Here is a 144,179-nt window from a genome sequence, read left to right as displayed (position 1 = left end):
CGGACATTTGCAAAAGAGTTAAAGGAAGAAGTGGACAAGGCTCAAGAGAAAGCCAAAGAAATCAAATGACAAAAGAACAATGTTCAGTCTTCCTTATGGCATGGCTCTGGATTTGGTCATTGAGGCATGCCGAAGCCTGGACTCTGAAGTCATTTGAATCAAAAGATTTTGAAATCCAGATACAGTATTTCCCATTGTGCCTATTAAGGATGTTCATGTCACCAAGGAATGCCTTGTCACGAGTCATATCAAATCAAAAACCTATCAATACTCTTGAATATACGAATACCTTATTAGGAGGCACAAGGGGATTGATATGGTTATTTCTGCTGATTTGACTGTTGATGACATCACAAAAGGCAAGAAGGATTTTTCAAAGGGTGAAAAGTGAAAAACTGAATGATTCAAATTATTTTTGTACATGTTGATCAAGCAATTCCTCAGTTTGTAGTTTGTGATGCAAAGACTGAAAAACGTCAGCAGAAGCCATCCAAAGGGATGGTGTTTCAGGAGAATGGCATTTGGACGTCAAGGAGCCTTACATCTTCCCTTACAGAGAGGTGAGAGCAAAGGACAGTCAACTAGTCTCTGTCCGCGAAAACACAGCAAGCGGATTGCTGTTGTGGGATGCCACCTCATATGTGTCATCACGACAAGAAACCTACCTACCTTACCACCTACAGTAAAATTTGCTATGTGGGAAGATCCTTCAATACTCGGTTATCAGTATACCACAATCCTTGGTCTGTCCCTGACTCAGATAGTTTACAGAGAAAAACAAAAGGCATAGTCAAATGAATGAGAGTGTTTTGTGATGTTGTGACATGAATGATTCTAGCCTGCATTGTATACATGTAAGGTACATGATGCCAAATAGGGTTAGTAGTATTCATGGCTTTTATGTGTGGTGTGTTTTCCAGCTAATGTATGAAATGTATAATGTATAAAATACATCTACAGAGAGAGTGTGCAATTATACACTGATTTACTGTCGTTTTTTATGTACTGTACTGAATAACAGCAAAAAACATCTGTATATTGTAATACATGTAACACATTCTGCAACTGTAATCTTTATTCGTATTTTAACTCGTCTTCCTGTAGACTACAAAGTGTAGTAAATTTTAGAGAGGAGAAAATGATAAGGCAAGAGGCATTTTGATATGCTGCAAGTTCATCATGCCATTGCCATGAATTAACTCCAGCTCAGTTTGTAGTGCTGCTGTACGCAATGGATGCTGGGTAGTAAGCATTTCGATGGGTTCAAACCCCAGGCTGGTTGCTTGTTTTGCACATGGTCTGTTTTGGCACAAATCACACATACCACTGTACTTGCAGAGAGTAACAGCAAAAAGGCTGCCTATCTAAAAATGCACCTTGATCGAGCAACAAATCATTACCACTCGGAGGTTATACTCCATCCTTCCGTCAGCATTCTTTGTGGCCAACTTCCAAATATACTATCAATATGTAAGTGGTTATTGTCACAGATCTATGCAAATACAAGCAGGTTTCTTTGGTGTCTTGAATTGACATAGGAAATTGTGTGCATATGCCAAGTCATAAGCATACACTTCAGAGCCAATGTGACAAAATACATGTACAAGTATATCCAGTGGCTAGCTTCTTATGGCACTTTGGCTGTGGATAATCTAAATTAAAAAGGAATGAAGTTGCACAAATTTTGTCACATAATTGTCGGTGCTTGTTCCCCCAGGTTACAAATATTGACATAGCATTAAGTGCATGTTGCAACTGCAACAGTCCCAAGACAGTTTACAGGTACATTGTATTCTTATACTGTACATGTACTGTAATTTTGACAATACCGGTACATGTTTTTGTTTGTTGTTGATGTTTTTGTGGTTTTTTGTTTTGTTTTACTTCTGCCTAGTTTCTTTAATGTTTATTTCAGTAACTTGTGGTTTCACATGGCAATTAAACATTTATTCCTCAAGTTCAATTTTAGGGGAATTTTTTAAAATCTAAAATGACAGTAAAATAGTGCTCCAGCTTTAACACCACCTTGGGGTTTGACATACATCAAAACTGTATTTCTCAAACCTGATGTTAGCAAAACCCAGGTTAGTGGGAGCGGTTAGAACTATTGTTGCATTTTGGCATTTTACACATTCTTTTTGAATGTTTTATGTCTAAATGTGTACATGTATTATCATATACAGGTGTACTGTATCAAGACTGTATAAACATTGAGAATATTAGGTTGAGTGTATAAATAAATGGATAAAGGATTTTATTGCCAAGAATACTTGTATGTGTTTGTGTGTGTTTGTACATATGCAGTCATGCAGAAACCTTTGCATGAAGCCAGAACTCTACCAGTATTTGAAATAAAAACATGTGAGAAAGTGTATGTATACATGTACAGTACATGTAGTAGGTGCAAGAAGGCTGCACGTCCATCGTGTCTATAATGGGGTCAAGTTTGAGCTGCCAAGTCATTAATTAGTTCACGACAAAAAAATTGTTCAATATGCATAATATATATAATATATATATATATATATATATATATATATATATATATATATATATATATACATGTATTGTATATAATATACATAGTCCATGTGTTGGTGCAATAAAGTAAAAAATAGAACAGAACTCCAGTTCATGCTGTCAATACAGATTATTTGACAAAAAAAAAAAAAAAAAAAAATTTCTGGTGAATCACCTGAAAATTTGCGTGTCAAAATAAACTTGGTATTGACAGCATGAACTTGAGTTAGGACCCAGCTTTAGAGAGGCACAGTATGCATGCGATTAAACGTGATTAATACAGTAGTACTTGTACACATGTATAATTGCAGTCAACCTTGCCCAAGTCCAATCTATTTGGACTGAAGAAATAGCTTCGACTTAGAAAATTTTGACTTTTGAGGGATTAAAATCAACAGAATATTCAAAATGATATGAGGACTTTAAAGAAATTTGACTTGCATGATTATTTGACTTATGCAAGGTCGACTTCAAAAGCAAGGTTGACTGTACTTGAAAATGTGGAGATACAACTTGTCCCCTGAATGTATTTAATTATGGGCATGTTATGTCTCCCTGATGATGGATTTGTGTGTGTGTGTGTGTGTGTGTATGTGTGTGTGTGTGAGTGTGTGTATGTGTGTGTGTGTGGGAAAAAATCAACCGTGCAAAAATATCAACATTTACAGCAATACATCAGACCCTAGTAAAGCTAATGTACTATGGAGCCATTTCACCAAATTGTTACATGCAACGATCATTTCTCCCTAATCTATACAGGCCGTTTCAGCCATCACACACGCACAGACATCATGAACATCTCACTCCATGTGTTTGACTTCCTTCGTTCTTTCACAATTCCTGCACACACACATTTCCTACGTACAAGTACAATGTTGTCAGAACAGAGCTTTACTGCCGTCGCTCTTGGTTTTGCTCAAGGGTGTGCAGGCGACTCCTGTCACAACGAAGTCCATGGGACTGGCAGTTTTTTTTTTTTTTTTGCATTACATGTACTGTATATCCAAATGTCATAAAAACTGAACAATGTATGTAAAGATACAACTGTACATCAATAACCATTTTGAGACCTGAATTGTCACTTCATTGTAAAAAAAGATTTTTGTTTTAACAAGAGTGCACTGATTTTCATTACTACTCAACACACATCTCAACTCTCTGTTCATATTACACTTTTTTCCCTTTTTCCATTATCTGTCTTTCTTTTCTTCACACATCACGTATGTATATGCACACATCCACTTCCATTGCACAGTGTTGGGCCATCCAAGACTGCAGCTGATCTATTTTCATTCATTAACAAATTTTGCTTTGGGGTATGCAGAGACCCCAACCCCAAGCACCTTCTGATCTGGAGATTCTCCCGCCCGAAACCCCTAGCAAACGGGAGACTCCAAGTTGATGTGTGCGAAGCGCGAAGTTCCTAGGGTTCTAGATGTTCTCTGGTGCTATCTACAGAGACTCCAACTCTCCCGTTTTCGACGGGAGATCTCCCGCCGAAAACCCATTTTTGCAAAATCTCCCGTTCTCCCGTTTGAGATCTAATTTCTCCCGCCCTGGCTCTTTGTCTCCCGTTGGAAGGGATTTCTTACTTATTTCTATCGTATGTTGAAAAAATAAGCCTTAGATAGCACAAGAGAGCATCTAGAACCCTAGGAACTTCGCGCTTCGCACACATCAAGTTGGAGTCTCCCGTTTGCTAGGGGTTTCAGGCGGGAGAATCTCCAGATCAGAAGGTGCTTTGGGTTGGAGTCTCTGTATCTAAGGCTTATTTTTTCAACATACGATAGCAATAAGTAAGAAATCCTTTCCACCGGGAGACACAGAGCCAGGGCGGGAGAAATAAAATCTCCAGCGGGAGAACGGGAGATTTTGCAAAAATGGGTTTTCGGCGGGAGATCTCCCGTCGAAAACGGGAGAGTTGGAGTCTCTGGGTATGTTTTCTTTTATCACTACTGCACACACCCCTACACATGAAAACACCCTAATTTATGTTTCACCCTTCTCCCTTTACTTCCAATTTTACTTTCCCTCTTTCACCTATCATACAACCATGTCCTTGGCACCATTATCACTGTTTTGTTACAGAAAAGAGCCAAAATGAGAATCGGCATCACAATCGTGGTTACTAGTAATGTGTCATTTATTACTTTTTACAGTCTGAAGAAGAGGACTTGATCAGTCAACTGATCCGTGTGTTGTGAGTTTGATGTGGCTAAACTGGCACCATGCGGCTCAAGTGTTTTTGTTGCAAGTTGATGATGGCTGCCTCATGCAATGGAACCGGCGTTGCTGGCAATACGGGGCCACATGTCTGCACACTCCTTGGCCACTGGACCTGTGATGGCAGAACCTGCCAAATACAAAACAGAAAGGGGGGGGGGGGGGGGGTCAGTACACTGAAAACATAGTGTGCAGAAGACCACTTTCATCAATGGATATTCCAATCTGCCAAATACTATACGTGAATAGTCATGAGAGCAATGGTTCAAGATTTTGTATGAAGTATTTTGTATGAAGTGAAAGATGAGTCACTCTCTTCAACGAAGCAAACCCCAGTTAATAGAGCATCTCATCTTTCACAGAATGCAAAATCTAGTTCCATTGCATGGATACAGCCCATATACAGTTCTGATATTGCTGCATTAACTTCACTGATATGCATATACTGTACTTGCAACTCTCATAATTAAGTCCTCGGGACCCTCAGTTTCATTTCTTTTTATCAACATTTCATTATAGCTGAACAATTCTATTGGTTACATCAAAATTTCGTTATAACCAAACTGAACAATACACTCTGTACATGATGAAAAATATATAGCAGATAATGTTGGGACCTGTACACATTGTAAGTGGAATACCATTATAACTTGGTTTGTTATAATGAAGTGCACTGTATAGAGAGTGATAATGGGACATTAATTTTTACTTGTAACATGAGATTCATCATAATCATATGTCATAACAGGAGTGCACACAATTTGGTTTCATTCCCCTCTCAGAAACCTGCTGTACAAAAAATGTTTATTGTATCACACAAAGTATTTAATAAAATGAAGTTCAAATCATAAACCTCTAAGTTTAATATTTGGGTCCATTTAAAAGCTCCTGAAACCTTTAAACTTATCTTGCAATCAATACCAAGCACTGACAAAGGGTTCATCATGAAAGTTGGGAGTCCTTTCTATGGTTACATTCCTTCAATTTGCCCATGTTTGACATGTTTAGTCTATGCACCAAACAACACTGAATCTTGTCGACATATTAGAGGTCTATCCAAATTCCGGTGATTAAGCTTTGATGTGTATAAATATCAAATAAAGGCTGATGTAACAATCAAATGCTAGGGTCTGTGTGTCCATAATTGACAACCACAGGACAACATCACAAGCCATAACAATGGATTGACAGCTCAGTCTCCCTTTACTGCAGGAGACTTCCTTGAATTAAACTAATATCTCAATTTTTCAATTAGACATTTTCTACACAATAGGGAATAAGGATGCATATATTATTGTTAAGCTTTGATCTTAAAATATTTTTTTTCTTCACAACTCATTTGAATAACTGACCTTTCATTTCTCCTTTGTTGTTCACTATGACCCCTGCATTGTCTTCGAAGTAGAGCACTATGCCTTCTCTTCTTCTGATGGGTTTCCGTTGTCGAATGATGACAGCAGGCATGACTGAAACACAAGATTACCATGTCTGCATCACATTTTGTTCATGAAGCATTTTGTGGATGCACAAAACTTTGTACATAGGTCAAATCATTCAGCCCTTGCCAGGGGCCACGAAACACTTTTCAGGGTGGGCCAGCAACAGTTGAATTGGGGGAGGGTGTCTAGGGTCAATGTATAATGCCCGCAGTTCCATCGCTCCTGTTTTATTTTATCTCCTGTAAACCTTGAAAGACAAAGCGGTGGGTAGCAAGGGGGGTCCTCCAGAGAAAGGAGTCCTCCGCAAAACCCTCAACTCGTGTCGTGCCTCCTTCTCCATTGGAGAAATACAGGATAGCGACAACTATGAGAACACGGTATGCACAACTATGAGCAAAGTTTGCTAATATTTTTAGAGTATCTGGTTGCTAAACTATCGACACAAACTACAAAAATATCATCAACAGCACAATTAAAACAGATACACTTGTATGTGCTACTGTAAAAGTGGAAATTCTCAGTGTTGAAATTTTCTTGCATTTCACGCAACCAGAAACTTGCGCGAAAATAAAAGCATGCCAATATCTTTGCCTGCTATATGTTGCAGTAGCGCATGTCTTACCTCCGCAGAATTAAAAACATGCAAAGCCAATCTTATTCGGTCGAGCATGAAAAATTACACGAGTGAAAATATCCACTTTTACAGTATATACCAGTCTTCATTACATCCCTGTTCCCTAGTTTCTCCTTTAGCACTTACATGTGTGTCAGAAAGGCTACATTGACATTTGGCGCCTACAATGAACATCTGGTTTGATACTATAAAATGAACTGAAAGGTATGACCTTTGACCATGATCAAATCACCTTTTGCCTTATGACCCAATTACCCAAAGTAATAGTTCATCCCTGTATGAACAGACAAAACAATCTCTGTCAAAATATCTGAATTTTTCCCAACTTACACAATTTCAGTAACTTGTGACATTGACACAAATAGTCGGATAGCATAAAACTTCAAAACATAAAACTTGCTAAATTGAAATAAAAATGTAGACAACTGTAACAATGTTACATGGCAAGAATGAATGCCATCACTATACCAAATATCTTACTTCATTCACTGGGACTCACCCTTTTTCCTGAGCTCTGGCTTGCCTTTCTTGACAGTAGCAACAACCATGTCCCCGAGACCAGCAGCAGGCAACCTGTTCAGCCTACCCTTGATGCCGCTGACAGCAATGATGTACAGGTTCTTGGCACCTACACAACCATAATCAAAGAAATACATACACACATCATATTAGCTAGGTTTGAAGGACACCATGCTGGTACAGCACATGACACATAGCTCTAGCATGATTTACAGCAATAGCATGAAAATATTGCAGATTACAGCACTTGGAAAGATGGTATTTTAAGTATAACATATTGTAAGTAAAATATATAAAAGATGTGAGATATTTGATATCTAGGGTGTTATGATGGTATAAACCTTTTATTTTCTCAATCTTTGTTTCTCTTGAGAGGTACTGAGGGGTAGGAGGAAGGACGTGGAAAAAAATTATCAATCACAAATATATGACACTAGCACACCTGGTTACCTTTTACAATATAAGCATGAATGGAGATTCATAATCACATCATTAGCGCACCTTAATTTACCATCAAGGGGGCAATATTAGGTCACTGCATAAGATGTCAAATAGCTAAGCATAAGACCCATTCAAAACATTGGGATATCTTTTATTTTTGCTAAACCAAATATTGGACTGATAAAACACCATGTTCTGAAACTGTATCAAGCACTGCAATATTCTTTAGAATGTAGACAGCTAGATAGGATAACATATTTCACTCTCACATTTGAAATAATCTGAGATAACTTAGTGATATAACAGCAAATTATTATCACACATGTACCTCCTCCAAAGAAAGAGGTTATGTTTTCATTCGTGTTTGTTTGTTCATCTGTGTGAAAAATAACTCAAAAAGTTGTGAACAGTTTTGGATGAAACTTTAAAGGGACCATATAGTTTTGGTTGAGACCTAATTTCAGGTTTCTAACATTTTTTGGTGAGATAATGAGAAACCTCTTATGAAACATGACAAAGCATGTAATTTTATGAAGAATTCAACGTTTATTTGATGAAAATTGGTTTTGAAATGGCTGAGATATCCAAAAAAGAGCAATTCTAATAAAGTGTGGGACCCACACTTATATTACGATCGCTTTGTTTTACTTTGTTTTTGGATGTTTCAGTCATTCCAAACCCAATTTTCATCAAATAAACTTTGAATTCATTGCAACTGATTGACAAATTGCCCTACATCGACGTAAATAAGCACTGAATTGATCAGTGTTTTAGTAGTAGCCATGATAAAAAATCATGGGCGTACATACTCGAGCAGGATTCGAACCCACGACCTCCTGATCACCGGACAGGCGTCATCTCCACTAGACCACCGAGCTTTCGCCCGACAGCAAGTGTTGGTTCTAATCCTTATAGCATGCAGCGGGTACTGCTTTGTTATTCAAATTTATGAAGTTCTTCCGTCGAGATGTTTTCATTGCAACTGATTGACAAATTGCCCTACATCGACGTAAATAAGCACTGAATGGATCAGTGTTTTAGTAGTAGCCATGATAAAAAATCATGGGCGTACATACTCGAGCAGGATTCGAACCCACGACCTCCTGATCACCGGACAGGCGTCATCTCCACTAGACCACCGAGCTTTCGCCCGACAGCAAGTGTTGGTTCTAATCCTTATAGCATGCAGCGGGTACTGCTTTGTTATTCAAATTTATGAAGTTCTTCCGTCGAGATGTTTTCATTGCAACTGATTGACAAATTGCCCTACATCGACGTAAATAAGCACTGAATTGATCAGTGTTTTAGTAGTAGCCATGATAAAAAATCATGGGCGTACATACTCGAGCAGGATTCGAACCCACGACCTCCTGATCACCGGACAGGCGTCATCTCCACTAGACCACCGAGCTTTCGCCCGACAGCAAGTGTTGGTTCTAATCCTTATAGCATGCAGCGGGTACTGCTTTGTTATTCAAATTTATGAAGTTCTTCCGTCGAGATGTTTTCATTGCAACTGATTGACAAATTGCCCTACATCGACGTAAATAAGCACTGAATTGATCAGTGTTTTAGTAGTAGCCATGATAAAAAATCATGGGCGTACATACTCGAGCAGGATTCGAACCCACGACCTCCTGATCACCGGACAGGCGTCATCTCCACTAGACCACCGAGCTTTCGCCCGACAGCAAGTGTTGGTTCTAATCCTTATAGCATGCAGCGGGTACTGCTTTGTTATTCAAATTTATGAAGTTCTTCCGTCGAGATGTTTTCATTGCAACTGATTGACAAATTGCCCTACATCGACGTAAATAAGCACTGAATTGATCAGTGTTTTAGTAGTAGCCATGATAAAAAATCATGGGCGTACATACTCGAGCAGGATTCGAACCCACGACCTCCTGATCACCGGACAGGCGTCATCTCCACTAGACCACCGAGCTTTCGCCCGACAGCAAGTGTTGGTTCTAATCCTTATAGCATGCAGCGGGTACTGCTTTGTTATTCAAATTTATGAAGTTCTTCCGTCGAGATGTTTTCATTGCAACTGATTGACAAATTGCCCTACATCGACGTAAATAATTCAGTGCTTATTTACGTCGATGTAGGGCAATTTGTCAATCAGTTGCAATGAAAACATCTCGACGGAAGAACTTCATAAATTTGAATAACAAAGCAGTACCCGCTGCATGCTATAAGGATTAGAACCAACACTTGCTGTCGGGCGAAAGCTCGGTGGTCTAGTGGAGATGACGCCTGTCCGGTGATCAGGAGGTCGTGGGTTCGAATCCTGCTCGAGTATGTACGCCCATGATTTTTTATCATGGCTACTACTAAAACACTGATCAATTCAGTGCTTATTTACGTCGATGTAGGGCAATTTGTCAATCAGTTGCAATGAAAACATCTCGACGGAAGAACTTCATAAATTTGAATAACAAAGCAGTACCCGCTGCATGCTATAAGGATTAGAACCAACACTTGCTGTCGGGCGAAAGCTCGGTGGTCTAGTGGAGATGACGCCTGTCCGGTGATCAGGAGGTCGTGGGTTCGAATCCTGCTCGAGTATGTACGCCCATGATTTTTTATCATGGCTACTACTAAAACACTGATCAATTCAGTGCTTATTTACGTCGATGTAGGGCAATTTGTCAATCAGTTGCAATGAAAACATCTCGACGGAAGAACTTCATAAATTTGAATAACAAAGCAGTACCCGCTGCATGCTATAAGGATTAGAACCAACACTTGCTGTCGGGCGAAAGCTCGGTGGTCTAGTGGAGATGACGCCTGTCCGGTGATCAGGAGGTCGTGGGTTCGAATCCTGCTCGAGTATGTACGCCCATGATTTTTTATCATGGCTACTACTAAAACACTGATCAATTCAGTGCTTATTTACGTCGATGTAGGGCAATTTGTCAATCAGTTGCAATGAAAACATCTCGACGGAAGAACTTCATAAATTTGAATAACTTTGAATTCCTCTTAAAATGGTATGTTCTGTACTATATCATAAGCCAATGTTTTCTTGGTATCTCGCAAAAAGTTAAAAGCCCAATTCTCATCTTCACCAATACTGTACCATCCCTTTAATGGGAAAGGTTGACAATGACACGAAAAACAGATGATTAAATTTTTGTAGTGGTCCGGGCATCTTTGTGGACTTTTGAAGGATTTTTAATCTTTTGGCAGGTAGGACCAATGAACGTGGGAGTTCAAGCTGCAAGTATTTGAGGTTTGCATGCGCACACTAAAGTGCGTGCTCTGCTCGGGCAGGTGCTGCTCAGCTGGAAGCTGATGACGTTCAACAAAAGGATTCTATATTGGGAAATTGGAATATTTTCACTTTCAGTATTCATATGAGTGGAAATCACTGATCTATGGAAGAACAAGACCAAGAGCAGAATATATATTTTAGAATCTGAGTAAGAGCAGATTCTATGTCACCGATACCTGTATTGTCGGCACAGTTGACGACCGCCCCCACTGGCAGACCCAGTGAGATGCGGAACTTGGATCCAGACGAACCTCCACGTCCTGCAAGATGAACCAAAGACATTGTGAAAGAAACATGGACACACTGATTATGCTGACAATTGTCTAAGTCAAACAGAACATGAGAATATACCCCCCACCCCCCCCCCACCCCCGCAATGCTATGCATGGTCTCAGTAGCAGTATAGTAGCCCTACTACATATCGACCACCCTTATTGAAACCGACCGCGTATAATTCGCACACTGAACACTTAGTACGCACTTTTCTGCGCGCAAAGCACATAAAAATGGATTGGCTTTGAATGTAGATTAGGATGGTGTGGGAAAACGCGATAATTCACTGTTCATTAATGGTTTTAATCAAGGACAAAATTTCGAATGAATATTTTCACCGAATCGTAATGACAGCACAATGTAATGTCTATGGAAGTTTCTAAAAGGTTTCTAAAAAGCTTCGTACAACACGGTGTTCAATACAACTCGGTTTACATGCATTGTCAATGCAAAATCAGCGGTCGATCCTAAAAACGCGATTTACCGCGGGGAGCTGAAACGAGGCCATGCAAGTTCGTCGGCGATATTTTTGCACTGAAACTTCGAATCGAAAAGGGAACAACGGCATTTGATAGAGCTGGATTTTCTCAATCACATAGGTCAAGTTTTTTACGTGAATTTCAGTGTTAAATATTCTTATCAAGCAAATAAACATTAGGCGGTCGATTAGTAGTAGGTCCAACCCTATTGTGCAACTCAGTTGTAATTTTTAATTTTATCATTTGATTCTTATACGAAATCCATCATTGTAGAAAATGAGCAAGTTAAGCCCTAGAGAATGTAAGAAAAATAGTGTGAGTTGGTGATGCTGGTGTGTGATGATGTTGCCACACAGATAGGCCTACACAGCAAAAAGCATAGACCGTCTAACGTTAGCTATTAAAGTTAGACATCTAGAGTAACTACGGCAGTAAGCGGCCTTGCAGCCATTCGCGGCAGGTACAACATACACGGTAATATACCGCTAAACACAGCACTGCACTGAGTATGCACACTACACATATACTAACACACTAGCAATCAACAAAAACCAGCCATTAAAATGGGCACGATCTCTGACGAAAGTGAAATTTTCTCACCTAGGGCCTAAATGACAACATATCGCATCCAAAATGAAATTTTCGGTACTTCTTAACATAACAGTTAAGAAACAATGGTCCAAGAAACTGGATTTTTTGTCGCTTTCTCGATGTTCATGGATTTTGAAAACATATCCTCACGTAAAATAGAACTTTCGCGAGCCGACGTGGGCCGCCATTTTTTTCGGAAAGTGGATGTTACCATCGAAAAAAATGAGAAAAACACGAGAAAGACATCAACAACACCGCCAGATTTGCGATCTTGTTTGCGGCCAATGCATGTGCGCCCGCTATTTTCACGTGCTTTCGCAATGGGAATTGGCGCTTACGCAATGTTCGCGAGACATGTGAAGGCGTTCAGCTACAGATCGCGGAGCTCGCGCGTATTGCATAGGGATTGTACATCATGCCGCAAGCAGAAATACTACGTCGCATATCGCCCTTATCGGCGAAAATTGTGCCGGGTTTTGCCCTGGTAAATCATGAAAACTGCGTTGGTCAATGGTAAATTTCTTTTATGAAAACAGTTGCGTTAATTAATAATCTTGTCTACGATATATGAAATGGTTGAAAATAATTTGCCTGATTTGTTTACAAGTTGGAAAAACCCTTAACAATGCTTAAACTGCCGCAAACGGGATATTTTACTCTAGACAACCTGCGGCTGGATGGCAAGGACATTTTAACTTGTGACGCAATAAGGTTTTTAACTTTTATATAGCAGCCTGGAACTACTCTGCCGATGCACATTCTATCTACCAGTACCATATAGACGTACTTTAGGGGAAGTAGAAACCCTGACTGTTGAGTGTTAGACCTACATATAGCCCGCAGCCCGACCAGACACCGTGTGCAGACAGCGCCAGGGCGGTGTGTTAACCAGTTAACGTGTGCCACAGTCTACAGACAGCAGTTGGACAGTGTCAGTGGCAAAGTAAACAGGCTCTCGACCGAGTGCTTCAAGGACGGGGGTAAAACCTAGCTGTCCACAGTGACATTATGTAACCACTTAATATGGGTTCTGTGTAGTCTCTTATCGGTGGCATTCGTGTGTGGACAACCATATGCCGGTACGAGAAACACTTGCATTTGCTGGTTGTATTGAAAGCACGTCTCTCATTCATTGGTACCCTACGTACCGAGGCATAGTATTTTCCCCACGTACAGCTATGCATGGAGTACTGTGCACGCCTAATAAGAACATTATCAGACATCGATGTGCATAGATGTGAAATAAGACATCCCTGAGAATATATTCTAGGACTGTAATCATAAACAGCCCCTTACACAATGTAAAAAGAATAAAGAGGTATCAATTCATTATGTGTAACAACTTAATTAGTTATTGATTCTACTGATTTTCAGTGATTTTATTGAGGCTTCAAAGAGTTCTCGTACCTCGCTTCGACATTTTGGAAGAAAGAGACAGACGAAAGGGGGCGCTATTTCTAGTAATGGTAAACATCAGACACACGAAGATCCGGACGAGGATTCTCGAATCTATCCGGCGTGCCGGATACATTACGATACATACGCCGAGGCGTATGTATCGTATGTTTTCATTTTGTGAGCATTGAAAATTTGTCATTATTGGAAGCTAGATTACCACTCATACATCGGAAATGATAAAAAAAAAGAATGAACAATTCATGGTTTCATTATCAAATGTAAACATACTGAGCTTTGATTGAAAGTGTGTGCCCTGGGTTCGGTTGCACGAATGCAAACAACTGTGGCGGATGTACAGGAAAGGGGGGTTAAGGGTTTTTCGCCCCCCCCCTTGGGCTCTGTTTTTGTTCTTTGTTTTGTTTTGGGTTTCAAGGGATTCAACCTCCCCCCCCCCCCGCTTGTTTGTTTGTTTCTTTGTTTTTTACTTGTCAGCCCATTTTGGGAGAGAAGTGGCAGCAAAAAATAATGAAAAAAGTTTTAAAAAATATGAAGACCTTTTCTTTCTTCCTTCCTTTTTTCACACTTTTTTTAACGACCAATCGTCATTTAATATTTGGTCAATCCCCCTTAGCAAATAGTAGATACCGCCCCTAAGAAAAACAATAGTTTTCATGGAGTTCGATTCTACGGGCCTGATTTTCAACTGTTTCAGTGTTTTAACATTTTGCTATTCTCCCTCTTTACGGATGTCGTGTACTTTTTGAAACACAAACTTAAAGGTTTTTTTTTTTTTTCTTGAATTTATCGTTGTCAGAGCGGTGTAGTATATGACTGAGATTGTGAGTCTGTTGCTGTGTAGGCCTACAGTGCAATGTTGTGCTGACAAAGACTGCATGCACTTCTCGCAATCCGACATGGCCAAACCTTATCCCATATCCACACTGCATATCCATGGTAGACGGTCCCGTGCTCGGATCACGCTTTTGAGTTTTAAGTGCCGTTTTCTTACTTTTTCTTTTATTAATAAAAATAATAAATGATAACGATTTTAATGATAGTGTTATGATGATAAACAAGCAAGCTTCTTTTATGTGATATTTTCTCTGAAAAAAAAAAGAATCATGCCCCGCAAACATGATATTCCCTTCGTTTGGAGATAGATTAAAATTTATCACGAAGTATTTTTGTACAATCATTTCAAATATAGGTTTTCTCGGCCAATTTCGCACTTTTTTCAGTCCATTTGATAAAAGGTTCATTCAATTTAGCGAAAATCCTCGTCACTGCACATTCTGTCATTCAAAATTGCAACTTGTTCGTTCAATTTACATTTCGATCAATGAAATTCGCACATGTACCTTTCGAATTCGTAAAACGGGCATTCAAATTGGCACGTGCTCTTCAGTCATTCAAATTCGCCAGCACTGGCGGCAAATGGTATTTCAGCCATTCAATTTCGCGTATGGGCAGTCAAATTCCAAACATGTTTATTCAAATTGGCGTAATGTTATTATTGTTTTGAAAAGGTGAGATTGAGAACCGTGATATTATACGTATTTAAATGTGAATTTTTGTTTCATCCACACACTGTTTTAGTATATAGTAAAGGTATCTTTGATCCTTAATAACTCAAGTTAATTGTTCTGTAACGCCCCTCTTCTTTCATACATGTTATACATGCACCAGCATGGGCGTAAATCCCGGGGGGGATGGGGGGGGGGGGGATATATCCCCCCTGAAATGGAGGAGGGGGGATGGCCTGTACAATCATCCCCCCCCCCCCCCTGAATTTTGAGGAAAAAAAAATGGAGGAAGCAGAAATGTGATTGTATCAATTTTGGCATATTGCATGACGTTTGTACGCCGGCCTTCAGACAGGTAACAGAGCTGAACAGTATTCTATCTTGTAGGAAAATGTATAATTTTCTCAAGCGCTCGCTCGCTTCGCTCGCTCGCGAAGAAAGTAAGATCGACATGCACTGTAAGGTGTGGCTCAGACGTTGACAACGTCAAATAGTATAGGCCTACATGTAAACATGCTATGACGCGAGTAACTGGGGACCATCTGCAAAATATGTACGAAAAGAAACAAACAAAAAAAAAATAACAAAAACTATATAGCCATAATTGAACCCCCTCCATTTCCTGAATCATTCCTGAGAAACGACAGTGACTGATGACTCAGTCAGGATACATCTATGGGCATACCCAGGGAAGATCATTGGCGTCGAGTCTATTTGCCCCACCCCTACGGAAGTGTTTAAGCAGACAAATCATTTATCCCCCAGGCAATTCCCGAGATGAGGACAAATCTCGAACTTTCTAAATGGAAAATTGTCCAAATATCGCCAGAACTATGCACCAGATCGTTGCATTGCAATCATAAACATGCAAAAGTTGCGCTATACAGGATCCCTTTCGATAAACTTTGTACACTTTTGACATTGACGTATATTTCCCTAATTTATCAAAGGGTGTGTAGCAGATCTTTCACTTAACAAAAGCACCCTCATTATGCAGAGGCGTCGATGGGGGGGGGGATGGTTCCCCCATAAAAGTGGGACAAACAAAAGCGAAAAATATAGCTACAAACGGTAGTTTTTTAGTGTAAAATGTAAAAATTTTAAAGCTCGCTCGCTCCGCTCGCTCGCATTATTTTAACCGCTATGCCGTTCTCCTAATGTTGCTGCCACTGACTGACAGCAGTTGCGCCCGGTGCGCCCCCTTAATGTTATTTCCAAAGCGGAAAAAAAAAAAACAGCCACAAACGACAGTTGTGGGGACTGTAAAATGTCAAAATTTTAAAGTTCACTCGCTTCGCTCGCTCGCATTTAATCATTATGCCATTCTCCTGATGTTGCTGCCAGTAATTGCCAGCAGTTTTCGCCCGGTGTGCCCCCCCCCCCCTTAATTTCCAAAGCGAAAAAAAAATACAGCGACAGACGGCAGTCTTTGGACTGTAAAATGTCAAAATTTTGAAGCTCGCTCGCTTCGCTCGCTCGCATTTGATCATTATTCCATTCTATTGATTTTGCTGCCAGTAATTGCCAGCAGTTTTCGCCCGGTGCGCCCCCTTAATTTCCAAAGCAAAAAAAAAAAAAAAAAAAAAAAAAAAATATATATATATATATATATATATATACAGCCGTAAAGGACAGTTTTGGGCTCTGTAAGATATCAAATTTTCAAGCTCACTTGCTTCGCTCGCTCGCATTAAATCATTATTCCATTCTCCTGATGTTGCTGCCAGTAATTGCCGGCAGTTGCGCCTGGTGTGCCCCCCTTAATTTCCAAAGCGAAAAAGAAAAAATACAGCGACAAACGGCAGTCTTTGGACTGTAAAATGTCAAAATTTTGAAGCTCGCTCGCCTCGCTCGCTCGCATTTGATCATTATTCTATTCTATTGATTTTGCTGCCAATAATTGCCAGCAGTTTTCGCCCGGTGCGCCCCCCCCCCCCCTTAATTTCCAAAGCGAAAAATATAGCTACAAACGGCAGTTTTTGGACTGTAAAATGTCAAAATTTTGAAGCTCGCTCGCTTCGCTCGCTCGCATTCATTATTATGCCATTCTCCTGATGCTGCTGCCAGTAATTGCCAGTAGTTTTCGCCCTGTGCGCCCCCTTAATTTCCAAAGCGAACAAAAAAGCCACAAACGACAGTTTTGGGGACTGTAAAATGTCAAAAAATTTTAAGCCCACTCGCTTCGCTCGCTCGCATTTAATCATTATGCCATTCTCCTGATGTTGCTGCCAGTAATTGCCAGCAATTTTCGCCCGGTGCGCCCCCCTTAATTTCCAAAGCGAAAAATTACAGCCACAAAGGACAGTTTTGGGGACTGTAAAATATCAAAATTTTCAAGCTCACTCGCTCCGCTCGCTCGTATTTAATCGTTATGCCATTCTCCTGATGTTGCTGCCAGTAATTGCCGGCAGTTGCGCCCGGTGTGCCCCCCTTAATTTCCAAAGCGAAAAAAAATACAGCCACAAACGGCAGTCTTTGGACTGTAAAATGTCAAAATTTTGAAGCTCGCTCGCTCCGCTCGCTCGCATTTAACCGCTATGCCATTCTCCTGATGTTGCTGCCAGTGATAGACGGCAGTTGCGCCCGGTGCGGTCCCCCTTTATTTCCAAAGCGAAAAAGTATTGCTACAAACGGCAGTTTTTAGACTGTAAAATGTCAAAATTTTCAAGCTCGCTCGCATTTAATCGCTATGCCATTCTCCTGATGTTGCTGCCAGTGATTGACAGCAGTTGCGCCCGGTGTGCCCCTCCCTTAATTTCCAAAGCGAAGAATATAGCTACAAATGGCAGTTTTTGGACTGTAAAATGTCAAAATTTCCCCCCCTACCATACCCCCCCCCCCCCCTCGCTTGCTTCGCTCCCTCACATAACCGCTCCTCCTTAGATCAAATCCTGACTACGCCGGTGATAGGCCCCACTATTTAGTAGGCCTTCATAGTGATGTCGCACATGCGGAGCAAGAGCTGAAATACCACGATTTAGTCATTCAATAATATATTGTGAATATTTCATTTTCTTATTGTTTTTTTAAAGAAAAGAAAACACATTTTTTACCAAAAGTGTGCACCAGATCGCTGAATTTCAGGGCTGAAAATGCAAAATCTTCCTCGTGTGGGAGAAGGCTACCACCCCCCATACACAACCTCCCCCCGTTCGGTCGTTCCGCTCCCTCTCACATATATTTAAAAAAAAAAATGTTTTCATACTTTTAAGGTCTGATTTTCCGCCGAAAGTCATCTGATAAGCAAAAAAAAAAAAAAAAAAAAAAGGCAACAAGAACTTCGTCTTCATATTTTTGCTGCCACTTTCCTCCCACATTATATTTCATGCAAAAGAGTGGGACATCCGATCCCTGTATAAAGTGTGTGTGTGTGTGGGGGGGGGGGGGGGGGACACCAAGCTTCTCTCCCCCCCCCCCCCTCCCCAAGGCTGCGCCGGTCCGGTGGGCTTGTAATCGTGGTGATGGTGACCATCTCCCCCCCCCCCCCCCCACTCCTCAGGACGGATTTACGCCGTTGTGCACCAGTACCATAGATTCACTTCACTTTCTTATGTCCAGTCATGGCAGCACAAGTTAGATACAGGCGTATCTCTCAAGAAGACAGGGAAATAATCATAGAAGCATTTGAGGGTAATAACCTTGACAAATTGATCTCTAGAGCTGATCCAAGAACTTTATTTCTAATGATGATTGACGCAATATAGCACCCACCAAATGAAAATAATGAACCATGCAGATGAAGGAAATAATCACGATGTAAACTGAAACCTCCTTCTCCCAATCAATGTCAAAACAAACTTAAGATTAATGTGTCTGTGGATGAAATAATGCTATCGAACATTATAAACACATACTATTCTGAAAGTACTATTGCAAAGATGATATCAGAATAAAGAATGAATACGAAAATATGAAATGTCAAGATGCTTGCAAACAATACCTATAGAATATGATGAATGAAAATGAAGAAAGGAATCAAAGCATAAACGTGTCTGCTAACCACTGCAGTAAATACGAAATTGGATGCCCAAGAATGAATTCGAATGAACGAGTGCAGCGTATACGTGATCACGTGACTATATCATGCTAAATTGAATGAACGATTTGCGAAATGGTGCTTGTCTTACGTATTTGAACTGAAAAAGTGCTGATTCGAATGATAAAGGTAATTTGAATGCTCCAAAATGAATTTGAATGAAAAGATTATAAAATTGAAATACCGAACATGCCATCTAGGCTATTGTGCTATTATTGAATGCAGCAATTAGGAATTGGACTGAAAAAAGTGCGAAATTGGCCGGGAAAACCTACAAAATAGCATCTGCCGAAATTGTTCCAGAAGATCTCTCCCCCGTCACATTCTCCCCTTCCCTCTCTCTCTCTCCCCCCCCCCCCTCTCTCTCTCTCTATTAATCTTGCACAATGTTTCTTGAAGAATTAAAATGACTTGTTTTCATGAAAATAAGCTCAGTTTGCCAATCTGAATTGCTACGGAAAACAGAGCAAAACAAAACAAAGAAAACATCACATGATAATCATAATATACTTAGAGCAGTGCTAAAGTTTTGCACGGGGGGGGGGGGGTTTCCTGCACTGTAAAAACATCGGTGTTAGATTTAACACCATGGGTGTTAAATCTAACACCGATCAAGTGTCAATAGAGGACCACACTGACAGGTGTTGAAAGTATTTTGTGATGGTGTTGAAAAGTGTTCACCTGGCACTTCGTGGTGTTAATTTGACACTGTAGCTGGTGATATTCTGACACTGCGTTGGTGTTAATTCAACATTGACACCACATGGTGTTGAGTTGATATTGCTGGTGTTAATTTCAATGGTATAACACCCGCCCAGCTTCAATAAAGGACCACACCAACTGGTGTTACTGTGGTGTAAATGTTTTCACACCTTTTTTTTTTTTGCCAAAATCAAGTACTTTATCGGAAAGTTCTTGATCGTTTTGTTGAAATTCAAAATCAACAAGAAAAACAGTAACCAAGTAACAAGTCAAAAAACATTTTCATACATTGAAGTGACACCATGCAGGAGGTGTTGATTTAACACCAAAAATGAGCACCGAAAATTTAACACCAGCTCGGTGTTTCATATTTAACACCGGACTTTTTGCAGTGTGGCTGTATGGGGGTTCATGGAAGGCTCTATGGTGTGATGTACTGTGACATTGAATTATTGTTTTCATTAAAATTGTCGCTTTATCTTTTTGCGTTTATTTACTGCTCGATTACTATGCGCAGTGATGTATTTGTGTGTATGTGTGTGTGTTTGTGTGTGCGTGCGTGTGTGTGTGCGTGTGCATGTGTGTGTGTGTGTGTTAATGTGTCATTGTGTTACTGTGTATGCTATATTCACACTCTAAATTCGTTGGATTAAAAAGTAATCTAATAGACCATGAGGAGGGACAAATCCAAATAAGATTATTAATTTCAAATCTAATGGATTTAATTTCTAAATCAATTAGACTAAAAATTGTAATCTTATGTGGATTTGTCCCTCCTCATGGTCTTATTAGATTACTTTTTAATCCAACGAATTTAGAGTGTAGTTTACATGGCAACTGCAAAGAATCACTAAAAGAACTTACTCAAACAATAAAAAAGGCACGTATTTTTGTGACACGAATGAAAATGTACGTAATTTAGTGTTACAGCATCGTTTTAATCGGGCATTATAAAGTTCGTTGTTGCCAAGCAACTTTAGCAGTATTACCAATGAAAACGTAACAAGGGTTTAAAAAAAATGCAGCTGACAGTCAAAGTATCTATGACAAGACGAGTCATTTAGACTATAGTCCTATAACAATGACTATACCACTTTTTCGTAGAATCTGCTATTGTTGTCAGCCTCCGATGCGTATCTTGGTGGGTAGTTTCAGATGAGAAGCATATTGAAACACAATACAAAGACATGCAGTCATGTGTAGAGAGTATAGATTACGGCAAGTTTATTTATACGTGGTTTTATTATGCGAAGCTATGGTGTTTATACAATATTCTTATAAAAAGTACTTATATTATTAGATCGAATCAAAATCTTTACATTATACGCTTGGCGTCAGTACATATTCATAAAGGGACTCTAATTTCCCCCCCCCCCCCCAATATCAGGCTTTGCATCAAATTTTTGTCAGAATGTTCTTGACAGTATAAAAAAAAAATCAAAGAGTAATAGGCTACATTCCCAGAAAAAGTAATCAAGCTATCATTCTCAAATATTGCATAAGCTCTACGTCCATCATATACACAAAGTGTTTGAAAATACAAAAAAAAAAAAACAAACCTGAATTCTTCAAAAGCAAAAATGTATAAACTAGTGAAAGAACTGGAGTATTGACTGATTCGTGAGTCTGTCATGTCTGTGCTTTATGTAATAGTATGTCACGATCAATAATCACAATAACGAAATATTGAACATTCATGATCTATATAGGCCTATATCACAATATTCCGTGCTGTGTAAATACAGTATATCAAATAAGTGTAATGTCATAGGCATCCATTGCCATGGGAACTGGTTCTAAACAACCTCACCTGCATGGCACATCTGTGAACATTATTGTCGCTAACCATGCATGTATTTGGTTCCAAGCCAAGCTATACGACATAAAAAAATACTGTGACATCACTTCGGTACTCTCTTAACCATCTTTAAGTAATTTTCTCAGTCTGATCGAACGATGATGCATAAGCACTCATTGCAGTGCTGGTAGCATGCAGCTGTATAAGACAGTATAGACTATCACAATTTTGCCTTATAAATTGATGAAGGAGATCCTCATTAATTACTGGCCGAGACTGGAGAGCCACACATGTGACAAGGTATCTTTTGCCTATAGTCAAATAACATGCAAATTTGCTTATGTCCTGTCATTAGAAAGTATAATGACCGGTCATTAGCACTTTCACGTTGCGATGGTGACAGGGAAAGATTTCACTGTGTATCTACGTCAGGAGAACATAATATAGTATGATAGAAACTTTGAGATGAGAGTGATTCATCAAAGATCTGCTCCATCATTCTGTAAGGCAAATAATAGACATAATTTCATTGGGGCATAAGCATGATTACCCACTCTCTGTATATACCTTTGAAACAGTCCAAACACCCTCAGCTAAATATCGCGTGTTGGACTGTTCAAAAACTTGGTACCAAGGGTATGCCCTCACTGAATGAGATGTGTATTGTTTCTAGGCACCTACACCATTTTTACCGCAATGTGAACAAAAACTGTAAAGAACAGACAGCTTACATTTTTATACATTTTCTTACATCAATTTCTTCATTTTTTTTGGAGCAATTGGTCTTTGTTTTTCAAAGACTGAGAAATTATGTCTGTTGAAAAATGGTGTGTCTGTGTGTGCGTGTGTGTGTGTGTATGTGTGTGTGTGTGTGTGCAAGGAGCATAAACTCCTTTGGTGTGTGTGTGTGTGTGTGTGTGTGTGTGTGTGTGTGTGTGTGTGTAATCTTCTCCTACACGCATTATGATATGATTAGTTAACCCTGTTTCGGATATTATGATTCATTTTCAAATTTAAAGCGTTCATAATAGAATTCTATGAATATTTAAATACAGACGTTCACGAAACTGATAGGGTTTCATACCCAATGTAGTCTCTTCGGTCACACACTTCCCTGCTGAAAGCCCTAATATAATTATCTAGTTATAGCATTTCTATATAGCACCAGAGAAAGGTGACAATCAACCCAGTTCTTACACTTTACGCACAGTTTTCATTTAAGTATAGCGATTGAGAATGATGTAGTTATAGTGATATAGTTGACTTTGTCGTGGCTCGGTGACTTTTATAAATACGTTAATAAGTTAAAAGTTTATACTATGTTGATCTTGCAAATTAAAGCATAAACCCATTTCGGATATTGCATACATTACACTTTCAGCAGACATACATACAAAGTGACATAAACAAATTATAATATTCCTTTTTTTTATATTGACTACGCGACACTGAAAACTTTTCATAGAAATGGAAGCTCTTCTTCAAAAGAATCTGCAAGTTTCTAAGAAAGTTCGTCTGAAGGGATAAGACACTGACAATAATATCAAATAGCGCGCATCGATGTTCAAGCTAAGTCTCCGTTAACTCCTAAAAACTCTGTCGAAATAATTTATCAAACAGCTTATCTAGCTACCCATATCAAGTGAGTACATCAAGGCAAGCGACAACTTTACTTCAAGTTCACACGACCAATACATCTCGGGTCCCCATTTTGATGCGGCGCGGCTCATCCGGTATCGGTCGACACTTTGGATTCTCCTGCATGATCACAAGTGTTTTGATTATAATTCACTTTTTCGCTCAGTCTGTCACAGAAATGCTTCCTCATTTCACCTTGTACTTGCAGTCGAATGATTGTGTCTTTGAGCTTCATTTCAGTCTTCCGCTCTTACAAGATTACACATCCCCTTTGCTCCTGCGTCTCAACCTGTTGTGTCGCATCCTGGATTTTCGCGCTGCGTAGCCTCCGTTTCATCCCCCTGGCGTATTTCTTAGGAATGAAAGGAGCCTTGCTCATGTGCCTGCGAGCATCAGCTGCCGTCGTCGGTCGCGATTCGCTTGTCCAACCATCCGCGCGACTGACTGCGGTTTTTGGACGGAGTTCGACGGCGGGGGCATCCGGGTGGAGGATGTGGTGAGCAGCTTCGTGAGGTTGCATGAACCAAATGAGATCTGGGTCACTTACGCCCTCTCCGGCAGAATCATGTAAAGCGTCGGCTGAAAACTACATAGTGATAGTGACAAAATCGTGTTTAAAACATCTGGCATCAGTGCGGGTTGATCGTTGAGAAAAATAATATTATTGCATTAAAGTTAAAACTAACAACAATTCATCTTCCAATGTATTTTATGTTACTCAATATCTAGACTCAGTGGAACTTTTAAGATACAAATAATATTGTCCTATCTATATCACCATTCTCAGAATCAGATGTTGCTTAAATCATTACATTCAATGTATTTGAATCATTCTTAATTTGTTTGAGTTCAAAGAGACGCAAATGACGTTTCATATAAGTGCGTTCAAACTGTATTTTGTCGTATAAGCAGATACCAAACTTACAAATGTGCTCAGGACGTTCAAGATACAGTATCCATCATTATAATTATGTTAGCTTACCATTCAATGTACCCTTCAGTGGCGGATCCAGAGGGGGCGCAACCGGCGCACGCCCCCCCCCCCCATTTATTTTTCGTTAAAAACAAAAGGAATAAAAAGAAAAAAAAAAAGAAATGAAACCCGGAAGTGGCACCAGAAATATTAGTTGCGCCCCCCCCCCAGAATTCCTGGATCCGCCCCTGCCCTTGATTTCTTAAAATTCCCAAATCTAAGCATGTCATGAAATATAGGGCAAGACATGATCTATGATCTAAGGAAAAATAAGGTGACCATTATTTTGCATTCTTGGACACAACGGTGAGCTTAGATCATACAATTATGAAGAAGGAAATATGATGATAATCATAGTGAATACTGATTAATGGTTTTTACCTCCTTCTTTTCCCCGACTTTCTCGAAGATTCGCTCAGCATCCGCCAGGGCAGTCTGCAATGGCAACAGAAAAAAAAAAGTGACTCGAGGCTCCTGAACTGATTATGTTGGTCATTTAACTTTTTACACTCTAAGTAACACTCGTCTGATTTTGCACAATTACCAATTTGATTGAAATCTTTCATTTCACCATCGGTGTCTGTATGAAATCAAAGGCGTACGTAAGTCACTGGGAATCTCTTGGTCTATAATGTGGTATATCAGTTTAACCAGCTGGGGTGTTATTAACGTAGCATATAGTTAACAATATTTTCTTCAAGCTGCCCTAATTTGAATACGTAGATTTTGTGTTGAATATTTATTTCTAAAATGTAGAAACATTAAATCAAATTAAATATAAGCAACATGTAGGCTACCTGAAAGACGTCATTCTTCGAGGTTTCGGAACTCCGTGTGAAGGGACACGGAGGGGCGTTGAAGGAGCCCTGGCTGAAGATAGCGCTGTGCAAACTGTCGCTCTGTTCCGAGTTGATGCCGAGGTCCTCCGAACCCACGAATCTCCAGTTGGCCGTTTTCGGATCGCACGAGTACTGATTGGGAAGCACCGCAGACAAGATTACAGTGGCAACATCTCTACGATTTGGTGTTCTCCAACGTAAAACACCTATTGGTATATTATGTATAATCACGTGACAAAGCTGACCGACCACATGATGACGGCCTGTCGAAAGACCAGCCTATTTCACATCTTGGTTAGATCATAGTAGAAAGTGGTCTCGACTCTACCTGCGTTCGATTCCTAGCCAATTCGCACATCCAAGAATGTGGTGTTTTATCCACATTGTTTTTTGTGTTCCTCAGGAAGAAAAGAGCACTTGACAATGTTTAAGACTCCTTGGGAAGAGTATAGTGATAACATCGACGAAAATACACCCTCCCCCCTCCCCAATAGTAGTAGCAATATTAATGCGTTGATTACGATCACATCGTCATCATTGGCCTTATCATTATTGTCATCATTAGGGTTGTTGTTACCTGGGACAGCATCTTCCAGCCGTGTCGTCCTATCGCATCGACAGCTTCGAGGACGTAATCGACGACGGCATCCGAGAAAAAGAATGGCAGATTCAGTCGGATAAATCCAGGTCTGTTGTCATAGAAAGAGAGAAAGAGTGAGGAGGGGCAGACAGAAATTCAAGTTCGCTTATCTATACTCAGAGGCTAATCTTTTCTTCACTCGCTTCTCATACAGTCTGACGTGGTAACTTATCTTGGCAGATTGCGCTCAATAGTTTGATTTATATTATTTTTTTGATCGAAGGAAAAAATATAATACTCACATTTCCTTCACATAAGCATTATGAAATGCTCTGTGATCTGCTCTATGAACTGCTTATAAGAATGATGAGTGAAGTGCCCGTAAAAGCTGACGGATATATTTCTTTTTGTTATTTTTATTTTACCACATACCGTGCTTTGGTGTATTTCCGTGAAGTTGCGAAGATAAAATACGCAAGATGTCCTCAACGAGGTAAACTAGTTATACCGTCTTGTACATAACAGAGAGGAATAGTACTGTCTGCACTGTTAACAACTTTGCATGTCAGTGACGTAAAATTGATTTCTGAAATCGATCAACAATATATTAGTTTCAATTCAGCGCCAGAGACAATTAACTGATGTACAAGTACTTAAATGACTCCAACTGTTACGTGATACTCACTTCATGATTTCCAGCGGCTCGGCTGTCGTTTTCAGCGATTGGAGCATCTTTCTTGATTTCTTAATTTCAGGAGTTTCAAACTCACTGTACGAGAAAGACCACAATAAGTGAACTTTATTCAGGGATGAGGTCTCCTGAAAAGCATATAAACCGTTTACAAATGAGTTCATACAGAGTGTTAGCGATGACATATAAATTCTTTCCAAAAGGCAGAAATGATCAAGCGGATTAAGTGCTGAGGTGTGAATTTTCTTCAAGTTGTCTCCCTCTACACATAGAATTTGTAAAATCGCAACTGCTGATCTACAATTTTAACAAATTGAGGATAAATTAAAGAAACCTCACACCTCAACCTTCACCCCTCTAATTGATGATATCTTGCTTTCAGAGTAATTGCTGGTCTGCACTTTGTCTCCTTGAAAATTAATAACCTTGTCGGCTTCTAAGCTCTTCATGGGATTTAAACCTCTAAAATGAATATACTTCTCTAAAATGAATACTCTTGGATAAAATGTTGGTACGAAATGTCCCTTAATGGATAAAGAAAACTACTATGTGTCTCAGAGATTTCTATTCAATATCGTCACCATATCATCAAAGACAAATCTCTGTTTTATCTTGACAACAAGCTATAGAAGAAGCTGTTCCCTACAATGTTTAGAGCCTCCAACCTGTCTTCTTTGAGAAAATAGATGAACTTTGCAGCCAGATCCTCGTCAATGCCAAGGAGATCCTGAAAGAAAGAAATGAGATGATAATTTCATCAAGTCTTCCCCCAACGCTGTGACATCTCAATCTTTATATCATGGAGCGCACATTAGGGAGATTTTTATTCCTCTAGTGACACAGCACACAAATAATAACAAGGAGGATAACAAAGTTACCTCAAGAGTCTATTTTAGTAATTTAGACATTTTATTGTGGTAACTTGATGAAGTTAGCGTAATGATCAACCGAGAGAGGTATTCATCAAATTATCATAACCTACATCAGATCAGATCGTAAGGTACTTCGTGCTTGTGACGCACACTAATTCACACACATTAAAATCATCATATTGAATGTGCAGTTTGGAATATGGTACGGGTGAAAGAGTCTCCCGTTGAGGAGATGTTCAGAGTTGAAATCTCTGATATCGTAGCTGCCCATCATTTTCCACAACCTTACTCACCTGAGCGTACGGCCCCGCGCATGCGCATCCTCCCCTAGCCTGGATGCCGTAGAGGTCGTTGAGGAGGACGGCTATGAAGTTGTGATGCAGCATCTTGCCGGTCTTCAGGTGGATGATGAGGAAGGAGAAGATGGGCAGCCGCTCGGCTCGCGTACTCCCCAAGAAGATGAAGCTTGGATTTAGCTTCCATTTCAGGAACGCCTTCCTGTTTATAGGATAACGTAAATCAATCGATTAAACTGACAAAACTGATAAGACGCTTAATTGTTGCCGCCGCTCGTGATAACCGGTGATGTTTGTTATTCCGAAGGCTCGTTCATCCGAAAATGAAATAAGGTTATTTCGAAGGCACAAAACTTCCGTTTACCTAGATGTTTGTTAATCCGAACATTCATTTGCCACGCTATTCCGAAGGTTAACCAGAAAATGAGATAAGGTTCTTTATTCTAAAGGTTCGTTATTCTGACAAAAATGGTGTGTACTATAACGAACCTTCGAAATTATAAATTTACTTCGTTTTCGGATTAACTAACCGTCGGAATGACAACCTTCTGAATAAAGAATCTTTTCTTTTTCAGATTATCGAACCTTCCGAATAACAAGCCTATCACCATTTTCGGATTAACGAAGCTTCGCAATAACTAACCTTATTTCATTTTCGAAATTACGAACCTTTAGAATTACGAACCTTCGGAATAACGGACTGTAACCGTGATGATAATTTTAAACTTATATTGCTGTCTGCTGTTCGTGAGCGAAATTTTGCTTTCGCTCTCAAGGAAGTCAGTTTCAATTCTCAATGGCATATTATCACGTGACCACTTGAAGTTTATAGGAAAGGGAAAGAAAATAAGCGAAATTACACTTAACAAGACATGTGTACTTACTTTGTCAGCTCATGTTCTCGTTCCTCTATCAGGTCTGTGCCGATAGCCTGCATGATTTCAAAATGTTTCAAAACAGAAGATTCATTATCAATATCAAATATTGCAGGAATGTGGAAGGATTCTGTACTATGGTGTTACATATTTTTGGGCATATTATGACAAACATTATACCAATATGCAGGGCTTTGCTTTACTCAAAACAATAACAGTAGGAAAGATGTCAATAAACTCGTAAAACTGTCCTGTACATACCTTGGCTCGGATTTGTAACAAAGAGGGGCATGGCTTTTATCTGTGAATTTCATGTATAGGGTGAAACTGGTTCCATCGAGCCACAGATCAACACAACTACAACAACAACAACAACAACAACAACAACAACAACAACAACAACAACAACAACAACAGCAAACTTTGTTCGGGTATTTCATCTCACGTGTTTCAGCTTGAAGGTGAGGCCTGCGCGGATGGATTCGACAATAGCTGGCGTCCCACCCTCCTCCCTGTCTTCAATGTTGGGCAAGTAGTGATGGGTTTCCCTGGTCACCTGCAAGAAGAGGACACATCATTTTGGGACATAATGATGTCATTCTCCCTGTGTTGGACGTGACGGTATCATACAATATCGCATTTATAGCAGTCTTAAGAAAAACATTACCGGTCAAATTGTCGTATCATACTATATCGCATTTATAGCAGTCTTAAGAAAAACATTACCGGTCAAATTGTCGTAGCATACAAGATCGCATTTATACCAGTGTTGAGAAAAAACATTATCGGTCAAATTACCATCACCTCAAATATCGTCACCTCAATACGAATCAGCATCAGATAATGAAGATCACAAAACTAGTGAGTCAATTTAGCCTAATCTCATCTTCATCCGTTATTTTTCATCTCTCTTCTTTTATTTCATCTTTGACACCGCCATCGTATAACACATATTTTGTTGTTGATGAGCTTTATTGCAATTGCTTGGATTCATGCACATTTGATTTTGAAATAAAGAAGAAGGATTCCAGAGTTAACATTAGTCTTCACGATACGAATGCTCTATAAGGGATCTCAGCTGTCCTAGAGGTGAGACATGCCAAGTTCAGTGCATGGGAAAGATAATAATCGTTCCATTACATCTCAGATACGAGGATGTAAAACCGGGTTTGCAACATTGTTGCCGAATAGAGTCGTCGACTTACATACAGCACCGTTCCTCCCCCGACAGAGTGTGGTACAGGATTAACAAACAGCTTTTTCTTTGCCAGCAGCACACCTGCGGTGGAACAGTAACACCTAATGTAGTCGTTTTCATGTCGTTGTAGAAAATGTCAGCTAGCAATATCCAAAATACCCATTATAGTTCCAGAAACCATCTAGAAATGATCATATAATTATGTAACTACGCTTTCCAAAAGGAGACTCTTGCTCGGGTTCATACAAGAAAAGTTCTGGAAAAAAAAAATAGGCGGCATTGACAAACAAATAAACAAACAAAAAACTTGTTAAAATGTTTACATTGATATCTTTCAATATGAAGAAATGCCGCTACATGTTCTAGAAAAAAAATCATTTCCGCAGCTAATGATTGAGTTTAAACGTATGAGAATTTTTTTCGATAAAGTCTCCAGTATGGTTTTATTGCCAAAACAAGATCAGTCTTTTTGAATAAAAACATGCATAAAGAATGTAATCCAAGACACTGAAAAAAAAAACCAAACAAACAAAGACACAGTAAATATCTGGCATGTATACACTCTTATGTAGTAACCACATAACCTACAATACCCTAAGTGTGACTTCATGATAATGAATGTGGCTCAGATCCTCATATCTTCACTGGAGTCACTTTTCTCTGCATTTAGAACATTCTCCATATTATCACTGTTCCTTAGTATGGAATGAATCACTTGGTCAGTCAATCTGTGATCCACATTCCTATAGATTCCAACTTTTGACTGCAAAGCCGTCAGGATGTCGAAAGGTGAATATCGAATGAAATTATTTTCTTGCATGCAAATTCTTTGCTTACCCGGTGTGCCAACTCCGCCGACGAACTTATGAGGTGAGAGATAGACGGCGTCCTTACTGCAGTCCCCTTCAATACTGCACGGAGGAAACGAACATTCAGTATAACATCAATTGCAAGGTTCAGTGGATCATTATTGAACCAAAAACACGCTAAACTTTATGAGATTCGCTGTACAATAAGTTATTAAGTAAAGTTATATTTTTCATTTACATAAATGAGTTTATTTGGGCGGTTGCAATAGCTCTTTACACTTCACAGAAAGAGATTTTTTTTTAATCTTTAATTTTAAATTCATAAGAATTGTGAAGGGACCCATTGTGTCTATTGTGGGCAGCAGATGTTCTTCCTTTAAGATTTTAATCTTTTATTTTCATCTTACTTTTTTGCATGACATCAGGAGGCCTGTGGATATTCCCTCTTGTAATACAGACGGAGCATACAATACAATATGGCATGAAATTTTGATTTTCAGTAATTGATATCTACAGACATGATAAAGGTTACCTCTGTAGTACACAACATAAAATTAAATAGAATACTCAAGCTCAAAATTTAAATGTCCCTGTTACTTTGGTGTAATTTATTCTAATTTCCTTTCTGTAGTAATTTTTGTGCTTTCCAAGAACTTACCCAGTGTTTTCCGGATTCATGTCTATCCTCAAGTAGGGACCTTGACAAGAGAAAGAGAGCGAGAAAAGACAACACACAAACTTAATTTTGCAGTCATCTTATAATGATCTACAACATCTTTACAGATTGTAATGTCACGATCATGCCGGGATTTGTCATGCAGATTGGCAGACAAAATAAAGCTACATGAGAGCATGTCACAGTTGCTCACCATTCCGAATTTTATCTAATTGTAAAAAGTGGAGCATTTTAAGACAAACTAACAGGAATAGCGGCAAATCAATTCTAGCACCTGCAAGAGGCTTTACGAAAACTAAAATCAAGAAGTGCGGGACAATAATGTAAATCTTGGTACAAAGTTTCTTTTTTAATACGAATATCTATAATAATGAGCATAATTTAGAGATTCAAGGCATCATGTATCTTTTTGCATGTCTTGTGTTTTTTTTTTAATATATGATGTACGAATGACGCTATACGGCTCAACGAACTTTTGAACTTTTTGTGTATTGATGAAATCTGACATAATGCATAGCTAGTATTCAGCGTTCTCATGGGTGCATTCCGATGGTTTGAATTCACATCTTAGGTGAATTTTCAGATTCAACATTCTAAGAGAAGGTTAGTGTCAGAGGAAATAGATTCACTCCTTTGTGAATTTTAGGGGTAAGGCATTTTCGTTGTAATGATCTACGATTAAGTCTGAAATTCTGTATGTATTACGTGCTCTTCATATCTCAATTTCAACCGATTCGCCGATCAAAATTGTGACAAGGAAATGCTTGCACACGCTCTGTCATCCGTCTGTATATCGGTGTATAAGAATAAAACAGTCACACACACACACACACAAACACACACACACACACACACACACATATATATATATATATATATATATATATATATATATATATACATATATATAGGCGACTCTCGTTATAACGAGGACCTTGGGACCAGCATTTTTGTTGATTTGTTTGTCAGGGATTTTTTTTTTCTCGTTATACTGGAATTTCTTTAGTTCATACAAATATGGAGGCAATAATTCTGGGACCTGAATTCTTACTCCGATATAACACTAATTTCGTTATATACGAGCGCATCATCTGCAATAGTTTCTTCAGTTTCTTCAGGAGACATAATTCTACAAAAAAAAAAGAAAGACAAGAAAAAACAGAAAACAAAAAAGCGTGTCCAAACCTGCAGTGGCGTAGTCCCAGAAGGAGAGGGCGCCATATTTGTGTAACAGCGCCGCCACGGCGTGAGTGTCGGAGATGATCCCAGTGACGTTCGATGCAGCCGAGAAGCAACCGATGAGCAGGCAACCCTTTTTCTGATGTAACTGGAAAGATGCATGGGCGTAAATCCCGGGGGGGATGGGGGGGATATATCCCCCCCTGAAATGGAGGAGGGGGGGATGACCTGTACAATCATCCCCCCCCCCTGAATTTTGAGGGAAAAAATGGAGGAAGCAGAAATGTGATTGTAACAATTTTGACATAATTATTGCATGACGCTTGTACGCCGGCCTTCAGACAGGTAACATAGCTGAACAGTATTCTATCTTGTAGGAAAATGTATACATAATTTTCTCAAGCGCTCGCTCGCTTCGCTCGCTCGCGAAGAAAGTAACATCGACATACAGTCACTGTAAGGTATGGCTCAGACGTTGACAACGTCAAATAGTATAGGCCTACATGTAAACATGCTATGACGCGAGTAACTGGGGACCATCTGCAAAATATGTACGAAAACAAACAAACAAACAAACAATAACAAAAACTATATCGTCATAATTGAACCCCCTCCATTTCCTGAATCATTTCTTTAGAAACGACAGTGACTGATTACTCAGTCAGGATACATCTATGGGCATTCCCAGGGAAGATCAGGGGCGTCAAATCTATCTGGGGGGGGGGGGGGGCAAAGGGGCATTTGCCCCGCCCCTTTGGAAGTGTTTAGGCAGACAAATCATTTATCCCCCAGCAATTCCCGAGATGAGGACAAATCTCGAACTTTCTTAATGGAAAATTGTCCAAATATCCCCAGAACTATGCACCAGATCGTTATATTGCAATCATAAGCATGCAAAAGCTCCGCTATACAGGATCCCTTTCGATAAACTTTGTACACTTTTGACATTGACGTATATATCCCTAATTCATCAAAGAGTGCGCAGCAGATCTTTCACTTAACAAAAGCACCCTCATATGCAGAGGCGTCGATCGGGGGGGGGGGGGATGGTTCTCCCATAAAAGTGGGACAAACAAAAGCGAAAAATATAGCTACAAACGGCAGTTTTTGGAGTGTAAAATATCAAAATTTTAAAGCTCGCTCGCTCCGTTCGCTCGCATTCAACCATAATGCCATTCTCCTGATGTTGCTGCCAGTGACTGACAGCAGTTTTCAGCCGGTGCGCCCCCCTCAATTTCCAAAGCGAAAAATATATCTACGAACGGCAGTTTTGGGACTGTAAAATGTGAAAATTTTGAAGCTCGCTCGCATCAATCATTATGCCATTCTCCTGATGTTGCTGCCAGTGATTGACAGCAGTTGAGCCCGGTGCGCCCCCCTTAATTTCCAAAGCGAAAAATATAGCTACGAACGGTAGTTTTTGGACTGTAAAATGTGAAAAATTTGAAGCTCGCTCGCTTCGCTCGCTCGCATTTAATCATTATGCCATTCTCCTGATGTTGCTGCCAGTAATTGCCAGCTGTTTTCGCCCGGTGCGCTCCCCTTTATTTCCAAAGTGAAATAATACAGCCACAAACGGCAGTCTTTGGACTGTAAAATGTCAAAATTTTCAAGCTCGCTCGCTCCGCTCGCTCGCATTTAACCTCTATGCCATTCTCCTGATGTTGCTGCCAGTGATTGCCAGCAGTTGCGCCCGGTGCGGCTCCCCTTAATTTTCAAAGCGAAAAAGTATAGCTACAAACGGCAGTTTTTAGACTCTAAAATGTGAAAATTTTGAAGCTCGCTCGCTCCGCTCGCTCGCATTTAATTGCTATGCCATTCTCCTGATGTTGCTGCCAGTGATTGACAGCAGTTGCGCCCGGTGCGGTCCCCCTTAATTCCAAAGTGAAAAATGTAACTACGAACGGTAGTTTTGGGACTGTAAAACGTGAAAATTTTGAAGCTCGCTCGCTTCGCTCGCTCGCATTTAATCATCATGCCATTCTCCTGATGTTGTTGCCAGTAATTGCCAGCAGTTTTCGCCCTGTGCGCCCCCTTTATTTCCCAAGCGATAAAATACAGCCACAAAGGATCAGTTTGGGGGACTGTAAAATATCAAAATTTTCAAGCTCACTCGCTTCGCTCGCTCGCATTTATTCGTTATGCTATTCTCCTGATGTTGCTGCCAGTAATTGCCGGCAGTTTTGCCCGGCGTGTCCCCCTTAATTTCCAAAGCGAAAAAATACAGCCACAAACGGCAGTCTTTGGACTGTAAAATGTCAAAACTTTCAAGCTCGCTCGCTCCGCTCGCTCGCATTTGACCGCTATGCCATTCTCCTGATGTTGCTGCCAGTGATTGACAGCAGTTGCGCCCGGCGCGGCCCCCCTTAATTTCCAAAGCGAAAAAGTATAGCGACAAACGGCAGTTTTTAGACTGTAGAATGTCAGAATTTTCAAGCTCGCTCGCATTTAATCGCTATCAAATAGCGGCCATTCTCCTGATGTTGCTGCCAGTGATTGACAGCAGTTGCACCCGGTGTGCCCCCCTTAATTTCCAAAGCGAAAATATAGCTACAAACGGCAGTTTTTGGACTGTAAAATGTCAAAATTTTCAATGCAAAATGATTTATACCCCCCCCCCCCCATTTGCTTCGCTCCCTCACATAACCGCTCCTCCTATAGGTCAAATCCTGTCTACGCCGGTGATAGGCCCCACTATTTAGTAGGCCTTCACAGTGATGTCGCACAGGCGGAGCAAGAGCTGAAATACCACGATTTAGTCTTTCAATAATATATTGTGAATATTTCATTTTCTTATTTTTCTTTTAAGAAAAGAAAAGAAAATTTTCACCAAAAGTGTGCACCAGATCGCTGAATTTCAGGTCTGAAAATGCAAAATCTTCCTCGTGTGGGAGAGGGATACCCCCCCCCCTACACACCCTCCCCCCATTCGGTCGCTCCGCTCCCTCTCACAGATATTTAAAAAACAAAAAAATGTCTTCATACTTTTAAGGTCTGATTTTCCGCCGAAAGTCATCTGACAAGCAAAAAAAAAAAAAAGCAACAAGAACAAAAAGTCTTCATATTTTTGCTGCCACTTTCCTCCCACTTTATATTTCATGCAAAAGAGTGGGACATCCGGTCCCTGTAAAGTGTGTGTGTGTGTGTGTGTGTGGGGGGGGGGGGCACCAAGCTTCTTCCCCCCCCCCCCCCCCCCCCCCCGGTCCGGTTATGGGCTTGTAATCGTGGTGATGGTGACCATCCCCCCCACTCCTCAGTACGGATTTACGCCGTTGGAAAGATGATACCAAAGAGTATACCTATAACGTTTACTCTGCTGTTATCTTTTTATCTAGTGTCATTAAGCAAAGGGTGTAAAAAAACACTTTTACTGATAACAATTCTCTTTGATGGTGCTTATCACATTAATGCAACCGCAAATGAGAGTGTACTGGTGAATCTAAATTGTAAAGGTGTGAAAATTAAGGTCAATAACTGATAACAGCTGGTAGTAATGCATTGATGTAAACTAATGTTCTCCGAGGATATAAGCACCGGACAGTAAGGCATGCAGAAAACACAAATAATTTCTTCACTAGGAGTGTCCTCTGCAAGAGATTTCTGAAATTCGATAATGGCGGAAGAATAAACGATGGAGGAACTCAAACAACATAGGTGAGTCAGCTTGTCTTTTTCTCCAAACTTTTGGGAGTGTAAACAAGGAACACACTGTCGCTTTCTGTTCAGTATACCTACTCTACGATAATCCTCTTTTTTTATTTCTTTCTTTTTCACACTAGACGGAGATTTTCAAAGCGTTAGTTTTTTCCTTTTGTTTGTTTGGTTGCTTTTGTTGTTGTTGTTGTTTTTGGTGGATCTAGGTGTCGTTCTAAACCATAGCCAGCTTAATCAAGAAGAGTGTGTGTTGATGACCTTGCTCTCAATGAGCCCAATGTTAAAGCCTGCTTTGAGCTCTATAGATGGGGATGAAGTATCCAGACCCTTTAATAATTCACAATAGAACACATCGATGCGCTTTTACTTTTGTAGGGTCTCTGTGGGCCCGACCAGCCCATTGTAGCCTGCATGGATGAAGTCAAGCGTCCATGCGCTTAAAGTAAAAACAGCTTTCGACTATTTTATGGCTGGCCTAATACTCTTCTCTGCGTTGCCTACTTTCACCAGAGGAACGAGTCATTGTTTTAGGTTTGCTGTTGTTGTGCATTCCCAGATTGTTCATATATTTTCATATAGGGCTTATCTTCAAGTGTGTTCAGTTGTTATTTTGACCTTAAACATCTAGCGCGTTAATAAAATGTGACGCATTAACTCACCACCAACTGTTGTTCCAGGATTCTGGTGTTTACCAATCCTTGCTCGTCGTCTCGAATCCTGACAATCTGTGATGAAATATTAGTTTTTAAAAAAGGTAAGTGTATGTAGACACAAACTGATGAAATAATTAGCAAAATAAGAAGTAAAGCAAGTTGCAAATATATATATATATATATACACGGCTTTTTCTAATGTGAAGGAGAAACAGCTCTGTACGAGGACGCGTCAATAGCAAAGCCTCTCATATCCTTGAAATCGATTTAAAAAACCGCCTTCATAAAACTCACTCATCTATAGACGTTGCGAGAGAAAGCAGTAAGCTGTTACCAAGCAACAGACATGACAAAAGGCATGTCCCTTCCCTCCCCTCCCTATCAGATTAAAATACACCCCTCCCCTGAAATATCATCAACTTAAAAGCAAACTAATTAACCAAGACGAAATCATATAAACATGCTTACTTTTGCCCCAGACTCCTTCCAAGGTAGAATGTTAGAATGGTGCTCATAGGGTCCAACGAACACCACCTGTAATGATAGAAGCATAATTATATAGACATGACAGTATCATGTCTGAGTGATTTAGGCAAAATACTGTAGTTGACCCGAGTATCGTTATTTTTTTGTAAATCCTGCATAAGAGAATACGATACGTTGAGATCTTATAGTGGAATCAATTGCTAAACGAACCTCACTTCTGTCCGTCTGTCTGTCTGTCTGTCTGTCCGTTTGTTTCGCCGATTCTCTCTCTCTCTCTCTCTCTCTCTATCTTGTTATCTCTGTCTATCTGTCTGTCTGCATGTCTGTATCTATCTGTCTTTTTTCTCTCTCTCTCTTTTTTATTCTGTCGTCATGTTCTGAATTTTGAATTCAAAGGTGATTTAAATCCTCTCAACAGTGATTGCATCACGCATCACACAATACCCTATTTGTTCATTCATATAATGATATATACGTCTTCTTATTGAAAATGGGGACATAAGAATTTTCCCCCACACAATTGAAAAAGAGCATTGATCGTTTCTTTACAGAACTTCCCAAACCTGTCAATTCTTTGTTAATACTTGACCCCTTTTTCAACGGATAGAAATGTTTATGCCGAAGCTGACGGTGAGGTGTTTTCATTTCATGAGTTTTGTTCAGAAGCAGGTGCACTTTTTTTTCTCTGCTCAGTCTTTCTATAAAACGCGCGTCACTTTTCCATAACTGAAAAATCATATTAAAAAAAAAGTCAACAACACAAAGAGGGAATTGTTTGAAACGAGGATTGATTATGCCGACGTCAAATCACGCCTTGGGCAAATATTTTTCTAGGCCGTCAATAACTTGAACAAGAACTCTAATTCATCTAGGTATGTATGAACGTCGAATGCTTTCCTTTTGTACTTGTACGACATATCTTGTTGTAGTGTTCGAGACGAATATCACCGTACATCTCTTCTTGTGATCTAAAATGGAACTTTGAAGAACCTGTCAAAATCAATGTAACCCAAATTTTCACTCCGTTGCCAATGGGGCAATTGCGTCCTCGTGAGAGAGCACTCACGCAAGATATTAGAATTTTTCCTCGGAGTGGAATGTGCAATAATAAGTCCATCATCAGAATGGAAGGAATATCGAGCGATCCTCCTTACCGTTTTCTTAGCTCGGGCGCCCTTGAGCATGAGCGCGGAGACGAGCTTGTTGACGGCACCCGTCGTCCCGCTACCGGTGAAGATGAGGGCGTCCTCTTCGGTGGCGTTCACGCACTTCTTGATGATGTCTCTTTAAGATTATTTTTTTTTTTGAATTAATTTGCAAACATTTTCACGAGTCAATAAACAAACAAACATATTCGTAAAGTGCAGTGAGATTGTTTGGTTGGTTTTAAGAGAGAGTTAGGGAAAGTTTGAGGGCTTTGCGTGTGCACGTGTGTTTCCTCTTCTCAAAAGTTATCCGGGACAAAAGGCCTATACGAATGTACGCCATGCGTTTATTTCATAATGCAATACTACCGCTATTCATTCACGAACTGTCTACAATCTATCAATACCAATTTTGCATTCTATGTGTTGTTATGACTTTGTGATGATCAATATCTGTCATGTTCTTGAGGCAAAAGATAAAAAAAAAACACTGAAAACTTGAATTTGACTATTCTACCTTTTTTAAAGAAAGCTCGGTAATCCAACTTTTTTTAATCGAATGCGATATTCATTCACCCAAGTTGTGTGCGACTGGAGATCAACAAAACAGAAGACAGAATAACCATTGGCAATCAGTATAGATGTGAAACAGTTGGAGGAAAAAGAGAGGGACCACTCCCAACATTGTCTATGATACCTTGCCTCGTGCCGAAATTTGGTGGTCTGTCGTGCCATGAGTCCCGTTGTCGTGTGCGTGTTGGCATACAAGGGTTGAACGTGATCTTTGATGTAATCCTCAATGAAAGACAGGGGTCTGAAAAAAAAAAACGGAATTAAGACACTGCCACTTCTACCTAAATTTTGGCACAAAAATTTCGTATGTTTATGTCATAATTTTGAGCTGCGCGTCTGTGAGGCAACGCAATCCTTATCATAATAAGTGGTTAAAAAATGATGTTGATCCCAAAAGCCGTCGTGAGATTCTGAATTTAAAATTGGCGCCTTTTGTGTGGAGGCTAGTTCAAGGTGTTGAAATGAATTGCTTGTTGACAAAGCATAAGACGATTGGTAGAATTTTTACCACATCATAGGTTACTCCAATAATATCTGTTTGGGTTTATTTCCATATTTTTGTTATTTATCTTTAAGCACAGTCAGCATGAATGTTGGATCGCAGGTTGTTAAGGTACTGACGGAATCGTTGAAAAACTTCCATGATGTTTTGCATTCGGAAACGTTCATACAGTAATGTTAGGCCAAAGAATATGTATACTGATGGGCCCTATAAGAAAATGCCCCATTGTTCCTGGATAATACTTAATGGTATACGTTCATTACAGACGTGCATGATAATCCGCATGATTTCAAGTAGCCATGGTATAGGTTGTTTGATTTGTTTCTCTCTCTCTCTCACACTTCTGTCAGGGATGACATATCTGACTGTTTCCTTTCTTGTTGAATAAAATAATGAGCTCTCGTATTAGTTTATGTTAGTCAGTCGTGATAATAAAGTCTCTTTAATTCAATACAAACAGAAGACAAATTTTGCGTTCGCGATACCTCCAACTTATCAACGATTGCATCCTTCATCTTTTACCCGAATAAAATCCACTCTACATGACAATGCTACACAGGAATCATCCAGAACATTCGCCCATTGTCATTTCTTTGGCGAACAAAACTGCATTGTCGAATATGTCAAATTCTTCTTCATTCCCTCCCCCCCCCCCCCCCCCCACTCTATTGATATATACACCACTATTTATATAGGGGACATTGTTCTTACCTCCCCGACGCCGTGTAGTCACAGTAGACCACTGGTGCAAAAGACAAACAAAATGAAAAGAGAGAAGGAACAACAACATCAACAAAATGGCTATTTTTCTGTTTGATTCCAAAAGCATGATTCTCCCAGAATGATTATGGGTCGTCAGTCAGGCGAGAAATATTATTTGCGCTTGACCCTAAACTGATCGTGTGTGTTTGCGTTACATCGCGATGGTATATATACTCTCAAGCTTTCATACTGAGAAACTAAGGGGGAAAAAGGTTTCTGATCCATCAAGGTGGGCTGAAATGTCAGTGGCAGAAGAAAAGCGCCGAGAAGATATGGTCACCAAGCATTGACTTACATTATTGTGTATTCAATGTACACACACAAGCAAAACCCCCACATGCAAACAACTACTAATAACATCTGAACCTTACTGTACGTCAAAATCTGTTCGAATATCACGCAGCATGTTGGCATTAGTCAGGAGTCAAGACTGTATAGGGATTATAGAATTGTGTTCTTTCTTACATCTATCTCATTTTGTTGTGGCCTTTTAGTCAAATTTTTAAAGACCTGTCTCGTGACATAAAACCCGGAATTTTGTGTACTCTCCATTTCCCTGTCCACTCACGCGATTTTTCCATCGGTAACGAGAAAAAAAGAACGATTGTTGATATACCCTGGTTATTTACCATGATAACCGAGATACCTGTTCTGTGTACATGGAGACATCGTGCTCCTATATACACATGGCAATTTTAACTGAAGTGAGTTCTTGTGATGAGAAGTTATACACGATACAGATTATAAAATGGAGTCCCCGATTCTGACGAACATTGTCACACCAGCTTCTACAGACATCATATAATTACATCAAAATGATCATCACTAACATATTCAATTCTCATGTCTGTCTATTAGCATTTCAGTCAAAGAACTTGTAATGGGTAGATAAAAGAAACACGGATTTCCCTGGTTGAGGTTGGAAAGGAAGAAAATGTTTTACATATTGGCTGCAAACCGGTAAAGCAATATTGTAGGATATGATACGCTTATACTTTAACCATACATTGTATGAAACATATACATACATACATATAATTACATACATGTAGACGCACACACACATACACACGCACATACACACACATACACATACACACACATACACATACACACACACATACACATGCACACACACTTTATGTATATATTTTTTTCTTTCTTTTCTCAAAGACATTTTCTTTGCTCAAAATTGTCACTAATTCGTTTCTTGTCAGTTTTCCCTTTGTTTTTAGTATTACTTTGCATTTATAATGTACACATGTTTACATGAATGTAGGCCAAGGATATTCATTGTCATGTGATTGTATCAATGTAATCGAAAGCATAAGTCTCACACAGCACAGAAAAGGGACAAGACAGAATTAAAAACACCGAGTCCTTTATGTAAAATTGTGTGAAATAATGATACAAAAACAAAAGACTAGCAGAAGAAAACAACCTTAAAGGGATGGTATAGTATTGGTTAAGGAGAGAATTCAGCTTTTAACTTTTTGCGAGATACTTAGAAACCACTTCATGAAAAGTTTGCAAAGCATACAATATTCTAAGAGGAATTCAAACTTTATTTGATGAAAATCGGTTTTGAAGTGGCTGAGATATCCAACAAAAAAGTAAAACAAAGCGATTGTAATAAAAAGTGGGTCCCACCTTTTATCAGGATCGCTTTGTTTTGGATATCTCAGCCATTTCAAAATTAATTTTCATCAAATGAACTTTGAAATCCTCTTAGAAAAACATGCTCACTCATATCTCATAAGAGATTTCTCATTATCTTTAAAAAACAAATAATGATAAAAAAACGATAATAACCTCAAGCCCCATCTCAACCGAACCTGTACAATCCCTTTAAAACAAAACAACGTCATTAAACATCATTAAAATCACTCAAGAACTGTAAAGTTCGTTGTTCAGTGTTCATTTTCTTCTTTTTTTTTCTCTTATCTTGTTTTTTGGATATTCGAACGGATGCTGTCAAAGCGGTATACAGGATAGAAATCTGATTTTGGAGTAGAGTTTTGTCGGTATAGTAAGCTGATTAACGCTGGACCACCACCCTTTTCTTTGACTGGTACTGTATACTGGAATATTCACACTATTTGGTGATGAGGTTTCTTACAAACTCATCTTAAAGATTTCCGAGCCATGAAATATCCTTTTGACCCTTGTCTGGCACTTGTTTTGGCAACACGAGTTAAGCTGCATTGAAGTTAGTTGGTTACGCTAATAAAATTAAACTATTAAAGAATGTGACACAGAAGCAGCGTCTTTGAATTCCCTTTGCTCTTTGTTGAGCCTTTGTCACCCTTGAGTTGATCTTATGTCTACCTGCAAACCGTTTTCGATTACATCTCATTGTTACGACATCCTCCTAATCAGGTATCGTTTTAAGTAATCCTTTATTATTCATGGTATTCCAAGTTCTACCAGACAAGGTATCTCCTCACCCCTCCCTCACCCCTCCTTCCTCACCCTCCCTTCTTCCTGTCTCTTTTTGTTTCAATGAAAAGGCAACTGACACTAATCTGTTTATCTTTGGGAGTCGAGCGGAACGTTCCATTCTCCAGAATCGAACGGAATGGAACTACTATAGTACCTTCCTTAAGCCACACACTCCAGTCACGGCTATTAACGATGCTCAGTATAGAATAATAGTCATTCTATGTAAAAGCCTATCGATATCCCACGAAAAAAAAAAAAAAACAAAACAGAAAAACGCGCGCGCACACACACACACACAGAGACACACACACAAGAACTTTACCCTAGGAGGACATAAACCACGGTTAGCACTGGTCAGGCTGGTGTTCAATTTTGCACAAAAATTGTCCTGGAATACGGTAAAAAGACAATTCAAATGATATCGCGCAAATGCCCTTGTTGTGTAAATTTTACATATACTGACGACTGTATATTGATCGAATCGTGACATCATGACTGTGTACGTCACTGTTTACATGCATAAGCCTATGTCTTTTCGATTCCCTCCCCTACGTCACCCTCGCTCGTCACAACCCTTGTGTAACGGGACAGGATGGAAGTCATGAAATATCCGTGTTGAATCACTCCTCGTGATTATTTACTCGATTTAAATTAGATGGCGTGTTTAGTTTATTGACTGACCAAGAATTTTCTTTTTCACTGAAATGAAAAATCAAAACAATAAAAGGTCAAATAATGCATCGATTTAACAAAAAGTTATTATACAAATATGTTAAAATGACAATCATGTAATTACCTAGGTGTTAAAATAAAATAGCGATGTAATCATCCGATTTCCATATCTTATATAATAGCAGTTGTGTCATAATATAGTAATCTTTCAATCAGACTGCTTCCAAGATCAGCATGATTCAATGACTCGTGTATTTCCTCTGCCTATATGTATCTACTAGTATCTGCATTATCCATGCCTGCAGTTGAGTTTGTTGAAGTGTGTTTGTTTCTGCCCAGGTGTGTTCTGCAAGTAAGTGCTTAATTATTTTGAGACAGAGTGATGATACTCGGAATAGACAACTGACAGGTACTATCACGGACAGGTATTGGTAGTGGCTTTTCATGGATTTAGGTGGGCACTCATGCGTTACGTGCAGGATTAGGACGAAATATCTCAAGGGAGGAAAACAAAAAGAAACTGAACAAATGGTGGCTTTAACAGTTCAAGATGCGTTTCCAGATTTAGAGAAGTTTGACCATTGTCTGACAGGTCAAAGTAAGTTAGACGAGTACTTTGAACTCTTCTGGCAAATAGAGGTCATCGATTGTTTTTTTTTTTCGTAAGTACGTTACATCTGTGTTGATACGCAAGCGTCATTCAGTCTACTAGTACCTGATCCGTTTAACAAAAAATGAACGAACGCGCGCGCACACACACACACACACACACACACACACATTTTTTCGTTTATATACATATTTATGTATATACATTTTACATTCATATATAATTATATACATATATTCAGATACTTATATATTTATACATGTAATACATTAGATTCTCTTATATATTCATATATTTATATAATTATTATGTAATACAGAGCTCGACACAATTTTTTTTTTCTCAAGGAATTCATTATAAACAAAAGGAAGTATAACAATCTAGGCCCTATTTCGAATCTTAGTTGCCCAGTCAGGCCACCAAAAGATGGTCTGTTTGAAATTTTGGTGGCCCGACGTCGATCTTTATAGGCCCCGGACCATCGGACCATCGGGCCACCAGGCCTCCGCTAACGTCGAGCCGTGAATATATAACAGAAACTACACACCAAATGATAGCATGATTCATAGGAGAATTGAATATCTAACCTAGTCTTTCTCCAAATGGTCCAGGAGACCACGTGTCTTTCCCGATCACATGTTCTTCTACGTAGCTGAGCAGAGCACGTCCCTCGGCTTGGTCGTGTTCACGACCGTTTTCGCTTCCAGAGCTGTGGCCCGAGTCGGGTGAACTCTCTCCGTCACGGCGAACTTTTCCAACGTGTTCCTCTATGATCGCGTCATCGAGATCGCGCAGGAGTTCGTCGGCAGCACCGAGGGTGATGTCCACGCCACTGATTGTCCGATTGGACGACGTCATATTGGAATGAGATGTGTGTTCTTGTCGTGACTCTACGAAGATTTTTTTCTTCATAACAAATGTCACAGTGTCCCGAGTAGAAATTGTTAGATTTTTAATGGTATTCAATTTTGCAAAAGTTTGGAAATAATATGCTTGTCAAACATTTTGAGCCCATAGTAGATCTTCCATCCGACTTTCGTATAGGTTTCTGAAATGACAACAGAAAAAAAAAATCACTTTTATTAGTTGCAAAGCTTTCAAGATCACGTGCAGCTGACATGATTTAGGGCTAAAGTGTTTTACTCATAACTGAGGTGACGAACTCATGGCAAATAGAGGTGAACAAAAAAGAAATATATGAAAGGGAAACAGCAAAGGAAACAAAACTAATGCTTGTGCAAAGAAAAATATATTACAGTGACATACTTTACCCTCTGAAGCAGGCAGGTAAAATGACTTGCTCGTTTTTCATGCACAATTCGTCGTCAAATTATCTGTATGCAGCGATAATACATATTGAACTTGTTGCACGTGAGATCCACTCATGTATGAATGTACGTTATCATCTCTTTTAACAAGAGCTACAATGAAATGTCACGCTTGAAGACCTTTTGAACGTAAGGACATAACACAGATCCCAAATTTTCGATACTGAGCAATAGCAATAGGGTCGAACTTTTTGTCTATGTCATGGTATATAGGCGGTTGGATAATAATACACGCATGTCTGTCTGCCAATGAAAGCGACAAGTTAAGCTCTCGCAGATCAAAAAAAAAAATCTTTCTCAATTATGAGGGAGAAAGAATAAAGGCAAGCGGATTGAACATTCAACTGTATCATTTCTTTTCTTTGGTCAGTATCGCAGGTGTGCAGAGTTGTATGTTTGACTGGGTCGAGGTATGTCGAGTGCCGACCGACAAGAGTGCTCAGTCGTTTCCTTTGCCCCCTTTGTACCCTTCACAAGTTCGCTCGACCCTGCACCAACATTTTAATCTCTTGCTATATCGGACAAGCATATAGTGTTAAGACGTGATGGAGCAGACTATGCCACGCAGACTGTGCCCTTCTCTCTCTTTCTCCCTTTTTATGTCCATCTATTCTTTCATTACTTCATCAAGTAATTATGTATACCAATGAGAAGTCACTGCTGCAGTAAAAAAAAAAAAAAAAAAAAACATCCTTTTTATAATCAGTCCATGGCAATTGCCTTTCTGCAAGAGAACCAATTCTCTTTTGCTAATGTTCCCACCAAATATCGTTCTCTCTGTCTACAATAATGTTTGAGTGCTTAACTTGTGTAAAGGCTCATTTATTCAACGAAATAGATGTGTTTGTAGTCTTTACAGACTAGCTCTTTTTTGGTAATTTCTAATCGTCATGCTCTACTTGCAATACAATTACGCATATTGATATTCATATATTTATATTTTTTATATATTTTTTTTTTTTTTGGGGGGGGGGAAGGAGGGTATCATAATTATACTCCAAGTGTCTTGTACATGATTGTATACCGTTTCGAATCCTCACATCATTATCATTCATCAAATAAAGCTGCAATTCTACCGCCCCCCCCCCCCCTCGCCACTCCATATTTTCATTTTTGGGTATGGTATATATAGCTCCGAAAAATAAATGTGTTCTGTCCAGTGTCTCCACGTTGCTTGAGGTAACTAATCAGAACCCAGACATATTTTGATCATACTGCGGTAAGCTGAGCGTTGTGTAACCTGGCCATTGATGAAATATTATAATCAGCGTAATCTAATGAAGAAGACATGTATGCGGAGAACTGTATCAAATAACTCGTATCAGGAAATTATTGATAACTGATGGTCAATAAACAGGTGAATAGTGTGTCTCGGTTGAAAAGATAAACTCTTTGCCATCTTCAGCAGTTCAGCAGTAATTGCAACGAAAACGAAAACCTTTCATCGAGTTTGTTGATGAACCCATCCAGTGCTAGAATTCAGATTTGTTTGCTTGTTTGTGTGTTTGTTTTATGTTTTCTCTTTCATTTCCATCTGAGAAGATGGCTGGATAGCCCATATTCAGCTATACACTTAAGCCGGTCTTCCATGCGGTCCAGTTGAATGGGAGGCTGGACTCTTTATAGGATGAATGAATGAAGCGGCATTATAATTACGTGTCTGATTTTTATAACTCTCACACACGGAACATCCATGTTATGTCCTGTTCTACCTGTGTGTTTTTGGTGCATCATTGTATTTTATCTATTACTAATCATTTTTAGCTTTTCATAAGGAACCAAAGAGAAAATTATATTCCATTGAGCCATTTGTTGTCTCTTATAGATCGTTTCGGCGGCAGAATTTACAACAACAACAAAAAATTGCGATATTTACTGTTATATTCCTAAATCGGTAACATATATTGTAGCAAACAAGGAGTTCACCTTTGAATTTCGAAATAATTGTAAATTTCTTTCTGACTTTGTGCAGAATGAAAGATTTTAACCACTTTGCTTATAGCCTTTATCCAATAATATTCAGCTAAATTCTGACGTGTCAGGTTAATGGCGATAAGGTTATGTTTTCTACTGCAAGATTTCTACGGGCTCAATGAGTGAAGTATCAGGATAAAAGTTGGAGGCATATTTAGAGCGCGACATTAGCATTGTTGGATGCCAAAGAGTCTGTTTGCCTCTTGTTGTGGTATAAAGAGTGCGTTACTGATCTCATTTATCTATAATCGTTGTTATCTTCTGCAAGTAAACAATTTTCCCAAACTGAAATTGTACGACCGCAAAACGAAAAGCCTGTCCGACTGCAGTATCGGCAAAGATGGCTGCTTTTCCTGACGTTTCCCTTGATTGCACAAGCTCATTTTCACAAATCTTTCTCTTTCCTTCTTCATCTTCCTTTTCTAAATATTTGTGTTATTGTAAATTCCTTCAATATTCTGTAAAGCAATCCAATTTCTTCAAGTAATTAACATCTTACATAATTTCGGCTGACAGAATCGTCATAATCACGTTTGTTACAGTTGCTTGTGCATGAGTAGAATTCGCATATGGCCTATTATGTGAACAGCGGAATGTAGTTTTATCGCAGTAAGTATTGCAACTAATGCGAATTGTTTCATCGTTAATTTGGTGCCAGCCAGCACTCTCAAAGTATAGTTGTAGGTGTTAATAAACCATGGATTTTAAGAGCCTTGGAGCCTTACTTGGCTGGAATTGACCCTCATATTTGGCAGGATGAAAATGAAGAAATCCCCCCCCAAAAAAACAAAACAACAACCAAAAAAACAAAACCCACAAACAAACAACAAAGGGAAATCTTTATCTAGACAGACTGGTCAGCAAGCACTGTCCTTTATCCATCCATGTATTGAGGTGGATTCTCCAAAATAGAGGCCATCGGAAAAAAAAAATCAATACTGTTTGACCACTCCTAAATTGACTTAGCCATCTACAGAACCAGTAACCATAACGGTGCTCATTTCTTTCTTTCCTTCCTTCTTTCTTTCTTTCTTTCTTTCTTCTTCTTCTTCTTGTAACTATGCCCTTTTGTTCACTGTTAGTCTCTCTTCAACTGTCCTTACAACATGTCATGGTAAAACCTTGTCACAAGTTTTGGAAAAGATTTGCAGACAATTGCAAAATGGTCCCTTTCCCACTATGTCAAGCTCCTGTCACCAGTGTAGTGTCGATGTCGATGTACACTGTGATTTTCTTCAGTTAAGTGTTCAACCATGGCATAGCGTATGAAATCACGTCACAGTGATGTAAACAAAACAAAACCCCCGCAAGTACCATAAACTTGAGTCAATATCAATTCTGTTGAAAAGAATGGTCCATAAAGGTTGAATCCTATCTCTATACTACACTCGTACTATGCAATATATGCAAGTCATATATGCCTTGCCTGATAGCTACCTAATCCTTCGTGCTTGTAGACACGCAGAGGCGTAGAATATGCCTTAATATTTGTATAGGGGGTTGTTTATATTGTTCTTTTTATGTCGATGTGTTTCTTCTCCTTTGTCTCAGCAGTCAGTTCATAATGTTCTGTTATTCATTTTGATTACTTATCAGACATGCATTAGAAAATTGATACAAATATCGTCACTTTTTCTGATGAACAAAATCATTCGAGTATGAGCGAACGCAAACGAAGATATATCTTGAGATAAGACAATATCTGCTAACTCACTCACATCCGCATGCACAATTTTACAGGAATTCGGACGCGTTGTGATATCATAAGCAGATGATATTGATTTTAGTTATTAAACTGATTCATAAAGGAACTTGGGATAATGGCTGATAACGTGAAAGACTTTGTTTGAAGACAGAGTCCAATGCACTACGCTCGTGCGTCATTGTGTTCGCCATGAAAAACCCACAGGCAAATTGTAGGCACACTATGTTTCTTATCAGTTCAGTTTAGTTCATCATTTCGGTTTGATTTCATGTCGGTAATCATTTTATCCATGATGGATAGAAATGGATGAAATAGAAATGATTAGGGGGAAGCCGGGACAAAGAGGAACACGGGGCAAAGTGATACACCCCCATTAAACCTATGTAAATTCAGTCTTGAATCTAAAGTTTATGCACCAAGGACCCTCTGGGGAGGCTACATCTTTTGATATCAGAGCCGTGCAAATAAGTAATTGTATGTGTGTTTTTAGGAACCATGTTGATTTTAAGATTGTGTAAGTAGGTCTTTAAGGAAACAGGACATTCAAAACTATACAAGAATGCACAAGGCTATACAATCTAGCAGGAAGTATATGGGGTTTTTTTACGTAGAAGACAACCTTTATAGGAGAAGTGTTTCACTTTGCCCCGTTTCGTAAACCACTGTGCTCCAATGGTCTGGGGCAAAATGAAATTTTCATATTTTTTCAAGTTCACAGTAATTTATAAACCTGTTCATTTGAAAACAAAATTTACTGCCATTTGTTAGCGGTAGTCCTAAGGTAACATTATAAATTAAAAAAAAATCTTGCTTTACTCTGCTATGAATTCCCGTTTTGGCTGGACAAAAATTTTGGTCCACTTCGGGTTCCCCTGCATGGCTGCATGAATGTATTTGACCAAAAATCTACTTTAATGAATGCGCAACATGGAAGTCGCGATAATTTCTCAAAATGTTTGAACATTGAAATGAAAGGAGTCAACAATTGATTCCAATTTATAAGAGAAAATGAAGGCGTCTGCCATTTTAAGCAGATGCTTCATTGTTGATGGTAGCCTGAAAGAGAAAAAAATAATCATATTAATGGCAAGGAGTCACAGACGTGTCAGAAACTCTCAATGGAGTTAGGCCTATGATTCATCCGATGTACAAGCCGGCAACCTTCTTAGGTTACTGTCATGCCCCGTATGCAAGCGTCTAATAATAATGCCAACTTGTGTAAAAGAAAAAAAAAAAAGCGCAAAGAGCATAACAGCCTAAATTATTTTCCTTCTCTTGAGGAAGGGGATGGTTTACCCATGAGTTTCCATTATTTTTGTTCAATTGAATTCAATTCTATTTACTGCAGTATTTCAAATTCAATTCAATTCAATTCATTTCAATTGCCCAATAAAAAGCATTACAGGAAATTCAATGCGGGATTTTTACATATGAAATAATGACGAAACATAACAAATCCAAAATATATCCAAAATATATCCAAAAAAATAGCACGAAATAGTACATGATAGATAGAAAAATAACTGAACATGCATGCAAAATCAAACTGGAAAGAACAATCGTATAAAAACGTGGCATAAAACCGAGTCAATTGGCATGATGTTAAAAACTCCAGAAATCTACTCTGTTGCTACGTTCCCAGTCCTAACAATGCGGACAGTACACATGTCATCAAGGCTGAAATTTCTCCAATTATTTTACCTGCCTGATTCAACAACCTTTCAATTTTCATTCAACAAAATAGAGATACAAAATACAAAGCATGCATTACACAATCACATTGTCTGATGAATTTGAAATTAAAAAAAATCATAACGCAAAGTGCATGGATTGTAAAGTATAAAACAAGATGAAATATGTATATACAATTATGCACAATAACCAAGTTCACCAATACATACTTTGAAAGGTTGACAGAAAAGTGAGTATAGAAAAAAGTGGTCCACTTAAAAGCAAGGCTTGTAATTTCTGGAAAAAAAAAGTATGAGACTAGTGCAGTTATCGTTGAGCGAGGCTTGAAACATTTTGTGTCAAAATCATGCCTTTCAGAAAGAATCACTTTTTCTGTATATATATCCCAGTCATCTCCTTGATAAAAAAATACATGTGACACAGAATATCCGATCTAGTAAACGTGATCCAAAAATAACACTTTTAAATGCTGTTGGTTGCTGATTGCCTGTTCCTCTATAGAGAGAACTTATAAGTTTTCTCTATTAATCATTCTTGTGAGAGGAGATTCGTAAAGATGCCAATTTTAATTGTCATCTGCTGATTTACAAAGTAGGGCTAACTTACGCGGTAAGGTCCCAGCTAGAGTTTCCTTCTAGCCAACAAATTGCTAGAGACGTATCTTGGGAGTGACTTTTCGCAGTGAGGGCTCCCGACCATTTTTCCAATTCCAACTCCAGGGCTACTACTGCTGTTTTTGTAGTGCGCAAAACCTCACGACGCCGCACTCCAATGTCAAGGCGAGGTGCCGCAAGTTGGACTTTCCTGGCGTCAGCGCTGGTTCCTGGAGCCAGTACAGTCAACCGGCAGGCCTCCGAAAAGACGCTTATTTTATTTTCAGCGCGGTCGCGGTGACCTTCACATGACGTCTCGAACCGAAGAAAACATCCCCTTTTCAAACTGCGATATTTCCATGACTAATCAATGCTTTTCAACGATTTCTTTTGCATCTTTATGTTTAAGGACGAAATGTACTAGACATGTAAAAATAAAAATTTTCCTCACTCAGAAAAATATAGTAAATGGAGGATAAAAGTGAGATCAAAATCACAAGATCAAAAATTGAGAAAGGACTGTATATTTCAATATCATTTGCTTCTGAGCCCACTAAAATCATACATCATTCGAAGCGAAATTTATCTAGGTTTTCAGAAATACCACTATTTTTTAACCATTGCTTGTAGAAGGGTCAGGATCCAGCAAAATAGCATCCATGTACACATCCAAAAATGCTCAAAACTTGGCGAAGTCGCAGACGACCTTAGTTAGCCAATCACAACCCCGCGCTGTGACATCATCGGCATGGCGATTCTGCTGAATGAACGAGGGCAACTCGAAGCACTCCAAAAACGCTAGAATCGCTTCAAATTCTGTTCATTGTTGCTTTTTTGTGTAACAATTATCAGAATGATATTTTCTGTCTTTTTTTTTTCTTATATCACTGTCGTAAATGAGAGAAAATGACTCACGTCCACAAAAACTTACATCAGTCCCACATATTGAAAATTGTGCTGTTCAGTTGCACTACCAGAGGGCCATACCTACTGTATAGCTCGGCCTTGGTCGTGTGATCGTGTACATCACGACTTGTTGACAAGATACAAGTGTTGCCATGTAATTGTTGTTTTGATATATCTAGTTAAAATGGGTTTCTGATTCTACACAAAAATTAACAGTGGCCAAGATAAAACTTACAGGTTATAAACCCTGTCAGACTTTTATACTTTTTGTGAATGAATCGTTTGTTATGAGTTATATGGTACCGGTATGCAGAGTCGGTGGGGGAATGGTTAGCATCTTCAGGGAATTTACCGACACATCTGCACAAGAAACAAACAACATATCAAATTCGGTAGAAGCATGCATATCACACACACACACACACACACACACACACACAAGGGTAACTAATTGTCCTGTAATCGAGTTAATGACGACTACCGTAGTTGAGAAAATACTGAACAAGCATAGCTGTGCTATTCAATGTGTTGATTAAACAAGTTTTCTTCAAATTACACATGTATATAGGAACTGTATTCTGGTTATAATTATTTGTTTGTCTTGAATTTTGACAAGCTTCTTTTTTTGATAGTTGTGATTCTTTGTTATATTGCTTGTTGAATTGTTGTTATTTATTAATAGGCTTCTAAATTTCAACCGCTGATTAGAAAAAAAAAATCTATGTAGATCATTTCATTGAGATTATACTTAAATAAAAATGTGTGACTGTAAATATACACAGCTTTAAATGGGCAAAATATAATCACATCCTTGTCACACATTATACAATGTACATTTGTGAATAATAACATTTGATGGTACATGTACAGTTTATGAAGGGATAAGCCTATACCAGGTAGTGCTGGCGGTGGAGGTGGTCGAAGTCTTCAGGGAATTTATCAACATACAAACTGATATTCTCATTCTGCATTGGAGACATGCAACACACTTTTTTCCCCAAAAGAAACATGCTCATACAAAACACAAGAAGCAAGTCCTTCCAATCATCACAAAATAACATAGAGACAGCACACATGAATCCCAACATAACTTATGTTTAATAATATATGTGAAAACAAAATCACATACATTGTGCCAATAACTGCTTCTCTTTCAGAAAAAAAAAATCAAATGCAAATACAATGCACCAAAATACTGTATGCACTTATCATTTTGCTTAATCATGCAACACTTAGAAAACTAACATTTTTTCAAAATCGGTAAACTTTTGTAATGAAATCTTGATAATGTTAATTGCATTTTTAGGAAGCTCAATGTGCATTGTACATGTACATATTATATCTAACTTTACTGAAACGGACTTCTGGCTTATATTTTGTACATTATACAGGCATACCTGTGGGTGCCTATAGAATCTTCTCAAACATAGCAAATGATTAAAAGCAAGAATGTTTATTTTTACAATGGCTTAAACAGGAAAAGTGTAACAAACACATACTTTCTTTCACTGTCTCACATTCCGTTACTGTGTCAGCATCCGTCTCCAGATGAAATATACAGTTGTACTCATACGGGATGTAAACCCCTTGAAGGGGTTGGGTGGCTGAGTTGGAAATCGGGAGGCTTTAGAAGAGGGGCCATCCTTCTTCACCGGCCACTCTTACGTTTTTTCCATTTTTGTTTGTTTGTTAGTTTGCGATTTTGTTTTAAGTTTCTTCTTTCACGCTTCCTAAAGGTTGCCTTTTCATGAACAGCCTTTGTATTTGCTGTAATGAACAAAGTAAAATTTTACACAAGTTGATGCAAGAGCAGTTGAACAATTTGGTTGCAACGTATTATCATATGTACCGGTAAACCCGGGTATCTATCGTGCAAACAATCACAGCCCAACCTGGCAAGAATTCCACTCAAAAGGATTTTTGTTGTTGGGTACTTTTCATGTGCTAAGTTATATAACTTCTGAGAAGAATGTCTATCAATATTCCGCACACTTGACGAAAGGCTGTTTGTACCTACATACGCGTAAAAGTGCTGCATCACCTCCACTAGTGTCAATGTCACACAGTTCAATCTTTTCCACTAAATAAGAGATTTTTTGCTCCAGGGTAACAAATACTTGTGCATCATTTCGATCCAGTTCCAGATTCTGTACCATTGAAACACCATAGATGTGAACCTTCAGCCATCTATAAAAGAAATGCAGAAAAGGAAAGAAAATAAACATCATGACTGCACTGTTAAACATCAAAGAAACTCAAGAAAAATATTTTCAAAAAAAAATGTTTCAATGAATCTATAAATGCTATACAAGCAAAGATAAAGAACAAATTTTATATTTCAGGAAAAGATTTTAATGAATTTCATAGTTTTAAATTCCAGTGCAAATGATTGGACCCCTCCCAAAAAAAAAAGAAAAAAAAAAGAAAAAGAAAAGCAAAAACAGAAAAGACAGAAAGAGAGAGATAAATTCTCACAGGATTTTGCTCAATACCCGCCAACACACACACACAACAAATGTCAGAATTATTACCCTTTTGTTTAGTGAGTATCATTCAGGAAAATGATGGGGGGGGGGGGGGGGTTGACACCCCCTTTCCCTACTGTTATGCTAATGGTACCAGCCATCTTCAAGAGCTATGGACATTAATGTTGACATGCAAAAACAAACAAAACCCTACAAAAGTATAATTATTTTATTTCATTTTTTAAGGACATCTCCTTACAGTACTATAGACTTTCTTTTACATACAGTGTGCGTACAAATTGTACATAGGACATTAAAAGATGAACAACACTACTTGTGAAGATCAGGGTGAAAACCCCAGGTGGAGTAGTACACTATACAGCGTTAAAAATATTATATCTTCATATGACAACCCAGACTACTGCAAGAATCTTCAGAACTGGAGTCTGAAGGAGGGACTTAAATCTGCAGAAGAAAGAAAGGAGGAAAAAAAGAAAGATCAGAACATGAATTTACTTACTCGGTCATTTTGCTTGAAGGAGCTATCCCACAGTGGAGTTTCTGCATTTCTGGGAACCGACTCAGTAAGTGGAATGTGCTACATGATGAAGTTCGAAGCCAGGAACTTTCCTTGAATGTCCAGTATTTTGACTGCAAGGAATTCAGAAAGAAGATGTTAAACAATCAAAATACAATGTATGATAGATTCCAGTTACCATGGTTACTGATCTATTCTCTAATAGTTATATAAATGTACAATGATAGCCTAAAGCTTCGAATTGACGGGTAGACACCCTAAAATTTTTTAACGCGGACGTACTTGTAGTTAGCCTAATTGAAAACCAAGGTCTACATGTACACATTAGCCTGAACAGATGCAATGCGACAACAGTGTACAGCTGTTTGTACATCACAACCTGTGTACAGCCAGGAAAATAAAACAAAAATTAATTTGATGAAAAATAAACTCTGAAAACAGTCAATCAATGTGCTACATTTGTACATGTAGGCCCAGCCGTGTGCCTTTACTACAGTTGTACATTCAGTTCTTCTTCTTCTTCTTCTTCTTCTATACATGTGGTATATATCACTTTGTAAAAGTTAACGTAAAACAATTTTTGTTTGTTGCGATTGGGATGAAACTATCATTTGGTGAGGTACCAAAAAAAGTTAGACCGACAGTATCTGTCTCTTCACGACAGACTTCTTATCTTACATTGGGACATGTATGGTCAGCTGTACGTGTCCCAATGACAGTGATGAATGTCAGTAATTTATTAAGAATCCCACAGTGAAGAGACGGATACCGATGGTCTAACTCTAAGAAAATGTTACGCCAAGGACCGTACAATTTTTATGATTGAACCACATGTAATTCACGATTAATAACTCTTGGTACAAGTACTACTACTTTATTTTGCTTGATCATGATTCATGGATAATTATAGCACTGTAAGAAATATCACATGTGGGTGGGTAGATCTTGTACAACTGTAGATCAAACTTCAAAGAAAGGCATGCGCGATGCGCAGATTAATAGTATGAAATAAACAGACAGACCAAAAACTTTTTTAAAAGTTACCATTTGCATTCTTTATCTTACCGGACTTCCACAAATTTAAACATTTAACTAGGCCCCCTAGCCCTACATAAACTTGATGGGTTTTTTAATAAGACTCAAGAGTATCGGCTACAACCTACTGAATTTACAACTTTTTTTTTTGACTGTATTCAACAAGCCTTAGATCTGTAGAGTTTCTAGTCTATAGATATTTCATGCAAGTCAGAAACAAACATGCACGAATTACGAGTGCAACCTACAAATTGTAGGTTACTGTTACCAGTTACACTTACAGCTAATCTACAAGTGTGTAGAACTTCCGTTCTACGGTGTTTAGACTTTTAATAGACAACTGACAGTGTGTTATCTAAAATTTTACACTGACTAGTTACAGCTGTATTAGATTTAATAATCCCCCATGGTTCTTTATGTACGGGACTACAGTCGCACAGAAGGCACTGCGTCGCACAACTAAAAAATAACGATAAAGTGACGTAATACGGACACGTACCGTAGAGAAACAGTGGAAGCCGGTTTCGGAGTCCGCGTCGTTTCACAAAATTTCCGTCACTTTGAAGACAAATAGCGAAAATGTTTTATTTTTGAGCCCAAACGAGACTGCTATCAAAATGTTCGCTAGAGTTTTGGCTTTCTAACGATGCAATTGGTGTTGCCGTCCAATTTGTAGAAGGGTCAGGATCCAGCAAAGTCTGACACCTTACAAAATGCAGAAAAAAAAAGAAAGCCGGTTTTCTTCCTCACATAAATTGTTTTGGTTTTGATAATATTTTTGTTAAAAAGATGTGCATATTCTGTAAGGTATTATTTCAATATTTGTCTAAAAATAATGCGAGCAGTGTACTTCTAAAAGACATCAGCAATTGATCTCGCAAAGCCTGTTGCCTTCTCTCATAATCTCGTGCACCGAAATCTGCACGCGAGACTTCGCGAGACGAAAAATAAAATGTTCACGTTTTGCACAGTGCGAGCGAACGCTGCCGGTAGACTGAGTACTAGTACTCGTGAGCGCGACGTCACGGCGGGCATTGGACCAATCACCAATACGGACTTTGTTACTGTGGCAAACGCCCCATCTTGGGGCAAAGAGATCGATTCTCCGCCAAGAACAAGACGAGTAATGCCCCATGCACAATCAAAATAGATACAATTAATCATGTCATAGATTAGAATATAAGATAAGCAAGACAAGTCGGTAAGTCATCCATGATTCTTGATATTAACATACCAGGTGGTTTTATTTCTTTCATAATATTGCAGACATAATAAATTGGGATGGAATTCTGTTCAGCCCCGCCGCCCCAAAGTTGGGGAATCGTGTAACGCAGCCTTATATAATTAGGTCACCATCGTCAGTCCCGTTAATCTGCGAATACTTCAAATAAAACGGGGATTATACTCCGGTTCATTTTGAAGTGCTAGGATTTTCGCCATCAATTGGAATTTGCATGTTTGCTTTGCTCTCATCAATGTCTCGGTATCATATATTCAGACACCCAGCCACGGTCGGCCAGCGTAGCACGTAAACATTCACATTACGATGCACACACATGCACACCCCGTTTGATTCGTTTATGTTGTCAAATTCTACACGCATTACGGTATAAATTTTTGCCTTATTTTAGCTATTTCAGTATTGATTTTCCTCTTATATACGTACACATTCTGTTCACCTAAAATAGAATATTACCTTTTTTCGCCTTTGATTCTGATCTTCTTCTTTAATGTATCTATGCAACTCGCTATAGTCTGCCTTAAAATGAAAGACAACCTCAGCTTGTCGCATCCTCCCTTTTCAAAGACACATATCGTGTTTACCGTGTTTACTACGCCATAAGTTACTACTAGAATCAATCGTTTCATAAATTTATATACGTCAACCTGCACCATTTACTAAAAAGTATATGCAGCAATATGATATCTTTTAAACAGTTTGCACTGTATTTTCTATCAATAATGTGATCTTTAACCAGAGGATTAATACAGTTACTGGTAATAACTTGATGCAATTTTAGCCACTCTTAAATCCATTTTCCTGATCCGTAAGCTGTTTCCTCCCCCTTTTTTTAAGGGAGATCCTGTTGACTAGCAGGTCGAAAACTCCACGCTGAAAAAAAAGGCCGGAAAAAGAGTATATCACTTTCTGAGAACAACTTGTGGAAACTTTGACTTTCTTCTTCAAAAGAGTGAATGAGAATATGCTAAAATGTCTTTATTACCCAATATTCGGCAACCCTCACATTATAGTATCCATTCGATGCACTCTATATTCACTTATATAGTACGTCACATTTATGTCATTGGTGATTCCTTATTATGATTGGCGGGTTAAAAGATTGAGTGAGTCATTTGCTTCTTACCTGGTAATACAGGAACAGTACCGGCTTCATATCGAACATTTATTTGCCAACCAAAAGACTGAAAGCTCACTTTTAATGATGACAGTATTATGGTCGTATTAATCCAGTGTATAGCATCTACAATGTTAACACTACTCTTCCAGAGGGCCTTGCTAATGTCCAGACTGTCAGATAATCATTTTTACACCTGCTGGGTTAAGAGAGACACGGAAGATAAGAAAAGTTCGTCCAGGGGCGTGTGAGAACATGGCTGGATTCGAACTTAGGACCTCTTTTTGAAAGTCCAGAGTCTAATCCACTATACCGCAGTGCTCACACACATTGTGTGAATGTCTGACAGTGATTGAGACCACACTGACTATACAGTGTCTTTGAATTAATGTTGTATGCAACACCACATATTTACATGTTTATAAAGGTTTAAAGATATATTGTACAATTACTATAAAACATCATCTACATATATATTGCAATCTAAATATGGACATGCTCATCGGCTAGAGAATAAGAGTATTACACGTTACGAGTCAGTTGCCGCTGTCCCTTAAAAAACATCCTGTAACCAAAACTTTAGAAGTAGTTCTTGTTATGCATTGCGCGTTTTGACAAATATAACTTCAGTCAGTCCAGTTCAGTTCAGTTCAGCTTAGCTAGGCTTTGAACAGCAGTAAGCCGGTAGGTGTTTGATAATATGTCTGGTGTGTGTGACAAGTTGGCTTATATGTATTCCTGTGCATACAGGCATACTGTTCCCAAATATCTCCTGACGATTCATCTCACATTTATTGCGCAGGGAGCGAGTGGAAGGAATCAATGTATAGATTCATAAATACATGTTGCTCCCCGTTGTCGTAATATGAACCTTCTCGAATTTCATTAGCTTGCACGTGCACATAACCAATATTGTACTTTTACCCCAATCGCCATCAGTATAATTGCGTTCTATACAATTTAACGTGACCGTATGGGACATTTTTCCCTTCATAATTGTAACATTGCCGAGTACATCTTCATTACGGACAATTTATACCCGTTGTTAACTGCCTGATCATATTCTCCATCAGATCTTACCCACGCATATCTTTGTTGCCAAGTTTCACTATCGTTCTGCCTTTTTTTTTTTCTTTCTCTAAAGAGAGGAGTGTGGAAAGGGTGAGGGGTAGAGTATTCTTATAGGGACAAGAACTGGAGTTGAAGTAGGGATATGGCTAAAAAGGTAGCTAAAAGCATGATACCGGAAACACGAATTCTCTCGGACCTTGTCGAAGTACTTAAAACTTGCTGAAGGGGTCTTAGAAATAAAAAGACATCAACAGTTATCAAGAAGTACTCGAGAGATTATGGAACTATCTATAGCACTTTTGAAAGTTGCTAACAGCTGTTTGATTTGCAAGACGGCGAGCCACTGGGATGAAAAATGGGGCCGAAAAATTAAGTATGAAACCCGAAAATAATATATATCTTACACCGATATTAATGTATCAAAGCTTCTTTCCCCAAATTCCTAATATTCTGCAAAAAAAAAAAAAAAGATTTAATGTGGTCTCAAAGTAAACCGTGAGGTTTTGTTTACTCCTGAAATTTTAGAGGGGTTGATACATGAGGTCCGCTTAAATTCCACTAGGCTATAGAGTTGGCTTCTATACGGAAAGTGTATCCAGGTGATAAGAATGGTAGATGTTTCACCAAATTCGGACATGGAGTTTAGAAAGTTATCGAATTTCAGAGTTTTCCACGTTTTGTATGAAACAATGATATTACTAGCAGAAATGCCTGACATCAACGCCTGAAAAAAAAAATCTTGCTTTGACCTACAAACAATGCCTCACTTAATTTCTTCTTTTGTTTTCAACGTGAAATAAGAAGAAAGCTGTTATCCATTGCGTTTATATTTTTATATAGTTGCAATAACCTACACACACCTGTGTTGACTTTTAGGGGAACAGACTGATGCTGCAAACATTGGCAAGCATCAATCACAGACGCACCTTTCTGATATTCATAAGCGAAGACCAACGACGGGGAGGTAAACAAATCAACTTCTGAGAGACTGCACGTATTATGTGAAGCCGGAAGAGGCGCAGCCCTCCACAAAGACTAAAAAAAAATGACATCTCATAACTTCCTGCCTCCAAATGCAATGTATACGCAATGCTGCCAGACTTGTTTGAGAAGAATAGTATGACAATACATATTATATCTTGCATTATATTAGCTAATGTAAATACCCCATCGCATCAAAGTAGGTTGATCAAATCCGCAGCCAATCATAACAGCGCTGACTTAACGTGCATGCCTGAACTTTGCGCATGATGACGTGAGAATGGAGACCTCAAAGAAATCTTTAATCTTTAATCATTTCTATCTTTCTTTTTTTTTTGTTTCCTCTTTGAAATATTATGGAATGGGATGACACACTCCAATAACAACTCAGACAGATATCAAACCTGGGGGTATCACCCTGGGGGTAATGGAAAAGAAAAGAAAACCCGGAGGGCGAGGCGAGTCAAAGGAACAATGTACAGTCATGTTTAACATGAAGATGTGACATGCTGTGTTTTGAGGTTATTAATACGAATCAATTTAACTCGTGTTGATCTCGTATCCATGGCGACTGCATGAGTCTGAGCTCTTGAATGTCATCACATGGCGCATTGATTCTTGAGTAACAGACTATTCATTTCAGCCTAATTCAGACACTCATTTCCTCACAATCCTATTTATCGAGATCACGTCAAACATGAGCACGGGAACAGTAAGATAGCTGTGAAATACAGGGTCCAAAGTGAAAAGCAACATATTTCTCCGTTTATTTATTAGAAGACAAAGGTCCGTCGCATTACAGTCAAATAAACAAAAATTGTAATAAAAGAATTAAGCATCCATGAAAAGTAGCCCATCCCCCTGAAATTCATTTACTTAATCTTTTTTTCCTCACTCAGCTTCAAAGCATCTCTGTGTGTAGGCGTTATACGGTAGCCAAATAGCTTGACATACAAGTATAACAAATATAGAAGTTTCTACGAATTATGAGAAATAAATTTCGAAGGGCTGTCTTCATCACGTCCATTTTTCACTTTGCCAAAGGTATTTTCCTCTCCTATACGGACGCTTAAATCATTATCATTGTAAGAAGAAGAGGGAGAAAATCACACAAGAACCAAGGAAAAGTGTAAAAATGACGGGCCCTCTGCATGTATTTTCTGAAACTGCACTGCGAACAAATGCCCTTTCAGTATCTTACCGTTTTTCCAAACCTTTTGCAAATGCCTGTGTTTCTACAAAATACTCATGCAGGTAACTGAACCCTCTTGATAAGAATTCACTAAAAAATCACCACTAAAATCTAAAGACCAAATTTTTGTCCTTCGGAAGTATATTTGTGCATGTCACGGTATGATTTGTAACATAATATGGTTGCGATATTCTTTAGCTTGAGTGGTATTAATAGGCAGGCTGAAAATGATTAGTAAAATACAAAAGGAATCGCACAAATACAAAAACACACTCACGCGCGCGCGCACACACACACACAGACACACACACGTACACACACATACACACACACACACATTTTTTAATATATTCTTTGAATTTCATTCAATATCAGGTTCTTTTTCACAATAGGAACAATAAGCAGCTGTTCTTCTCACTTGTGCTGCTGAATCACATAATCGCCATCACCCCCCCCCCACACACACACACACATAATCGCCCACGCACACAAACAGACGCCCTTCCTCAGTAGATTTGACTAGGCTTAACCATATCTTAACTGGGGGAGGGGGGTCAAATTGGCCCCCCCCCCCCCCCCGACATTTCGCGCCATGATTCCGCAACGCGCAGAGATTTTGCAGCGCAATTTCATGACTTTTTTCACTGAAGTAAAAAAAAAAAACAATAAAAACAAAGGAAATTAACATTGATTGTGGGTTTTTCTTTCGCACAAAAATTTAGCAATCCTTCAGTCTTTTTAATGGAGTTACAGGTGAAAATATGATTTCATGCATAAATTTGCATAACTAATTTACTAAAAATAGAAAATCATTATTTTTCTATTGTATGACCATGTAATCTTGTAGTTGACATCCGCTTCTATGTTCAGGCAAAATTTACGGCGATCGCGCCATCGATCGGCGGCCGAGATCTCAAAGGGGGGGGGGGGGGGGGGGGGGGGTCAAATTGACCCCCCAGTAAAAACTTGGTCTCAAATAGCCCAGTTAGAATAGGGTTAAAGGACTTTTGTTTGTGTGGGTAATCATGTTTTTAATAAGTATGAGATAGCCATTCAAAAGCCACGTTGAGTTGCGTCCAGAACAGCTTTGTGTGGGATTCCTTTCATTTTGTGTGACACTGACTAAAATCTAAGTTTTAGCAGTACTTCGACAACGAAGAATATCAAGACAAAGTTACTACAAGCACTTCATGATCACTTTGGATATTTTTATTTTATAGCAAGCGTATTCACAAGCATTTTGCTCACATAATAATGAATAACTGTCACCTTATTATACATTAAATATATGATGAATATATACAAACAGCAGGGTAACAGCACATAGGTACAAATACATACAAATTAGGCAATAGTAAATGAGGAAAGAATCTAATCATAGCTATTCATAGCTGTGGAAACCGGTTCTATACAAACGCACCCGGCCCGATGCTAACCGTGATTCCAAAACCAAAACAAGCTTTAACAAAAGACTGCGACATGGCATCATACCTTTGGTACTTTTGATGTTCTTTACGTAACTTCCGTATTATACTTCTGTATACTTTTCTTTCCGAAAATACCGTAACACACGCTCTCTCCCCCCCCCCCTCTCTCTCTCTCCCTCCCTCTCTCTCTCTCTCTCTCTCCTTCTCCCCAATATGAAAGCATCGACAATTACAACGAATATGAGAATAAGAAAGGCTGGTTCTTTTAAGAACTTCATTTCGTTTACAATTCCACCGAGCATCAGTTTCTCTTTGCCAGACTGACTCAATTTTCCATTTTTTTAAAACATAATGTAAGATATGTTGGCAATGAGTGGAGAGAAGTCAAGATAATCTTTAATATAAAAAGACTTTGATTAACTTGATCAATTATGAATCCAAAGAATCTCTGACAAAGGACTTCTTCGCCCATTCAAACATGTTCCATATCATGCACATGAACATTTACCTTCCAATATCTAAATGCATTACACTGTACTGACAAAATACAGTACATTACGAATGTTTGGTACTTGATAACACATTTGAATATCTAGTTGATGTAAACGTATCATAAATGATGTGATAGAAATGATTAATAGTACAAACACAACCAAGTACACGCTATTATACTCAAGTGAACCTGTGTATTTTGCAAACATAGCTCGCAGGAAAAGAAAAAAAAATCCTGTTTTGGGTTATTTCACAATAACAAACAAAATCTGCTAATACTACATGCGTTGGATAAGATAACAAACAAATTGCATTTCACGTTTAAATTATCTCGACAGTTCAAAATAATATTTTCTCTATTTGCCCATCACCAGCGCAAGATGAAATACACGACATTTGGTATCTAAGGGTCAGAAGTCTTAAAGTGATACATAGCTGCTTCAGAAGTAACGTGTTTTCGTTACGGCAAGATATGCACCTTGCGATATACAACAAACATATATGTAATCATATAGATGTAAATTGGCGTAGTTAGGTATTTATATGAATATTACAGATTTCGCAAGAACACGGTGATGAAAATTTAGGCACATTATGATTCATTTCAGTAATTCCTTGAATACGGGACGTATAGCAATAATTCTTATTTACAGTCAACCATGAAGTAAGTACTAACATGCTAGCATTCCACCAGCCAGCTAACTCCATGCCTTCCATCAATTAGATCCTGAAATTCCACTTCTCACAAATATAAAATAAATGTATATGAATGTAGTATTAACTCTCAGCCTTTATCTCATTCAACATCGAAATCTACAATATCAAACGCTTAACTAGCTGATGTGTGAATCCTGCGTCACGATGTGAATATTTGATATTTTCTTTATCTGATGAACGAATTCGCTTCTTCAGCATTTCATATTCGTTTTCTTCTTCTTCTTTTTTTTTTCTGATGAACACTAGCATAATGCATTCATTGGCTTTTCAGTGGCTTTTCACATCGACTACCAGTCGAAGATAATAAGTATTCAATAAAAACTTAAGTACCTCTTTCAGCTGAAATAAAATGATACAAAATACATTAAAAAAAAAGAGAGAAGTCTCCATACACAACAGTGGAGGGCGCAAGATTCTTGGAATGTTAAGCAGAAGTCAGATTTACAAAGATACAAGTTATATCGATATGAATTTTGTCGATATGGGTGAGAACGATCGCAGACACAGCTACAAAAAAAAAAAAAAAAAGCAATCCCTGTCGCCGTGAGTTTAAAACCACAATGAACACTGCTTTGGACCACCTCTCAGCTAGTACCCTGAAACCAAAGCGATGCAATGAGATTTGCGAGTACAAATTCACTTGAAACTCAGCAGCTTGTCTTTGACAGATGATTGTACTAAATACTTGCGCTATATATTCCTCCGGTCAATTTACCTGAATAGTGAACTCCATGGATCGTCTTTCATACACAATGTCATAGTACATCTCTGCATTAGTACAGAACAGAATTGATATCACTCTGGCAGACACACACACACACACACACACAAACATAATCAACAAGAAGGCGTGGTCACGTTACATAATAGAGCACAACCCGTTAGACCTCTGCCCATTCCCTGACTTGCGGCCTCTGTTCTTCAGCGAGAACCGCCGTGACATACTTCGTTTGGTGTAACGTTTGGGCTTAAAGGGCGCCCTCCTCAGGTTGGCTCTGGGATCGGCGCTGGCGGAGCCATTTCCCGCCGCCCCGGATGCCCCATCGGTGTCGTTGGTGCCCATGATGAGATCGGACGGGTCTGCCTCTGGGTACCGTATATGGTAGGCTGCTTCGAAGGGCCTCATGAACCAAATCAAGTTTTCGTCTCCAATACATTCGCCGACGGGATCCCCCAAGATTTCCTTGGGAAACTGGGGAACATGCGAGATAATGGTGGATTTGTAATAATAAACAACGAATGAAATGAAGTTCATTATCTTTTTTTTTTGGCATAAATTATCCTCTCTGTGAGTACATGTAATTGCTTAACGCCCTCAACATTGTACTTTGTATGTGTGTATGGATCAAAACTGACATGTCGCCTTGAAAATTTTAATATACATCGTACCATACGGAGTCCTTGTGCATACATAAAAATGAACAAGGTTAAGTGAGGCGGATATTTCCCAAGGGACATACGTTGTACTTGATACATAATGTAATTCTTTTAAAGAGTAATCAAAGAGGGTAGCAGTAAAAATAACCATTCCTCAGGCGCCCAATTGGTGCCCCAATGAAATCACGTATATACCCGCCACCTGTACTGAAAACATTTTTGTAACAGGAGGGTAAAGAGTAGCTCATCGAGTATAAGCTCAATGTGTCACGATCGCTTGCACTTCCCTGTGCAAATTAAAGGAGACCTCCTGATGATTTTCAGATTTTTATATTCGAACAACTGTAAATTAGATATACTGAGGACAGAGTTTCAGAATTTGTGATAGTTGGGATGAAGAATAAGAATGTTTTCAAAATTTATAACAAATTGCAATGAAAATGGATGATGACATGGCAGAGTCACCATAAGAATGCATGGGTTGGGGCTCAAGGAAGCAGAACAAAAGAAGGCATGCATAGATTAAACACAGGTGAACTCACAAGCAAGCGGTATTGTAATGGAATTACACTGCTACATTTCTGAAATATGTGAACCTCTATGTCATCATCCTTGTTCAATGTAATTTGTTTAAGGTTTTTCAAAATATTGTTTCTCACCTCAAGAACCACTATAAATTTCACCAGTCTATACATAGAGTGTCGATTTATGTACTTCATGATGTGAAATTATGAAAATCGTCTGGAATGTTCCTTTAATCATGATTAATTTGCTCATATTATCTGTCGCTGTGCAATTCGGGCCCGTAATCGGTAGTTCTGGCAAGACACTAAGCTGTCATGAGAGTTGCATTTGTTACAGAAATGCACATGAAATAAATGAATACAATGTTTGATATATGAAATATATGAATATATAAATGTTTTATATATGAAATATATGAATATGTATGTTTATGAAATTTATGAATATATTATGAAAAGAGTCTGTTACCTGGAACTGTTGTCCAGCCTCCTTCATTAGTCGCTCACCTTCCGATAGATATTGCTGCATGCGAAAAGGGAAGAATGAAAATAAAAGTCATCAGGTTAGGAAACCATTCAGTCCGCCCTCTACGTCGATGAGATATATTCTGTAGTTACATCGGCTGAAGAACAACACACAGTGCAGCAGCCGAGATGGCAGGAAAAGAGCTTCTGTGTGCAAGTTATCTTCGGGGAGGGTTCGTAAGTGACCCTCAAGACTTTGTGAAGGTCGTTGAGGGTATTTACCTTTAAACATGTAAAAATTTCTCATATCGGTAGTGAAGGCAGGTTTGGGCTGTGTTCTGTAAAATCTGGACAGCGTGGCATTTCATATAATTGCTTGCTCTTTATGCTTACAATGTTGGTCAGTTCTTTATTACAAGGTCTGGGTTTTTACCATCATTAATCGTAATTGTTTGAAGTATATTAATGGTCATTTTCTGCACGGTTTTGCTAAATGCAGTCACGTGGCTTGAACAAGACTAGTTTTGCCGTGTTGAAACACATAGCAAATGCAAGAACTAGCGATTGTTTACTTCTTCATAATTATAATTGTTATGTTTTGCCCCGTGGGGAACTGCTGTTGGGCTACAATTAAAAAAAAATCGAGAGAGAGAGGGGGGGGGGGGGGGGTTGTTGATAGACTGAAGGTATAGGGAAGAAGATGCATGAAGAGATGAAGTAAATGGAGATAACGCAAACCACAGATTCTTCCTCGCTCACCCTCCAATTCTCTCCGTCCGGTCTTTCCGATGCCGCCCTGTTCATGGCACCGATGTAGGGGCTGGGCGGGGCGTTAAACTTGCCCTGGATGAAGGTGGCTTTGAGGAGACTGTCCTCCGCCGAGGCTTTCTCCGGGACAGTGTCATCTTTGACCGTCCCAACGTACTGCCATTCCGATGTGTGTGGGTCCACCTTGTACTGAGAGATGATTCAATAAACGATATCACTTGTTCATGCTCTGTTTGTCTCATTATGACGTCATACTCATTTCGTTTTTAAGTGGTATCTGGTATTTGGTATTTGTCGTTGCACCCAAACATTTTCAAAATTGGATTTTACTAACCGTTAATGATCTATTTAAAAAAAAAAAGGACAAATGCAACATGGTAAAATGTAAAACGTGTCACGAAAATGTCAATTAGTTATGTTACGAGTTATTGGCATTCAGTTGTATACATGCACAAGACGATACGTGCAGTGTTAAAAGGGACTTGGTGGGGGAAGATGTGCACAGCTTTGGGTGGTCCTTGAAGTTAAACAGTACACTGTATGCGTTTTTCCTTTATCTATTATAACAGATTAACTTATAACACTAATCGCCTAGAAACTGCCATTCGGTATGTCACCAACGTCAACGGCTTCGGGCAAAAGGAAAAATATGTCCGTCTTCCATTATGGCATAGACGGATGATACTGCACACAAAGTACAATTATAATACCCATAAAAGTCGCAGACACTACTTTGAAGAAAAATACCAAGTGATATTTTTGAATACACATATATAAAAAAAAAAATCGTGGTTATCTGTCACAAGTTTTACCAAAGACAATACGATGAAGTAAGCCTTACTTGTGAAAGCATTTTCCAGCCATTCCGGCCAACTGCGTCAACGGCTTCGAGAACGTAGTCAATGACAGCATCGGAAAAGAAGAATGGTAGGTTCAATCTCACAAACCCAGGTCTGCATGAACACAAGGTGGACAGGATGACTTGAAAAATAGCCTCTACAACATCGAGATTTCTTAGAATTCGAGCGACGAGTACCAGCATATATATATATATATATATATATCACTCTCTCTCTCTCCCTCCCTCCCTCTCTCTCTCTCTCTCTCTCCCTCTCTCTCTCTCTCTCTCTCTCTCTCTCTCTCTCTATATATATATATATATATATATATATATAGATAGATTGATTGATTGACTGATTGATTTATTCATTTATTCATTCATAAAGAAATCTACTCACATATAAACATTCATTCTATATGACACATATAAAATACGCGATTTGACAGATCGCTACGAACAGTCTAAATAATGTGTATTAGATTCAAGCTAATATGGGATACAAAACCTGTGGTTTTTGCTGACATGTATTCATCTATCTTCTTTGATGGCTTTATTTATAGCTTTTATTTATAGTATCATCATAGCTTTTGACTTGACATTTAACGCGGACATGATGGCGCAGGAGCACAGGCCCAAACTGTAGCTCTCCAACCTACACACTAATTTCTGTAAGAGATCAATGAATCCTGAGAGCTCTCGAAATGGCAAACATGGCGGCCATTTTGTTGTGACGGACGCCCGAGACGGGTCTCTGTCAAGATTTTATGTAATGCATGTATACTGCAAACAATGTCATGGGGCCTTTGCCAAGATCTAATAGGATATCAAACACGCGCAACAATAACATTGTGATATCGGTAATGTAAACCGTAAATAAAGTATGATAGCGACGTGCCATCTTCACATGATATCTATACGGTACACACATAACAATTTTTTGTCATGATTTATCCGCCCTATCTTTTCATCTCAATGCGCACTTAATAAGTGCGCATTGAGGTGAAAAGATGTATATAGGGCGGACAAATACAAATTATTTTACTTACTTCATGATTTCCAGTGGACCCTTGGTTTTCTTTATCTTCTTGTACTCGGCATGACTTGTACCATTCTTTTTCTTCTTCAGCTCGTCACTGACGGGGATGAAAAAAAAAATCAATGCAAGTAGTTTTTTGAATAAAGCGCCACAGAATTTCATTCATGAAAATTCATTGATCCAACCGTCAATCTATGCACGTATATGCTAACCAATTAACCGTAAACGTATAGCTCTAGTTACTTCTATATAGCCGCTGTATCGGTTTATCTCTCTCCTTCTCATAGGTCACAGACGGTGGAGAATTCCATAAGATTGATTTTTCTTTAATGAAATGTACCGCTTCCTCGACTACCTGCCGACTTTTGTTCCAGGTAATATAACTTCAGCTACCTTTTTTTCCCCTTGTTTTTTTCCTTTTTTTTTTTTTTTTTTTTTTTTTTTTACATCAGGTGCTCTTTCATTATGCCGGAAAAATGACATTTATGTGAAGAATTTTTCCACTACTGTGACCTCATGAACTGATGTAGTCTTTGTTTTATCACGCAAATACGGTACATAATAGATTTAACCAAAACTTCCAAGATTTGTGCGTTTTGAACTGATGTGTTCTACTTATTATCTTTGCATTCCATGAAGCCACACATTATCATATCTGGGGTGATTCCCCTTCAAGAAAGCACAAAGGCTGGGACACGTTACTCATGCCTTCTTTCCTTACCTCTCATCCTTGAGGAAGAAGACGAATCTCTCTGCAAGATCCTCGTCGATCCCAAGAAGGTCCTGCCAGCAGTAGAGGATGGAATTCATTCAATTAAAACCTTTCATCGCCACAGGAAGAACAATCATGTGCAATAGCATCGACGTTATGAGTCAGCCGCCCCGAAAGGTTTAATGACTTTGCTCTCTCTCTCTCTCTCTCTCTCTCTCCTTCACACATCCATACACACACATTTACCCTTCTTCTCCACGTCAATATTCTTTTTAATAACACCGTCACAAAACTGTCATTAATATTTGCATAACTGCAAGGACTAAAGTTAGGTATAACAGTATTAACGAAACTACACTTGTATTCCATTTACCAATATTACCATTATTTTCTTTTTTCGCCATCACATCGCAGAAACAATAATATCAAGAGATACAGGATATAAAGTTGAACATTTGCTTTACTATATATTAAATTCATCGCAGTCATTGCATGTTTTTAAAGTTATATATATCCCATTAGTCTTATGTCATCATCAAATCTGCCTGAACGAAAGTCGTCAATATCATCAGATGTAAACATTATTTTTTTTAATACGATTCCACTTTAACTCTTGCTGCTGCTGCTGCTGCTGCTGCTGTTGTTGTTGTTGTTGTTGTTGTTGTTGTTGTTGTTGTCGTCGTCGTCGTCGTCGTCGTTGTTGTTTTTGTTTTGGGTTTGCCTTTGTGATCTTATTGTTGGTTTTCGTTTGTTTGTTTGTTTTTATAAACTCTTCAAATGAAATAGCTCCATCCAGATACAAAAGAGCCCTCACCTGAGCGTACGGCCCCGCGCATGCGCATCCTCCCCTAGCCTGGATGCCGTAGAGGTCGTTGAGGAGGACTGCGACGAAGTTGTGATGCAGCATCTTGCCGGTCTTCGGATGGACCACCATGAATGAGAAGATGGGGAGGCGGTTGGCCCGCGAACTGCCCAGAAAGATGAGGTTCAGGTTCTTCTTCCACTTGACGAACGCGAGCCTAATTTGTTCATTTTGTTAGATGGAGGAAGAGATGAAAGGAAATCGTCACAAATTGGGAGACGTGTGCTATTTCGCGGAGGTTTCGTTGGAGGGGGGTGGGGGGGGGGGGGGAGTACAGTTGTACCTCACAAGCAATCTGACTCTTGATCAAACTTTTGGCTAACAGTTTATGAGTCTCATAAGTCAAATACAACACACTCAGAATCCAGTTTATAAAACCCAGTTAAGCTAGAATGACTACAACTCATCTACCATACTTACAAACTTAATATAATGCATTATAGTAAACTCATAAGTAAACTTTGACCATTAGGCGTCAGTTCACTTTTTTCCATTCCGTTTCAAAAAATTTGTTGACAGTGACAAATTGACTCTCCAAACGAAGCGATAGAAATGAAAATAAAAGTTCTCAGAGCGAAAGTGTGATATTTTACAGAGGGCACATGTTTCACTATGAATATATAATCACCGGCATTGTATACATGCATGTACGTGCATTAACAAGAGTGTATATATGTGCACAACATGCTCAGTACTGTTCGCACTTGTCTGTGTTTTGTTTTGTTTTTTTCTCTCATAGTTTGCATTTTGCTTTGCAAGAGACTTACTTCGTGAGTTCCTCTTCTCTTGCTTCGATGTAGTCCGTTGATATAGACTGCAACGAAACACATAAAAAGAAACATTTCACTTCGATGAATTCAGCGTAACAAACATTACACGCAATACAGTGGACGTGAAAATCAAGTTATGAGTAAGAGTATATCACGGGCATTATTTTTCATTCGTTCATCTGGCGTATAAATCAAATTGCCATCATGACTCAACGCAATCGAAGACAAATCGTGGCAGGCATTTTAAACGCCATTCTCAAAATTTCTCTCTTGGAGCATGTAAGATCGGGATAAAGTCGGAAACTGAAGAGACTGGGCGGCCATTGCCCTGAAGAGGGCGTTTTAGATGAGCAAGCCTTGGGAAAGACGAACACCTAACGCATGATCACCATCAAAGTATAGACATCTCTATTCATACATCAATGTAGTACTCTATTTCTCTACCTCTTTGAGTCGGAAGGTGAGACCGGCTCGGATAGACTCGACGATAGCGGGCGTCCCACCCTCCTCTCGCTCTTCGATGTTCCCCACATAGTGGTGTGTCTCCCTCGTTACCTGGTAAAAATGAAGGTAGATCGAGCGACGTGTTAGGCAAGGAGAACAAAGAGATACAGCGAAGAAACCATGAACACAGGTACGTGCCCCTGCCCCCTTCCCACCGCACCGATATGACCAACATCTATTTATATCAATTTTTTGGTGGGTTTCTCTATCCTTCAATCGGAAAAAAAAAAAATATGCTCTATTGTCGGATGCCTTGAAGTCATATAATTGCATATCTCGTACGATAACGCACACAAATCACAGGAATAACTGCTAAAAGATAGAACTTTTTTCCCACGGTCTGCGACTTTTTATTTTCAACAATTTCCACTTTCGAACATTGCTATTACAAACCATGACTGTACAAAACAACAATCCCATGAACATAATACACCACAGAATAACAAGAATTATCTTGAGTTCAGTATATAACTTGCACGTTTACGCTTCTGCAATGCTCCTTGCCCTTCCACACACAACTACTTGAAATCAGAGTACAATAACATTTCTTGGAACCAGAAAGCACAGGAAATGTGCTTGTTCTCCGCTTAGTTATTATATTACGCTACAGGAAATCAACAATGATTAATTAGGTCATTCAACATCCCTCATCATTAGTACACGTAGATGTTTGCCTAGAATATACTTACGTACAAGACGGTTCCACCTCCTACGGAGTGGGGGACAGCGTTGACAAACAGCTTCTTCTTGGCAATCAAAATACCTGCGTTGAAAGCCAAGTACATCGGTCTCATTAATTTATACTACGTCACATGGTCTAAAAACAAGCAAGGCGCAAAACTACTTCTTCCTTTTTGTTCTCGTCGGTAATAAACATGAAGTCTGCATTATATCTATTTTATGATTATGATCCTAATACATGCATCGCAGATATCAAGCATTGCTTTGCGAGGAAGGAATCATAAGAACGATATAGAATAAAGTTGTTTTGAACATACTAAATGATTAACACATTGCATGAAACATGAGCAAGAAAAAAAAAAAGACGAAAACTCGGTTAGCATATGCAACAACATGACCTCAAACGTCTCTACAGCAGTCTATCAAGATGATAACTATGGCCGCAACTTACCGGGTGTTCCCACGCCACCAACAAACTTGTGAGGAGACAGATATACGGCGTCCTTGCTGTAATCTATACTGGGACTGAGGGAGAATAATTATGATAATGCATTTTTTTTTTTTAATTTGGCACGCTATCTATTGATAAACATCTATCAACCCTTTCTGCGTTGTGACATAGATAGAATAGCTTTCGACATCTGATCGGGAGCATCCCTGATACAGGCACACAATGTTTTGTGCCAGACTGATGTAGTGTTGTTGGGTAAAAGGTGGAAACTCATAATTGGCCCAACTTTGCCGAATAATGAATCTCCAAATAACCTCAAACCTTTTTAGCATGTGGAATCCTGGTATCTTGAGGGCATGGAAAGGCGATTCTTGAGCGAAAATTCTTGCAGGAGATTACATTATTCTGGCATAGCATTCGAGAGAAGACCGACAGTTGAAAGGCGTGTAACTTCTTGATACGCTTCAATCCATGAATTTTTAACTGTCATTCTGTTAATTTCATTTACCAAAATTCATTTTGAGAACATCCTTCATACAGGAGCAATATCGCCTACAATAAATTTGTGTTGACGGAGCAAAGTTTGTGGTTTTTCTAATAATTATATCAATAATGAGAGAATTGCTCTGCGTTGAAGGCAAATACTCACTCATCTGAAGCCGGATTCATGTCGATTCTAAGATACGGACCTGAAGAGGATCAAAAATTGAAACTTCAACACTTTACTTTGATACAAAATCAAACGAATCTAGGCAATGAATGTTGCTTCATAACATTAAAATGTTTTTGCCTATAGTTTCTTCTTTTCTGTTCTACTTTCTTTACCACTTCCTTCCCCTTTAGTCACCCTCCTCCCTTCTCCGTCGAATTTCATTCTTTCTTACTTTCTTCCTTGTCACTTCTTTATTCTCTCATGTTTTTCTTCCTATTCCACTCTTTTCATGGTACTTCACGGAAAATAGATTCTGTTAACTATACAATCCTACTCAGTATCCTTGGAATCATAATATGCATTGAACGTGCTCTAATTACTTCAAAGTTCGCGTTTTCATTTCTCTCCTATCTCCATTTGTTCGTTTGTTTCTTGTTTGCGTGCATGAGCTTTATGGTTAACACAATAGCAAACAAAATTCTAATAAAGGATATCAAAAAAGTGGGTGTATGTGTGTGTGCGTGTTTCTATGTCTGTTATCGTCGATAACGAAGAGAGACTATTTCAGTATTTATATTGCAAATTGATGGTTTTTTTTCTTTTTTAATCGTATTTGTATTGCCTATTTTCATGTTATACCCAGAATGAGTTATTCCATGTATGATTTGAACGAAATCAATGAAGACCAAGGGGAAAAAAACAGAGAAAAAAAAAATATGTGTCTGCGTCTCTCTGTGTGTGAGTATATAATATTCTTACCCGCAGTAGCGTAGTCCCAGAAAGAGAGGGCGCCATATTTGTGCAACAGCGCCGCCACGGCGTGAGTGTCGGAGATGATCCCAGTGACATTCGACGCTGCCGAGAAGCAACCGATCATGAATTTGCCCTTCTTCTGGTATTTCTGAGGAAGTGATCAAAAACGAACAAACAAACAAACAAACAAACTGTGAGTTGTCACTGCATGGGTTTCGGGGTGAATTCAGGATTTCCGACGAATGCTGATTATCAGCCGGCGGATATCCTGTTATCTTCTCTAGCTCCCCGCTGTAAAAGTCGACATAGGACTGCTTTGGGGTTTTACTTTACTCAGAAGTTCCAGCACCACTCATGAATACTACATGTATGATGTAGGCCTACGTACTCTTGTGAATATCATGATGTATACATACACGTGAGTACAAAATGTTATTCCATGAACCCATACCGCTCTCACGCAATTACGGTACATGTATTACACATATACACATTTTATGTTTTTGTTTTTCATTTCGTCGCATAATATACATTCACCTAAAACATATAAATGTGCAAGCAGGCACAAACACCCACACACACATATAAATAGCTTCACGAACCACACACTCTCACTCATTAAAAAAAAAAAAAAAAAAAAAAAAAAAACCTCGACACTCGTGGACGATAAACGAAAACCCTCTTCCGCCTGGTAAGCACATAACTAAGGAAAAGACCAAAAAAAAAGAAAAAAAGGAAAAGGAAGGAATTTCAACACTCTACACATTTTTATGCGACCACAGAGTAACCGTCGCGACGGCTCAAGGTGCCTCACCTCCAAAATCTCCTCCATGGCAACCATGTCAATCAGACCTCTGCTGTTGTCACGGATACGAACCACCTGCAAATAACAAAAAGCAAGATACAAATGAAAACAACATCAACTGCAGATGATATTGTACCTCCCCTTCACAGTTTTATACATACAGTGCACTCCCGTTAAAACGAACATGGTTATAACCAAATTCCGGTTAAAACGAAGTAAAAATTCAGGCCACACCATTATCCGCACTATATTTTGTTATTGCTTATTTATTCGGTCACAACGAAATTTCGATATAACAAAAGGAAACTGCCGGTCGCGAGGACTTCGTTATAACGGGAGTCCACTGTAATAATGATAATAATGATGACTGGTCTGTGTCTATTCAGCGAAATACAATGCAATTTGAATACTCAGTATGTATAGTTGGTTTCGGCAGCTTATGATAAACGTTAGTTCTAAAACCATTATACAGCACAGGCAGATCCTTCATTATTATTCGTCATTGGAGATTTTTATTTACCTTTGCTCCCGTTTCCTTCCATGGGAGAAGATTGGAATGATGCTCATACGGGCCAACGAGTACCACCTGTGAGATAAAGAGACGAAGAGAGAGAGACAGGAAGAGAGTAAGAGAAAAAGTTATCACACTATCTACCTGTAGTAAAAGAATTGTAGTGTTACCATGTGAGGTAGTGCAGACTATACCAGTATTAAACCCATATTCGTTGATTACTTGTACATCAATGAGAGTCAAGAGTTAAAGAATGTTGGTTGGTTGGTCGGTCGGTCGGTCGGTTGGTTGGTTGGTTGGTTGATTGGTTGGTTGGTTGGTCGGTCGGTCGGTCGGTTGGTTGGTTGGTCGGTCGGTCGGTTGGATGGTTGGTTGGTTGGTTGGTTGGTTGGTTGGTTGGTTTGTTGTTGTTGCTGTTGATGATGATGTTGTTGTTGTGTTTGTTTGTTTGTTTGTGTTTTAACAAGCGACGTACCGTTTTCTTAGCTCGGGCGCCCTTGAGCATGAGAGCGGAGACGAGCTTGTTGACGGCACCCGTCGTCCCGCTACCGGTAAAGATGAGGGCGTCCTCTTCGGTGGCGTTCACGCACTTCTTGATGATGTCTCTAACGGAATGTATCGTAAGACAAGGAATACACATACACACACAGACAGACATGTTAGCTTTTACGCTTACAGATGTTTGAAAATAAGACAGGTTTGATATTACATTACGGTAGTTATACCCTTGAAAGATTACTGTGGTTGCGGCAGTATACGGTCAATGACCGTTAAATTCTATCACGTACTTTACATGACACTCGGAAAGCTCGTGGAGATCTTAGTCGACGTGCGGAAGTTCCGGCAGAAATCTTCGCCTTCGTGGTGGCTTCCGAATACAAAAATTACAATAAAGATTACACCACGTGACGTATGTAGGAAAAAGAAAAAAAAAGTTCCAAAACAGTCTGGTTTATCTCCTCGTAATCTCCAAGATCAAGGATGCGGTGATGCCTTGATTTGGAACAAAGGGGATTTTAGTTCAATTCATTGCGCATCCAAGGAGTTATCCCTCACTGCCTACATGCGAAATGATAATGGAGGGTTACTCTGTTTTCATCAACTTGCATGGAATCAATTTTTTATTCTTCGTTTTGACCTGGCGCCTTCAAAATGGGTCACTTATTTGACAAAGTTCTTGGACCTTGGATCCTTTGATATGAATAGGATATGTTGTTCTAATCCCTCAGCTTACCGAGCCTCCTTCCGGAATTTGGTTGTCTGCCGAGCCATGAGTCCTGTGGTGGTGTGGGTGTTGGCGTACAGTGGTTGCACGTGCTCCGTGATGTAATCTTCGATGAATTTGACAGCCCTAAAAGAGAGAGAAAAAAATGAGGTTTGATATGTAAAGAAAAGATAGTTATGCCAGCTGATCCTTTTAAAGTTCAAATTCAACTTTTCACAGATATTGACCGATTCGGCTTTAGTAGTAAAGATTCGACGTTGCCGATCACACTTTTTTCAGAATAGAACTAAGATATCGCGTTGGCATCGTGTATGGTGTCATCTCTGTGATCAACAATACGAATATCATAAATAATTATATTGTCAAGCTCGCGAGACTTGGTTAAAAAGAGCAGTGCGTTTTGAAGATAAGAACAGGAACGAGCAATATGGTGTCTTGAAAACAAATCGCTGTAGGTTTGATCTATCGTCTCACTGCACCCTGTGTATCCCCTCTTGGTGAAATTTAATGGACAGTATCTAGCGTCGATTATTGGCACGGAGAAATAATTTCTCCAGAGTGTTTGAGCATTACCTCTAAGAATGACTATAGTTCTGACCAACAGAAGGACGGTGCAAGGAACAACCCAAATGAATGTAAGATGACACGTGTAGAATTCACACAATCAAGTCAAAACGAAGTGTTTGACTATCTCCCACACGCATGTCTTCCTAGTACATCATGAGTATTTTTTAACAATAACATTTATTCACTTCAAAATAAATCAAACATACAAAATGCATCAAATCTCTTTGGTATTACTCTACAAACATAAGGGAAAATTCTTTTAAAGATAACTGAAATAATTGTATATTTTCATGTTTCAATATGACAAATTACACGAATAAAATGGTAATAGTACAGCAGTGACCGAAGAAATTTATATCTAAATAAAACCCATTCCCCTATAATAACCTCACTATACCCTTCTAAACCATTTGTTACAATATACTACTTTACTAAACACTACCCCCCCACCCCCCCCCCCCCCAAAAAAAAAAAAAAATTACAAGTACAGTATGTCATGTAAGCGGACACACACGCACAGGAAAACACACACACACACACACATACACACACACAAACGTACATAAGTTCACAATGATGTGACGCCAATGATGGAAGCGCCCGTTATGATGAGCCATCGTCAGTAAATGAGGCGATAAGACTGATGCGATGAGTATCGCGCCAGACATTGTCAATGACGCGGTAATCGCGTCTTTCAAGTCTTCACTTTCACTTTAAATTCATGTCCTCATGGTCCAGCTTTGGAGAAGAACGTCACGGCTCGACATTATAGCGATTGCCCGGTTGCCCGGAGCCACTATGGTTAATATCGGGCCACCAAACTTCCAGGGTCAGAAATGTTACGGCAACAAATATGTTTGGAGAGTATCAAGGTAGACTTTTCTATTCCGTTGATTGCATAGTACCATATTACACAGTGTGGAGTGCAACAATTAATCCACAAAGTCGAAGCTCTTTAAGCAAATGATATCATGTCTGCACTGTGATTTTATGATGAATAATTTGCTTTACGATGTGTCAAAACAAAACGCTTGCTTCACAATGATATGTCAAACAGAATTATTTGCTTCAGTCAAAATGTGACAAAAAACGTTTGCTTTACAGTGTGTTTAAAAATAGTCTGTGCATTTTGTCTCCGTGCATTTTTGTTGTTGTTGTTGTTGTTTTTATTACTTCACTCTCGCTTGTGACTCCTTCCCGGATGTGGGAGAAAGAAGAAACTCTGTAATTTTTACTTTACAGCGGTATCCCACAGCAACGACACGCGAGGGTCACGACGTGCTCAACTGGGGAGGAAGGGGCAATGCTTTGAACCACCTTGCTCCAAAAACAGCTAAGAGAAGCTCAGGCTAAATAGAAATGACTTTAATCAAGTTTGAAGCGGCCTTTACGAGAACAGTTCGTGCCAAATGTCTTGTAGCACGGATATAGGAAGTGTAATCCCCGTAGCTTGGGGACTCTGAGGCCAGACTGTTGGTAACGGAAACGACAGGCCTGATCCCATAACATCCAGTGCGGCCTTGTTCCGGCCTTTTCAGTTTGTTCTTCTGGGTGGAACTTTAGAAGAAATTCCGAGTTCGCAGCTATTACAATTCCTTTATTTCCCCTGATCATTTGCGCTTCCTAATCCTCTTACGGTTTTGTCAGCACGAGATATCAAATACATCTCTTAGACGTCAGACAAATACCGACCCGAATCAGTCGTTGTCCGGTTTGTACGAAAATACTCCTGGCCAGTTTGCGTCCAAATTTGGCCACCTGTACTGTTTATACAGTCACATCCAAAAGATTTTGCCAGTCACTGCGAGTTGGAGTTATCGATAATCTTGATGAGTCATTGAGCATTGCCAAGACGATGCTACCAAACGTCTTTGAACACAAATATTTTGAGAGCTAGTGGGTGACTCCACGAATAACGGAGGTGTTTCATGTGATTACTCAGATAAAATCATTATCTAGACTATGTCAAATTGATTAATCATCACTGTCATTGTGATGTGACGAGACGCTTCATACAATTATTCACATTTTTCAGTATCACTTTTTTAAAAACGAAAATAGGGTCTAACATGATTCAGCTATACGAGCGTTGTATACAACTAATGAGAGCCGAGCCTGCACCATACAATGATATGCACGCAACAATATACAATACAGGTCTGCCTTTACAAATACAGTCTCAAACGAAATCACTGAGGTTACTCCCCTCATTGGTTATTTGACACGATTACGCATCTGCACAGAATTCGCAATTTTTCTCCTCATGAGATGTCGCGGCTCAATAGATAAGATAACTATACCTCTGTGATGAGGCTCTGGGTTCTAGTCTGTGGATGCGTCTCGAGTGACCCTTATGCAAAGCGCTTTATTACAGGCCTATCAATGCCTATACCCCTTGTAAATGGATTTGAAGCCATCGGGTTATGTAGCTGCTCACTTATGGGTGCTGCATGAGACCAGATAAATCTAAATATTAATCACCGCGGTATCTTTTCCCCTCGAGTGTTCTGGATTTTGTTGTTGTTGTTGTTGTCCCGATCAACCCTCTCGTTTGCACGTCAAATTAAACTCGATGATAACACAAGCCTAGACTTGACATGCTACTTGTCACGCAGTAATATAATATGAGATATTTCAATAACACTTTGTAAAAACATTCGATGAACAACAGATACTTGTTTCTCGAGGTTCGAAATGCTCATGAAATAATTTCAACCTGTCACAGCTTTCAAAAAATATGACAAAATAAATCGAACAGAAATACAATTAAGAAATGAAAGGACTAGATGTCCAGTAAACTGCGTTCCGCGTAAGTCACGCAATCAGAGAAAAAGAAAGAAAAGAAAACTTACTCAGCATTGCTCAATAAAATGTTCTGAAATTACCCATAGTTTAAAATAAGGTTACTGGGAAACCCCACTTTGGGTCAGTTCTGGGCAAAAGCGGAAGGTACGTTTGTGATAAGCTATACTCAAGGCAGGGTGATCAATGGCTATGGTGTGATGTAACTTATCAAGATAAGCATGTCATTAATGTTCCTTTAGACGCTGAAGGTCGGGCTGACCTAGAGTAGGGATCATAATAACAGGGAGGGGTCATCGTACTAGCATGGTAACAAATGGTCAGTCACCGTTATTATTTGTATTATCAATGTGAATGGATCTCAGCGAAGATAAGCGATGGATTTTTCTTCGTGCAGAATATTCTGCAGGCAGATGATAAACATACTTTGGAAGTTTTCTGTACTCTTGCCCTTTCTTACCCACCTTCACTGCGGAGGGGTACGTGCGCCCCCTTTAATTTTGTAAACGCGCGCCCTCTTTACGGAATTTCTGGATCCGCCCCTGTACATATGATAATAATATTATGTTATCATACTAACTATTACTGATACTAAACCTTGTGAAGGTAACAATCTTTGAAGACATACGTACCTTCCCGATGCTGTATAGTCGCAGTAGACAACTGCAGAAAAGGAGGAAAAGAGAAGATTTCGAATCATTATATCAAAAGATTATGACGCGGTCACAAGGGAAAGTTTCTTTAAAAACATCATGTCACATACAAAATAATAATTATCAACTGCATGCGCGATTTCTGACATGAAAGTCTGTCAATTCATATCGAATCACAGCCTTAACGAAGTAAGTTCAACCACGGAAGAAATCTTTAAAAGTGTAGAAAACATTATCAAACCACTGAAGCGCAATGATAATGCAGTGGATATAGTTATGTCCAACATCATGTTGACATAAAGACTCATATATTTCACCAGGCATTCAATTGCTAACTCTCTTGGAGGAGTCTGCGCCTTTGAATGTTTCTACAACAGATATATGGCGATGGATACAAATGCTATGGATCATCATCATCATCATCATTGTAAAGAAAAGTCTTTTATTCTCTCTTTGTGTGATTGTATTGTGCTGGAATTTTTCTTTCTTTATTTCTCGATCCAGACGCTTAATGACTACACATTTTCACATTCAAACGCAGGTCTGCTCTAAATGTGTAAGATTACCATGTCATCCGGTCTATTATAGAGCCACTTACATGTTGATGTTTTTATGTTGAAGTAACGCCGATAGAATTAGTGAAGTCATTTATATTGACTTCATGTCGCGAAATTGTTGTCTAACGAATTATTAGAGCGTGAGAGCACTTTTTCAATGTTTATTTTCTATCACTTTTCCCATTAGCACTCTATGCGCACCCACCTACGCAAACGGAGCTATTGCTGGATTGTTTATGTCATTATGTTGCATATTGTGGATGACGTGCGGAAAATTGAAAAAAAAACCACCTAAAAGCATACCCATAAAACCAATATCAACACAAAGATGATGAGAGCTACCATATTTTACTTGTTCAGTGTGTCCAGCACGGTCTGTTTGACAAATGGCGCTGCTATTGTTGTTATTGTTGTTCGAGTACGTGGACGGTAATAAGTATAAATCACTCTGCTGAATGAATTATATATGAACCAATAATGGATTGTTTTGAACATGATTGTATAGTGCTAAAAAGTTGTTGGTAATTGTTTCGCAGGCAGAATGTGTACATGAAAATTCCAATTTTAAGAACATGTGATGGAAAACAGTAGTGTGTGGATATTCTATGATGAGCTTATTTGCTAGTGAGGAACAGAAAAGAAAAGAAAAGAAAAGAAAAGAAAATGAAAGAAAAGAAAAGAAAAGAAAAGGAAAGGAAAGGAAAGGAAAGGAAAGAAAAAGAATAGAAAAGGAAAGTCTCGCTTCATGAGAGATGATAACATCCCGTTCTATACACCATAACGCCTACGGTGGAGGTGGAGGTGGGTTGGAATGTCTTGTGTAGAGCACCAAACGTAAGTGCAGATTAATTGACACGCCTTTTGAAGAGATGAAGAGAAACAATGCTTCGTTTCACACGAGATGATAGCAGAAAGACAACTGATAATCATCCGCTCATGTGGAATCAAGCAGAAGCTTTTCAAAGCATTTTCAAGAGGCATCCTGGTGAGTTCCAGCCTGTTGAATATGTCAATATAATGTGAAAAACAAAATGAAGGCCACCTGCAATAGGCCACCTGCAATACAGCCTCACATTTTCCGACATCACACCAACTTTGATCAACACATTCCATGTTTACTTTTGATGGGAGGGAACGATAGGAAACAGCAACATTGCCAGACTGATGCATTTCTGCCAAGACAACAGACCGAAACTGATTCCCTGTAAAATACATAAACATGCATTTGTATTTTTCCATTTTCCCCCCACATACAATCATTACACACAAGCAGTGTCATGCAGTGCTCAATGTGGGAAAATGCTGAAAATTATCCTGTTATAAAATGTCAATCTCTTGCAGTATATTGGGATGGAAGAAAGTTTGGAAATCAATTGGATGTAGAATTTTTGTTTCGTTGACTTATCTGTTTTCAATTTATCTGTTTTGTTATAATTATTATGTTTTCGAAACTGAGGGAGGTGGATTCGAAAGTATAATAGGCCTATAGATCACTACTAAATACAACTAAATCTGACATTGATTGCTGAAGTAAACTATTAAGTCAAGACAGTATCATTTTGTTGCTATTTTCCAAATAGTGTAAGATCTCCGTAAGAAATAATCATTTATACTTGGTACCATATCCCTGGTGACTCCATAAGGGTATGTTTTACAGGTATACTTAACGTCATTTAAGGAGGTACGCAGGCCTATACATATTGGATATGCCGTAATACGTCATCCATGACGACTTTCAGGGTCCATTAAAGGGAAGATAAACCCCAAGAACAATGTGGATTGAGTGAAAGCAGCAACATTAGTAGAACACATCAGTGAAAGTTTGAAGAAAATCGGACAATCGATGCAAAAGTTATGAATTTTTAAAGTTTTGGTGTTGGAACCGATGGATGAGGAGACTACTAGAGGTTATGACGTATGAGTGGACTACAATATCAAGAAAATATAAAGAAAATACTACAAAAATCCATTTTTCATGAAAATTACAAATTCCATCAACTTGATATTGACATATGTTAAGGGTAGCAGTTATTCCCCCTGCTTTCTGAAAGCGGTTGGTCCACTGCTCTTTCATAATTCTAGAAAAGTGAAATTTTGTTGAATATCCTTTATATTTTCTTTGTATTGTTGTCCACTCATACGTCATATCCTCTAGTAGTCTCCTCATCCAGCGGTTCCAACACCAAAACTTTAAAAATTCATAACTTTTGCATCGATTGTCCGATTTTTCTCAAACTTTCACTGATGTGTTCTACTAATGTTGCTGATTTCACTCAATCCACATTGCTCTTTGGGTTTACCTTCCCTTTAATGAGGCGCTTGGACACGGCTTGGGGAGTATTGCCTGTAGAGCAAACACCATTAGTATTAGGACATGAAGGTCCTACAGGTGGGCATATACCGCTTACACTATGGTACTCAGCTCACTGTGGGCAGACTGAGCACGACCCGACAATTCAGAATCTATGCCTGAGAAAGGATTGTAGCCCACCCCGAGCTTCATCTCGTCCTGTCCTCGATGTGCAATGCACCCATCATAGCGACCAGCTTGTCTTCATCTAAACTGCTTAGATATTGCCATGGGAAGACTTTGATGATCGCATACAGTGGCTGTGCACCTATAAGAACGCTGTGTGTTCTTGACCTCAGGATGGAAACATGTTGGAAACAAGCAATATTGGACCAATTGGGAGTTCCACATATTCAGTGGATGGATGTGACATACCTAAAGAGGTCATTAAAAATACCCCCAATACTGTCTGATTTGACCCAAACTTGACTTTGAAAGAGACCTTAACAGGTGATCTTCGCCTTGAATTGTGAAAATGATATCAGGACCACATTCTCTACCACCAAAAACTCCTCCTCAGAAGAAACACTTTTCTCATACGCCCTTTCGATTTTGTATTTGCAATTGACATTTAACCTGGATGGCGGCCATGCTGGCCGCCCCAGGAGGCACCAGTATTGACGACCAGCAAAAATCGAAAAAGTACGATATAAGTGCCTTGTGGGCCAAATCTGGTGCTTTTGGACGAATTTGAACCAAACACCCTACATTATGCCCTTATATAAGCCCCGACTAATACCAAGATTATACATAATAGTATTCTGCAACGAGAAAGAATTACAAATCTATGTATACACCACGGCATTTCACATCCGTATGCATCGAGGATAACCGGAAGAAAGCCTTGTGTTCTCGGAAGTGATTAACCTCTGTCTGCATAATTAAAACACTGTTCTATAACCGGGAGTCATTTCAAAACCGCAACATACCGTCAGACACTAGCGCCATGGTCAGATACGATCATTTAAAATTTTAGCGTTCTGAAATCAGACTGTTACAATGTTACGCAATTATAAGTTTTGGAGGTATTACAGTGTAATTTGTGGCCTTGAGGTGATAGGCATATTGCAATACCATAAGATAACAAAGAAAACGTGGAAACATCAGTGTTGGAATTGGAAAAGGTATACGCCGCACAGCGGATATAATCAAGGATGTATGTTTAAGTCTACCTGCCTGACATAATCAACTTGTAAACGATATAACGGACTCATGTTAGCTAATTTCTGTATACCAGAAGAGGTCGGCGGCCAAGAGGTGGCAAACAAACACTCCTATATCTTGACGCTATACACTCATGCATCATGTATCTTGATATATTAGACAATCGATATCCATGAATCTGTTTAATGGTGAATCAAACTTTGATGATATCCTCTAAGAACTGATGGAACATTGCAGCAATTTCTAAGATATCAAGATGCGTTTCTGCTGCCAAAATGGATTATTCCAATCTGAGGATATGGCAAAGTAAACGGATCTATTTGCAAGGCTTCCAAACGATACGAATAGTATAGTCAACTGAATTTCTTAGTTGGTATGGGCAGTGGTCAAGTACAATCAACCGGGCACCATTCTACGCACACTACCAGCTATCCGACCGAAATGGCCCATGAAGTATAGGCAGGGCAAAGCGACTCTTATCTAAGGTCTAATCTTAAGTCTTTAAAAATATCTCTGAGGCAGTGTCAGATGAGCATAAAATTACGACACGCTTGGCAGCCTCTTTTGACTCAAGTTCGTCGTTTTTTAACAGGATTGTGCGTTAACTACATGCCGTCGAAGCTTACAAGTATTGTAAGCTACTTTGTGAATTAAAACCGCAGTGACGCTACTGGTTGAAAGGGATACGCCTGAAAGAAAGCTGGTTATTACAACCTGGCTTCGAATCCCCATCAACCCAAGGGGGTATCAATATGATTGTTGGCGCTTCCGATATTTATCAAGAGGCTGAAGAGTTTGCTCACTACTACATCGATATCGTCCATCCACAGTGCTATACAACAACAATGTCTTGTAGCTCTTATGCAAGGAGGGTCTGCTTTCATCTGGAAGGCTATACACTTCCGCTATTTTGTGATCAGACATGGTACCGATAGAAGACCATTCAGGACTGTCACTATGACTGGGACTGCAAATCACCGAGATGTACTCAGTTAATTATCGAAGTCTTGAAGTTCTTTCCTACTGTTTTTTTTTTTTATTAACAACATTGCAAGTAAGCGTTTACTTTGCACAACCAAAAACAATGCGCGAGACCCTCGCAACTTTGAGTCCATGAATAAGAAAATAAAATAAAATCGGTGTAGGCCTTATTCATAATCGGCAAAACAATCTTTTAAAAGTCCACACCATGATGTATTACGATACCTGTTATAAGTGGGTTCCTGTGCATAAACACGCCATAGAAAATATATTAGGAGCTCACCTATTCAGCTTCTGTGGTATGGCTTGTTTACAGGTTCACGCGGGTATACCCCCCCCCCCCCCTCATTTTTGTGGTATTATGGATAACCACCATCCATGTGAATAGATTGCAGATACATGTACCGGTAATAAACTCTATTCGTCTTCAATGGACACGAAAAAGTGACTTGCTCTACTCTGTTGTATCAAAGCAGGGAGGTGGAAAGAGAGCCACCTACCTGGTGTAAGCAGGGAGGTACTGTATAAGCGACTGTATCCCAATGACATTAGGCACGGTATTTGCGCTTGGTATGCAGCGACTGTTCTTTTCTTTTACATTCTTTTTACTTGTTTTTAGTTGTTGGTGATATGACCATGTTTAGCAGGAGAAGTCTCGAACCTTGATTTCACTGAATATTGTAGAGCCCATCCTATCAAAACAAAAAGGGGTGGAATAAACAGAAAGTCTTTCCCTCTGTAAACACCTCCGACTTACGTCGTGCCATTTACGGACATCATTGACAAACAGCTACATCAGAATTGACAGCAGCCGAACACTTCGGGTTAAAGGTCATAGGATTGACGATCTTTGATGACCGACCTTTGCGAAGCGATCCACCTCTGCTGCCAGTCTTCATGTCTTACCAAGTATTCTTACCGCTCTTATCATCAAAAACAAAACAAAACCCAACGACCAACCAACAAAAACACAACAAACAAACAAACAAACAAACAAACATCATGGAGAGGCATACTCGCATGTGTTCTCTGTCGGAATACCATATCAAACAAACCCACTAATGAATACACAGATTCTGGCTTGGATGTCGTAAATACCTGTGAAATCTTGTAACGATACACGTCTCAACAGGGAGGTGCCTCACCTCCCTGGTCTCAACGATTTCGCTGAACAATGATAAGGCGAGTTACGCGATGCCATGCCTTTCGTACGGTGATACTGATAGCAATATCCGTCTATAAAACGTGGGATCCGTGTTTACAATGGGAGACCGGGAAAAAACCTGACGTCACAGTGTCTACACGCGTGGGCCCTTTGTCGGCCCTTGTGAAAGAATTTCGGGAGCAATACCTATTGATTTTCCGACTTCTGGGTATAAGTTTTTACGGACTGAGGGCAAACTTCAACACTAGGAACGATTTACTTGATGACGTGATATAGCTTCATGTTCTCAAATTTGAATGCTTGCGAGCTCGAGCTGTCACCAACACGCATTGTACTTTAAATACTCAAAAGTAGCTATACACAGCCCTGTTGCTGACAACGCGACAGGGCTGTGTATACATGATTGTATTCAACTTAAAAGTAGAATGGAAGAAATCGCGGTGATAATCATAACGCCAGATCCTTCGGAACGATTAGCTAATTATTGATTTTGTTGTCGGCCAAGATATATCACACTGAAGAGAAGATCATCGATTCTGGATAGTTGTAGCAGCAGTACCAAAAAAAAAATAAATAAATAAATAACAGTTGACATTTGATCTAGTTTTGGTAGGCACACTATATATGTGACGAAATATAAACAATGGTAATGTACTGACTTTTTTATCATTTCCATTTGATCTCCTATTACCATATTGTTCTTGTTGTTATAATCACTATTATAATCATTGTTATCAATTATGATAATAATGATTATAACAACAAGAACAATCTGGTAACAGGAGATGAAATGGAAATGATAAAAAAAAAGTAGCGGCTCGGAATATACACGAAACATGTAGGGCCTACATGTTGACGGATGAATAGTAAGCATCTCCAGAATGAGTGGAGTCTCCCATTGACCGTTAAAGATCGGTCTGTATCTGGTCGTCGGGGATATGTTCCGCGGAGACTGCGTCTGGCTTCACGGATCCCCTCCTATACACATTTCTCCGGAGGAGAATGATAACATCAAAAAATAAAAAATAAAAACAAAAAATAAATAAACAAATAAATAAATAAAAGACTCCTCCGGACAAACGAATCTTTTTGTCTAAGTCTCCCAGTGACTTCTTGTAGAATACATGAAAATAAAAGGCGCCACGATACACACCCTTAATAATTCAGCGTTATTATTTGTTATTCCCTCTAGCTGTGAGGTTGTGCTATGACTTATGAAAGATTATTTACCCTGCCTCTTGCCATAGTGACTAGCGAAGACCGTATCTTTGCCAACAACATTGTCCTCCACGTGCTTGGCTATGGCGGCTTGCTCATCGAACTCGCTCTCGCTGGCCGTGACGCCCTCGTGGCTTTGCTCGCTAATTGCATCCGAAATCTGCGACGACAGCTGCCTTTTCGCACTTTTCGCGCTCGTCGAATTCATGCGAACTGAGCGTCTTATGGACCCAATCACATAACGCTCAGCAGCGTCGAAGTTCTCGGCCGACGGAATAACTTCGTCGGTTTCCGCGAACGTAATGCGCACGTCCTCCTCTCTGTCCATCGTGTCAGTTACGGGAGGCATCGATGCAGCAGACGACCTCTCTCTCCCTGATTAGCCTCGGATGGAGCAGCAACCACTCCGTGATGACGTCGAGAAGCCAGCCAAACTCACTCGCTCGCTTGTCGTCAAGTCAGATCTAGATGTATATCAAAGCCAAACGAATCGCAATTGCGATAATTACAGTCCTACGATGCATCCACATGAAGAGGAATTGAATGTCAGTAAAGAAGCATTTAAAAACTATTCCAAAGTTGATTTTGTTAACGCTGAACTGCAACTGGACTTGGTCTCGGTGGTCACGAACCGACACTCGTTGTGATCCCTTGAGCACTGAACCTATGAAAAGTTTTGCTCATTTTATATACAGAACAGACTGGTGCGGTGCAGTTCACCAGTGCGTAATACGTAGTCTTCTGTTTCAGCCTTTATTTTGTGTTAAAGCGCACGCCGTTTTGAACAATTGTTTTTGTTTTACTCTACTCATTCGCATTTGCCCTTCATTTGTCACTGAACATGGTTTGGATATTATTCACACCGTTAAGTGCGAAACCATTGACTCATGATGCACGATGCAAGCCTATTGCGATTGAAGGTAGACTTCCATGAATTAATGTATCGATTGCAAAACAGAACAGCCAATTCACGAGAGGAAAATGTTATCAATATCCCGACGCGATTGGTTCACACTTGTTAACATTCTTCTCGCCATTCATTACGATGAATGAAATCGATACATTAGTACAACAGTGAAATCATTTTTTGGTACAATGAGAGAATCGGCATCGTCTTTTGCTACATATCTATTGGTCGCAAAATGAACGAAAGGCAAAACAAAACAAACACCTATCTGCACGTAAAGTCGGCAAGGCCGAACACACAAAATGACAAGTGACGCGGGCAAGGTTGAAGAGAGACGGTGAGAGAGAAGGAGAGACAGGAAAAGAGGAGGAGTGGGAGAGGTTGAGAGTCTCCACCTTCGATTCTAACAGCTACTAATCAAAGATATCGATCATTTGTCGACGACTGCCTTGACATACGATTCACACGCGCTAAGGTGTTTATTATCATTGTTTTGATTTGCAACGATTCTCTCCGCTGATCTCCCCCTTGTGCGGCCCCGCGGTTTACCAACGCACCGGATTGGTATGCCGTGCTTGCTCTATTTTCTGAAGCGCGGGATTCCCTGCATGTACGTAATGTTGACACATGTTTCTTGAGTGTTGACTTGAATTTTGTGGTTTTAGAGCATTTCCTACGAGTTTTCTTGGGATTTCTCCTGAGAGTAAGTAGAAAGGTACTTTAATTGCATGCTCAAAGCCAGAAAAGAACTTTCCTTGCTCAACGCAACGAAGTATGCTGTAATGTTTGGGATTGGATTGTATATAGTTTTGGTCGAGACCTACTTTCAGGTTTCTAACATTTTTGGGTGAGATAATGAGAAACCTCTTATGAAATATGAAAGAGCATGTAATTCTATGAGGAATTCAACGTTTATTTGATGAAAATTGGTTTTGAAATGGCTGAGATATCCACAAAAATAGCAATTCTAATAAAGTGTGGGACCCACACTTTATTACGATCGCTTTGTTTTTGGATGTTTCAGCCATTCCAAACCCGATTTTCATCAAATAAACTTAGAATTCCTCTTAAAATGGTATGCTCTGTACTATATCATAAGTGTTTTCTTGGTATCTCGCAAAAAGTTAAAAGCCCAATACTCATCTCCACCAATACTGTACCATCCCTTTAAAGAAGGGTTGCCTATTTATAGGACATAATCTTGCAGCTAAGGGAACCACACAACTTCACATTGTGAAAGTTGTCTGCTACGAAATACAAAATCTATATTAGAGACATATTCATGGAAATCGAGAGAAAGATGAGAAAGTTCATGGAAAGCGAGGTGCCAAAATGATTTCTTTCGACATTAATGTGTCAGAATCACGTGATATGATCAGGACTGGTGACAGGCTATAATGGCGTCATCACATCACTTGACCTATACTGGTGTCTACATTAACTTAATGAAAATATAGACATCACGTTTTTCAATTAGTTACCAATCGCAGGAAACGTGTAGGCCTAATCATCACACCAACAATATCATACTGGCTAAATCATAACAATTCTCGATTTTATCGATGAAAATGATATATCATAATTTCTTGAATTAATTTCAAACAAGGAATATGTGCAAAAGCTTATTATGAAGCCTATGGGGTGTGTGGGGGCGGGGGTGAGTAATTATTTTTGAGGACTTGTGACTGACCTATTATACAACGTATAGGCCTTATAAGCCATACAGCGCGAGCATCACGGACAGCAACGTTTCGTAAAAACACGGAGAAATCTAATACATTTAGTAGTCGACCGCTCTATACCTTACCTCATTTTATTTTCATATACAAACTTATATTCGCTGTTCTGCTCGTTTGATTTTTAGTGAAGTTGGTAAGGTCAACTTGGTCATGAAATGGAAGCGCAAATACTGTAAGTTCATTGAACTGTATCTGGTAAAAGCAAAGAGCAAGAGAGCAAATCCTCTTATTTTATCTTGACGTCATGGTGTGCAGAATTCATTGGTATATGCATTGGTCAAACACCATTGCTATTATACGTAATTTGGTGTACACTCAGGCAGGTGTATTATGTGTGAAAGGACCCCCCCCCCCCTGTCTCTCACTATCTCTCCGTTTGTCTCTCCGGTTCAACATTAAAAATATACACATCATCGCATGGGGTTCTTCTTGACCACCCCCCCCCCCAAAAAAAAAAAAATAAAAAAAAAAATGCCGCTTTAAAATTTACATAAACTTTCCATTAAAAAAGTGAGATTACCATCAATATCACGCAACTTTGATTAATTGATGATTTCATTGCTAAATAATCCTTTCAGCCTCTAAGTCCTTGTTAATCTTCTGTCGCTTTGTTTTAGTCTCAAACGAATGAATCGTAATCACCAAAAAGGTTTTGCTCGGACTCAACTCATTCTATCGAAGATGTTTGGTGTAGCAACTCTTTTCAAGTGGAGAGTATAGGATTTCATAAGATCAATGACAATCATTAACGGAAAAAAAACAAGTAAGTATATACTGTATACAAATCAGTTAAGTCTTGTGACGATACACCATCGCTATATCTAATTTGCATATTGTGGCAGGTATGTGAAAGTTAAAAAATCTTACATTTTTATTATTTTTTTTTATTTCAATGAAACTTTCACTGCAATGTATTTTCCCTCTTCTCGATGGGGGCATACATCTACTCAAGAATCACGTTTGTTTTCCTCTAATGCAATACGCGATGGAAATGCACGAATTACATGTACCATTATTTTGAAGCGATAAACAGTGTACAAAAATGAGAAAGAAAATGAACGGAAGCAGGATTGTTCGCAAGAGTAATAACTATAAAGCAATATTCTGCTTTAAATATATAGACGTTTAATCATACTTCTCGCTAGACCGCTCCTCTGACTCACCGTGCAGACTAAACACTCTACGCACCTCTTTACATGCGGGGAAAGTCCAGCATTCATCAACTACCACCACCAGCGGCAAAATCCCACTCACGAAACGTGGGCGTAAGTTTCACGTTGACGTGGATGACCTGTAGACGTTAACTCAGACCCTGAGATCTGAGCGAGGGTCGGTGGCTGATATCAGCGTGTGCACATGACATTCAACAGTCAAACCAAAACAAGGCAACAAAAGATGAAACAAAATAAACACAACTTAAGTAAAGCAAAAGAAGACATTAATAAAGCACATTTTACGTCCACTGAGAGAACAATAAAACAAACCTAAGCAACTACTACAAGTACAAAGGGAACTGTCACACCCTCGACGGAATTAAAAGTTTTCGCATCTTCCATATTGATATCAGCTTTGTTCGTGATTTCGCTGAATTAATTTCAACATTTTTCGAAAAAAAAAATAGAATCAGGGAGATGTAGGGGTCCCTGAAGAAACAATTACATTTAATGAAAATTACATTTAAAACTTTAATTGCGACGAAAGATGCATGGGCTTTTGTTAATTGATCTCATTGATTGGGTTTTGTTACAAACCGGTATTTAGGGCCTACATCATTGATTTTATCAGTTTGCTGCAAATGCTCGTAGTACTTGTATTCATATGAATTTAACAATTTTCCCTGTTGTCTGCGTTCTCAATATATGAATGCAGGCGTCATACCTCACGAGGGGTCACAACCCGTCCTTCCTTCGTCTGATGTTTTTTGATCTGACACCTGTTGATTGAAGGCGTTGTTTGAAACTCTATTGTCGCTTGTTTTTTGCTTTGCCACTCCTCAACTGTAACATATCCGCAGTTTACTTCATAAAATTTTCTCTGTCTATTTGACTTTCCATGGAGGCGTTTTCCTGGCAACATACTCATTGATGTCATTATCCTCTGTGAATGCTGAGGGAATTTCAATCTACGACAGTGTGAAGGTACTGTATGCAGTACTAAAGATATTTTCTTCGAGTGCAATCCCAACAAACGTTCAAGTTAACTTTGATGAATTGAGTATAGAATGAAGCAAAGAGAAGGGTAAAAGTTTGAAATCATCCAAATTGGACATTATGATGAGAAGGTCATGCAATGAAATAATCAAGTTCCATAATATTTTGTTATCACGGGTCAGTGATATTCATACCACATCAAGAAAACTGGAAGAATTGAGGTCAACACCTCCCCATGGGGAAAAATATATATTTTATGTGGAAGGTTTTTAAAAAAAAAAAAAAAAAAAACGTTTTCTGTGAAGTGGAAAGAGCACTTGACCTAGCTCCGACAGAAAAGTGTGGAGAATGTCGGTAGTCTACTTTTCAAAACAAAAGGAGACAATTTATTGTCACATCGCTACGACAAGACTAATGACAGATCACATGTGGACTGGTTATTTTTTTTTTTCCAATTTTCCTCACACTATCACCGAGCGTTTTGCAAACCTTCCTGCATTCGTATAAACAGCAGTTGTACTACACTAGTGCACTTAGAGATTATTTTGCGAATAATAGTCTCTCCCCCTCTCAAATAATCCGGCATCAAGGTATCTACACCTTTAAGATCAGTCTTATCTGAAAAGTCTCAGCGCTACTCGCTCATTGCACTACTCTTGATTTTTTTTTTCTTCTCATTTTACTCAAATCATTTCGTCTGTTTTGTCATGCAAGGGTAAAGATCACGAACTATACACTGTCGCTGCATACGAGAAATGTCGGTGTTTTCCCCCAACTTTTCCCTTATCACACTGATGCGATTTTCATCATTTCTGGGCAGGCTTCGACAATATTATTGATTAAAAAAAAAAACCCAAACTAGAAATGTCGCTTTGGCGACTGGTATGCCTCCGCCATAATGCATGATTTTCCCAATAGGTCTAGATAGTACATGTGGACAATGTGTGATTACATTTTCACAAAATTGGCAAAATATTGAAATGACAAGTTTGTCACAAATGTGTTGAATGTTCACCTTCCTTGACCTAGGTTTAATTGGATGAATTGGAGAGCATGTATCTAGGGATTTAAGGACTTTAACTCGACTTTGACCCATTCATACATTTAGGCATCAAGTAATTTTCAAGGTATACAGGTGTGGAGAAAAAGTGCAATTTCTGAATTGAATAGTAAATTGTTACCATTTTCATCTGGCCCTTGACCCTAAAATTCATAAGATAATCACTTTCAGGTAGAACATGCATAGGTAATAAGTTTCAAGATAACTTGAGCCACTTCCGAGATATGGAGGAAAAAGTTAGTTCAGCACTTTCACTTGATCTTTGACCTTTTGACCTTTGAGGCAAACAAAGAAGAAAAAAAAAACTTTCCAGAGAATTTCTATTAGGTTACACATATGTATGCATACACCAAGTGTAAAAAAAAATAACCCTGCTAGCATTGCATGATTGGAGGGAAATAGTAAAATTTTGAAGTGTGTTCCATGAAGATACCTTGAACAATTTCCCAAGGTATGGAGAAAAAAAAAGAAGTTCTAATATTCTTACTTGACCTTTTGACCTTTGACCTTTGACCTCATGACCCAAACATTCACCAGAGAATCTTAATTGGGTAATACATGTATACACTAAGTTTCAAGAAAATATCTTCAGGCATTCAATAGATATGGTGGAAATAGGAAATTTTATGTATTTGACCTTGACCTTTTTGACCTTTGACCTTGAGCATGTGCACCCAAAAGTTGATAGGCACAACTTCACCCCCTAATACACATACATGCCAAGTTTCATTAGGATACCTCAACAGGTTTTGATAGTTACCTTGTCTACAAAATTCATTACGGACGGACGGAAGGACGGACGGACGGACGGACGGAAGGACGGACGGACGGACAACCCGAAAACATAATGCCTCCGGCACCACTTCGTGGCGGAGGCATAAAAACAAAACAAAAACAAAACAAAACAAAAACAAACAAACGAAGAAGTGGAATGGCTGACTAACTCTTTATATGCTACACATTAATTATCTTTATGAGAGAAACAATGGCTCTCTCTCACGAGTCTCATGATTCCTCCTTCTCTTAATTTGGATTTTATCACACGGCGGCATTTGACACAATTAATAAGACCCTAGTCTATAATGATTATAACACCCCTCCTCAATCAATCACTGTCACTTCTTTTGTTTTCCTTTGGATGTTCCCACATTCATCATTTCGCAAAAAAAAAAAAACCCAAGCAAGAGAGTTGGCTTATACTTAAACTTTCAATGATGTGTTCTACTAATATTGCTACATTCTCTCAATCCTTATGCTAATGAAGGTGAACTTGTCCTTTAATAAGAGGACCTTGTGATCCAACTCTCGACAGGGGAACACATTCACAGACACAAACACACACACGCACGCATTTTTTAGAATAATACCAGAAACATTCATTTATTTTGGTACGTACTGTACAACGTAGCAGAATAATTCCCTTAACAAAAGTATAACAATAATGAGACATGCATTTCAGTTTTTCAATATAACGAATGAAATGACAATAGTACAGCAAATTACCAACACTAAAAAAAAAAAAAAAAAAAATAGAAGTGCATTACATCTGATAGAATAAAACCCATGCCAAAACAATTCTTCTTTCTCACCCTTCCCAATAATATGATAAAGGTTATACCATTAAGCTATAATTGAAGGGGTCGGTGCAATATAGTGCTAACCCACACAATAGTCATTTTGAGATAATCGCTGTTGAATCTTTGGAAAGTCCATACATTGTACATTGATAAAACATGAATGGATGCATTTTTTTACCATCTTATTGGTTGAATTCAGATATGATATTTTCACGGAGGTTTAGATAGAGTGAAGGATATATAAGGATTATGAAAATGCATGTAACTCAATTTTGACAAAAGCGTGGGTTAGCACCATATTGCACCGACCCCTTCAATTGATAAGACTATAATAAATATATATCTTATCAAAATACATGTAAAATATATTTTTATAAGTCCAATGTATATTATGTGTACGAGAATGCATCACATGAGGGCTAACATGCTAAGGGCAACAGCAAAATAATTACTTTTGTGAGCCCTATTATAGTCCATGTATTGCTTCCCTGTTCATACTTTGTGTTACGTCTACTGTGTCATTTCCTTGTGAATGGTATGGGTGCGTTCGAGCGCTCTCCTAAAGCGAATTATGTATCGTACCCGCGCCAGAGGAGCGCTCGAACGCTTCTAAAGTGTACCGTACCGTACTGTACCGAGCCAAAAGTGGACCACTTCCCGATGTGCGCCAAAAGCGTACCAAAAGCGTACCAAAAGTTCGCTGTAAAGCATGCGCGTAACATGCCCATACGTCACAATGCAAAGACATCATTCTCTTTGTTCGGGACAGCTGTAAGTACAAAATGTACTAGTACCTGAACTGTAGTTCAAGCGCCAGGTGGATGACATTCTTGCTACAAAAATGCGTGACCTTTTCTAAAAATAACTCGTGAGGTACGCTTTCTTGACAGAGCGCTCGAACGCTTCAAATCTGGCACAGTTCGGTACGGTACGCGTTGGTTCAGTTCGCTTTGGTTCGCTTTAGAGCGCTCGAACGCACCCAAAGTTAAATGACGCATACTGTTATTGTCATTTTTCATTTGGCTGCATAAACAGAAATAATGATAGAAAACTACCCCAAAACATCAAACCCCTCCACATTCACATCCAGCCCATTATCAGACAGACATCATTTTGTCCTTTATCCCGTCCCAGGTCCCAATCCAGAAAACAAACACACAAAACAAAACAAAACAAAAGATACACACACACACAAACAAATACATTCATTCATTGTGTACTTGATGGTATAGTGTTTGTTTGTTTGTTTGTTTTTTTTTTTCGTATGAAATGGGAGAAGAAAAGAAATTGATCAACGATAAGGAATACCGCAGAGTGTTACGAGCGTCAATGCCAGCCGTGGGCAGGTATTTCATGAGTGGGGGAAAACAGGTTTGTGAACTTGCACACTCCTCTCGGTACACCGCCAAGGTTTCGGCCAAGGGCGATGAAAGCGACCGAGAAACAATCAGAATGTTTTGCTGCTCGATACGGGAAGATAAAACGGTTCGTTGCGACCTTGATTTTCGTTGATATAAGCGATCCCAACCGATGAGTGGTCGTATGGCAAAAGTATACTATAGACCTTTGGTAGAACATGACTAACTGGCACGTACAATGAAGCAGGGGGTAATCAAACTTTACGTACCAGTGTTTTCATACGGTATTTCATTTGACTTTATAATTATACTTGATGATATCATCACCGCTATGAATTCGAAGGGTATACATACTGCATGATATTTTTGTTGCATTTATTTAAGTGTTTTGCGATAGTCGTCTCGTCATTTATATGGTTACATTCCTGTCCCGTACTCGACTAGGATGAGGTAATAATTCCCCTAGACAAAAGAAGGTATAGAGGACCAACGAAATAAAGTTTGGTCCCCCGTGTATTTCGTATTTCTGGTGACAGAAATCTGACTTCTACGCGAATGAGAAAATAAATACAAAAATTGGAATGTCCATACAGCTGCAAGAGTATAATGTCACTTTAGTATGCGTGTCCTTGCAGGCCCTATAGATCAGAAAATCCTAAAAGAGTACACACTATTGTAAATCTTTTCTTGTTTATTTTTATCTGTATAATCACGTTTTTGATCTCTGTAATTTTGTTTGATGTTGTTTAATAAAAATTGAAAGATATATAAAAAAAAAGATATTGAATCTGTAGTGGCAACCTACCAACATGTATATTATGGATACCACTACAGCCTCACACTCTAAAAACGCAAATGTTGAATCAACATTTAAAATAACATTTTAAATGTTGAATCTAGCAGGAAAACCAACACTTTCAAAATGTTGTCACTCCTCGGCCCTTTTCTAAATGCTAATTCAACATTTGTGTTTTTAGAGTGCAGGCTGTTAGACCTAAAACCTGAATTTATAACAATTGTGTGTGAGTTTTAAGACAAAATTGAGTGTGCATATCTATTCTACATTTGAGCTGAAGTCTGATGTGGGAGAAATAAAATATTTAATATAGGTATATGATAGCAGTTCATAGGCAACTAACTAAAAAGTAAGTAACAGGTGACACATTGCAGAAGGGGAAAAGTTCACTTTATAACCAAGGGCAGATCAGGATGATGATCAGGAAAACAACCAACATTGACCAAGAACGCGCGTGGGAAATTGCGTCCGACTGGCCCCGTTAAACTGGATTGTTTACTTTCCACTTTTTGAATGTATGTAGGCCGGCGTGTATGTGTGTATATATATGAGTGCATAGTATATATATATATACATATATATATATCTTATGGGTCAGCATGATGTCATATTTCGTGGACCGCAAAACAGGAAATGAACTTTGTGTGATCTCATCATGGAATTTACTGATAACAAACAAATAAAAAAAAAAAACAGTTTTTGAATAACGCATATTCCCCGCCTCCTCCTCTTCATTATGCCGTTTACACGACGAAACATTTTGCTCATTGTTTTCCGATATATCACTTCCTATGTAGATGACTAAAAACTCGCCATCTAACTTTTCATATATATATCAAAGACCTGATTCTCTATACCGATTTTGTTTTTCAGCTGTGTACGCAAAACGGAAATAAATATAATTTCGTACTTTGAAATAACAATTAGTCATAACTGCAGATAAAAGAAATCGTTCTATGATTTTGATCAGCTTCAAGAAACAGTGAAGGATAATGCATGCACGCTTGTTCATTGCAGTATAGATACTTACGTGTTATAATGCTAAGATTGGTTTCATGGTGTGAAGCACAGTCAGGGGGACTATAATGCCCAAAGGGGGTAATACTTGCGCCGAGAAAGCTCGTCGATTACTGTCAGAGGTGGAACTTCAACCTTCTTACCTTTTTGATCTCTAACAATGACAAATAGTAAATAAAAGTACAATTTAGTGACAGCGACAATGTATAAATCACAGACTTTAGGACATTTTTTCCCAAATAATCTCTCTTCTTTAAGTCTATATATTTCACTCCAGTTCTTTTTTTTTTTCATCTCTGTTTACTATTGTCTCCCCTCTCTCCTTCTCTTTCTCTTTTATTCTCATGAAAAAAAAAATACTTACACATTCAAAGGATTTACGCGAGGGCGCAATCATGATAAAACCATGATATTTACAATGTGTTTTTTATCAAATATAATTATTCATGAAAAAAAAGTTTGTATCAAAGAAAGTGCATTGTGCACAGAATTCGAAGCATCAAATGACTGATCTCGATTAAAAAACAAGTCAAAAACAAGCAAAAACAAAAACTATATGCCAGTTCACTGACAACCCTGATTTTGAGTGTAAGAGTTTACGATGACCTCTTTTCATACATTCGTTTGCAAGCCACTTAGCCCTGCCAGAGACTTGTACAAGCTATTATACACTACACGTATACTCGTACGTGTTTTGTTTTGTTTTGTTTGTTTGTTTGTTTGTTTGTTCTTTTGCTGTAAGATTTGGCGCTTAAAACACAAAATATTAAACACAGCAGCGTTTTTTTTTTAAATATCGTGTTACATGACAAAAAGTATTATGTATCATGATAAACACATTTATATGACAATATAGCAATGACCTCATAGAAGCAACCGATCGAATGCCTCGTCGTCATAATTATAAGATCTGCATGCGGTCAGCTGATGGTCTGATAAAATTTGGGAGCCAAGAGGTCAAGCCGGTCATGCCCTCAATTGCCATATCAGCAAAGGGAAGTGTGTATTGTTGACAATAAAATTCATCAATACTGAGGAAGGATGTTCACAAGTACAGGGTCACACACAAAGGGGTTAGAAAGTTCAAATACATAGTAAAAACTCACAACTGACATTGAAATGGGGACTTTTACCCTTCCCTCCAAACATGTAATCTGGGTAACCATACGACCTTTAGCATGTTTAGAGAAGGCATGTATAGTATAATTTTGCCATTACAGGCCAACCATAAAACTAGGTCTGTTTGTTTGTTTTTATTTCCGAAACAATAAAATCATATACAAGATAAATAGTGTTGAACATGACATAACTAAAACATGAATCAAGATTGAAGTATCAAAATACAATGAAAACAAGTTGACATGTGACAATGATGATAACATGTAACGGTGGATAGCCCATTTCAGATCTATCAACATGATAGATCTGTTCTTCCACGGGGTCCAAGATTTATAAACATATAATAACTAACATGTCTTTAATTCATACCAAACATAATATCTAAAATCATATCACAAAACAATCCCTCAAACACCCCCTCCCTCCCCCCCCCCCCCCCGACTCATCTTAGATCTCTGGTGACATAGGGTAATATACATGTAAATACATACAACATATATTCATCAATTCATTTTCAATAATTTTACTATTTTACGGTTCAAAATCTACATATACAATTTTTGATTTCTCTATTGAAATCAGTAAGGCTGTTGGACTGTCTAATAGACAAAGGTAGATCATTGTACAATGTACTACCACGATATAAAAATGTACGTGTGCAATTTTGAGAATTAGGTTTCGGTAAAATCAATTTCTCACATTGTCTTAAAGAGTAACCGATTTCTTTGTAAATAAATTTATCACGTAAATAAGTAGGTGCCATTTCATGAAGAATTTTGTACATCATCAAATAAACATGCCTTATATGCATAACATTTTATATTCCATCAATAGTCACTAACTTTATGAATTATCTATGTTTACCTATGCAAAATTTGACCCAAGTAATGATTCTGCCACACGCAATATTTACACAAAGTAATATAAAGACTGCGGGATGTCTCTCCAAATGGATACAAAATACAAGCGCCCTTCTTTACCCTTCAATACATATTTTACCTATTAAGAAGCACCCGATATCTCGGAAAAATCAGATACATGTATGTGTAGAAGCCTTTCTCTACCTGGTAAGATGGGAACTTTCATAAAGACACATTGACTTACTCAATTCCACCGCTGTTTTTAATGCTTTGTCACCTGGGGAAAATTGACGAAAATAAGAAATAACTTTAAGTCATTACCTTTATCTTCACCAGGCCCAGTGGTACCTAATGGTTTTAGTCAAGATAGAAAACGAGCAAATTTCACTCAAAATGCGAAATGCTATAGCATCCTAAAATCCTAAAAGGGTCACAAATATTTTTTGAAGGTGTAACAAAATGACGAAGATCTAAATATCAACAAGATGAAGGCAACTGCCAAAATGTGTCTCGTCCATTCGCGTAGAAGAAATTAATGCTTTTCTAAATCCCGGAAGTTCATTGACCCCACCTATGACCTTTGACCTTGTTGTGACCTTCAACTCCCCAAGGACATTTACCAGCCAAGTTTGGTCACAAACGGACATATGGATCAAAAGTTATGAGCCATAATGGAAACACGCCATAAAAACTGAACATTGGGCCCTAAAAGTTCGTTGACCCCTGTCTGTGACCTCTGACCTTGTGATGACCTTCAACTCCCCAAGGGACATCGGCAATCCAAGTTTGGTCACAAACGGACATAGGGATCAAAAGTTATGAGCCATAATCAAAACACGCCGTGAACATTGTGGACCCTAAAAGTTCATTGACACCTTTCTGTGACCTCTGACCTTGTGGTGACCTTCAACTTTCCAAGGGACATCTACCATCCAAGTTTGGTCACAAACGAACATATACATCAAAAGTTATGAGCCATAATCAAAACGCGCCGTAAAAACTTAACCTTGGGCCCTAAAGTTCATTGACCCCTGCCTGTGACCTTTTACCTTGAGGTGACCTTCATGTATGGTAAATTGTGTAACTTGGTATAACCACTCTTCCCTCCAAGTTTGATTGAAATTAAAGTCCTCAGTAGAGAGTTATTCAAGTTTTTGTAGCGTTACGGACGGACGACGGACGGACGGACGGACGACGGACGGACAGACGCCGCAGGCGATCCCTTAGTCTCACACACCTCCGGTGGGCTCGACAAAAATGAATGCTAGGAATGAAGAATGTAAAAAAAAAAAAAATAAATAAAAAATAAAATTAAATAAGTATGTTTTACCCAAAGGCAGAAGTTGATTCCTCAATAGAGTTTACGTTTCAGTGGTAATGTACACACAAAAGTATTTTAGATGTTAAGCAAGACTCCATAAGCTGACACCGATAATGAGGGAAAAGCGTGCAAAGAGGTGATTTCAGGTCCTAATTCACTGCATTGTCTGCTTTTTGATGATCAGGTAATTTCCTTGTCTCAAGAGCATGCCGCATTTATAGGAACAGTTTCATTTGTTTTGACGAGAACACTTTATTATCGCACATCAAAGGCTATGTGGGAAAGTCCATCAAGCATTGTATAAAAAACATATGAAAACAGGAGCTTCCGGGAAATAGATGACAGGGTCTGATAAAGTTATTTATCAATGTGAAGACCTGGGCCCCATTTCATAAAAGGTTGATATGATAGCAACTCTTGCTAGAATGGCAATTGTCATAGTAACGACAAGAATCCAGCTTCCTGATTGGCTGTTGCTATTGAAAGTTGCCATTCCAGCAAGAGTTGCCATCCTAACGTTGTTGTTGTTGTTTTTTTTTGATGAAATGGGGCCCTGGACTACAGTTTGAAAGGGTCCCCCCCCCCCCTTTCTCTCTTGGTTCAATAATAAGACATGATAACAAAAATGTGCATATAAGATTATTATACAAATGAACGCCTGCATAAAGTACAGCATGCTATATCAATAGACAAAAACCAACAAGTAGTACAACCCTGAAAATTCAGTCATTTCAAGATTAACCAATGTTTGTATGTGACCCCCCCCCCCCCCCCCAACATGCGGCAGAAGCAGAGATCAGATCGGAATCAGCAAGAGGCAAGCCGAGGAGGCAAGCCCGTATGATCTGGGGGGCGTTTCATGAAGGAACTTGTCGGATAAAATATCTGACAAGTCAATTATATCCGACAAGTTTTGAGAAATTCTTTAGTCTGATTGGCTGATTTCTCTGAACTTGTCGGATATAATTGACTTGTTGGACATTTTATCCGACAAGTTCCTTCATGAAACGCCCCCCAGGGGGCGTTTCATGAAGGAACTTGTCGGATAAAATGTCCAACAAGTCAATTATATCCGACAAGTTCAGAGAAATCAGCCAATCAGACTAAAGAATTTCTCAAAACTTGTCGGATATAATTGACTTGTCAGATATTTTATCCGACAAGTTCCTTCATGAAATGCCCCCTAGATGCGCTCGCGGCTTCACTGTTAAAGAATTGCTACAACTTTAGCCCTACTTTCATTGAATGTTTGCCTGTAACACCCGAATATTGACTGTCAACTTCGAAGCATTGGGCAAAAATGCGGATCAAGTTTCTTCCTTCTTGAACAAGACAGTCCGGAAAATCAGAACGCACTTTAAACTTGTCACGCAAAGAGTTACTTATCTATCATTCATCTCAGTGGGTATCATTTCCGTTTGCTATAGTCGGGCATCTTCTATACCAATATACCGTTCCAGGGTTCGCTATCTGTCCCCGGTGCCTTTGTTTTACAACATTCGCAAACAATCGAAAAATATCATCGTAAAAGAGGTGACATGGGTGAACTGACTAAGCGGAGTATGCGCCTCGTACACTCTTTCGCACTATTACACACATTATTATAATAGCTACCATGAGAACGCAATTCGTAGGAAGCCAGTTCGTAATTAGCTACACATTGGTATAAATGACCTTTCTTTTTTCTCAGTTGGTTAGGCACTTCAGTCGTTTTAAGCTTGCCCGACGTAACAATTTATGGAATTCGTGTTAAAAATGCGGTTAGACCAGGTGACCATAGTCCAGTCAGTTGACATTATTTTTAACAGGCATCCATTTCACTGTTTTGTATTGAATGCAATAATAACATTTTTCTTTTGATATTGCCAAATACCAGGCTTGCTGTCAGGTGGTTGTGCAGGCAAGCACCATTCAGAAAAGGATCACAGAATAATCATCACATCAAAGATGCTTATCTCAGTGAATTAACAAACCAGAATACCTGTTGGTACATATGACCTTTTCTGCGCATGCACAAAGTGGAATACAAACTTATCTACGTATTTCTCCACCTAGTATAAGCAGGCGATGAAGCCAAATGAAAACCAGTGGCGCGAAATGCGATTCAGTGGGCCGAATGCATAAAACTAGCAATTGCTTGTAAGCAATTGCTTCAATCAAAAGCACAAGCTCGTCTAGCAAAAGGTCTAGCTCAAGCAATTTTATTGCTTAGATCCATATGCATATAACCTTTTGCTTGTGCTCATACCTTACGCTTGTTTTGCACCAACAAAAGGGACGTCACGTATGTGCGAACACAAGAACAAAGGGGGGGGGGGGGGTGTGGCAGCATGTATTTGAAAGGACGTGTGTGTGCGGAAACATTTCCTGACATAGCAAAGGAGCTATGAAATGACACTCATGAATGCCCACACACAGACGCACACACACATCTACCGGTACACATCCATGTACTGGCTGATTCCCATCACTGCTTTATCGTAGCCCGGATCTGCCAGGTCGCCACTGAAGTCAGACATCCTACCTGTTTCTCATCACATTTTGCGTGCTAACTACTGGACATTCCCGTTGTTGAAACGAAAAAGTTTGTTACACTATACTTATACAGAGCGTATCAAAAAAAAAAAAAACAAACAAACAAACAAACAGGTAATCCAACTTTTGAGGGCTGCCATTTCTTAATTGTCAGTTATGAAGAGCATGATGTTGATTGTAAGGAAATTTAAGGGGAACTCTTCCTCTTTCCATTGATACCTAATTATGTTGACAATTGTCATGCATGACTGAGCACATGGACTTTAAAGAAAACAATGACAAATTGCCTTTTTTCCAAATTTGCATGTTATTGTGAAGGAACAATGCATGTCTCACTGCATGGATGAGATGTCTGTCAATGAAAGTTGCCAAATAGTCCAGCCTGTACGAATGCAGGTATGTGTTTAGGTTTTGTGTTTAGGTTTTCTCCTAACATTTTATGGTCCATAACCTTTAACATGGCCTTTTGTCCGATAACTTGGTCGCTCCCACAGAGGCCAACCCACACAATCCATTTTTTCTCTGATCATATTCAACACATAGCTCCCAGTGGCAAACCATGTCTTGAATATGAAGGGAGTAAAATGGATAATGGTTTCGCCTTAATGGGAAGGACCAAATATCGACAACGTGGCCATGTTGATGGATATGAACCAATAAACGTTAGAAGAAACCCTAAAACACGAATCTGCACTCGTGCAGGCTGGCCTGATGATTTGACCACTTTCATTGACAGATCTCATCCACGCAGTCACACATGCATTGTTCCTTCACAATAACACGCAAACTAGGAAAAAGTAGAATTTGTTATTGTTGTCTTTAATGTCCATGTGCTCGGTCATGCATGACAATTGTTGACATAATTAGGTATCAATGGGAAGAGGAACTACCAAGATTGTGCTCTTCATAACTGACAATTAAGAAATGGCAGCCCTCCAAAGTTGGATTACCTTTTTTTTTTTTTTTTTTTTTGATACGCTCTGTATACCTATAGGAGTAATTTCTTGTAGACTGGACATTCTCGTTGTTGAAACGAAAAATTTTGTTGCACTATACTTATTGGAGTAATCTCTTGTAGATATACCACTCTTGCACAAGTTTGGTCTTTATTTTATGAATATGAAAATGATGCTTCAAGGGAACGTCCCAGTTAAGCAAAAGCTCAAGCTCATTTCACAGAGCTTGGAAAATCGTAAGCAATTATTGCAAGCAAGAACAAGCAAAAGATTTGTTTTTATGTATAAGCAAATGCTTTGTCTCCAAGCAATTGCTTGCGGGCAGCAAGCAATTGTTTGTGCTTGCTAGCAAATTCTTTTGCTCGCAAGCAATTGCTTGTTTTTAGGCATACTGATTCAAGTAAAAGGCTAGCACAAGCAATTGCTAGCTCTTATGCATCCGGCCCAGTGTTGAGACTGATGTGTATTGAAACACCACTGAACGCTCGATGGATCTACCGGGGATAACTGGAGGACGACTTCTACTTAAATGTCTATCAGTGTTTCATCGGGGTTTCACTCGAATATAATCTGAGACTTTCAGACCAGAGTATTTCAGTGCATGGGTTAACTTACAATTAGGCGCGTCCGCAGTTTTTTTTTTTTTTATTATCATTATTTACTTGGTATTAACAGGGTATTTAAGAGTATGTTTTCATGTAATGCAAACTTCATATCCTGTCCTCACCATGACTGCCATCGCACTTTGGATCACATAAACTCAAAGAAAAAAATCGCGCATTGTATCACGCACACCTCAAAAAGAGCAACATCACGAATTGCAAAAAAAAAAAAGAAAAAAGAAAAAGAAGAAGCAAGAAATGAGACAATTTGACAATCAAGTTTCTAAGTGAGCAAAGGTAAATATTGTTTCAAGAACAAAAATACACTTTTGTTATAAATGACAAACCAAGTCTGTCCATCAGAAAAGCATTTGAGTATACAAAAGACAATCACAAATTTCCCACAATATTTAGAGGGAATTGATATAATTCAACCTGAATTCAATATGTGCAAGAAAAAAAAAAAATATGAGAAAGGTTTACTCTCCTTGCAACTTCGAAAGAAGTTTGAACTTTCACTTTAAAACATGCCATATACAAAAAATATTGGCATTTACAATTAAATTCACCTTCACCTGGAAGGTTTACAAAAACTCATGAAGAAAACCTCTGTTATCCCTTTTCAAAAATACAAAAGCGGCAATTTTGTACTATTTGGTACAAAATACACAACCACTACTGAAGTGTCTGCTTTAACTTTGATTGACAGAAAATAGACGGTCTGCTAGTTGTCTGTCTCTTGAGTATGCTTGACATTGACAATTTCTTACTTGACAATTTTCACTTCCTCTTCCCACTTCAGTGAGACTTTCACATCTGAGTTATCCTCTTCTCTCATCATTCCTATCTGGAAGACTTGCATGAGAGGATAACTACCTTAAAAGCTAGTCATGAAAACATTATAGTTATACATAATCTAGTATTCATTCTAAAAACTACCACAGTAATGAAGATTTGTTACAATTATCAGGAAATACAAGCCCACTGGAAAAAAAAAAAAATCAGAAGTGTGTAGATGTGAGCTCAACCATTGCAGAACAGAATTTGGACAGTCTTTGAAATGCTGTTGACAACATTCACTTGGCAATACGTTTTTATTTCCTTCCTCTGCAATGAGACTTTATTTCCTTGTTTATTCACATGTCATAGAACAATCAGTACTGGTATTATCATTCTGATGTTGCTAAGAGGAAAATAGAAAAACATGATGAGATAAATTGACATTCTTCCGTCTTTCAGATTTATATTCACATACATGTACTGATGACAGAGGAATTGAACCACATATTTTCTACAACAGAGTAAGAAATGTGAATAGTTGAGGGCACTTTTCACTAAATGCATCAGCACATATCAGTGCACACATAGGAAATCTGGTCGTCTAACAATAATTCAAGTCCTTCACCATGGAAAGGGCCCCATCCAAAATAACTACAGTATCTGACAAAACAGACTTTGAGTGCAGCATCCATTTCATACAGAGAAAAGCACCATCAGGCTTTACACTGAGGGTAACATATGTTGTGCCATATCTTCAAAATAAAACCAATGCCATTTTGTTTAAATAACAATTCATAAAAGTCATAATAGCGATGATAGTATTGATAATAATATTAATGATAATAATGATAATAATAATAATAACAATAATAATAATAATAATAATAATAACAATGATAATAAATACCATTTATGAAGCAATGCATACAGGCATTTTTAAGTGCACTGATGCAGAAAAGTTGGATCGAAATACAAAATAAAATTACACTGTGATATGTATATAGCAAAACAAAACAAAACAAAAATATTATGACTGATGGAATAAGTAAGTTTCGCGCATAGATTCGGATTTGAAATACAGCTGTATGAGTTTCTAGGTAGGTGAGGCTTTGCTTTTGTTTGCAGCAATCAACCCAGCCAATTACCTATTTCAATGATTTGCCATTAACATTGCAGACAACTTGGTTCCATGGCAATGACTACCTTACTTAATATACAGCTGATTGGCTGTTTGTCTCTAGCTGTTGCCATGGTAGTCAGCAGTACTTACTGCACATTTGCACGTGTCACCAGTCCTTTCCAAAAGACCCTGGAGGGTCGTACATCAAGTCGGAAGCATCACTTCATTTTATGGCTTCTTTCAGGAGGTATTCAAAAAGAAAAGGGCATGTGACCCATTTCCACAATAGCCTCATAAAGTTGCATTCCTATGTACAGCCGAGATAGCATTACATAAAGTGATCTTGGTCACTTTATCACTTGGTCACGTCTGAAACTTGAGGTTTGTTTAAAATTTGATACCATAACTAACTTCTCTCTCAAATTAAAGTCTTAAAATATATTTTTAAACTTTCTGGTTAGTTTTTTTTTTTTTCATCACATGGAGCTTTGCTGTTCTAGTTTGACAGAACTCTGTAGATTCTGAACTTTAAAACCAATTTGTTGAAAACTGTGCTTACCTGGTATAAGACTGTTTCAAAAGTAGTTGTTTGTAGGCAGTGGAGAGAGATAATTTTGACACTACATTTAGAAGGTTGCTGTTGGCACCAAATGATAATAATAATAATGATAAAATGGGCTTCTTTACCCAGGATAGCCTCTTCAGTGTTGCCACTGTTCTACCAGAGGGCCCTGCCATTATTATTACCCTAGCATTGTCAGGTACCCATTTATACATCTGGGTGGAGATGGACATGGTGGGTTAAAAACATCCTCTCCAAGGACGTACTCACTGGACGGGATTTGAACTTGGGTGCTTCGTTTAAAAGTCAGGAGTCTTATCCACTTTCCCACAGTGCCCCGAAAAGCAACAAGACACAGAAACGAATGTCAAGTTCACTTGTATAACTTTTGCGTTGGACTGAAGAAGTGAAGTGTGAAATAGATCAAATTTGACAAGAGCATGGAATACATCAACATGCACCTTGAAAATACTTTTTTCCTGGTTGATTTCCTGCAAATGTGTCTTCCTTTGTCAAGCGGAAGTTTGACTGTATTGTTTAATGGATTATATTGAAGTTCTGATAGCATGGCCCATCAGATAAGCACAAAAATAAATCCAGAATAAAATGATGATCAACCTTTTTCATGGCACATGTAGACTATATCTGCAAACACTGGCTCAGATGCACTTGCATCGCCTGTGTGACAATTATTTCACAGTATTATACATCAGTCCCAACCATAGAATAGCATACACTTATCAACCTACATGATATTGTGTTGACGAATGCACGCCTCAAACACAGTACCATTGTAGGAAACACAAATATGACATGCATCTAATATTCACCCCCCCCCCCCCCCCCCCCCCCCCCGTAGGGGATGTGGCAAACATTGCCTTGATATTGTATATTGTAGTATTACAATACGCCTGTTTCTTCAGCATAAGATGGCACTGTTCAATTATGTTTTCAATGTGATTTCAAATGAAAAGACACAACATAAAAAACAGAACATCAATTTTCAAAAGTGGAGCCTCTAAAACAACACAAAACGACACAGGTTTGGGTACATTTCTTGTCTGATTGTCATTCACGCACAGCTGTCAACCAACACCACGTCTTGACCAGCAGTAGTCAATTACACCTTCACAGGGAAGTAAATGTGAGAACTTTCTCCTCTCCGCTTGAAACTACCCTGTAAAATGTCCTGTGCAGACTACACCAACCTCCAGTTGCCCTCTCAATAGCCAATGCCACTGTACTCAAACCCAACGGAAACACGTAGACAGTCCATAGAGTCAAATGAGCTGGAGACCAAAGTGATGATTTACCACAGAGAGCTGATTTATTGCTGTGGCTCCAGAGCACCATTTGGTAGAGTTTGAGGCGTTCAAATGTTCATCAAAAGCTCTCTCTCCTTGCGCTTCATTTCCTGTTAGAAGTATCAGAAAACACAGCAGGAAAGAAAAGTATTTGAGCAAGATTATTTCAAACCCCACAAAATAGGAAAAACATGTGTTCATCATCCCATATTTTTAAACAATAAATATGTTGTAGATCAACTGATCAATGACCCTAATGAACTACCAAACTTTCAAAAACCCAGTGACGTCAATGTAGAATGCAGACTCTTGCTTCTACAATATTTCATACAGAACCTCAAATAACTGGAGAGTACGACTACAAGTCTAAAATGTAAAGTTATGAATGTGATGCTCTACCATTTTTACTTCCTGAAAATTGTTTCTGAAAATATTGGACCATCCGTCGATTCATCTCTCATAGCAATCTGCAAACATTCACAAATCAAAGTATTATACATTTTACTCTCAAAAATGATAAGCACATCCAACAAAGAGCAAGCAGCTTGCAAAGTAATCCACAATGCACAAACCTGCTACATGTACATCTTCAATCACCTGATACAAGATCAAAGCAAGTGCTCCGCACATTGTCCAAAATGCACAAATATTTCATTTGTGCATTTTCATTGACCAAGACTCAGATCATTCATGCAACTATTTGCCACGCAACTGTGAAATGAGTCACTAAATCTCCCTTCGGCAAAAAGACATAAACGTCTCGTTAAAGCTAACTAATTGTTTGTTGGTTCAAACTAGAGAAGCAAAGAAGTGTTCAATATTGCTATACAATTTCAGTCTGTTTTGTCAGCACTCTACAAACTCTGTAAGGATATTATGAACAGATATCTACAGAAAGACAAAGGTAGAATTGACTGGTCAGGGGCAGATCCAGGAATTCCGTAAAGGGGAGGCGCCTTTACAAAATTAAGGGGGGGGGGGCACTCGCCCCCCCATTTTGTCTTTTTCTTTCTTTTGTTTTAACAGTGCGACCCCCTCTGGATCCGCTACTGCCAGTAGTCCCAGTGACCCACTTTTGACTATCTGTCTCCCCACAAGCAACAACAAAAATGAAAGAAAAAAAAAACACATCAAAACAGCCCTGCCAAGGTTATCAAGGGCAGACTCTTGTTCTGATTTTGCAGATTCAAGGCCAAGAAAAGATTTTTTTTTTTTTTTTTTAACAAACAAAGGTATCAATAACAAACTCTTTCAATAGAAAAAAAAAAGTCCTTGCATTCCAACCTCCCTAACAAAGTACACTGCAAATGACAAAAGAAGAAGAAGAAAAAAGTTCCAGATGCCTCCCCCACCCCCCCCCCCCCATAACTATTGAATATTTGAACAGAGGGAATGGATATTGTATAAAGCGAGAAGAGCAAACAATGCCTTCCTAGGAGACCATATTTTATCATATGGCCTTTGAAAGAGTGTACATGTATGGAGCAATATCACTTTAAAAAGCATTCTTATATACAAAGCAATACACCCCCACAGCACTTTACAATGCCCATCAAAGGTGTTTTCTCTCTCTAATGAGGTTAAGTACTGTGTCATGGAGATCTATTGTATGTATTACATATTTCATGAGCATGGTATTTTGCACAGATCAGGACTGAAAAGAAAGAAAAAATATCTGCATGTGCTTTGAATTCATAGACAAAAATCACAGCCATGGAAAGAAAAATTGGCATGATCCCTTCTTAACAAGCAAAGTTAGCAATTTCCCACCTTGGGAACAATATAATTTCTTATTTTAAGGGAGGCAACATTTTTGCATATCAGCCTGCAACATTTGTGAAAATAAAACCACTGCTAAATATCTCCTTGAAGATCATTCAGTAGACACAGAAATTACTATGAACTGCAAAGTGGGTTTTTTTTTAGGCAATATGCAAGACATCTGCATTTCCAGGTGCAGGCCAAAATGAATGTAAAATATAAGTTTAAATAGGTGGCTTTGCTTGCTTGTTTGTTTGCTTTGTTTGGATTGATTTAAACATTGCCACTAAAGAAGCACTTAAAAATGCTTATGAGGAAGCTACCATAGGACCAACAGCTATTAAGTTTTCCACCTAAGATCCAGGCAATGTTGTAGCAAAATCAGTCCATCCTCAACGGGTTAAGGGGTGACAGTACTTTAAATTGTCTATGGATGAATTACAAATGGGAATTCCATAGTGAAAACTTTGCTTTCCGCTCTTTGAAAGTTCAATGTCAGAATGGAAACCACACACTTCAATTAACAAAAAAAAAAAAAAAAAAAATCATACAACCATAGTGTAGTTGCCTTGGTCTCAGGAGCCATGTTAACAGATTGGACAAAATTGGATACCACACGAACCTTAAAGGGATGGTACAGTATTGGTGGAGATGAGAATTGGGCTTTTAACTTTTTGCAAGATACCAAGAAAACACTCATGATATAGTACAAAGCATACCACTTTAAGAGGAATTCAGTTTATTTGATGAAAATCGGGTTTGGAATGACTGAAACATCAAAAACAGAGTAAAACAAAGCGATCGTAACAAAGTGTGGGTTCCACACTTTATTAGAATCGCTCTTTTTTTGGATATCTCAGCCATTTCAAAACTAATTTTCATCAAATAAATGTTGAATTCCTCATAGAATTACATGCTCTTTCATGTTTCATAAAAGGTTTCTCATTATCTCACCAAAAAAATGTTAGAAACCTGAAATTGGGTCTCAACCAAAACTATACGATCCCTTTAAGTTTGCAGAAAGACTGCAGCAGGCAAAAATACTACACTGAATAGAAACACATCAGATTCAGACAATTCTACATCATGACTAGCATATAAATCTCACATCAAATGCAGATAAAACATATCTCGCTCACAGCTCAACGACAACAATAGGCTCATATGGCATGTACACTGTACATGAGCATCTTGGTGATGTTAGCACTGTCCAACTCAGAGGAGACAAAGTTTAACACAACAATATTTGCTGACATAACTCTACTGGGGTCAGTTTCATGAAAGTCTTATATTATAGAGGCTTTTTGCTCACAAGACACACTTATGAGAGACTTCATGAAATGGATTTTACTTCTCTTTGAAAGTCTCATATAGCTACATAGGAGCAACTTTGGCCAATCTGAGATTCATGTAAAGCCTTTTATGAGATGACTTCATGAAATGGACCCTAGGACCCCGTTTACAGTGCGAGGCTCGGCCGCGGCCGAGCCGCGGCCGAGCCCAGCCCCGCTTCAGTGTAAACGCGCAAAAGGCCAAATGCGAGGCCAAAATTGGCCTCGCATTTGGCCTCGCTCTGGAGGTGGTCTCGGCCGCGGCCGAGCCGCAGCCGAGCCCTGCCTCTTCTTGGTGTAAACGCAAACTGGGCCAAATGCGCGGCCAATTGCGCGGCCAATTTTAGTCTGGCTTCCAAACCCTCTGCCTGTATCTTCGCTATTCAGGATATTAACCCCCTCAATGTCGAAAACTAGTATAGTTTAAGGTGGTTTTGTCCTGCAAAGGATTTTTTTCCTTCGGCAAAGGCCTTTGCCCGAACGGCGACTTCGTCGCCACGGAATTCATTTGGCAAAAGGTCTGAAAACCAGACAATACCAAATTGCGTTTGTTTACAAGCAGAGCGCCACTACGACAAAATATTGAAAGGTTTGAATCAAAAGCGCGGCCGAGCCCAGCAGTGTAAACGGACAAAATTGCGAGGCTCGGCCGCGCAATTGAGGCCGGACTCGGCCGCGGCCGAGCCGCGGCCGAGCCCGGCCCCGCACTGTAAACGGGGTCCTAGTCACTAACATTTCAAAGGACCACTGTGAAATGTTGACAATGAGTTCTCATGACATTTACAGCATCCACGATTTCTCTTTTTTCTTTGGGTTTTTCTTGGTTACACTGCGGGTTCTGAGGGCCCTGCGCTGATAATGTACATGTAGTTCATACGATATTGATTGTGACCTTTGCCTCATATAAACGTTGGAATGGTTCAGTGTTCTTTCCCTCTGTTTTGACTCCAAGACACCATGAATGAGGCACAGCCAGGCATGACGGTGTGGGATTTCATGCATGTAATGATCCCACATTGGGCATAGGGTATAGAGACGGTTGAGGGGGTTTGGTGCACACTGTTTGGATATGGGTAAAGTAATGTACACTGCTGCGATTCATATACAATGAATGCTATAAAAAAATACACAGTGGCACAAAGATATTTTGCAAACATGTGGAGCTCAATGTTAAGTTGTACGAGACACATTTTTCAACAGTGGACTCAAAGTACATTACCATGGTAATAGCTCATTATGGCCTCAAAGTCATGTAAAAGTCATACAGATCAAACAACTTCTCAATTCAAACGTTTGGCAAACATGTAGAGCTCAATGTATAGTTCTTCTTCTTAGTAAGTGCAGTCCACCATCTGAGGGTATTTTCGCACTGTTTGGCGGGTCTGGTGTGGTGTATGTACAGTGCCATATAAAATAACTACATGAAAACTAAGTGCAGCTAAAAAAAACTGCATTCCCCTTCGAGTTGTGTAATAATTTCTTCTTTTTTTTGTGAATAGAAGCTTGAAGTGCATTGCCTTGATGGTATCAGAACATATTATGGCCCCAAATTTCATGTAAAAGCCTTGGAGATTGAAATTCTGTTGATGTTTGTGAGCAATTGAAAAGAAATGTGGCGATGGAAAGATGTAAAGATGTGCAGAAGTTGGACATATCTTCAAAGAATGAAGTAAAGAATGTTGCCACAGTAACAGCACATGTGTAAATTCTCCATGGTGCCCCTTGATTGGATATCATTAAACTGAATTGTATCTCACAAGGGGCATTCATGGAGGGCACCTGAATTACTGTAAAACGAGGAATGTTCGCGTGCATTTTAATTTCGCGAATTTCGCAAGCGCGAAGATTCGCGAAATTAAAATGCATGCGAAAGTTCTTGTCTACACTATATGCATTGAATACCAGTGGCAGTTCGCGAAAATTTCATGCCGCAAAAAAGGCCGCCGGCTCCAATTCGCGAAAAAATCATGCCGCGAATATATAATGTTTTACAGTAGTTGAACAATCCAGTTCACATCCCCTACCTCCTCCTGCGAATGATTACCGGTACTACCCATTTCTATCTGAATCCAATCATGCATTTTAACCTGTCGAGGATGAGTCTTGATCGAGTACACTCGGGCAAGTGTCTATGGGAAATGCATGTTGTAGCAAAATCAGCCCATCCTCAATGGGTTAGAGGAGAAGATGAAAGTGTCAATCCTATCCCATGGATTCCCACCACAACTTGTTCCCCTCATAAGTGCCTGATTGTGCCAATCTCTGCTAATTTGATATATAATCTACTTCTGAGTATGTCTAACAGAAAAATTACATGGTTTCATCACTTGCAGTTCTTGAAAGGAAGACTTTTACAGTATAGAGCAGCTCTGTATTAAGGTGGCAGAAAACAGCTCAGATGAAGTCACACACTGTACACTGCAATGTCACCTGGCCTATTTAGCACAGAATTCAATTGAAGAACATCTAAGGTTACATTCATGTATATGGGTGAGTCAAATACCGGTTAGTGATTGGCTAAACACAGTCACATGATGGAGGCACATTGGTTATGTTCACCCATGGGCAAAACATTTTTGTAATGTTCTCCCATGGGAAAACATTTTCACGTCACAAATGACAAACGATACCAAACGATTGAATGATCACATTTTTCACGCAATTGATAGGATTTGCCTATTCTATACAATATGAAACGCTGGTGATTTGACTAACCCATATAATATAACAGATGATGACTTTTGTTGTCGGGAGCATGTACCAAACATTCCACCCTCAGGGTCTGAAATGCTATTTCGGGAGGCTATAAGTCCCTCAATAGCATTTCAAACCCTTCAGGTGGAACATTTAGTATGTTCCCTCCCCCCGCCAGTCATCAGCTATATAATGTCATCATACAATCAGTGAGGACTTAATTTGGCCTTCAAAATATGCTTGATGCAAAGAAGACATATCAGACAATCAGTATGATTTTTTTTCTTTTTTTTTTTCTTTTCATGTTCTTGTCTGTGAGATTCAGCTCATCAAGGTAAAATATTAGATACAACACATGGATGTAAGGAGATAGAATAGTGATGAAATGTACAAAGTGAATTGAAAAAATTCTGGTGCCATGGCATTCTCCTTGCTATCAGACAATTTCCTTATATCCACATTCAGTTCTAGGCTAGTCACTATGTCGGGGGGAAAGTCCTGTGGTGTGGGAATTTCCCCTCAATCCACCGAGTCATCCCATGATACCGACACTCGGGAGTCTATAGAGCCCACCAGTTTGACATTTAAAAAGGTCCATGAGTCATACAGCCAATGAGTCATACAGTCCACTGAGTTCAACACTAGGCAAATAAGGCCCATGACTTCGACACTACGTAAAAACAACCAATGAGTTCGACATATACGGTCTCATGGGCCTTGATTGCTTAGTGTTACTAAAGTCAAGGGCTGTATGACTTGTGGGTTTGTGGGTTGTATGACTCATGAGCTGTATCTACTTGTGGATGTGGGTCTCGCGATATGCTCCCATCTGTAAATCCAAAGATGCTTCAAACCCTCTGGATGAAACAATTCTGGCTTTTTACACTCCCTGGTCAGTCACCATCAACAATCATAATGTGACATGGCTGGCTAAAGTGAGGAAATAGCTTTCTGATTTGGAGAAAGGAAAGCAAAATCCCAAACAACTGAAGGTGTTCCTAATGACTCATCTTATAAGCAACAGGTGCAAGAAAACAATAGCCACTAGATTCTGCCAGTGTTCGCAGTGCCAGAAGTAAAGGGCTCTCATGACAGACTCCCGCAGAGAATAACGCCCAGGAGGGGGGAGGGGGAGACATGTCAACGCAATGATCCTCCTTCAGACACAATGCTTCTGCATTATTATCTATCAATCCTGGTGCAGAGTTGTGAAACAAAGTGGGGCTGCGTTGGGAGTAGGGGTGAGAGGGGTGGGGCAGCATATTGGGGGGTTGAGGAAAAGGAATGGAAGGGAGGGAATGGGTTATATTTGAATTATTTTGAAAGTGGCCTACAAAACTTCATCTCAAGACCAGATTCTGCTTACTTCTCACATTCAGAGTGTAAGCAAGACTCTCATTTAATATGGCCAATGTTTCAGTTGTGGCAAATGCAGAAAAAACAAACAAACAAACAAATAAAAAAGCAAACAAACAACTCAGGAAATCAGCAGGATCTGGGGAGTGACTAAGCATTCTACGCCACAATATATAAGATATTACTTTGATATGCCACCTTACACTCTCCAGAACAATGCATTTTGTAGGTCTGCCCCCATAAAATTGGCTCATCTCCTGGGGACACAGATTACTTTCATTGGCATAAAATTTTCTGGTGCCATCTCCACTAGACCACCAAGCTTTCGCCCGACAGCAAGTGTTGGTTCTAATCCTTAGAGCATGCAGCAGGTACTGCTTTATTATTCAAATTCATGAAATTCTTCCGTCGAGATGTTTTCATTGCAACTGATTGACAATTGCCCTACACCGACGTAAATAAGCACTGAATTGATCAGTGTTTTAGTAGTAGCCATGATAAAAAATCATGGGAGTACATACTCGAGCAGAATTTGAACCTGCAACCTCCTGCAATCACCGGACAGGCGTCATCTCCACTAGACCACCGAGCTTTCGCCCGACAGCATGTGTTGGTTCTAATCCTTACAACATGCAGCGGGTACTGCTTTGTTATTCAAATTCACGAAATTCTTCCGTCGAGATGTTTTCTTTGCAACTGATTGACAAATTACCCTACATCTACGTATATAAGCACTGAATTGATCAGTGTTTTAGTAGTAGCCATGATTAAAAAAAAAAAATCATGGTCGTCGATGTAGGGCAATTTGTCAATCAGTTGCAATGAAAACATCTCGATGAAAGAATTTCGTGAATTTGAATAATTACGCAGTATCCGCTGCATGCTATAAGGATTAGAACCAACGCTTGCTGTCGGCCGAAAGCTCGGTGGTCTAGTGGAGATGACGCCTGTCCGGTGATCAGGAGGTCGTAGGTTTGAATCCTACTGGAGTATGTACGCCCATGATTTTTTTATCATGGCTACTTCTAAAACACTGATCAATTCAGTGCTTATTTACGTCAATGTAGGGCAATTTGTCAATCAGTTGCAATGAAAACATCTCGACGAAAGAATTTCATGAATTTGAATAATTACGCAGTACCCACTACATGCTATAAGGATTAGAACCAACACTTGCTGAGTTGCTGTCGGGCGAAAGCTTGGTGGTCTAGTGGAGATGGCGCCTGTCTGGTGATCAGGTCGTAGGTTCGAATCCTACTCGAGTATGTACGCCAATGATTTTTTTTATCATGGCTACTACTAAAACACTGATCAATTCAGTGCTTATTTACGTCGATGTAGGGCAATTTGTCAATCACAATGCGTTCAATAAACTGGTAAATAAGACTACTTCTCTGAGTTACTAGGACGACATTAAATTTAGATGAAATGGACAGAGGAATGATCATCTCTGAGGCCTAAAGTGCGGCTGCATAAAAATTAAAAAAAAAAAGTGCAAAAAAAACCCCCAAAACTTCAAAGACAATACCTAAATGCAGGATGCAATATATCATTCTGCCATCGAGGGCAGGATTTTCAAACCAGGAAATTAACCTCAAAGTTATTATTGTGCCAAAACGGTGTCCAATAAAACACCAAAGGAATCCTGTTATACAGATCATAAAAAAAAAGAGATATCTAGGTGACTCTAGTATGGCAGGTCCAGCTGTTTTAGCCATTGTTCCCGACTGGTTTCCCCTTCTACATACGGATCCTTTCAAAAAGACAAAAAAGTCTGCTTGCTAGCTAGCAGGAGGAACTTGTGTATACATACTGTACTTGATCTTTGATTGACAGTTAACCCATTGAAGACGGTTTGATTTTGGTACAACACGCATTTCCCATAGACACTTGCCCAAGTATAATTGGGACTCATCCTCAATGGGTTAACTACCTACGCATCGTCAATCTCTGTAATGAAGATGGTGGCAATCATTAGGCCATACAACAGCGCCCTCTTGAATCCCAGGTTTTTGTACCTTTTAACCCATTCCCTATTAGATTCTAAAATCTCTGCAGATGCTGGCACAGGAGCCATCAGGTTTCTGAAAAGTGGTGGACTAAATCATTTTCCCCCTACCATGATGACAGGCAATTATTTACACACTCAAACATCACTTCTCCATATACCTCCTTACATATTTACCAGAAAAAGAAAATAGATGCAGACAGCAAGATGTTTTAAATTAAAGCTGTATGTCTACTGAAACAGGGGAGAAAAGGTGAGTTCAGCTGGACAAGCATCAAGTAAAGTTCAACCATTTGAGTAAAACATGGGCAGTTAGATGTGCTGCACAGTATGTCATTTTTTAGTGCCATTGCTGATATCTGAATTTGAATTTGCATTTGCATTTGAATTTATTTGTTCAGCACAAAAAACAACAGAGAAACACATTGATGAACAATCATGACAGACACAGAGAAAAAACATAACTCTGGAATACATAAAGCTGAAGGGAAGCAGCCAACGAGGAATTAAGTTTCCTTAAAATCTGGCCGACCCAGAAAATCAACTAAAAAAATGCATTGGTGGTAAATTATTTCATATCTATAAAAAATGAGACGAACAAATATACAGTTGCAAGAACAAAACAAAAAGCAATACAGCATGATACACAAAACACTACATTCACATTACGAAGACATTACAAACAAAGTGAGCTACAATCATTAGATAGAATACATGTAATGCCAGCCAAGCATCTCAAGAACTTATGAATGATAATTTTGTATGAAATTCTCCATAAGTTTACGTTTGAATACATTAAAAGAGGTAACTTTACGAATATCATCTGGTATTGAATTCCATATAAGCGGACCTTGATAAAACAGATTTCTGAAATAACGATGTTCTTACTTTTGGCATGTGAAAATTCTCAGCGTTTCTGGTATGATATGAATGGATGTTGCAATTTAAGGTGAAATAATGCATCAGAGAATTGGGTAAAAGCTTTCTGTGCCATAAAAATGTAAGATTACCTAAAATATACTTATATCTATCATACTACGTTAGAATCTTTTGGGTATTACAAATTGGTGAAGTGTGAGCTAACTAAGTTGAGTGGTTAATAACCCTTATTGCACGTTTTTGTAGTTTAAAAAGTCTGTCTAAATATATATTTGCAACACAACCCCAAACAGAAAGACCATATTCTAAAAAGGTTGCACTAATTGCATTATATATCATTTTAAGAACAACAGCGGGTAAAGATTTAAGTCGAAAAAGTATCCCAATATTTTTTGAAATTTTATTGAATATAATATTTTAGTGATCTGCACTGTAATTCCTGCACTATAATAATAGTGATCTTTCCAAGTCATTTTATTATCAATTGTGATTCCTAACAATTGCAAAGACACCTCATGTTTAATTTCAGATCCTGCTAAATATACACTTTATATCCTTGACATCAACATTTCTGTTGGTGAATATCATAAAATGTGTTTTACTTGTATTTACTGATAATTCATTCATATATAACCATTCAGAAATTATAGTGAGCTCATTATTGACTATCATTTGTAATGTTTGAGGATCATTATGAGACATAAAAGATACTATACACTATGACAAGAAAACATAGTTTTTCATAGCATGAACAAGTGGCACAAAACAAGACAGCACTAATTACACCTATTTTTGTATGGGAACAATCTATTCTGGACCTGTCATGGACAACTTCCAGCAGACGTGAATCCCCCTTCACAAATTTGAAAAGTAGAAGTATCATTGGTCTTAATGGGTTTACTACAAGCAAGGAGTACTCTAAAGCACAATGTAGGCACATTGAATGGAGACAACTATCTCTAATGTCCAATGAATGCTGTGTTGCCAGTCATAAATTTGGCCTAATTTCAAATATTGTTTTGTTTTATTTTTTTTTTTTACCACTAACCCACTGCTCCATTTCATCACTGTACTGACAATCAAAAGTAAAAAACCAAATCATATATCTCTTTCTCTCTCTCTCTCTCTCTCGGACTATACACTATGACAAGAAAACAAAGTTTCCGTAGCATGAGCAAATACATAACAAAGTAATATATATATATATATATATATATATATATATATATATATATATATATATATATATATATATATATATATTTTTTTTTTTTTTTTTTTTTTTTTTTAGACAGACTGCATGGGTGACGATATACCAATACAAGACTACTGCAATGCCATTTCTTTACCCTCAGCACAGCCACATCACTGTTCTGATTAATTGCGCATATAAAGTTTCAATACATTTCTATTCATAAATTCCACATGAAATTAATGTTACGTTCTGTTTTCCTGTGACAGTCTCTCAAAGGAAGTCTGGATACAAAACTATCAGAATGGCCATATGGCGATTGCAAATGCTAATCACCATCATTTTTCTACTGCAAGACAGACTATATGGCTTCTATGAACTTATTAGCAACAGCCGCATGTCTAAGGATGTACATGGAAATGAACTACTTCTGGGAAAGGGCACACAAGGCCACATCAACCTAACATAATGTCCCTCATCCACCAGTGCTTCATAAGTCTGCTCAGTATATTAGAGGAATTCTCAAATGGCAAAATGGTCTTCCAGTAATCTGAAAACACGGTTTCTACCCTATGGTGATTGGAAATCTCCATAAAGAGGACCAATTTGCATACAGTAAAAGGCTGATATTTTTGTAAGGATTTCACTTTTGCAAATTTCGTGAATAACTGTTTGACCGCAACACACAAAAAAATATCACCACCTGATGCACTAGCTGAGTGAACGCACAGGCACTACTGTGCTTACGATAGCCTCAATGTTAAATCACGAAAACAACATCTCACAAAATTATCTGTGGCCTCCTCATTTGTAAAAATATCTGTACATAAAAATTACAGCTTTTACAGTAAATGCTAAACAGTCATATCTACACTCACCTCAGATTCCTGCAAATGTTTGATGTACACTTCCTCATCCTCTGCATCCAGCTGGTCTTTAAGCTTCTTCTTGTATCTGATCATATTACAAGAAATACCAAAGACCAACAAAAAGAAATACAGCTGCAGCTCACTATCTCAGTGGTGGAGTGGTCATGCTTGTGAAATCTCATTTTAACTATTCTATCATAATGCCACGAAACCAAAATGTTGCTCATGAAAATATGCTACACTTCATATCATGGTGGACTTTGCCAACAATTGAAAGTTTTGAGCATGGGTGAGATCAAATCAATGAATAAGTGGAAGTCTGAGTGTGTTACACAATCATTCTATCCAGCAATTTGAAAATCTTTAGTCAAATAGAAACGTTGGCCCCTTGAAGATGCAGTAGCCTTCATCACTATCTCTGACCATAATTAAGAAATTGTTATATCTGTATGCATGAATATCTTTTATGTACAATTGTGAGCAATTCAGCAATTTCATTGCTGCAAGTCACAATTTTAATACACAATGAATGATATGTTGTTGGCATGTTTTGTTTTGTTTTCATTTCTCATGGCAGATTATACTTAGATCCAGCATGAGCCCTAACATCTATCCTTAACCTACAAGATTCAATGAAATATGTTGAAGACATAAAATTCAGTATTATCATGGTTACTTTTGTTGCTATTGCTACTGATGTAACTGCATTACTGCTATACAGTAACTAGTAGTTATATTAATGAGGTAATAAACAAGTGGTAGTACAGTGTATTCCTAACAGTGACAAGGATGAAGAAATAAATTCAGGTGCTGTATTTATGATAAATTATTTATGTCAAAATTCAAGATACAAATCCTGCAGACGTTGGAGAAGCAAACCCCCCAAATCACAAAAAAAAAAGAAGAAAAAAAAAGTGAAACTGTAACCACTTACACTTCACTCTCTGGATTGAGCTCCTCATTGCGACATTTATCAAGCTTCCACTCCAGTTGCTTAGCAACCTCTCTGTTCAACTTTGGCATGTTTCTCACCATCTGTCTGACGGCTTAAGAGGGAGAATGTGCACAGTCATGAAACTTGATCACATCAAACACTAAAGAATATCTCTGACAATGTTCCAAAAATCATTGAAGACTTTCCTTTTCAATAACATTAATCATGTATGTCTTTTTTTCCTTGTCTCTTGTATTTTTGTTTTTTTGTTTCTTCTCCTACCTCCTAAATGTAAGTTGGATATCATATTTCTGTGAAACGCTGTGATACATGTTCACTCATTGTAAGAGCGCTATGTTAGTACCCAATATTGTATTGCATTATTGTATACACATTTGACAAACAGGTTTACCCATTTCTAGTTAAGCCTGTATATTGTTTTCACCATGGTTTCATCCTCACCTTTAGAAGTAAAGAGCTCATAATGCTTTCCAGTTCAATTTACATGAATACACATTTCTCCAAATAAACATATTGCACAGCAAGAGAAAGAAAGAAAATGACCCCAATGTACAACACTAAACAGGTCAGATTTAATGTTTGAAGTACTCATTTCTAATGCACAGTCCTTCCAATTCCATGTTACACACAGCTACATGTAAGCACTTTCCCTATGAAAATCTATCCTATAATATCATTTGTAGCATACAGCAGAGACATACAATAACTGCTGGATCACAAATTTGGTGGTATGGAGGGGAATTTCACATTTGACAGAAATCAATGGAAAAAACAACAACCAAACAACCTAGATTAATGGGTAACTGTATAACCTGGTAATCTTGAAAGAAGACTAATATTAGAACCAGCATGTTTCCCTGACTGACTGCTTGAGAAAACCCAACGGGATGAGCCCATTTTGCTATAGCTTGCATTTCCCATAGACATCCGCATGAGTATATTTCTTCCATTCTTCTTTCACTCTTTCATAGAGAGTTTTCTGATTTGAATCATGGCACAATATCAATGAAAATGAGCCCATTCTGCATCAAAATGAATACTGATTTCACATGATCTATAAAAACAGGATGTATGTCCATGTAATCTGTGATTTAAAAAAAAAAAAGGGATTGATTCATACTAATTGGAGAGGTAAGCACCAAACATGTCAAGATATACTGAAGAAATTTATGCGCAACAACAATTTCAGCACAGTTCTATTGCTTAAAATTTCAGATGAGATTATTCCTGTTAATATTTCAATATCTCCCTGAAGCATGCACTCATTTTATTTTTATTTATTTTTATTTTTTGCCAGTCCAGCAGCATGCAAAAAATTACAAATAACTGTATTCCCAGGTTAACAGTGTTTATCTTACGTCCAATTCATTCCGCTTACAATTACATTGCACTCCCGTTATAACTAACACGGTTACAACGAAGTAAAAATTCTGGCTACAACATCATCACTCAATGTTTGTTATTGTTAATTCATTCGGTTATAACAAAATTTTGATATGACAAAAGAAAACTGTTGGTCCCTGGGATTTTGTTATAACAGGAGTCTACTGCATGTGAGTCTGTGAATGTTTGTTTGGTTCTTTTTTATTTTTCCTTGGACAAGGAATTTTGTACAAAAACACTCACTCTTAATTGCACTGATGATATCTGGGAGGTCTTTGGCACTGTCACGGCCAGCCAGCAGCAATTCTGTGACGTACCTTTAAATCAACAGAAATAGAATCAATCATCTCCTTTTCATTCACGGAACATTGCGAAAAAAATCATACAATATCCATCCTCTTTTCAAACACAAGCAAGAAACACTATTATCTCACCCCTTTGTTCACTCTGAAGTAACTTGGCAGGTAACAACTTACCCAGCATGAATTGTAGGATTTAACGTTATGTTACTGAAATTAACAGTACCCCTGTTTGCCTGACCAATGGCTCTCCATCTGACACATAGGATGAGAAGTTTTATCAATTTTTAATGCAAGCAAAATAGATAGATGAATACATGTCAGCAAAAACCAAAGGCTTTGCATCCCCTATCAGCTGGAATCAAATTCATATTATTTAGATTGTTTGAAGCTGTTAGTCATCTTGTGTATTTCATATTATGCATCAGGTATATTATGACTGTCATTTGTATGTGAATGTTCTTCAAATGTAAATTAAAATTTTCCTCGGAAAAAAAAAAAGAAACTAGAAATGTTGTGTGCCTCCGTCATTAAGCATTACTCTTTTAACAGATTTACAGTACATATGATAATTTGAGATGACATAAAGTTTTACATGATCATTATTGGCAAAATAAAAAGAAACTAGAAATGTTGTGTGCCTCCAGCATTACTCTTTTAATAGATTTATAGTACATATGATGATGTGTGATGACATACAGTTTCACATGATCATGATTGGCAAAATATGTTTTGAAGTTTGACAGCAATTATTCAGGAATTTGAGCATTTTCACTTCCCCTTTGACCCTTCCCCTTTGACCCCATGGTCAACAACTTTCTTGGAATAATCACAACTGGTTAAGGACTGGTGACATCCACTTTTCATAATACTTTGAGCTTTTTTAAAAATATGGGAAAAAGTAACATGAAAAGATTTTCACCTGACCTCTGATTCTATGGCCTAAATCTTTTCCTAGCAATATATGCATGTATTAAGTTTCATGAAGATACCATATGCCATTTCCAAGGAATGGAGCAAAAGCAAATTTTTATCATTTTCACTTGACCTTTGGTCTTTGACCCCATGGCCCAAAACTTTCTCTAGAGGATATTTATCTGGTAATGCATGTATGCATTAACTTTCAAGAAAATATCTTCTGGCATTGTAGAGGGGAAAATAGTGAAATTTTAAGCATTTAACCTTTAGCATGTGCACCATAATGTTGATAGGCACAGCTTTGTCCATTCAAACATACATATGCCAAGTTTTATTTGGATACCTCTGGTGGTCTTTAAGTTACGTTTCAACAAAGGACGGAAAGACGGAGTGACAAATGGATGGACAGACTGATGAACAAGCAAAAGAAAATAGCCTCCAGCTACACTTCGTGGCATAGGCATAAAGACTAACTGATTCCATGTGTGTAAAGGTCATGCAACTTTTCTGAATCTCAGGCATCTAAAGTCTGGTGACCTCGTGAAAAGCCACTGAACTTTCTGTCATATATGACATGACATGTCCCTATAGCTTTTAACATGGTCTGCACATACCCTTCTTTTCAACAACTAATTTCAACAACACCCGCCAATCAAACAAAAGCCAATGGAATGCCAAACAAATAAGAGGTGAATGTTCAATTTCATGTTGCCTCCTGTCAAGTAACACAATATTGATTTTTCCCCATTTGCCAGCCAACTGCCATAAAAAAACCCTTGCCCTTTCAACAGCTGATCTAGAGAGTTTGTAAGAGAATTGCCAAATACCACATTTTGTAAAGGTCATAAAACTTTTCTGAACATATTGCATTCACTGGAACTTCTGTTACATGATAACTTCTCTCCATGGCTTATAACATGGTTTACACACACTTTTCTGCAGTTTTTAACAGGCAGGTGTACATAACTAGCATTTCAACAGCAGGTGCAACAGAGTAAATTGATTCTAGCATGTGTCAATCAAAACAGCAGTCAGAGGAATGCCAAACAAATAAGTGATCAATAACATTCAGCCTATTGTTAAGCTCCAAGATATATTTTTGGCTTCTTTTGTTATTTAGTTACCAGGTAACACCAGCCAACAACATAAAAAACAAACAAACATCAATTTTGAGTGTTCATCATAGTGTGTGTTTATACAGGAGCCTCTCGCATCGGCGCGCATGAGCCGGTATTTTACCTCCCGCGTGAGCGCTTATTTCTCTTGTTTATACAGAAGTCAAAATACGGGCTCATGCGAGCCGATGCGAGCGGACCTCAGCTGAACCGGACCTCTCGAATTTTGGGGTCAAGCATAGGTCATGTTCGCAGTGCAGTTTATTGCATGATGGGAAAAAATGAAAAAAATCAAGATGGCACCGGCAAAGTCATCAGGACCACCAAGCTTGAAGGTCATTCTTGTAACGTTCCTCTTGACAACCACCTGGCCAAATGATCAATTGAAATCCAGTTTTTCAGTAAGAAGGAGAAGACGTGGTTCGATCATGACAGATATTGAAATACACGCTTTCCGGTTACCTCTCGAATTTTGGTAGTCTGTATAAACACACAGCAAAATACGCGAGGCTCCTCTCGCATCGGCCACCTCAAAAGGTGGCGGACGGAACCTCTCGCATGAGCCTGCATTTGGCGGCGTATGCCGTGTTTACACAGAGCAAAATTCGAGAGGTCCTCTCGCATGAGCCGGCATGAGCGCGTATTTTGCTTCTCTGTATAAACACGATCATACACAAACACTGATTCTTATTTTGTAAAGGTCATGCAACTTTCAGAATGAGACACTCAGATATTGGTGACCAAGCATCACAAAACCAACAAAAATTCGCAAATCCTGATTTTAAATGAGGACTCAAAATAGGTGAAATGGGTCAACCTAGTCAATCTTGAGTTTGTCATATTTTCTGAAAGTCTTCCTCTACATTATTCCAAAGTTAAGGATCATAAAAACAAAGGGGAAATTGTGTTTTCAGCACTTTTTCTGGAATACTCTTTGTAGAATACTGTGATTAGGTATATCTTACATTCCCCTTTACATTTCTTAAAAACCTCTTACACACACTTCCTTTTCAACTCTAATAACTTTTGAAAGGATGATGCTACTGCTTTGAAAGTTGCTATTAGTCATGGGTAGAATGTGTTAATTGAGTATACTCAATTTCAGCCTAATCTGATAAGCTCTTTATTGTTGTTGCTACAGAGACATCCTGTTTTTTGTCTCATTCAGTGAACAGAGCACAGCTTGGAAGGATCAAGTGCTTGAATAGACCCTGCTATTCTTCAGAGTCTCTTTTTGCAGTATACACTTTTCCCGAGTGTGTGCTTTCTTTCCAACATTTAGACTGGTTAGGAGAGTCCACTTCAATTGAGTTACACATCATTTTAAAACTTAAAATTTGCTCTTTCAGAATCCTTGTCTGGCAACTTTTCATTGATTTTGTGGTTCAGGGTCAAATTTGATGATGAAGTTCCAAAGCTACTCTGAAAAGCTACAGCACAATAAAATATGTGAAATCAACATTTCTCAGTTACTAGTGTTTAGAAACTATATGATGGTCCTTATCTACTCTTTAGCAGCATCTGGCATCGTAACGATGAAGCACTATTAACATTCAAATCAAGAGGTGCCTCACAGTACTGTATATTCATGCTATGAACACTGTAGCTGATGGTGTTCTAACAAGCAAGCAAAAAGTGTTATTAACACCTGCTATTTGCATGATATTACATTCAACTAGAAATGTTGCTATGTCTACTGGTGTGCCTCCGCTATTAAACGAGTCCATCAATAACTCTACAGAAAAATCTTGCCAATGTGAGACTCACTCTCTGTATATGCCAATTATCATGACAATATTTTGAGCCATTTTCAAAATATAGCCAAAAACAGAGAAATTTCAGCATTTTCTCCTTACATCTGACTGAATGGACCTACAGTTTTGTAATCTTTCCTCACATAATAATTGTCCAGTATACTAAAAATTTAATTAAGTACATACATGTACATTACGAAAGTCATTTCCAAGATACATCTCTGTAAGGAAAAAATAGTGTAATTTAATCATTAGATAGTATACTTTTTGTACTTTCACCCTTTGAAGAATTACCCGAGTTTATTTTTGTGCAGGCTTCTGTGGTAAATGTATGTTCTAGCATCAGCAGCGTGCCCCCAACGGGTTGATCTGATTTTTTTTTATCCTTGACCTTCGATCTAATGACCTAACATCCTCCCAAGATAATCACTGTCAGGCAGTACATAAGTTTCATGAAGATATCTACAATTTCTCTTATATGGAGAAATAAGTGCAATTTTAGCATTTTCACAAGACCTTTGACTCCATGGCTTAAAACTTTGTCTAGAGAATCTTTACCTGATAATTACATACACTACATTTCTGGAAAATACCTTGAGGTTATAGAGATATGGGAGGGGGGGGGGGGGGGGAATGGTGAAATTTTAGTATTTGACCAGGACCTATGATCTTTGACCTTGAGCATGTGTGTCCAAAAGTTGACAGGCACAGCTTGGTTCACACACATACACACGACTAGTTTCATTTAAATACCTCAAATGGTGCTTTAGCTACCCTGCCCACAAAATCAATTACGGATGGACGTAAGGACAGACTGACAGATGGACGGACAACCAAAAAACATAATGAGTGCGGCGACACTCTGTGGCGGAGGAGTATAAAAAAAAAAAGATTGATCAGAAATCAAGATAGTGTGTTTACTATGTATCAGAACACAGCAAAACCAACAAACAACAAATCCACTGCATGTGCATGGTGGATACTGCCATAAGCAATAATATCAGAGTATGAGGACAGTACATCAGACTTACTTGTCAATGTTCAGACCTTGCTCTGAAGCGCTCGATATAAGGGCAGCCAGTGCAATCTGTGGAAGAGATACATTTAATCACACACAGTGAATGTGTATTTGAGATATAAGAGCAATGTGTAAAAATATATATTGACTGCTAGTTTAGACATGGCGAGGTTGGTGGACTCTTGGGTATCTCACAGAAATGCTACAATTCCAGGTGCTTGTACCCTGGTTCATTACACTATTGTATGACCCTGCAAGTTAATCAAAGCTGTTATAACTTGAGCAAAAAAGGCATTAAGCAGTCACTATTTCTGTTTAACAGTGCTGTTGTAAAACAAAGGTACTTCATTTGTAAATTCATTCACTTATTTACTGAGTGTTTTCTGTAACATTAATGTGATGGGCTGATAATCTGAGAAGGCGGGCATGCATACACTACCTAGCATGTACCTTAGAAAGCAACCATTTGGAAATAAAAATTGAAAGTGTGATATCTACTCAACCAGACAGATACTGTACTTGTGAACTTGTACGGATTGCAGCAAACATTAAAGTTGCCTACTGGCCTAGGCATGTACAATTCATTCTTAGAAACAGAAAACACAAGATTCCATTGCAAACCTATCAGATGTCAAGATTTTTCACATGAGGTATATAGAGCAACATTATATCACATAGCTGGTGGAGTATATTATATGTGCACAGCAATATTCATGAATCATTGGATACACATTTCATATTGAAATTGACTCATCATGCCAGGTAGATGGGGGTTATCACCAGACCACACCAAACTAACTTTAAATACTCAATAGTAGCAAATCGACGTAATTGTTCATTATGCCAGGTAGATGGGGGTTATCACCAGACCACACCAAACTAACTTTAAATACTCAATAGTAGCAAATCGACGTAATTGTTCATCATGCCAGGTAGATGGGGGTTATCACCGAACCACACCAAACTAACTTTTACTCAATAGTAGCAAATCGACGTAATTGTTCATTATGCCAGGTAGATGGGGGGGTGGGGGGGTTATCACCACACCACACCAAACTAACTTTTACTCAATAGTAGCAAATCGACGTAATTGTTCATTATGCCAGGTAGATGGGGGGTTATCACCACACCACACCAAAGTAACTTTTACTCAATAGTAGCAAATCGACGTAATTGTTCATTATGCCAGGTAGATGGGGGGTGGGGGGGGGGGGGGGTGGGGGTGGGGGGGTTATCACCACACCACACCAAACTAACTTTTACTCAATAGTAGCAAATCGACGTAATTGTTCATCATGCCAGGTAGATGGGGGTTATCACCGAACCACACCAAACTAACTTTTACTCAATAGTAGCAAATCGACGTAATTGTTCATTATGCCAGGTAGATGGGGGGTGGGGGGGTTATCACCACACCACACCAAACTAACTTTTACTCAATAGTAGCAAATCGACGTAATTGTTCATTATGCCAGGTAGATGGGGGGTTATCACCACACCACACCAAACTAACTTTTACTCAATAGTAGCAAATCGACGTAATTGTTCATTATGCCAGGTAGATGGGGGGTTATCACCACACCACACCAAACTAACTTTTACTCAATAGTAGCAAATCGACGTAATTGTTCATCATGCCAGGTAGATGGGAGTTATCACCAGACCACACCAAACTAACTTTTACTCAATAGTAGCAAATCGACGTAATTGTTCATCATGCCAGGTAGAGATGGGGGTTATCACCACACCACACCAAACTAACTTTTATTCACTAGTAGCTATCGAATGGCTTGGTTTAAGGGTCAATAAGTTTGACCCATATCCACAACTAGAGAGACTGGCCAAGCATGAATAAATGGAAAATGTACACAGTTGCACCAACATGCCAAGGTACACTCCATGATATGCCAACTGGGGCTACTGGGGATAAACCATTGATTAACATTACTCACTGACAGATTTGGGTTTCTCTTGGTGCACAATACTACCTTAACACACACATGATGCAGGTTTGATTCACTCTGATGCTCAGAATATCATCAAGTATCCATAATTGGTGATGCTTTGTGTTACACAGCCAGCAGTGACTAAAGACACAGGCTAACAGTACATTTATGGGCCACAGCAGGAGCTGATATAGAATAAAAACTCTCATGTTTGTCAGGCTTGCCAAACCCCAACCCCCTCCCCATTATTATTATCATTTAGGGTATCATATGCTTGTTTCCTCCCTTTGAAAGCACCCCTTTATCTGCACAGCCAAAATTTCTGACCCCCCCCCCCAACACACACACTTTACGGTCTTCCACAGGTGTTTTCTGCCTTTGAGATCCCCCTAAATCAGGAACACTGTTAAAGGGGATGGCTAGTAACCGATCAGTGGGAATCAGTGGGAATGCTGAGGGATGACTGTTCCAATCCTTGTGGGATTCATTTAAGAGTACATTATGTATCTACTGTTGTGTGAAAATTATTTGCTTCAGAACGGTCTCATATTCAAGTACTGTATACGCTATATATTTCGCGTGGGTTTTATTTTCGCGAATTTTGCGAGTCGGGAGCTATTCGCGAAATTAACAACACGCGAAAATATTACCTTCCAAAATGGATCCCTTGCCTTGATGATACGAACATTTCAGTACTAGTAAACCATGTCACGGCTTACCGAACAGACCATACTGGCTAAGCTTGTTTACGTACATATACATGTAGCACGTCCACGTCTAACTACTAGCATACACAGCCCAGTCGCTGCAAGTAGCATTCGCACAGCACAGCGTATTAACAGCATCTGGGGGTGGTCGGGCTAGTCCACGTCTACTTACAAATACTGTAGAGCCAATCCATTATCGCAACCCCTTGTACCACTCGTCAGAAATCTAGCACGATGGACTTAACCACTTCAAAAATGTTGAATTCTAACTTACCAGTTCGCAGAGTTTGGTAAGTTTTTTTTTCATGCAGTGTATAACTAGTATCATTCTTATTTGCTAGTAAGTTGAAAATTCACACTTTCTTTGCCACTTCATATTTTCTCTGGTCCCCCAATCGCGAAAATTTATGTACGCGAAAATTATAGCGTATACAGTAATGTGCAGATTAATGCCCCGTCACTGACCAGGCACGCTAACCTGGAAACATTAAACTGCACATTACTTGAATATGAGACCATTCTGAAGCAAATAATTTTCACACAACAATAGATACAATGTACTCTTAAATGAATCCCACAAGGATTGGAACAATCATCCTCCAGCATTCCCACTGATTCCCACTGATCAGTTACTAGCCATCCCCTTTAAATGAACCCCAATCTCGGGTAAACTCTCAGCCCTTATCTCAAGACAGACAACCCTACCCTATGTCAGTTAAGCTGTCAATATACAATACCTTAGGAGACAATATCTGAGTGTGAATTCAAAGTGGAGGTCTCTGAACACATTTGATTAAAAAAATGAAATCAAAACATTATGACATGTTTGATACCTTGACAAGTTCCTCTTAGATTTCCAAGGTATTTTATAACTCCTGTTTTAAATTTCTCAGGAGTACCAAAGAGAATGATAAAAACACTGCCTTTAAAAACGAAATCTCTAGGTGAAAAATCAAATAGCAAACGAAATCTCCAGGTGAAAAATCAAATAGTCCACCTTGGTTTTTTTGAACAATGCTCAGACTGCATTTTATCACACAAAAAGTATCCCTTTACTGGAGATTTTGGGAACACGCATGCCGTCCCTCAGACTCTGAAGTGGGGGATGGGGGTAGGCCACACATGCTTCCAAGACTGTGTACCTGCGACGGTGAACACAGAAGGCAGGAATCTGTACTCTGTGACCTTGACAGGAACTCGTCTGCATTCTTCCGCAGCAGCTCTGGATTCCTCAGAGCTGGAAATCTTGTCTGCAATTAAGGGTACAGATTGATAAAGGTTAAAGGTTAGTCCACATCTTACCATTCGCAAAGATTTCAAAGAAAACATACATTTGTCTCTATTGTTGAAAAATATGCCATCATGATATTACTGCATAATGTAATTTTCTTGCTCGCATTGAGCTTGACATCACATCATTTTAATAAAAATTCTGCCCTATATCAAATTTCAATGAAACTTGTATCATTTTGTTTACTTCACTTTATTTTACTTTTACTAAAAATAGACTTAAAAATGGATTAGAATCTCACTTTGGATGTGTGCAGCATGATTTTCACCTACACTGGTGACACCATAAACAATACATGAGCTTGTCCTTGTGCATACCCTCGTACACTTTATTCCCGTGATCACGTTGGGCAACTTCTTTACAAAATGGGGAAAGAGAGTGCTTTTCACAAAAGTGCTGACAGGTATCGGAAATTTACTCCAGACCAAGATTACGACCTACTTGAACTTCAAGGGGTCATTATAACTAACCATTTCTCAAATGGAGTTTGCAAAACAGACCTAAAGGTTTTCATCATGCTCTTTGCTAGAAGCAAACTGGATATTTCTTTCACCAGTTGTGACTTTTTCACACATTGGACCTGCACCTGAGTCAGGGCTGTTGTTTCTGAACATAGGAAAATGTGGGACTTCAAACCCACGGACTTCAAGATTGTAAGGCAAACATGTTAACGACCGAACCAACTTGCCGTGGAATTGTAGCAATGAGTGAATGATACTGACTGCTTGCTGTTCCTCCAGGTGACTAGAAATAGTCAGCAGTCGGTATCGATTTGCACATTACACCATACAAATGAACAGTGAAGTAGGGGCTGATATTGCCGAGAACTGCACACCTACGTTGGTAACCCACCTTGATGTCAATGAAGAGGCCCTCTAGAGGCCTGAAGGGGTTATGGACAGTCAGGTGGTAGTTGAGGTGTTGCATGACGAGGAGTTCGTGATTCAGAATGAGCTCTGCCATCCTTTCCTGCTCCTCGGGTCGAAGGTTACCGCAGAACTGTGATATCGACACATTGAATTCCTCAACCTTACAGGCCAAGTACGCGCAGGTCAACCTGATGGCCGATGGAAATAATTTTTAGAAAACATGCTATTCAGTAGCAGATGTTAAATATCTTCAATAGTGACATCATATACCCTAATGAAAAATGCATGGGCTCTTTTTGTATATTTGTTTGGAAATGCAAAAGGTTTATAAAGATGTTGCCTAAATTCAGTGTTTTTCAATTCCATACACTGTGAATCAAGAGTGAAACTCTGCGATACAATTTTGAACAGTTTCAAAATCTTACAGGGTGTATGATAAGTCAGAAATGAAGATTTTAGCTGGATTAAACAAATATATATATGTTTTCAATACCTTAGTACTAACTCCAATAATTCATTAGATTCTGTTTATTTGGGATTTGTACCCACTGACACAACAAAACGACCGCACATTAGCATGCATGGTTATGTTAATTTTATTGCAAAGGATTTACACTTTTCAACATTGCATATATGATTTACACTATTCATGGCTCTGCACTTTCTTTCAGAAGACAATGTTCCTAACCACACATTACAGCATACATCAAGCAATAGGCATCAAAGTTGTACACAACATATCCTATTAAGTGATACCAAATGCATTGACATCTGTGTATCTGAGGCTGCGTTTATCTAGAAATTTTCTGAGGCAGAATCAAGATCCTAAACGCGTTTGAGGCATTTTTAGGGGTTAGATAAACGCAGCCGTGTTTTCAAACACGTTTAGAATCGCCGTTTTGAAACGCCTTTCAAAGGGTGTTTTGAAACACGTTTGAAACCATGATCACCATTCTGTGAGTAGATAAACGCAATGCCATTTTGAAACGTGTTTATATCTCAGGGTCAAATCCCAGCTGTTTCCGGTTGTGCTCTCTAACCATTATTTGTGTGTGACTGATGAGGCATGTTTGGTGGTATGCAGTTGACCTTTACTTCCCGGGTCAAATGGCGCAAAGCAGCAGCGCAGTGACACCACTCGAATCGCGATTGTATGATGGTTAGATAAACGCGGCACCCTGAGAATCGTGTTTCAAACCACGTTTGCAAACACTGTTCCAAATGCGTCTTGAAACGTGATTCTCTCTCTCTCAAGTTAGATAAACGCAGCCTGAATCTCCAGCAAGCTGTAACTGCCATCTCTGGGCAACAGGCCCTTTCTATTACAGAGCAGCACATACTCACATGATGTACTTGGGATGGTAATCCATGACAGTATTGTTGACGTAGAACCTCTTGAAGTAAGTGCATGATGTTCCCTGGATACGACATGTCAAAAGGTCAGAAATTTAAAAAATGAATGATTGGATGGAAACAGCCAGTGTTTATCAATCTACATCATGATATTGATTATAGATCATTCTAAATGAGGAAATTATGTATATTTTCTGTGAAATTATAACCCAAATTTTTGATGCCAGGGACCAGGTGTCGGCGATAGCTGGCATGGCAGTGAACACAGGAAATGCATGGAAAGGAATCAAAATGCCAGGTAAAGCAAAGTACCAATGGCATCTAACATACCAGTTCTTTTGGAAGCACTTTGTTGGTTATAACACCATGTTCATGGACACTAGCTAACACTAATTGGACTGTCAAGTTTTAGCTCTTATCTGACAAGACTGTTGCTGTGTTACTATACACTCTCAAATAAATGCCTACTCTCCTGGTGAGATTTTGAAATATGGTTCAGATTGCCTCAGCAACATGAATTTCTATCAAAAGCCCATTTTCAGTTATCACATTTATCATTATTGGTACTATACGTAGCAGAAATGGTCATTGACAGCAAACAAAAATGGCTCCAGTGAATGTGATTTTAATACACTGTACTGGCATAAGTAGTTGTACGACCCTTGATTATAACAGTAACAATAGAGTGGAAAGAACAATTGGAAGTAAATTTGGAGAATAATAAATTGTGCCTGTATGTGTTTGAATACTCTCCTCTCTGGCTGTAGTGTGTCTACAACCTTCTGAATGGGGATTTACAGGTTTAGATCAATTTTCATCCACTTCAATGCACCAAATAGCTGCCAACACAAGACAGATAAAGTTGCTTGCTGAATCTCAGTGGCATAGTGCAGGCACTCTAGCCCTTGGCTTCATTCTCAGTGGGCATGAATAGGTTAAACACTTTGTGTCTCAGAGTAGCACTTTGTAACCATCCACGTATCTACCAGCATAACTTACAGCCTAAAGATAGAATATCAAGGTGTGAGTCACAAGTGGTCTAATACATGTTTGAACCGTATTTGATAAATCACCTCCCCCATGAAAGATTCACGACATAGCCCTTCAATCTGCAGATTATATGCCCTCGTAATCTGTAAGAGCATTTGCATTTTAAAGGGATACACACACAGTTTGAATTTCATCCAATCCCAACATCATGAAAAGTCAGAAACTAAGGCCAATATAAGTAATCTTTAATCCTGGGAACACCCTCCCACACTTTAAAAAGAAAAAGTGGATAATCAGCTGCTAAATCCTAAATTACCTTATTCATTGATACATTGTACAATTACTCATGTCTGACATATATGCTGATACCACGTACAGTAGGCCATAAATGTAGTGACATTACTGAAGTACATGCCAGCAGTATTCTCTATAATGGTTTATACAGCAGCAGGTGCTTAGTAAAGCTAATGCTACAAACCTCTCAAAACAAACATGAGGAAAAAAAAGTAGCATTGTAAAACAAACTTGGTATCAATGGGCCCTGATTGTGCACTTGCACAAACTATATAATTATAATACTGGACAGTAACTTATGCTTTTTATCTTATTGTTGCTATATTTTTATCTCATCATTTTGATATTTAATGTATTCACATCTGTGCATAATATCAGCTCTATTCTACAACAGATTTAAGTCAATTCAAGATTTTTTTTTTTTCCTTTGCAGTTACTCTGTTGCAAAGAAATTTAAGCAGCACATGGTGGAAAATGTGTCAAAAACAGTGCCCCCTGGAGATAATATATGCTATCGTCATCACTTCAATACCAGAATTTGACATTCAAATGAACAAACATCATTCACTAACAAAACAGTCATATCTATAGCCCACATGATCGAGAAATAACAAGGCATTTTACATATTCATGCAAAAGCTAACCAGTTTCTTTCAACAAATATCTCAGCCAAAACAGTATTGAGGCTTTGAAACATCAAGTTTGTTAGGGAAGAAAGGTTGAGTGAACTACCAGGTGGAATTCATTTTATTTCGATATCTACTAAATAAAAGTTCAGCAACAACTAAGGAATGAAACTTTAGTTTGATCCACAAATGCTTCAGGTTTTGTTTTGTTTTGTTTTGTTTTGTTTTGTTTTGTTTGTTTGTTTGTTTTTTTCAATGGCGAACCAGCACTTCAAACTGTCATACACATAAAAGGAATTGTGTTTTTATTTATTTGGTAATTTTCACTGTCTGGTAGAATATCCTAAAATGCAAACATGATGCATTTATAATCAGCACAATGTAAGTTAAGAAAAAAAAAGTATGGTTCATAGGGTGTATTAAAAAGGGTGATTAAATCTAAATGTAATATATTTGTTCTTCAAACAGTTGTATGGGGGGGGGGGGGGGGCTCACATCTCATTATTTTCATCTTAGATGAAACCAATGGACTTACCAAAACAGCAGGGGGCATTGGTGGCTGGAACTTCTTGCAGAAATCTCTCAGACAGAACTCATATGACTCGCAGAGAGTTCTCTCCTCTGACTCACTCAAAAAGAAAGTTGAAGGGTCTTTACCCTGAGACAAGATATGGTTAGAATGTCATTATTGTGGAAAACTTGTAATCTAATATTGTTACTCTGTCAAGTTATCATTCAAATTTATTGGGGGAAAAAATGAAGTAAATCAACAATTCAAAGTTTCATAGACCTGCAACGCACCAAGCAAAACACTTTTATATTTAATCAAGGTTTCACTTTAATGTCTATCATCATTGTCTTTTGCTTACAGTGTTGAGTGCTGTTCAAAACAATGATCCAAGAACTTGCAACCAAAAAGTGAAAAGGAAAAGCAAGATACCAGTGTGCTCTTTGGGGCGGTGTATAACATTGAAACATGTTCAGGTTTATGTTACAAAATGCCCAGACACCTGATATTTTTAGATATTGTGACATATCCTGTGACAGTTCATTCAATCATTCAGTTTGGTTTTATTAGTCTTAATCATCAAAAAGTCTGAAGACTAAAAGTGTGAGTTTACTTAGAAATACCACAAACACACACACACATACACACACACATTCAAAGAGTGTAAATTGATATTCATAACAAGATTGCAAAGTTACAAAGCACATAAACAAATATATGTACATTCAAAAGTCACGTCCAAAACAGTTCCTGTAATCATACCATTAGGTACTTTACCATTACATTTGCTCAACTGCAGCATGTTGCACTGCAGTTCTAATCCCAAAATGGTTGAAGGAAGTCCAGTGGTTGATGATTTACTTCAATGTAAGCAAATCTTAAAGACAACCATGACCTTCCTTGGCCAACTAGTGGCAAACATCACAACTGGACATATTGAATCCAGAATGTATTTCACAATTTTACAGCAATGGGTACTTACAATGGGTTAAATAAATTTGTTATGATTTTTAAGTTTGGTTTGAATGTTAACCTTTAAACCTAACCCATACATAGTAACTCATGTGACCAAACGTTCAATCAGTTACAAAGAATGTCACAGTCAGCAAATTTTCAATATGCCTGTTGCTTTCTATCCTACATGTTCAGAGAAGTGCCAATGGACAGCAAAACACAAATAATCATCTTCTTCTTTTTATTTTCTCTTCCACAATTTGGTCTAAACAGCCACATTACTAACATGACCCTTTCACCTCTCCTCATACAAACCTGTGCTTTTGCTGCATGCTCATCCCTATATCTGCGGTTAGCAGCACTACGTTTCTCTGCCAATTCTTCAGCAGAAGAGAAAGTCCATTCTCTTCTCTGGCTGCTGGTGTGATACATTTCTCTTCTTATTTGGTGTGGTTTCTCTTGGCCTTGAGAGGGGTGGGGGCTGATAAATGCTACTTGTCAAAAAGGACTCTTTCCTAGGTGTCAAATTCCCCCTATGATGAATACCAAACTGCTCCAATCATGAGGTATGCCTTGCCTGTTGAAAACAACTTGAATGCACAAAATCAAAAGAAACATCAACTGAGAAAGATCAATCTGTATGTCTTTCTTTAATAGCATCTACAGTACATGCAAAGGAGTAGAAGCAAAGCCTTGGATTCAGAACTCTATGTGAAAGCAGATTTGTATCCAAGTAAACATCTCAAATTTTGCTTCATCAAAATGCATCAACATGGCACAAAATATTTTCTATCATGCATTGACACAGAGTTAGGTGGGAAAATTGTGTACCGTATTATAAATGAGTTGTCAAAATACAGGCACCCCACAAGGATGCATACTCTCTCCGATGTTGTTCTCACTATTAACTAGTGAGAATCAGCCGGATTCTGAAAGCTGTAGGGTGTTAAAGTTTGCAGATGACACCTGAATCGTTGGTTTGATCACAGACAGCAATGATAACATTTATTGAGAAAAAGTAGCAAACTTTGTATCCAGGGCTGCCAACTCTCATGCATTTTAATCCTTTCTCACTCTAAAATTTTATTTCATTTGCATGCATTTCTATTGATCTCACTCATTTTGACTCCTAAATTATAGCACTGGCCTATGGGAGTCTCACTCTCAACTAGTTTCCAGTGTTGGCAGCCCTGTTGTATCTGAATGTAGACTTATGTCATTATGTTGAATACCAAGAAAACAAGAGATTATGATTGTACATCATTACTCCACTTCTAATTGATCATGATGAAATTGAAAGTGTGTCAGAATACAAATATCTTGGCACATACATGTAGGCGCACACACATTAACATAAACATGGATTGGAATATCAATACCAAAAAGACGGCTTGTGCCGAAAGGGTGGGTTGGGTGGTGGCGCGTCGCGTTAATGGGAACACCACCCTTGTCCAAAGCCCCCCCCCCCCCCCCCCGGTTTTGCCGAAAGGGTGTGTTGGGAGCATTGGGTCGCGTCGCCTTGACTGGAACCCCACCCTTCGTCCAAAGCCCCCCCCCCCCCCCTGTTTTGCCGAAAGGGTGCGTTGGTACTTTTTCTCATGTAATATTAAAAGACGAGTTTTGAATTTATATTTAACCTTCAAACAACCATTTCAAAGAGGCTATCGTCCGGATCGGTTTACACTATATTACCACTTGGTCTACAGCCAGTTGGTCTAATAGACTGTTTAATATCAGTTGGTCTAATAACCAGTTAGTCTAGTCATCATTTCGTCCAATTACTGTTTGGTCTAATTGTTATTTGGTTTAATTACTATTTGGTCTACAGTCAATTCGTCTAATAATAGCCATTTGGTCTATTTTTGGTCTAACACCAATTTATATCGTCAAATACCGATTTGGTATTATGAGTTGGTCTAATTCCATTTCGTCTAATCAACAAATGGTCTAAAATAAAACCAAATTTGTCCAATATAAATTTGGTGTACACATCATTAATTTTGGTCCATTGCCCAGTTGGTCTTGCCTCTGTCTATCATCATTTAGTCTACACCATTTAGTCTAATAACCATTGATCTTATTGTCATTTGGTCTAATATCCAGCCTCCTGGTCTAATCAGGTACCATTTGGTCCAATCATCGTTTCGTCTATATGACCAACTGGGCTATTTTTTTTTTTTTTTTTTTGGGGGGGGAGGGGCCTTTTTATTGATGTGTACACCAAATTTATATTGGACAAATTTGGTTTTATTTTAGACCATTTGATGATTAGACGAAATTAGACCAACTCATGATAGACCAAAAATAGACCAAATGGCTATTATTAGACGAATTGACTGTAGACCAAATAGTAATTAAACCAAATAACAATTAGACCAAACAGTAATTGGACGAAATGACGACTAGACCAACTGGTTATTAGACCAACTGATATCAAACAGTCTATTAGACCAACTGGCTGTAGACCAAGTGGTAATATAGTGTAAACCGATCCGGACGATAGCCTCTTTGAAATGGTTGTTTGAATGTTACATATAAATTCAAAACTCGTCTTTTAATATTACATGAGAAAAAGTACCAACGCACCCTTTCGGCAAAACCGGGGGGGGCTTTGGACGAAGGGTGGGGTTCCAGTCAACATGACGCGACCCAACGCTCCCAACGCACCCTTTCAGCAAAACCGAAACCGACCAACTGGGCTATTGTTTTTTTTTTTTGGGGGGGGGGGGAGGGGCCTTTTTATTGTGTACACCAAATTTATATTGGACAAATTTGGTTTTATTTTAGACCATTTGATGATTAGACGAAATTAGACCAACTCATAATAGACCAAAAATAGACCAAATGGCTATTATTAGACGAATTGACTGTAGACCAAATAGTAATTAAATTAAATAACAATTAGACCAAACAGTAATTGGACGAAATGATGACTAGACCAACTGGTTATTAGACCAACTGATATCAAACAGTCTATTAGACCAACTGGCTGTAGACCAAGTGGTAATATAGTGTAAACCGATCCGGATGATAGCCTCTTTTAAATGGTTGTTTGAATGTTACATATAAATTCAAAAATCGTCTTTTAATATTACATGAGAAAAAGTACCAACGCACCCTTTCGGCAAAACCGGGGGGGGGGGGGGGGGGGGGGCTTTGGACGAAGGGTGGGGTTCCAGTCAACGCGACGCGACCCAACGCTCCTAACGCACCCTTTCGGCAAAACCGGGGGGGCTTTGGACGAAGGGTGGTGTTCCCATTAACGCAATGCGCCACCACCCAACCCATCCTTTCGGCGCAAGCCCAAAAAGACTGTCTCTAGAGTCTAAAGGCAAACCAAAAAAGGATTTATTTGTTGTTGCCTCAAACTTAATTTTCATATCATAACATCACAGAATTTAACAGTGTAAATTGATCAAAATGTTCATGTTTGACCTTTTGACGTACGATACAAAATTTGAGCCTCATTTCACATTTGCCATTTTTCTCTCTGCCCGGTCTGTCATCCGCTCAGTACGAATGTGTAACGTTACAGTGTCAGCATGGAGCTACCAGTTAGCTCCATGGTGTCAGTGAACAGTGAATTGTGGGCACGAATAGTGATTCTGCTCTGGTGTGAATGGTAAAAGACGTCGATCAACTGTGATTTTACATTGCACTATTTGTAGAGGGTTCACTTGAATTACATTTTCAAAATATCAGAGAAAATAAAATTCACATGATTTTGCAAAATCCATAATTTTCATGACTTTGAAAATAAAACAAAGTGTTAACAGGTTATTTTTGCTCAAAAATAACGTTCATCCTCTGAAGACCGAATTCAGAGCAACGACAAATAAAAGTGTCCGGTAACACAGGACTCTCCTAAGTTCTAAACACTTAAAAAAGTAAATTTATCGACTAGTATGTTAGTATAATTACTAGAATCTAGATACGTAAATTACCTATAAATTATAGCGCAGAGTCGAGTAGCATTGAGTGCTGGTAACATCAAACACAGATTCAGATACATGGGGCTGGCTGATCTGAGCGACTCATTAAAAAGTCAAAGATTTGTCTTTTGCAAAAGTCACGCTCGTTCTCCATGTTTAACTAGGTACCTCAAATTTCATAGCCAAGGAAGTCTACTTACAATCTAATAAGGTCACCAGTATATGAGGGGAACGGTCCAAATACTGTTTTCTCTCTCTCATGTTCTCACGCGAGTGGCCTCACACGAAGACGTCTGCTTCTTTCCACGGCGACCCCACTGATCTCCCCTCTTGGGCGACCCGCCCGCGCCCGCAGCTAGCATAATGTGTGAGCGAGCCACATCATAATGCAGCACTGTAGCTGTGCTCCTCATTTTCAATCGTAGCCGCGAATGAGGGGGGGGGGGGGGGGGGGGGTGCAACCCCCATCTCCCTCTCACTGAAACGGTGACACCATCGCAATGTAGCATGCGTTTGTGACTGAATGTTCCCAATGTGACGATTCTCTTGTCACGAATGTTTTAAAT

At 38.7% G+C, this 144,179-nt stretch overlaps 5 protein-coding genes and 1 long non-coding RNA gene across 6 annotated transcripts in view; 1 reads left to right on the top strand and 5 right to left on the bottom strand.

The window, feature by feature from the left end:
* The window catches only part of LOC140237652 (protein NCBP2AS2 homolog), a 7,670-nt gene extending 5,411 nt beyond the window's left edge, over window positions 1-2,259 (top strand). The window contains exon 4 of the mRNA XM_072317579.1: window positions 1-2,259. This exon is cut by the window's left edge and continues 95 nt beyond it. Within this exon, the coding sequence (XP_072173680.1) occupies window positions 1-69 (69 nt within the window). The 3' untranslated portion in view covers window positions 70-2,259.
* Window positions 2,260-4,645: 2,386 nt separating this feature from the next.
* Window positions 4,646-13,853, bottom strand: LOC140238149 (large ribosomal subunit protein uL14). Its single transcript, XM_072318087.1, has 5 exons — window positions 13,807-13,853; window positions 11,233-11,316; window positions 7,316-7,444; window positions 6,096-6,209; window positions 4,646-4,873 (listed from the first exon to the last, which is right to left on the bottom strand). Exons 1-5 carry the CDS (start codon window positions 13,817-13,819, stop codon window positions 4,791-4,793), a joined length of 423 nt encoding a protein of 140 aa, XP_072174188.1. The 5' UTR covers window positions 13,820-13,853; the 3' UTR covers window positions 4,646-4,790.
* Window positions 13,854-23,744: 9,891 nt separating this feature from the next.
* On the bottom strand, window positions 23,745-44,839 carry LOC140238267 (probable cysteine desulfurase). Its single transcript, XM_072318203.1, has 19 exons — window positions 44,569-44,839; window positions 40,207-40,237; window positions 39,118-39,234; window positions 38,430-38,559; window positions 37,258-37,323; window positions 36,796-36,861; window positions 32,489-32,630; window positions 31,286-31,325; window positions 30,656-30,729; window positions 29,826-29,899; window positions 29,066-29,176; window positions 28,630-28,676; window positions 27,743-27,947; window positions 27,243-27,304; window positions 26,572-26,655; window positions 25,884-25,995; window positions 25,265-25,438; window positions 24,849-24,902; window positions 23,745-24,080 (listed from the first exon to the last, which is right to left on the bottom strand). The coding sequence occupies exons 1-19, from the start codon at window positions 44,837-44,839 to the stop codon at window positions 23,745-23,747; spliced, it is 2,196 nt and encodes a 731-aa protein (XP_072174304.1).
* Window positions 44,840-53,328: 8,489 nt separating this feature from the next.
* LOC140237730 (uncharacterized) lies at window positions 53,329-56,873 on the bottom strand. Its single transcript, XR_011901864.1, has 3 exons — window positions 56,717-56,873; window positions 55,165-55,295; window positions 53,329-54,366 (listed from the first exon to the last, which is right to left on the bottom strand). It is a non-coding gene; the product is annotated as an uncharacterized lncRNA (long non-coding RNA).
* Window positions 56,874-64,997: 8,124 nt separating this feature from the next.
* LOC140237662 (probable cysteine desulfurase) lies at window positions 64,998-89,445 on the bottom strand. The gene is made up of 19 exons (XM_072317588.1): window positions 88,861-89,445; window positions 81,393-81,423; window positions 77,401-77,517; window positions 76,642-76,771; window positions 76,176-76,241; window positions 75,665-75,730; window positions 74,857-74,998; window positions 74,095-74,134; window positions 73,446-73,519; window positions 73,003-73,076; window positions 72,254-72,364; window positions 71,807-71,853; window positions 70,992-71,196; window positions 70,187-70,248; window positions 69,476-69,562; window positions 68,430-68,541; window positions 67,580-67,777; window positions 66,825-66,878; window positions 64,998-65,646 (listed from the first exon to the last, which is right to left on the bottom strand). Exons 1-19 carry the CDS (start codon window positions 89,195-89,197, stop codon window positions 65,314-65,316), a joined length of 2,286 nt encoding a protein of 761 aa, XP_072173689.1. The 5' UTR covers window positions 89,198-89,445; the 3' UTR covers window positions 64,998-65,313.
* A 20,725-nt stretch (window positions 89,446-110,170) lies between these two features.
* On the bottom strand, window positions 110,171-143,833 carry LOC140237674 (cyclin-H-like). The gene is made up of 11 exons (XM_072317600.1): window positions 143,814-143,833; window positions 139,997-140,271; window positions 138,755-138,877; window positions 136,301-136,374; window positions 134,940-135,144; window positions 133,939-134,046; window positions 130,157-130,212; window positions 125,283-125,356; window positions 123,636-123,747; window positions 122,711-122,786; window positions 110,171-110,721 (listed from the first exon to the last, which is right to left on the bottom strand). The coding sequence occupies exons 2-11, from the start codon at window positions 140,111-140,113 to the stop codon at window positions 110,680-110,682; spliced, it is 987 nt and encodes a 328-aa protein (XP_072173701.1). The 5' UTR covers window positions 140,114-140,271; window positions 143,814-143,833; the 3' UTR covers window positions 110,171-110,679.
* Window positions 143,834-144,179: the final 346 nt, after the last annotated feature.

This window comes from Diadema setosum, chromosome 14, assembly GCF_964275005.1.
Source record: "Diadema setosum chromosome 14, eeDiaSeto1, whole genome shotgun sequence".
Taxonomy (NCBI): Eukaryota; Metazoa; Echinodermata; class Echinoidea; order Diadematoida; family Diadematidae; genus Diadema; species Diadema setosum.
Note: the sequence above shows the minus strand (reverse complement) of the source record. Positions and strands in the feature narration are given on the sequence as shown.

Bases quoted from the DNA above. Each gene is read 5' to 3' on its own strand.
- LOC140238149 (XM_072318087.1), bottom strand. The intron at 7,445-11,232 runs GTATCGGTGACA...ATGGTTGTGTAG, and splicing joins CAACTGTGCCGACAATACAG to GTGCCAAGAACCTGTACATC. The intron at 4,874-6,095 runs GTCAGTTATTCA...TGTATTTGGCAG, and splicing joins CAACAAAGGAGAAATGAAAG to GTTCTGCCATCACAGGTCCA.
- LOC140238267 (XM_072318203.1), bottom strand. From the start codon at position 44,839: ATGACGTCGTCCAATCGGACAATCAGTGGCGTGGACATCACCCTCGGT. The intron at 37,324-38,429 runs GTAAGGAGGATC...CTATCATTACAG, and splicing joins GCGCCCGAGCTAAGAAAACG to GTGGTGTTCGTTGGACCCTA. The intron at 26,656-27,242 runs GTTGGAGGCTCT...TTTCTCGTACAG, and splicing joins TATTTTCTCAAAGAAGACAG to TGAGTTTGAAACTCCTGAAA.
- LOC140237662 (XM_072317588.1), bottom strand. From the start codon at position 89,197: ATGCCTCCCGTAACTGACACGATGGACAGAGAGGAGGACGTGCGCATT. The intron at 81,424-88,860 runs GTAAATAATCTT...CCTTTTCTGCAG, and splicing joins TCACTATGGCAAGAGGCAGG to TTGTCTACTGCGACTATACA. The intron at 74,999-75,664 runs GTGAGGCACCTT...TCACTTCCTCAG, and splicing joins CCATGGAGGAGATTTTGGAG to AAATACCAGAAGAAGGGCAA.
- LOC140237674 (XM_072317600.1), bottom strand. From the start codon at position 140,113: ATGTATCACACCAGCAGCCAGAGAAGAGAATGGACTTTCTCTTCTGCT. The intron at 136,375-138,754 runs GTAAGTCCATTG...TGTCGTATCCAG, and splicing joins CAATGCCCCCTGCTGTTTTG to GGAACATCATGCACTTACTT. The intron at 122,787-123,635 runs GTAAGTGGTTAC...TAATATGATCAG, and splicing joins CTCAATCCAGAGAGTGAAGT to ATACAAGAAGAAGCTTAAAG.